Source organism: Pezoporus wallicus, unplaced genomic scaffold (genome assembly GCF_028554395.1).
Source record: "Pezoporus wallicus isolate ANWC-B61680 ecotype Strahan unplaced genomic scaffold, APGP_CSIRO_Pwel_v1 contig_13480, whole genome shotgun sequence".
In the NCBI taxonomy this organism is placed as follows: Eukaryota; Metazoa; Chordata; class Aves; order Psittaciformes; family Psittacidae; genus Pezoporus; species Pezoporus wallicus.
The window spans coordinates 1-106,331 of NW_026641917.1; the positions used below are offsets into that span (position 1 = coordinate 1).

At 43.9% G+C, this 106,331-nt stretch overlaps 5 protein-coding genes across 8 annotated transcripts; 3 read left to right on the plus strand and 2 right to left on the minus strand.

The window, feature by feature from the left end:
* The first annotated feature begins 6 nt into the window (after positions 1 to 6).
* On the plus strand, positions 7 to 85,060 carry TESK2 (testis associated actin remodelling kinase 2). 3 transcript variants are annotated; one of them, XM_057425913.1, is made up of 11 exons: positions 7 to 144; positions 8,319 to 8,622; positions 28,294 to 28,415; positions 39,355 to 39,403; positions 59,224 to 59,370; positions 69,675 to 69,757; positions 71,445 to 71,520; positions 73,093 to 73,176; positions 74,310 to 74,396; positions 78,081 to 78,216; positions 80,174 to 85,060. In XM_057425913.1, exons 2-11 carry the CDS (start codon positions 8,401 to 8,403, stop codon positions 81,184 to 81,186), a joined length of 2,019 nt encoding a protein of 672 aa, XP_057281896.1. In that variant the 5' UTR covers positions 7 to 144; positions 8,319 to 8,400; the 3' UTR covers positions 81,187 to 85,060. The 3 variants fall into 3 exon arrangements, with proteins under 3 accessions (XP_057281896.1, XP_057281897.1, XP_057281899.1); XM_057425914.1 differs by lacking the exon at positions 59,224 to 59,370; XM_057425916.1 differs by lacking the exons at positions 7 to 144; positions 28,294 to 28,415 and having other exon boundaries at positions 8,429 to 8,622.
* Positions 85,061 to 86,269: 1,209 nt separating this feature from the next.
* On the minus strand, positions 86,270 to 91,123 carry TOE1 (target of EGR1, exonuclease). Its single transcript, XM_057425861.1, has 7 exons — positions 90,994 to 91,123; positions 90,882 to 90,922; positions 90,645 to 90,741; positions 90,346 to 90,504; positions 89,767 to 90,026; positions 88,248 to 88,419; positions 86,270 to 87,211 (listed from the first exon to the last, which is right to left on the minus strand). Exons 1-7 carry the CDS (start codon positions 91,105 to 91,107, stop codon positions 86,420 to 86,422), a joined length of 1,635 nt encoding a protein of 544 aa, XP_057281844.1. The 5' UTR covers positions 91,108 to 91,123; the 3' UTR covers positions 86,270 to 86,419.
* Positions 91,124 to 91,412: 289 nt separating this feature from the next.
* On the plus strand, positions 91,413 to 96,725 carry MUTYH (mutY DNA glycosylase). The gene is made up of 15 exons (XM_057425865.1): positions 91,413 to 91,666; positions 91,869 to 92,002; positions 92,777 to 92,816; positions 93,174 to 93,247; positions 93,378 to 93,419; positions 93,496 to 93,567; positions 93,759 to 93,872; positions 94,057 to 94,154; positions 94,436 to 94,580; positions 94,681 to 94,756; positions 94,831 to 95,004; positions 95,211 to 95,356; positions 95,578 to 95,730; positions 95,880 to 95,930; positions 96,147 to 96,725. Exons 1-15 carry the CDS (start codon positions 91,558 to 91,560, stop codon positions 96,249 to 96,251), a joined length of 1,533 nt encoding a protein of 510 aa, XP_057281848.1. The 5' UTR covers positions 91,413 to 91,557; the 3' UTR covers positions 96,252 to 96,725.
* Positions 96,726 to 97,569: 844 nt separating this feature from the next.
* On the minus strand, positions 97,570 to 100,047 carry HPDL (4-hydroxyphenylpyruvate dioxygenase like). 2 transcript variants are annotated; one of them, XM_057425862.1, is made up of 2 exons: positions 99,973 to 100,047; positions 97,570 to 98,813 (listed from the first exon to the last, which is right to left on the minus strand). In XM_057425862.1, exon 2 carries the CDS (start codon positions 98,800 to 98,802, stop codon positions 97,627 to 97,629), a length of 1,176 nt encoding a protein of 391 aa, XP_057281845.1. In that variant the 5' UTR covers positions 98,803 to 98,813; positions 99,973 to 100,047; the 3' UTR covers positions 97,570 to 97,626. The 2 variants fall into 2 exon arrangements, with proteins under 2 accessions (XP_057281845.1, XP_057281846.1); XM_057425863.1 differs by having other exon boundaries at positions 97,570 to 98,749; positions 99,973 to 100,021.
* A 1,374-nt stretch (positions 100,048 to 101,421) lies between these two features.
* Positions 101,422 to 104,620, plus strand: LOC130608164 (selenoprotein Pb-like). Its single transcript, XM_057425902.1, has 5 exons — positions 101,422 to 101,455; positions 102,250 to 102,475; positions 102,579 to 102,791; positions 102,898 to 103,033; positions 103,672 to 104,620. Exons 2-5 carry the CDS (start codon positions 102,267 to 102,269, stop codon positions 103,936 to 103,938), a joined length of 825 nt encoding a protein of 274 aa, XP_057281885.1. The 5' UTR covers positions 101,422 to 101,455; positions 102,250 to 102,266; the 3' UTR covers positions 103,939 to 104,620.
* Positions 104,621 to 106,331: the final 1,711 nt, after the last annotated feature.

A 106,331-nucleotide genomic window follows, 5' to 3' on the forward strand; every position in this document is an offset into this window, starting at 1 on the left:
GGCTCTCTCCTCACATGGGGCCCCCGCGCTTGCCGCAGCGGCGCGGCAGACCCTCGCCGGCTTGTTGAAGGGCCGGGAGTTGGCCGCGGCTTAGGGCCATGAGAGCCCGCGTCGCCCGCAGGCCGTGCTGGCGCCGCTGCTCAGGTAACGGCCGGCGCGCGGCGGTCTGTGGTAGCGCGCGGCGAGTATGTATGTATGTATGTATATGTATGTATGTGTCCGTCCGTCCGTCCGTCTGTCTGTCTGTGTCCGCGTTCCGCCGGGGTCTTCGCTGAGGGGAAGGACCTGAGGGTTGGGGACACCCGCGTCGGAGGTGAGGGTCCGCTCCTGGGAACGGCAGCTTCCAGCGGAGGGTCCGGGACAGCCGGCGGGGTCCCGCCGCCCCTCGCCCCGGGGGCTGTGGTGAGGGGAGAGATGCGTTGCGGTGGGGCGGCCGCGTTCCCCCGCGGGGTGACGGGGAGCGGGTCAGGCTCAGTGCGACTCCTGAGCTGCCGGCGGCTGCAACTCGTGCCCTGATCCGGGAGCAAGGGTCTGCCTGAGCACGGCCGGAGCTTTGCCCAGCCGCAGGAGATGGTCATTTTGCCAAGAGGTGTGAAAGCTTGGCTCGAGTTTTGCTGTTTCAGGCTCTGCCCCATAAGAGTACGTGAATCATGACTTAATGACAGGCTCGACTGTTCAGGTGTATGTGTGTATGTGTTTGCTTGATGGCCTTCAGATGAAAGGTGCTGTGTAAATGCAGATGATCACTTTTCATGTTGTATTCCTTTGAGGGTGGGAAGTACATTTGCTTTACTTATGGAGGACTTTCCACTTAGGTATTCTGATAGGTGGTACCTTGATAGTTAAAGCTGAAATTTCAGGAGTACTAGTTTTATGCAAGTTTATACGTTTCTCTTTGTTCCCCTAAAAAAGTCTTGCAGCTAATATTTAGGCTAATTTATGAGAAGCCTTTCTGCTTCAACTGAAATGATATATTTTTCAGCAGAGATCAGAGTTCTAGCCTGTTTTATTGTCTGCAGAATCAACAGGCTTTTACAGTTCCATGGGCTTAATTAGGCAGTGGAATTTACAACCTAAGATAAGATTTTTTTTTTTTTTTTTATGAGAACCTCCGCTATGCCCAGTGGACTAGTTATAAACCTTTCCATTTAGTCATCATCTTTGGAAATTATTGTTGCATACCATATCCTGATAGGCCAATAAAAATGTCATTTTCTGACTCTTGCAAGAAGTATACTGTACAGCTGTGTGATTCCATTGTCCATTTTGGTTTCTTTTCCTGTAAAACTTGCAGGTAGAACACAAATAACTTGAACTGAAGGCAGAGGGGTGTGTTCACTGTACCTGGTGGTGTGTGTGTGCTCTCTCCTGTGTTTTTTTTCTTGGAATTGTGCTGTTTCATTAGGGTGAGCAGCCGGCAACGGGAGCAGATCAGGAGATAGGGATGGAGCAATCCTCGCTTCAGTGCTTAATATTTTAGGATGGTGTGAGGCACTGGAATAGGCTGTCCAGAGAAGTGGTAAATGCTCCATCCCTAGCAGTGTTCAAGGCCAGGCTAGACAGAGCCTTGGGCGACATGGTCTCGTCATGGCAGGGGGGTTGGAACTGGATGACCTTAAGGTCCTTTCCAACCCTAACTGTTCTATGATTCTATGATATTTTTGTGACTGTGGAAGCAGAAAGTTGGTCCAGATGCGGTGTTGTGGTGGTGGTATAGGCCTCCCATTGTACCCACCAACTCTATACACTTGCTTCTGCTATTAGAATTCTTTATGCAAATGATTTTACAGATTCATGAAAGAAATGCAGTGTTAAAGGAGAGGACTTTTGCTCGGTGTCTGCTGCAGAAAGGAATGAAGCCTGTGGTTCACTTGCATCATAGGTTCCCTTTCTGTATTCTTCCTGTAGCAGAGAATCATGCATTTGCACAATGGCAAAGCTTTTTATTGTATCCTTGCAGCATGGTATCTTGCAGCCTGGCACAACAGTAAGTGCTCTTCTAGGCAAGCTCTAAAAGGGAAAATGTTCATAGTTTTTCTTTTTTAAAACCCTTTTCCTGCTTATTCCCTCGTATCTTCTCTTGAAGTTGTGTATTTATCGATAAGTACATCTAATAATTGGCAACTCCATCACCCTGGCTCCATCTGTTGTCTGTTGCCCAGTCCTCTTTTTGACTTAGATAGTAAGCTGCTTTTCATATGGTCCTGTCACTTTTTCTTAAGTTGAGCACATTTCTGGTAGTGGCTAAGCTACTTTTTTGGTATGATTATTCATCCCATTGCCTGTACTGGGAACTGCAATAGCTCTTGCAACCAGGCATGTAGTTGAGATGTGCTTTTAAAGGCTGACTGTACACAAACTGTGAGTTCTATGTTTCCCCTTGTTACCCAGGGTGTTTCAGATTGATACATAAATACCAGCAGACTTCAATGTCCCCACTACCTTAACAACAACAACAGATTTGGGAAGCCCTGTGCTCACTTCAAAAATTCTCAAGTCAAGACTGTGTTACTGTTTGGTTTGTGCAGCTGGTACCTGAATTAAACCTGGTGTTTTCCTGTAATGCGAAGCCAGTAGCATGGAGTGGTGTTTCAGCTGTATTTTAAGGGTAGGTTACAGAATGTGCTTTAAATATTTGTGGAGATGATACTTTTAGCTGGAAAACACTGATACTGACTGCCTCGTGTGATGGTGTATAAGATTGTGTCCAAGAGAGGTCAGTCAGGTATGAAATGCAGCCTGTTGGCTTCATCCAAGCGTTCTGGTTCTCTTTTCTTGCCTGTGCTGTGCTGGATTGTCTCACTGGCTGCATCAAAACAACTGAAAGTTGTTTCCTGTCTCTTGTGAAGCCTGTCCTGCTAATAGAGCTGTCAGCCCTCAGTCATAAACCTGGCAGAGAGGCTGAGGGGGAAATTCCTTGATTATTGAGATGTGACACAATGCCTGGTGGTACTGGAAGGCTTTCATTCCCCTTGTTTTTCTGAAGAGCTAAGCAAACGTCAGCCTGCTGACACCTGGAAGGCATAAGCTGCTTCTCAGTGTCTTTACTGAGCTCTGTTTTGTTAGGCAAACATAATATATTTAAATTATCCATTTGAAGCAGCAGCTGTGTATTGTACATGATCTACTTGAGTGATTATTTAACTCTAGTGATGCTCTGTAACTAGGCTGGAGTCTGTCTGCATTGTAGCTTGGAGTGACTAAACCCAGGCCAGGAGAGGAATGGATTTTTGCAAGGTCTTCTGTGGAGGTGTAGTTTTGTGTTATAATTGGACCCTGGCAACTGTTGGCAGTTATACTGTGGGCATAAGGGTCAAGTGGGTTTCTGTTTGTGGGTTTTTAATATTCCTCCCCTCTTAGCTCCCCCAGTTACATTTGCTTTCTAAATACATGCCAGAATTTATGCCTATGCTTAATGCAAATGTTTTTAAACCTACAACCTTGGCCCTGAATCCTGAGCTCTACAGTAAGTTAATAGCTAGTCTCTCATACTGGTTTCGAACTTGGCTAGAGTCACAAAATAAATGAACTGTTTGTTTCAGCTTAGCCTCTCCTGGAGGTTTGTTTGCATTATAAAACCACAGTGCAGTTCAGCAGGCTTCTAGTTTCTGGAGTGGTGTAGTAGGGTTAATGCAGGTCTTTTCTGGGGAATGTCAGCCCTAGTTGTGGGAAGCTTGTGCTCTGACAGTACTGGCTAGAGCTAGGAATTATCTCCTACAGGGGAGATGAAATTAAAGCAAAATGTTACCTAAATGAAAATAGAAAATGTTGAGGTTTTCACATTCAAGCACAGTGTGGTAACTGAGGCTATAAACTGCACTTGAGACTTGTCCTGTAAAAGCAGTCAAAAAAACTTCAGCTTCAGGATGAGCTTGGCCAAACACAGTGCAAGCTCTGGGACTTATAGCTACCTTGTCTGTAAATATTTGGTACTATCTTTCTCCCAAAGTCAAGTTGCAGACAAACCAAGGAACTTCCCTCTGTTAGGAAAGGGGATGACAGCAGATGAGAATAAACTTGTGGAATGCCTGGTCCTCGTTACCTGTTTAGTTTGAGTTCTCATGTTTCATTCCCATTTTTTCTTTTTCCTGCAGGCAAATGACTTCAAAGTCAATTTTGTCTTTGGAAGATTTTGTTCTTTACGCTCCCTTGAAGCTTTTCTGAAATTTGCACGTTACTACAGTGAATTTTCTCCCTCACCCCCCCAAGTTGTTGAGTGACACTTGCCAGCAGAATTCCTTTATGTTTCTGTAGTGCTGGGTTTTGAAGCTACATCAGACTGTGAGTTTAAATAGTTAACTCTTGGCAAATTACTTATGTCAAAGCTTTGGCATCTTGTTCCTCAGAAAACCTTTTCAAATTAATACCATGCATCCACCAGATTTATGGCTTTCCAGGCTGAATGCCTAGCGACAGTCTTCTGTCTAAAAATGGTTGTTGTTAAGGCCATCTTTTAGGAAATTGTGAGTTTGACATTTGAGTGCAAATATGCACATATTTATAAAGATACTGGGGACAGAAAACATCTTAGTAATGAATTGAAGTGTTTTTTTTGGAAAGATCTTGTTTTATGCCCTGAGGTGTAAAGGGATGCTGCTAAAGTTGAGAAGTCTTGTCCCTTTTTATGTCTATGAAATAGAAAATGTTAAGTACTGGCTAATATATGTCACCTGTTAGTTTTACATTGTTAGTGTGGGGTATAACTTGATGTGCTATTGTGGGGTTTCCATCTTCAAATGAAGTCTTATGCATTGGTTTTGAAAACCAAACCTCTACATAGCCAAAGAAATGCTGACAGTATTTGTATTTATAGTACTTTCTATGATTAAAAAGTCAAGGCTTTCTTTTAGTGGAGAAACTGATCTTCATATAATGCTAACATGGATTCTTTTTCTTCAGTGTCATTTACCAATAAATGAAAATGTGGTAGGATATGAAATATGCTGCAGTTGTGCTTTTCAGTAATGTAATAAATGGATGAGTAGGGCAAGTATGCATTTTAAGAGGTGTATTTCTAAGTTATTTCTGTCTTGGCAGAGTGGGGAGCATTTTTCTTGTATAAAGATGTCAGAAAAATTGTTCTGAAAGCTGAGAATTTATTGGGACGTGTTTGTTTTTTTTTTTTTTTTAAAGTGCTCAGCGTCTTTTTTTTACCTGGCTGTTGAACACAGCTGTAGAATTTTGAAGCTGAAGAAAACCCATCCAACAACCTCTTAGTTGGTTACAGGATTTGCAGGATAGTCTTGGATTCTGTTCAGGGCACTTTAATTAATCATACAAGGTAGTAAATTAAAGTACCTCAGACTGACTTGAAAGTCGATTAAACCTTGCTTGATTTCATGGAGAATGTGACCATTAGTTTAATTGGCCAGAATGACAGGAGCCCACTTGGAATGGTGCCCACTTAAATTCTTCCTCTCATTCTGTGTATGCAGTCCTGGGCAGAATACTAGACAAATGGCGCTCTATCCTAGTAATTTCCAAGGATTTTTTGTAGCTGTCTGGAAAGAAGGCAAACCAGCAGGCAAAAATGGAGGAATGGGTTACTTGGGAATCCAGATGGCAAAGCCTTTTGGGGTTTATGTTGTGCGAAGTACTTTGAATCTCTTCTTTCATTGTGGGATTTGTGCAGAGTTTTGCAAAGTTCACCATGTGATTTCAATCAAAAGGATGTGTATGTGTGAGAGGGATTTTTTGTTTTGTTTTTGTTAGATAGATTGAGAGACTACATTGAGAGCTGATCTTTTGTTAATGGTGTCTGGATGCTTAAGACAGACCTAGGCTTTTCCTCCCATTTAAGATAGCTTACCTAACTTGATATCTTCCTCTGGTTAAGGCAACAGCAGTCTTCCCTATTTTGTTTTTGCATATCTCTTGCTTGATTTTAGTCCTGATTTACAGGTTGGTTTAGTTTGCTGGGCTGCAGTGTGGATGTGTTTCACTGGGTTTAGCGGGGGTGTCTATAAGCTCCAGGGGCCACGTCATATGGCATTACTGTGCTACTGGAATGTCAGACTGTGGATTTCTGGGGCAAGTGCTTGCTCCCTTCCTTGAAGAGTGTCTAGCACATGGGGATACTGTGGTGCAAATAAGTTCTAAAAAACTGTTTCTTCAATTGCAGCAGTTTTTCTGGTCAGTCGCTGAAGATCCTTCCATCTCCTGTTCCAGAAAATGAATTATTAACACCAAGGTTTCCCATCAGTCCTCCTTCCATAGACAGTTCTTTCTTTATCTCCTTGCAAAGTAACCAAATTATAGTTTGGTCCTTTCAGATCAAAAGGAATTATTTAAGTGTGCCTTGGAAATTCCTGGGCATCTTCTCTGCAGCTGAGGAGGTTCTCTGAGCTATTTTTCTCATCTGGGGATATATAACAGCCTTTATCTTCCCATGGTGCTTCTGTACCATTTCCAGACCCTCAAGGCTCATGGGGTAAGAATATGAGGTCAGAAATTGGATCCTGATGATCTGTGTGGCAGTCGGCCACACCATAACATTAGGCTGTGTAGTACTATCATCTGAAACGTGCAGTAAGCTCACGCATGTAGGAGGCTGCACATAAAACTTTGTAGGAATACCATGATGTGGGGTTTGAGAGAGATTAAATTTTCTTAATCAGGTCCTGGTAAGGATCTCTCATACCCACTGACCTCTTTTTAGAGGTAAGTGTTAAGATGTTTGAAATAAACGCCCTTGAAAAATATGGAGTTTTTTAGTGGTGATGGTGTTTTTTTTTTTTCTTGGAGAGTACAAGCTCAAGTTCCATGCAGCTCACCAGAGCTTACTTCTGAAGGCAGGGAAGGACTATGTGTTGTTCTGATGTGTTGGCACAGAGCACCTCTGAAAGATACACAGCATACAACACGTGGGTATAGCAGCGCTGTTGTATATTCAGAGGACAGCTGGTGTGCTTCTGGTTTTGAAATGCTCTTCAAATTTAGTGTATTGTTCTGGTTCTGTACATCTGTGTAAACAGAAGTAGAATCCCCTGCTCCCTGCTTGGTGATTATTTTGTCCACCATTTTTATTCTAGATTTTATGGTTTCCTTCCCCTCCCTCCAGCTTTTCATTCACCCTCAGAGGTAGGGAGGGGATAGAGAAATCTGGTTTCTTTGTGACTGCTTGCTTTGCTCAGGTTTTATAAGGGGCTTACCAGGTTGCTGTAAATGAACAGCTAAGTGTGGAAAAGATGAATAACCTCCTAAGTATAAAGTTAAAAATAATAATAATAGTAATAACAATAATGAAAGTAGGCTACCTGTAAAGTTTGACAGTCCAGGCTGAATCGGATGGGCTCCAGAGTCGTACAGAGTACTTCATCAGCCTCTTAAAATGAAAAACAAAATATTTCCTTACTTCTTGGGTTGGGATTTTTTTTTACATTTCTTTCCTTTTTTTTCTCTTTTCTCCTGCTTGGCAAATGTGGCTTGTTTGCTGTGTATTGAGTTGAACTGAAATGAATATAGCTTTAAAATGTGTGTTTGTGGGGACAAGCTTTGGGTTTGTAGCAGGATTGTTGACGTTTTTATAAATATGAGGGCTAGATCTTTAGTGGATATAAACTTATGTCCATACCAGTTAAGGTATTAATCTTGGAACACTTATAGGTGGAAGCTTTAAAAACAAAGGTTTTAGTGCTCCAGCTACTGTTATTAATAGCTAATAATTTCCCTTATGTTAACTGAAAGTTGATCTATTTTTTTGTATAGTTAGGGATCACTTGCGCAGTCCCTACTCATCATAGAATAGTTAGGGTTGGAAAGGACCTTAAGATCATCTACTTCAAACCCTCCTGCCATGGGCAGGGACACCTTGCACTAAACCATGTCACTGAAGGCTCCATCCAACCTGGCCTTGAACACTGCCAGGGCTTCCTTGGGCAACCCGTTTCAGTGCCTCACCACCCTCACAGTAAAGAACTTCTTCCTTAGATCTAACCTGAACTTCCCCTGTTTAAGTTTGAACCCAGTGTGAAATGCTTTCTTGGAATAGCGGTTGATTGGTCACAAGCTGCTACTGAAGTAAATAGAACATTACGTTTTGTGGGTTTCCTTCTGCTTAGTTACTTGCTTTAGCAACCAGAACTTGATTAAAAAAGAAATGGGCCGGGAGAGGGAATGAAAGTTGTTTATTACCAGTGAAATTATGAATTACAGACCTATTCATCTTGTAATAGGCAGAGCATAGGTTATTTCTGTGGATCTAAATGAAAATTTAATTGTCTGTCTTTGCTGATGATGCTTTGTGATTGGTTGTGGTTTTCTATCAAACTTATTAGATATGTTTACAATAATGGTAATCTCAATTTCCTGTATTTTAGGATCCAACAAGAGTAGAGGAGACAGCAAATTACCTAAGATGTGAGAAGTCCTCCCTTAGCAAAATAAAACCTTGTTTTCAAAATGGACCGAAGTAAGCGGAATTCAATAGCAGGATTTCCACCACGCCTGGAGCGGGCTGAAGACTTGGATGGTGGCACTGGAGGAGAAGGGACTGCATCCCAGATAGGAAGAGTTTGTACCTCTTCGTACAGAGCCCTGATAAGTGCCTTTTCCAGACTTACTCGTCTTGATGACTTCACGTGTGAGAAAATTGGCTCTGGTTTCTTCTCTGAGGTGTTCAAGGTGTGTGTTTAGTTCTTTCCTCTTCATGTTGCTCAGTGTTTGGTGCTGAGAGTGTTTGAGAGTATCAGTAAACTTCTTTTAATGGAAGACAACTGTATTTGCTTTACTTGGGATAAGTGGTGAAGACCTTGCAGGCCTCAGATATTTTCTCTGTCACTCTTCCAGCTGTTTTTTATCACTTGTAATTTATTTGCAGAGTTGTAGGGGCTCTTTGGGAGAAACAGTAAAAGCTGAAAAAATTGATTCATCTTTTGGACTCTGCTATGTATTTTTGCCATCATGTAGTGTATTAAACACCAATGGCTATTGGTTCTCTCATACATAAGTATGAATGTCTTTAATTTAGTTAGTTTATTAGTTTTGTGGGATTGCACTCATTCCTTTGATAGTCTTTGCCTCCCAACACTACACCAAAATTGAAACAAACAAAAAAATGATTGCACTGAAATTACCATAAGGTTAGCTGCTCTTCTGTTTCCTTTGGTCCTTGTTATTCCATGCTTCTAACTCAGTCAGAGATTGGTTTGAAGTAAGTGGTCTGAATGAGAAAATCTGATGTTGTCAGTGACTTGCTGCTACGAATCTGGGAAGTGGGTAAGATCTCTGTGAAACCATACAGGTAACCCCAGTTTTGTAGTGTTCCTAATATTTCTGTTGTTTTGACTGTTCTTGTAAGCTTTGTTGTAGAGGAATAGGACACTGAGTTGACTTCCAGGCTTTCAGGCACTGCAGAAGTTTTTTTTCTTGTTCTAGTTCCTGACTTTAAACAAAGTCACCTTCGAAATAGTTTCCATTTTAGTGAAATGCCAGAAGACTTTATCTCACAGTATATTGTGCCCATTCCATGCACCTCATGTGGTCTTTAAGAAGTTAAACAAAAGAAACCTCTTATTCAGCTTTATTGCTGTGAATAGACACGTGAATTAGAAAATGAAAGTTAATTTTATGTTGCTTTAATAATCATTAAAATAATTTATATCTCCATGTAACATTTTTTCTTATTTACCTGTTTGGAAAACTTTCTGTAATGCATTTTCTAGCAACTGATTTTGTATCTAGACATTTCTTAATATGAAGTGAGCCGATATTTTAAGTTCTGTGTGTGACTGGAACTCATCTTTACAGCTTTTATGGTAAAGCTGCTGTGAAGTGTATAAAGGTACAAATAGAATTAGGTAATCTTTAACTGGGGAGTATCAGACTTTGGTTTGTTTGTGTGAATTTTATAATTCATATTTTGGAGTAGTTTTGTCTCAGGTTTCTATCAGTGTTGCAGATTAGACTTTGTGTCTTTCCCTATTCTGTAAATTTGGGATTTAACCCTCTTTAATACCTGTATTTTGCAGTGCTTAGGTTATAAATTTATCATATAGTGGTATTGACAGTCATATTTATGTTGGGACTTCAAAAAGTTTTGTAGTGAGTAGCTATGTACTTTGTGAACAGACAGAGTAGGTGAATTAACTGTAATAATCTACCATGCACTGGTGAGTAGCATCATGGAGAAGTGCTCTGAGACAAGGTGCTTCCATATCTGGCAGAAAAGTATGGTATTAGTGGTTGCTAGGAAACAAAAATAGATGGAGGAAAAGTGGCTAAAAGTAAAGGTAAATTTCCCACATTCATCGTGATTGATCTATTATCTTACTTTAAGAGAGGACTTGGTTTTGTCAGGTAGTGGCATACAGTGGTAAACAGCTGTTTGAGAACTTATATTGATTGAGAGGGATCCCTGATGCCCAGTTTATCTTCTTGTGCATACATAAGCCTTCCAACTCTTTAAAAACCTTCCCCTGCTATTCTCCCATTCAGTCAGCTAAACTAGACATCACGTGGTGTCAGTCTCAGTCAGTGGCATTACTCTTAAGCGATGGTGGTAGTCTGAGTATCTAGTGTCTGTTTTCCCAGCAACAACCACAGACCTCCTGCAGGGAGACAATGAGTGATAAAGCCTTTTCTTTCACATCAGTTTCAAACAAGGTCTGGCTTCAGCTTTGGTGCAAAGGGTTGAGAATGCATTATGACCGTATCTTAGGTGCAGTCCCATACTTGTTTAATCAGGTTTCTGTTCTGCTAGTTTATCAGTCTGACCACCTCTGCCATTAATCCTACTGTGCTGATGATCAGATTTCATGCAAGAACCTTGATGTGCTTCCAGGAAGGAGAGCCTCATGGTCTGACACAGTTAAAGTTCAGTTTGATCTGCAAGCTCCCAGCTAAATGATTGAACTTGGAAAAAAATCCAGAATAGTTTTAGACTTGCTGCGTAAGTAACTCTACAAAAGCAATAAAGGCTTCCCTTTAAATTAACAAAGGTGTCTTAAAAAAAATCCCCATGTCACCAGAGCTTTTTCAATCATGTATTTGTCTATTGTTTCAGAGTATCAAACATTGGGTTTACTCAAGGGATTTAGCAAGAATGCTTGGTCTGTTTTGAGGGTTTGGGATTTTTGTTTTGCTATGTAACAGGCAATTGTTTTCAGTGATTTCTTCCCCTCCATCCTTTCTGTGGAAACTCCTTTTTAAATACAGTCTAGTACAGTGGGCAGAATTTGGTTCCCTTAACTTGGGAATAGGGATACATTACAGCTTAGATGTGTCCCTCATAACATGTATGATCATTAATATATACATCCCTGCTGTTGTAATGATGTGGGAGATTAACTGTTGAAAGCTCCCCCATCCCCAGTAGCTAGAGAGTTGAATTATGTGCATCAGAGAAGAATAAGTTCTGTTTATCACGGAATATGCTCTGAGAAAACTAAACTACCTAAAGCTAGTGCAGCCTTATAGAGATTATCTCTGGGACAGGCAGAGAACAGATTTGAAGACAGAATTCAAGTCAACAGGGCCACAGTCTTGACCACCTCTAACTGTGCTTTTAACCTTGAAGGAGTCAAGATCTATTATTCAGAATCAGTCATCAGGGGAAAAAATTCCATTTTTTGAAATACTCTAAGCAGTATGTCAGTATGGTTTGTATCTCAAGCATACACCTGGGAAGGTTATTCATGCGAGCAGTGAGAAAGGTGTGTAATGCCTTAAAAAAATGGGTTAATGAAATAGTCGTTTTATGGTGGATGGGCAAAGATGAGCCTATGAATATAAGATGTATGAGGCATAATGTAAAATACACTATCTTTTTGAGCTGAAGTGCTAAGCACTTGAGCATGGGTGCCTCCAAAGAAAATATTGAGATGGAAGTCAGCTGTCTCATTCCAGCATTACAGTTTACTGACAGCCCCAAGCACTAAGCACTTAGTTTATGATCCCTTGTAACTTGAGATCCTTTCTGCAAGATTTCTGGCTACACACTTTTCCTGGTTTTGCAGCAGATTTTGCCTAGTAATCCCTAGTAGGTTGAATAATGCTGCTTTTCTCGTGTGTGTGTGTGTGTGTGTATTGCCCCCTTCAAGAAGTTCAAAATCACTTTGAATTCTAATCCTGTCTCAGAAGTTCTTGTGCCTCCTTTACTCCCTGGTTTGATGTCAGGTGGATTCCTCTGGAGTCCTGCTTTGATAATCTCACCGGTTTATCTGTGAACCACTAGTTACTCTTTTGATTATGGAACTACTACACTATGGTAGCTCCTTCTAGGTTACATTTGTCAGGCTTATTTACGAAGATGTCTTGTAAGACACATCAAAGCCATCTGAAAAACAAGATACAATGGGCTGATATCATATGGATACCCTTGAGAAGCAAGTGCTGGAAATATGTCAGTGTACTCTGTGATGTATGGACTTCACAAACTACAAAACTAGCACTACCCAGCTGCAAGGCTAAGTCTGAATACAAAGTGGAGTGGTGGTTGCAAAGATCCAGTATCCTCAGGTTATTCACTCTGTACATGCTTATGCGGTCAGGCCTGCTATTTGAATACCCTGGAATGATGGTACTCAGTCAATTAGTTTTTAGTCTTTATTTTGTGTGGTCAGATTCATGTGCTCCGAATTTCAAAAGTGCTGGCTGATCAGGGAATGTGGCCTGTCTAAATACATACCCTGTGCCTGGGGCTAGGATCCTGTTTCTCGTATTTATTTCACGTCTTCAAGGTGCCTTAAAGATAAGCAGCATCATGCTGTCTAATGTGGAATGAGAAACAGGGCTGATGTGGAGTGGTGCTTAGGGGCAGAGTGAAGAGCACACATATAATTATTTCTTATTAAATACTTGTACTTAGGATAAAACTGGTAGTTCTGTACCTCTGGCATACACTATCTACTGTAATTTATGGTTTGTGTCATGTATGACGCTGTGTCTCTCAGGCATGTCATGCTGGTGGGCTTGATCTCTGAAACATCTAGCTTGTAGATCTGACAGATAGTGCTGATCTGCCTTTCCCAAAGTGACTCATTGAGAGCTTTTTTTTCCTGTACTTTTTGACTTTATTACCACTCTGCTTGATTAACAGCTGGCTCTGTGTTGGTAATTTTGCAGACCTTGATGAGTCCAGTGCAGAGATGTTTGATGTCACCTTTTTCTTTTGGCCTCTGACCTAGGTTTGCCAGAAGTTGCTATCTAGAATAAACAGTGTAGAGTAAGAACTGTACAAGAGTGAGGGACTAACTCAGGATTTCAGACACAAAAATTATGACAATAGACAGGTCACTTGCCCCCCCCCCCAAAAAAAAGTATCTCTTTGTTGGCATGAATATCTGTTTTCATGTTATACTTTGCCCCTTATGTCTCCTGGCTAAACTATATGTTTAAAAATAAAGGTATTATGGACTTCTTGAACAGTTAAGACTTGGAAGAGTTGTTGAGACATCTGCGCAGACACTGGCACATATTCAAAGGTCATATTTTACTGGTAACTAGTATTTTGTCTACAGCATGCACTGCCACCATGTACAACACAAATATACCTCTCACCCACCCTGTAACAACAGTTTTTAATTCAGTTCTGAAGACCTCAAAGATAGTGTCATGGATTCCAGTGCTCGGTGTGTGATCTCAGTGTTGTACATTTGTACTTAACCTGAAGGACCTGCTGGTCTGCTCAGTTGTTCTCTGGATTGTTTTGGCTGGGGCAGCATCTTTTTAATGACTCTTTCCTCCTTATAAAACTTGATGTATATTATCAAGTTAGGTTTTCACCCTTTTGGTGTGTTAAATAGTCCCAATTTCTGTCTCTTTCCTGTCCCACCCCCACTCTGAGAATGACCTAGTTCTTGCAATATATGTTTAAGTCTTCCCAACATCGTCTCCAACATCTTTCTCTTTTGAAAGTGGACATCCTAACTTCAAATGCCCTAGTTTTCTTCTTACAATCACATGTAAAAACTCTCCTTTTGCTTTGTGTCACCCTCTAACCCATACCACTTGTTATCATAGCACATTAGTACCTTATGTTTAATGGGTGTGGATCTCCTGTAGCATTCAGTCCTTATTTATAAAGAAGTTTTTAATTTGGCTATGTAATTTTTGCTCAGATGGACCTAAGATATAAAGTGGCCTTCACTACTTAGTGAAATAACATGAAGAGGCAATGCTACAAACTTAGAAGTTTCAAATTTTTCTGAGTGGCAGCTTCCATCAGTGAGCTGGAAGTGGATGCAGAATATTGAGTAACAGGGGCCCTCAGTGTCTCTGGTACAACTGTATCTTGAGCTATCATTAGCCAGTCTTCAATCTGCTTATAGTGGGTTGTGGCATGAAGTCAGATGTCTTACAGATGTCTGTGTTCATGTATGTATATAGCTATTATAAACCATCTACACAATTAAATATGTAATTTAAAATTAATGTAAAGCTAGGAAGGGATGTTATAAAACCTGCTCCAGTATCCTTAGCTGAGCCAGGCTCAAGTATGTGTGGATTCTTCTTGGAGGCTATTGTCAGGCCTGTCTTTTAAACTTCCGTTATAGGAGATTCTGCAACCTCCTTTGGTGTATTCAGACCATATTTTATTATCTTTTAAATTATCCTTTTGTAGCTAGAACTTCCCAGTTTGAGATGTTTCTGCAGCTGGTTCCATCTATTTGCTATTGACTCTACTGTAGCAACTCATTACTGACAGTGGGTTCAGTTTTCCTGTGGCATTTAGTGATATATCATGTCAATGGAGGCCTTCTTCCCTCCTTCCTCACATTCACAGATAGTTTACTCTGGGATGAAGATATTTGAGTAGTCTTATAAGTGAGCTTGCAGAGAAAGGAATGCCAATTCAGATTAAAAGGAGAGGATGACTGCAAAAAGGACATGGAAAAGGTGCAGAAAAAGGGGCAAGAGAATCTGAATTCAAGGCAAGGGAGCTGCTTCCCCTGCTCAGCAAAATCCCACTGGAGAAGGTGTTGGAAACAGTGGCTCAGAGTTTGCAGACAGCACTTGCCAGAACTGGAATCTTTATTAACTTGGCTTTTGACAGATAAGCAGGCACTGCAATGTTTGACCTGTCAATGTATTTTAAATCTAAACACGAATCTGTGCATTATCACTAGTCTTTGCAGGATGGCCAAGAATAAAACTGGCCCCAGCACACATCCAGGACTCTGCAAGCAAGTTCTTGTTTCCTCAGTGTCTGCCTGTTTTCTGCATAAATGGGATGTCAGTCTTCAGAACTGTCAAACCAATACTTTCCCTCCCTGAATTCTTTTAAGGAAGAATGGATTAAATGTCAGCATAAATCAAGGAGATCCTGAGCATTCCAACTAGAGATAAACTTTTCTTAATCCTAATATACCCTTTTGATTATTATTTCAAAACTCTCAACATGAACTTTTTCCTGTTTTCAGTGTTTGTTTCTTTGTTAATATGAAACTAAGAGATGAATTTGTCTCGGTACAACTCTGGCTTTAGCTTTTGAACAGCTTCATTACTTTGTCACCAGACTTTAGGCCAGCATTACGTTCTACAAGGTGACATTAGTATCTGCATAAAATCACTTAATTGGGCAGAATGCTTGTGTGTTTAAGTAGAGGAAGATAGGAAGACTAATTGTGTTTAGGTGTTTTTTTCTGATAGCTGTTGTATATGAGATTTAGTGTTGCTGGAACCATAGCTTGGTTCCAGTGTGTGTGTGAACTTTTATCATGTCTGCAGACTTACAATGCAGTAACAAGAGTTTTCCTGTTGTCATTAATGTATTGGAGATAATTGTGCTTATTTCCTCAAAACCAAAACTTGCCCATTAGGCATAATTGCTTTCTGCAAGCTTTGCCTGTGTTAAGCTTTGCCATTTTTCTTACTGTTTAGGCCTTCCCACTACACTGTACATATTTGTGTTTTTTCTTTGTTTTTGACTCCACAAATTTATAAAGCATAAGGTTGGAAAAGACTTCATGTTATCTTGCTCTTCATTCTTTTGTCCCAGCGCAGAGATGTTCTTCATGGACATCTCCTTAACTTACTCTTTAAAACTGATAGTAGAGGCTGCTGCAGTGGAAGATACTAACCCCCAGGTGTCTCAGAAGAGTGAGTTTTCTTGAGCAAGAGGGGAATGGTTGCACCATAAGCCACACTGGACTGAAAAACCTCGAGCGGTAGATTAGGCTGCTCTCATTTCCTGTGAAGATGACGTGCATGAACAGCCCCTCCATCTGGTTGAGCTGGGAGGGCAGAAGCACAGAGCTCTTGGCAGAGAGATGGTAAAAATCTACCAAGGAAGTGAGAGAGTATCTGGAAGATTTGCCTTTCAGCATCTATATATGCTTCAGTCATACCTTCTCTATTTGGAATGATTGTCACTTTGTCCTGAGGAATGAAATATTAACACTATTGATTCAGAAATTTGAAGTACAACAAAAATATCTTCTGCATAACTCATAAGGAAGTATTTCTGGGATTCAGGTTAATATTCTGAAAGCAGCACTCAAGTAGAAGTCAGTTGATAATGTGGAAATTCACAGGAAACCTCAAATCTTATCTCATGCTTTGTCTTCACTGTTTCAGTTTCAGAGTTCTGTCATTTTCTAATGTGTGTAGTGTATGGTTTGCTTTAGGAAAGGATCCTTCTTGATTGCCACAGGAACAGGCAGCCTGATCAGGGGCCTGAACAGAAGTTGGTGTTCCTCAAACACTTTGTAAAACATTAGAGGTGAGATCACACAGTATCCTTGATACATGTGGGACTATTTGATAGGCTTAAAAGGTGTTACCCTATGAAGTATTTGTAGGAAACTATCTAGATGTATGTATTAAATATTCTTTCAACATTAGCTATTTGACTTTTCTAATGCTGGATAACTGTAACACTTGGTGTCAACATGAGGAAAAATAAGCAGTAGAAGTTCATTTAATAACTAGAAAAGTGATTCAGCAAATGACTTCAGTCTTAATGTGTTTGTGTGTAAAAAAAGATGTCGTTACAGTGCAGAAACAGGTTAACAATGAGAAAACAGTTGTTTGAAGGGACCCTTCAGTGTAATGAAAAAAGGCAAAATAAAGCCCAATGGCAGACGCTGTAATAAGAATTGTGCTTACTTTTAAAAATGAAATGGCTGTGGGAGCAGCCTCACCACACCAACCAGAACTTATCTTCTGTCTCTCCTGTTGATTCATCAGTGACATTTGTAGCCATCCTGGCTTTTTAGAATGTTCTTGATTAAGCTTGGCAGGGTATTGAGAAACTACCAATAGTTTAAGGCCCCCAATTTTGGAAACTAATGTTGTCTAGACAATTGGATTTTTTAACTTTTCTCTTTTTTTTTTTTTTTTCCACACTGAAGTGCTTTAGTTTTCTCTTTGAGATTGGTGTTACTACATCAGGCAAAATGAGTATTTCAGGCTCTGCTTATGACATACAGTGGCAGAAGTCCTTATAGATTGGAAAATGAGCAGGGGATGAGTAAGTGGATTATTCTACATACTGGTTCTGCATATCAAGTATTTGGTCCTGTAGTTGTGGGGCATACACCTTGTGAGTGAGAAATGACACCCATTTGAGCAGTGCATGTCTTCCCTCACCCATGTGTGGTGTGTTCCTCTTTCTGTTGCAGTGGAATAGAACATGGCAGTTGTTACTGCCCTCCCTGTGCAATAATGATGCCTGTTAGATATGCAGACAGTAAATCTTGTGCACATGTACCTTTTGGTCTCATTTCTTATTTCAGTAGGGTTCAATTTTAAGCTGAAAATCTTCCCCTTTTGACTAGTGAAGGAAATTCTTTCACCTCACAGAAGGAAGATATTTGAGGCTTAATGTCTCTTATGTGAAATTTTGGTTTTGAAACATGCTGCTAATTGTTTGTTTGGGAAAACAGTCACCCTGTGCTTTATATAAACTGGCCAAGAAGGCTATAATAACTTAGAAATTTCATTTCAAGCTCTTGAGTTATATCAGCCTGATGCTTCTAATCAGTCTCTCTACTCTCATACTTGTCAGGGGTAGAAAGAAGCACCATTCTGGAACTGAGATGAGGCATAAATCCTGAGGATGCTGGTGCAGGTCAAAGTTAGAAGTCTTGTAAATTTGATTTGTCTCACACTGATGTGTGAAGTATCAGCCTTTTGGAACCCTTCTACCAGCTTGCTAAGATGATTTGTATAGTAACCATTAAACCAGACAGTTGTCTTCCTCTTGCTAATGACTTTTTGGTTATTGAGGTGTCAAGTCACTGTCATCCTACTCCTTGTTACTTAATTAGTGAATGCTTCTCTAGGACATAGGCTGTGGGGGGAAGTAGTAATAAATAAGCCTTACTTCAACATCATTAAGACAGAAATTAAAAACCTCATCTGCGTTGTTGTTCTTTGTGGATTGCACAACCAGGGCAAAATACTTCATCCCCACTTGTGTGAGTATCATTAAAATTCAGAATTACCTGTCTGACTTGCAGAGCACTGTTAGTCTTACCTTTAGCAGAATCGAGAAGGCTTTGAAATACAAGGCAGCTCACAGGGGTTATCCAAAATCAGTCCTGATTTTTGTTTTATTTATTTTCTGGCTAGAATTTTTAAGATGTGCATGTTATAATCACCTTATAACATCAGCTGAGGAAACACTGGGAGGGACTCAAAAGCTGTCACCAGGTAGCAGATCTAGTGAAAGCCCTTTGCAGTGGTGCTGAAAAATTCTAAGAAAATTTTCAAAATCCTATTTCTGTAATCCTTTTCCTCCAGTCCTACTTGGCATCACTACAGCTACAAGCTTAAAACTGTACTGAGTGAAGCATATTAAAATATAGGACAGTCTTGCTTACACTTCATTTCTTGACTATGCTTTGGTCATCCAGCTTCTCTGTTGAAGAAGGAAGTCTTTGGAAAACATGGCAGAACTGTCATTATGCCCTGGAAGTGAAGGATTTGTTTCTTTAGTAAAAAGCTAGAACAAAAATCACTGAAATAAACTTGATGCTAAAAGAATACTCAAAAATGACTGTAAATTAATGTAAAGTTGTCCATTTTGAAATGTATTTATTATCTCTTTGGGAGCTTGACCTCTTTAACTCTTGTTGAACAGCTGATACATTGAGTGTCTGAGGCAAGTCTTTGTTGTCCCCGCAACTAGAGAGAATGCTCACAAATTCTGTCAGCAGTAGGAAAGGCACTCTGATACTGTAACAAGTGGGGCCTTGCAATAGTAGATCAGAACAATGACTGCTGTAGTTTTGGAGTCCTTTGGGTCTTTCATTTTCTTCAGGAAGAAAAATGCCAATCTGAGCATTGTGGGGCAGTTTCCCAGGGGCAAAGCGAGTGGCCAGATTCACTTGGCACAGGAATGTTTGGGTGCTTTTTCTCTTGTTTTCCATAATAGTTTCTCAAGCACAGTTAAATGATCTGTTTAGTTTTCTGTTCTGGATGGAGATGTGCTGGGTTGGCAGCTCTGGGATTTTCTGTGTTTTGCCAGCTGGCAAACATGCACATTTGTGTAAGCTCATTCATAGCTGATACTGAGAGACAGGTGCTGATTTACTGTTCTTCAAATAACTGTGCTGGCATATGTCCAGTATTAACGTGACTGTGCCTAGAGAATAAGAGTGCATCACTTAGCATCATTGTGACAGATCTCTCTGAACACTTATTTACTGATATTGGGAGGGGAAGTTAAATGTGTTTCAGTGATTGATTTCATTGCCTGTGTTTGAAGAATGTGTGTGTGATGGTAATACACATGTATACATAATGCATGCACATGTATGCATTGCTGACCAATACGAAATCTAAAAGTGAAAATTGCAAATCGTTATTGATGGCAGTAACAAGAAAGGGATGTTGTTTGCAGTCTCAGATTTATAAGGAATGCCTCGTCATAGCCCCTCAATAACCATTGGTCATGATTAGAGAAAGGAACTCTAACACCTCTGTGATAGGGCTTCTGTTAGTCTTTATTGCTCCAGCTGTTGGGAATTCTGTAATGCAAGTCATCCCAAACATCCTGCTCCCAGTAGCTATTGCAGTCATATCCAAGTTGTAGGGACTCCCTTCTCCTGTTTATGTGAGCTTCCTGTGGCTGGGAGTCACTACAGTTGTTGACCCATGATCTTGCTGTGCATGTCAGAACCTGAGCATGCTTCTGGGCGGCAGCATGGCCCTTTGAGCTGAGCAGCAGCAGCGGGCACTGCCCTGCATGGGTGAGGCCTTCTGCTTGATGGCCGTGTTGAATTAGGAGCTGGGGAGGGGACAGAGCTATGACACATCTGCTGGAGTAGTCAATACCGAGACAGTATTGCTTTTTTAACTAATCTGTAGCTGACTGTATGTCTGTCACTGACTTACTAATGACAGTGTGTAGCTTTCAAATCAGCTGCCTGCAACTGAGATCTGCGAAGCCAGCTCTTGTGCTTCCTGGCCTTTACTGACAATGAAGTACATGAGAATTTGCATGGTGTGTTTAATTAGTTACCTTTTTTGTTAGGAGAGCTTAACTCCCAAGAAGAGCAGTTCTGTGAAGGCTTGAATAGCAAGAAACTACTTGGAACTTTTGTTCTGAGCTATAGCCTGAAAGTTATTAAATGTAGCAGTATATAAAAACTTAAGTATCCTCAAGTAAGCAAAATATAGCTCCTTCATACTCCCTGCACTCTTATTTGTGGTTTTGCTGTAACTGTGATTATATTGGCAATAGTTGTATGCCATCAGGCTCTGTTCTGAAGCATAGACTGACTTCCTTACTCATGTATGGTAACATTTACTTGAAAGATTTTTAAAGGAAATGAAATTATTTCTGCCCAAAATAAAAGTTTGGTGAATAGCAATGACGACGCCATTGGTTCACTGGGGGGACTGCATGCTCAGTACCAAACTGTTAATAAACTGTAAAAGACTGAAGGTGCAATTATATGTCAGGAAAACTCAGCCTGGAGGGTTTTTTGCTTCAAAAGCATCTGCAGATTATGTAAATACCATCATCTGTCATGCAAGATAAACCCACAGTCACATGGGAAATATTTAACTATAAGTATTAAAAATTAAACAAGAAAATAAGGACACAGATACAGTATCTGATTATGTCTTATCTTTGGATGTTACACTAGTCATTTGCAGATGTCAAACTTCCAGTTTCCCTGGCAGGTAGATAGCAATATCACCTCCATTTTATAGATAGAGTTAAAGAGGGAACGAAAGTAGGGGAAGTAGCATGCCCAGGGCTGTTAAGTGAACTGATGATAGCTCATGATGATAGCTAACATGAAAAAGGAAGAGTAAGCTCCCGGTTCTGTACTTCAAACTCAGTATTTCTTTTTCTTTCCTGACTATGACATAGACTCAGGTGTAAGGTACATAGTTGATTATGTACTGAGGTTGTGGTATAAAAATGCTCTTCTGCATTTTCTTCATAGTACTTAAGAGGTGGGTCCATGTTCCTTGTCCTGGATGGCAAAAGGAAATTTATATGGTTACATCTGCTGGACTGGCTACAAAATCAGTCAACTTCCCCACCCGGGCTCTGCCTGTTTATATCTCATCTCAAACTGTGGAACAATAGTTCTCTGATTAATTTGTGCTTTCTCTCAAAATAAGACTGTAGTCTCTTTTTGCCTTTATGATTTGATTGAGATCAAGTTAACAGCAGAGAGATATGCACAGATTCCTATCAATAAATGGTTTGTTTAGAATAAATGAATGCTGTATTTTGGGCCCTGGTTCTACATTACAGTGGCCAATGAAGAAAAACAAAATACAAAAGAAAAATTGAGTGTTTTTTTGGCACACACAAATGGATTTACAAAGTATCAATGGTGCTGCTGTCTCAGTAATCATAAATACACTTCAGTTTGGCAAAACAATTGGAGAAGTTGTTTGGCTGTAGGTACAGAATATGCTGTAGTGATTGAACTTGTTGCTTTGCTGAGCTGATGATCCTGGAAGTTACCAGTTATCGAAGTAGCATCTTTGCTTGAGGACCAATACCAAGCCTTTGTACTAAAGGGAAAATAGCAAAGGCTCCAACTTTTTCTGTGCATTTCTCACAGCTGCTTTTAGTAACAGAAATTAGTGGTGTCACAATCACTGTCAGGCTTTTAAAAGGTTTTGGGTTTTGTTTTGTGCCTAGTTTCTGTGCATGTTCTGAACCTGTGCTAGAGCTCTTGTAACACACGCTGACTAGTTTTGTTTGGCAAAGTTTTGTTACACTTGGCAGGCTTCTCTCTTGCGGCAAGAAGTTAGAGTATAGCGACAGTATGTACTACTATGAAAACAACCACAACCCAGTCTGACTCCTTAGCATCAACATAGCAGCTTAATATTATCTAGACTGTTGTATTTCTTTAAGCTTCTATATGTCACTGTAAATCTCCCTAGTGACGTGAGATTTTTGACTTGATACAGATATCACTACTATGATTGTGTATCTGACTGGGTACATTTTAATGTTTAGAAAAACATTTGAGATTCCAGTTTTGCAGGCCGTACGAGCTGAGCTGAAGAACGGGTTTATCCTCTCAGTTAAAGGGAACTTTCTTCAATCAGACATGCAGTTTAGGCATTCTTCTAATACATTCATCTTCGAGGCATCAATATATGTCCATATGAATGTGGTGACTTGATGGCTTCACTGTGAGAGTTGAATAAAATACAGCTGACCCTACCTTTTCTTGTAAGATTCCTTCTGCTGTCACAGCAAGGAAGGAGGCTGGTTTTGGGAGAGGGCCAAATGCTGGTCCACTTCAGGACTTCTTCCCCATGATTTAGTAGGGGTCCTGTATGCAGTCTTTTCTCTGTAATAAATAATTGGGTTTATAATCTCATGTGTCTAGCTAGCTTTATGGTCAACTTGGTCAATCAAAGTTATACTATATAGCATAATTAGTGCAAAAGGCCTAGAAAAGTAACTAAGGTAATGTTTTCATCTTTTGTCCTGCAAATCAGGTGAAAACACAGACTGTTATAGAAAATAGGTTGATAGAAGGTGGCATAAGTAAGCACCCATTTGATTCCTGTGTATGTCACTAATATGAGTGCTGTAGGCTGAATGTGGAGGAAATAGTTGAATTGGTAAGGTTGCCAAGCCAGTGTAAGTAAAAATCTGTGCAGCATTTTTGTGGCTAATACAACATGCTTAGAAATGGTCAGGGAAGGTAATATATTTGGACTAGCAAGGGATGCTTTTAAAATGGTTCTTTGGACACACGGCAGGAAAGATAAAGGTGAAATGGCCAGATGAAGACTGAGGTGTTTAAAATGATGCAGAAAGAATTGGTGTGTGCTAGAGGTAGAGGGGCAGCATGATTTTATGGAGTAGGCTGTATAAGTAAAGATCTGTAAATGTAATTAAGCAGTGAGGCTGGATACCAGAAGAGGGGAAGGTAAAAAAAAAGTGGAAAGCAATTAATGCAGTTTTGGAAGGCAATAGTGACAAAATACTTCCATCTATATAATGATGACTTGGAAAATAATGCCAATGAACTGAAAAATTAGGAGCAAAGTTGAAAGCTATATTGGTAGATTTATGACTTCAATATTATTCTTCAGATGCTTATTTCAAGGCCACCTGGAAAGGTACAGTTAATCCAGGCAAAAAGTAGAAATAATGCAAATGTTTGGATTTTCAGAAAGCTCTGACAAATTTTATGACTTAAATATTATTTAGATAATTATTTATTATTAAAACACCACCTAATAAATAAATCTGTCGATAAGTAGCAAGTTAAAAATGAAATCCACCAATTTTTGCAGGGTATTCCTCATGTGAACTTGTACAGCATTACTGTAGCAACTAGTTCTTCTGAATGTGAGCCCTGCTCAATCACTATTATGAGATTTCCTTCAAATATATTCCTATTTCTGTACCTGGATCATGTCTTCCTCTACTTCTCACTTCCTTCTAAAGGAAGGAGTAAGGTCTAGGATCAGTACATGATTTGGAGAGACAGTGCACGGGCAGGCCATGCAGCTTGCCGCAGCCAGGCCAAAGTACTTACAAAGGACTTTGATCCTAGAAGAATCAGAATAAAAAGGGACAGTTTAACTGCCTGTCAGCAATAAAAGAGAGAGGCAATATCTGGTTACTGTGACCTTGGAGATGGAGACACATAGGTAAGCAGACTGAGAAGTCAGAAGTGTGGGGAAAGCAGCTGTAGATTGTCAGAATATTTCTTTGCAGAGACATGATCGCTCAGCTATCACTGAGAGGTTACTTGCTCTGATACGCAAAGAACCCTAATTAATAATAATGTCAACAGCTTTAAAAGCTTTACAGCAATCTGCAAGTTGCATCACTGAAAGGTTTGAATTGCATGAGTGAATCCCTGCTTATGTTAGGTTATACAAGCATAGGTGTGAGGCAGACTGTCTTGTAAACAAATGTTAAACTGGATCAGCAATATTTCCAAAATATTTACTAGCTTGCTTTTTGGAGTGGTCAGGTTGTTGAAACATCACCTTCCCGCTTTCCTCCCACAGAGGTGGCCTGAAAGGAGAGCAAGGATTAAAACTAAAGTTTGGCAGAGTTTTGGCAAGGGATTCCAAAATAAACCCAAATTTGCTAGGGTATGACTGACAGGTAAGTGGGCACAGAGGGTGGTGTAACTGATAGCTCCTTCTATCTTGTCTGTCTTGGAGCTTGTCCCAGACCTTGAAGATAGGACCTGTCTGTTCCCTGTTGGCAGCCTGTTCTTACCACGCAAGTACAGTTTGCCAGCAGTGCTTCGGAGGAGAGAACACAATTGGTTTTATTTATACCGCAACTGATTATCAATGTTCCATAGTATATAAACTGGTATTTGATTTTTATTTGTAATACTGGGTTTTGTCCACTATGTTGTCTGACCTCCAGTTCTGCTTATTCTTCCTCGCTTAAAGGGTAGCTAGCAAGAGAGGAAGAGTCCCTGTTTTCCCACCTCTCCTTTGGTTTGATTGGGTAACTTTTCTGTCAGACTTGTCAGGAACATCCTGTAGTACATTAGAACAGTATACGGAAGTTCAGATAAAATTGCTGGTATTACCTTACAGTGCCACTTTAAGTGAAACAAAGCATAGCAAGTATTGGGTGTTTTTCAGAGAGTAGTTATATGGCCAGAATATGCTGTATGTGGTAGAAATCTGAGCTATTTCTAAGCATGGGAAAAATGATTTTATAAAACTTAACAACGGCCTCCCCAGATCTCACCACAGAACCTTGTTGAGTCTGACAAGACTGAAAAGACTGCAGGATATCCTTCTGAAATTGAGGGTGAAAATTCTTGTCTTTGCAGAAGTGGCTCAGTTTTCTCTGGACATGGAGTTAGTACAGTGGACAGTCAGACCTTTGAGAAGCAGTTGCTAACCTCTTCCTCTTACACATCAGACCTGAAAAACCAGGAAGCATGCAGGACACAGTGTCCCAAAACCTACCCGCCCTCTTTTCTGAGGTTTCCACAGCAGAACAAGAGCAGTTGGAACAAGGAAAAGGCAAAGAGCCAGGAAGAACTTATGATACAGATTCTACTGTTAGCTCAGAGTGGAGGCAAAAGGCCTTGATATTTTGGCATGGAACTGAGTGACTTACAGAAATGGGCAGGAAATTGAGAAGTAGCTGGCAGTTAATGAGAAGGCAAATACTGTTTAAGACCACACTCCATCTGAGTTCCTGCTCACCTACCACTATTCATTCCCTGTTGGCAGACCTTGAAGCTTCTGTGTTAGTGGAAGGCTGATTTCTGAGGAAGTTCTGTTGACAGCATCTCTCTGCCTGTAGGAGTTAAGTTCCTTCGAATTCTTTCCCATTCCCTGCAAAGCCCAGATTTCTTCACCACAAAACACGAGATTCCTAAGCCTTGTCCCAGAGGCAGTGTGCTGATTTAGCTGCTGTATATAGATTAAAGCTTTTAAATTTTTCTTTAATCTAAATTTGCATTGTTGGAAAAAATCTCCCTTTCATAGGTTTATGAAAGCATTTTTATTCTTTTTTCCTCCACCACAGCATTACTTCTGATAAAAGTAATGTATAACTAAAATAGGTTTTAAAAGCCTGTAAATAGACATTGACCTGTCCAACAGCTCCTTCATTCAATTTGGCTGGGTATGCAAAAGCTGCATAAAATTAAAAATTAATGAATTGCACAGTAGAAACAAGAGACCTGACAAGTAACAATAAACCTCATCAACTTAACATGCACATCCTGCTTAAAACCAATAAGCATGCCAAGCAGGCTGGACAGGTTGTGTGCAGGAGGATTCTGGATTATCTTGTTATAATGGACTACAGTGAACTGTAGTTCAACCAGTTTTATTTTAAAGCCAGTATTGCCACTGAAAGGAGTTGTCCCATGCTTATGAATTTGCTGTTCGTTTCTGCTTTCTGTTCCGGTCTCTATATCCTTCTCCACCTCCTTTCTCTGATCTTTCTTGTACTGGGATTACTGGGTGACTCTGGGTGACGCATGTGAGGAACTCGTGCATAGGCAGGGGGAGAAGCAGAAGGAAAACCATCTGTGGGCTATTATCCTACTTGCTCAGTCCCTCGATGTTGTTTACTACACTTAACTGCAACGTTTCCAGTGCTACCCTATACTTCAAACTAGGACGGAATAGGCAACTCGGAGGCATTAAGCCAGGCACACATTTGAAACATGACACTTTCCGCCCAGTACATCCCTGTGCTGAATTCCCAGTGCTTTGTCTCTAGGTGAGAATGTTTAGCCAAAATATACCCCTATTGTACACATATGGTGTGCATTCATAGCAACCGCTGCTGCAAAGCAGGGAGGTTACTAGGAACAGTATCCCCTAGTCTAGGTTGTTAGTAGGACTCTCCTCCAAGAAACATACCCAGCTTTCTTCATGTGTCTGCTTATCATGAGTTCAACTGTTCTTTCTGTAGCACACATATCGCAGCTGAAGAAGCTTTTTACTGGAAAAGCAGTCTCCTGGAATAAAAGGAGGCAGGCTTCCGTTGCTCAAAGTGTAGGTAGTTTATATGTACCTACAGCATAATGTAGATTTCTGTTTCAAATTAGAAAGCTAATGAGAGTCTCAAATTCTTGCATCACAGACTTTTCTAAACTAATTTCCATAAATATGAATGAATTCACCATGGTGGCAGTTCAGTGCTTTGAGAAGTACACAGATAGGACCTGCAGCTACCGATGTAGGAAGAAAATAATGGGAGCACAATTTCCATGAATGCTACCAGTACGCATGTGGGAATGCCCAACTGCAAGGAGGTTCAAATGGCTGGCAAGCCTTACACTACAGTGACAACTCCTTCCTAATTGTAGCACACATCTACATGATACTGGTCTGTTTGCTGATGACAGATGGGTTAGTTTGCGCGTATCAGGTTAGAAGTGGCCACAATCATGTATTTCTCACTGGGGAAGTTAACTGCATGGTATGCTGGTTCTGTGCAGTTGCTAGAAGAAATCCTGTTTTTTTGTGCGGACATTGCAACCACTACTAACATCTTAGACTAGGTGATACTGGTTTTAGTAACCTCCCTGCTTTGCAGCAGGGGTTGCTATGAATGCTTTTTGTCCACTGAATGTATCATCTGGTCCATAGTCTTGGTTCAGAAATGAGCACTGAACGTCTCTGAAATATGCCCTCTAGCTATAACCAGCAGGTCTTCTCATAACACGGTCTGTGAAACAATGACACTGAACACTGCAGGGGGAAAGAAGAGGGGTATAGGTGGAATGAAGGTGAGTTTCATAGGTCTTGGAGTAGGAAACTTTCTCTCTCTGGACAGATGAGTGTCTTCTTTCACTTCTACTAAAAGCTGTTTGTTCTGTTGTGTGTAGGTTTTGTCTTTTTGCTTCCTCCCTCTCAAGCTTTCCTTCCTCCCTCTCAAGCTTTCCTTCCTCCCTCTCAAGCTTTCCTTCCTCCCTCTCAAGCTTTCCTTCCTCCCTCTCAAGCTTTCCTTCCTCCCTCTCAAGCTTTCCTTCCTCCCTCTCAAGCTTTCCTTCCTCCCTCTCAAGCTTTCTGTCTTCACTGGTTGCAAGAGAAGAATAAAATACCTTTTCCCACTTGGAGAGTATCCTTATAGAAAGTCATCTGCGTGATAAAGACTACAGAAATCAGAATATAAATCAAGTCATTTGTCATGAAGGATCTCTTAAATTGTACTACAACATTACTGTTTTTTCAGTCTCATATTTCATTTTTCAGGGAGGTTGTGAATGCTCTGTCCCTGGCAGTGTTCAAGATCAGGTTGGCCGAAGCCTTGGGTGAGATGGTTTAGTGTGAGGTGTCCCTGCCCGTGGCAGGGGGGTTGGAACTAGATGATCTAAAGGTCCTTTCCAAGCCTAACCATTCTATGATTTTATGATTCTATATTTCATATCCTTACCATTGTTTGTTTGCATCCCATAGGTAAGGCACAGAACTTCAGACCAGGTAATGGCTTTGAAGATGAACACACTGAACAGCAACAGAGCAAACATGCTGAAAGAGGTTCAACTTATGAATAGACTCTCACATCCGAACATCTTAAGGTACACTGGCTTTTTTTCTGAGTCCTATAGAGATAGATTGTCTTTAAAGCTGTCCTATTTTGCATTCTTACTTATTTTTATTATGGGTGTATTTTTTGTGAATGTGTTAGGATCAGCTTCTAATTTAATGGAGGAAGGGGAGGAAGAAGAAAAAGGCAAATTGAAAATCCACATGATTTTGGTATCTGGAGTTTACCAGTAATGAGTAACTTATTTCAGAGAAAAACAAGTTTTCATGTTATGAATTTTTGATGAGTCATTAAAATATAAAGAGTAAAACTTGGCTTCTCTTCTTGAATTTAAATTATTGCAAATTTAACACTACACAAATAAACTGTTTACTGATCTTGCAGATTAACAATGCAAAGTGCCATAGCTTCCTTATATCTCTGTTTTCTAGTTTACGGTATTTTATTATAGTATTTCAAGGTGGGATAAGAGGGACTCAAGAAGGTAGAGGTGAACTAATTTGATTTATCTGCTCTTGAAAGGAAAAGAGGTAGTTTTTGTTTATCAGTAGACTACTAGATGCAAATCTGAATGTTTCAATGTGTATTTTGTTATTCCTTTAATCTTTTCAGTCTTGGTTGCTTTCTTGTTATCATGTGACAAGCAATGAACATCATTAGCTGAAGCCATAACATTAAGAAGTTAAGGTGTGATGACAGTGCACCAAATAATCGGCTCCATATTGATAGTCTCAGCCAGTACAGCTTTTTCTGAAAAGTTCTGGGGATGTGGTGAACTTTAAGGACCTGAATTTCTTCACCAGACTGTTAAATAGCACAGACATAGTACTGATTCCTGAAATCCTTTATAAACAACTTTTTTGATCCTTGAAATCCTGGCTCAGTCTTTGTTAGCTGATGTGTGACAATATTACCTTGTTTGTTTCCTATAGTATTTATGAGGGGACCTATCAGAAGCATTTGGGTGCTTATCTGTAGGGAACAGTCCATCAACTCATGCCTATTTTCTATTTTTGTATTTTTTTTTTCCTTAAAGCCTGTGAACTTGGATAATTTTACTCATAGTAAACTGTATTAGTTTTAGAACAGTAAATTTATCCAAGTGTTGTAGTAGTTTGTCCCTAATCAAAATTCTTAGTCTCTTTTCTCCTTTCCAAGGTGAGGTGAGATTCCCAGCAACTCTTCTGGCTCTTCGGATTGTTTTGGGTTTGTTGGTTTTGGTTTTTTTTTCTAATGATGTCACATATCTGGCATTTTAGGTTTCAGGATTATCAATTGTTTCCTATAGCTATCCACCACTTCCTTTCCCTCAGAATTCTTAGGTAAGCAGCATATGATCATGGGGAACTGATACAACTGCTTTTTTTAGTAAGGTCTGTGGAGAGAATAACTTCCTGGGATTGGCATTGTCAGAATCATGAAGTCAGTAGATGACATCAGTTTCATTACAAACTTCATGTGGTTTGTAAATCTTAACTTAAAGAAAAACCATCTAGCTTTACAACTCTGTTCAAAGTAAAGTATTTCTTTTGGGCTGGGGTGAGGGAATATAGGAAAGGGATTGTTTGACAGGCAAAAAGAATTCAGTTGCAGCTTAATGTAACCCTGCCCTACCTTGAATGGAGTTACAGAGGTGTTGCTGAGAACAAAAGTTGTTGTGCTTAGTTCTGAGTAATTGCTGAAATTTAAATGTCTTATGAAGTCTAAGAGATTATATGGATGATATACCGGCCCTCTCTGGCCTTCAAGTCTGTTTGAAGTCAGTGGTGTCACACATATGGTCCTGAAGAAAGAAGAATAGTGTGTTGGTTTATGCATGAAGCAGAAAAGGAATTCCATTTGGTTTCACAGTTATTACACAGGATTGATAGAGAAATCTTTGCTTTTCCCCCATGTGCTCAACTAAGCAGTTATCAGTGAATACATAAGAAATAAATTACTTAAATAGGATTGGTTTATCTTTGCATAATTTGTTTTGAAGAATAAACTTGCTTTATGAGTTGTTTGATTTGAGGCCTCTTCAAAGAGAGTTGGTTCTCTGGTAAAAAACTACTGCCTTTTTCTTATGTATTATACCCTTGCTGCAGGGAGCAAGGACATTCCTACAGAAAATGTAAATGAGAAAACCCTGTTTAGTTTTAGTTTATTCTTTTATTAAATGATAATACACAGTAAAAACTATTATTTTTCTTCTGTAGCAGGTAACTTGGTGGTTTTGTGTGCTAGTTGTCATTTTATTTCTTGTTTAAAATCACACGGCTGCAGTGTTTCCAGTCCCTTTATATCTGGAAGAAGATGTGCCCTTTTTAACTGCTACACACAGGCGGGTAACATTTAATATACAGGTGTATATGCAGGTATATACATGTCATATGTGTGTGTATATATATTCGACCCTGTTTATATATGTATATGTATACATCTATGTATGTGTGTATATATGTATCTGTGTGTATGTATACATGTGTATCTCTGTGTTTGTATATATATATATGTGCACACAAACCCGCATACATACATGTATTTCTGTTTCAAAAACCAGTAAATCATAGGTGCTTCTATTACTGTTGTAAGAGTTAGTTTAGGATTTATTTCCTACTTGAGAAAGACATTAAAAATAGTATTTGGTAATAATTAGCTTTTGTAGTATAGTGGTGAGAGGTGAAAAAATCATGATGTCAAGTAAGAGCAGCTGCAGTAGTATTGCTTAGAGGAAAATGTTCTACCATAGCATGTTTCTGCTGAAACGTTTTCTGGGATTATTTTTGGAGATTTTAAGCCTCTTTTAGTATTTATAGGGAATGATCCTCTTCCAAGAAGTTTTAGTGTGTAAGTTCTCATTTCCAGGGACTATGAACTACCTCAATTGGCTGTTAAAGTTATTTTCTTCACATTATTTCTGTCCTTTGAAGTTCTTCCTCTATATTGCCAAGCTGTTTTGTCACTAGCATCAAGTTTATTTATTGATCACTGGATCTCCTCCATGTGCCTTGAAGGTCTACTCTGATTTTATATAATATATATCTGTGCTTCTTCATCTTCCCTAGTTCTAGGACTAGCTACTGTTAACTTACACTGTAAACAAGTTCCTTTCCTTCATGGTGATTTGTTGTCTGCCAGATAGGATACTACTGGATTCTTAGGCTGAAATGTTGACATCATGTTGTATAATGGTTAAATGTAGCAGGTGCTCTGATACCAAATGGCTTGTAATAATTACGAAACTTCATAGATACTGGCTTTATGGTACCCAAAATCTGCTCTTAACCCATTTCAACATGTGCAGCTCAGTCAGTTAATGTTTTAGAAAGTGGATGTCAGATTCAGCAATGATGCTGAATTCTTTTAATATAACAAAATCTTCCTTAATCTGGGTGTGTACTTGTGTTTTTGAACATCCTGATACTTTGGTACCTAAAACTTGCATTGAATCAGTGTTTTTGTCCTAGAAGTCTGCCTTGGTTTATATGAGCTAAGTGATATGGAAGAGAAAAGAGATTCCTCTTCCTAATAGTGTATTTGGTGGCCAAAGATCATCATTATCCTTTGGATGATTAAAAACCCCATCACTTTGCCAGTGCTCCAAAATACATATCAAGTTTTTGCAATTCCAATGTACCCATAGTTAACTTCAGGATGCTATTGCAAAGATTCTCACATTTTTGCCATTGATTGCGCTGACTGAAAAATAAATGTTGCTGACTATTTGAAATTGCTTTTGTTTCTCTGCCATCCATATCAACTCATTTTCACATTCAAATACAGATGTCATTTGAGGTTTTTATCCAGCTTGCAGTCACCTTTCTGGAATGTGAGTTTGCCAGTAGCTGCTGACTTTCTTCCATTCTTTAGCTCAATAGAGATTACCTAGAGGCAGGTCTGTGTTTTTCATCATACTTTTGTACTACTTTAGGAGATGGAGTTACGTCAAGGTGTTTCAGTTTCTCGGCTTCTAATGCTTGAGGTATCAATCTGGTTATTTAGGCTTTAAAATGATGTGTTTTTCTGGGCATGGAGTGAAAATCTGACTTTAAATATCCCTACTCATTTCAGTGTTTCTGTGCTCAAGTTTTACTCTTGGCAGCTACATAGATCTGTCTTGATCAGAAGACTGATGTAAGTGAAGAGTTTAGTTTTCATTTGCCAAGTCCCCAGTAAGTATTCCATCCTCATACATCATAAGGATTCTAGTGGTCAAATATATGCATATATCTATCAAGAAAATGAGAAACTGCCCTTTATTAGAGGAATTATTTTAGCAAAAATGAAACCTCTTTGTCAGTCTGTTAAGTAGATGTTGGAATAGAAGATTCCAGCTCTTGCAGCTACAATGGCATGATGGTAAATAGTGAGGGGGTTTAGAATTTTTTTGCTTGTCTTCCTCTGGTTCCTATTTCAATTAGCAAGTGTGATTCCAGAGGCAGAGTAGATGTTAACTGTAATGTAGTAACATTTTGTTCAGTCTCTGTCTGGTGATCGTAAGAAACTATGAAAGAGCTGGGTTTTTTTTTTGTTTTGTTTTGCTTTTTTCCCCAGGGACCAGCTTAGGGCCAGTTCAGGAATGAACAGGGCAAAACTGGATATAATTAGTTTGGATATAAGGAAGAAATCCTTTACTGTAAGAGTGGTGAGGCACTGGAGTGGGTTGCCCAACGAAGTTGTGAATGGCCCATCCCTGGTGGTGTTCAAGGCCAGGTTGGACAGAGCCTTGGATGACATGGTTTAGTGTGAGGTGTCCCTGCACATGGCAAGGGGGTTGGGACTAGATAATCATAGAATCATAGAATAGTTAGGGTTGAAAAGGACCTTAAGATCATCAAGTTTCAACCCCCCTGCCATGGGCAGGGACACCTCACACTAAACCATATCACCCAAGGCCTTGTCCAACCTGGTCTTAAACACCGCCAGGGAAGCCAGGGATGGAGCATTCACAACCTCCCTGGTCAACCCATTCCAGTGCCTCGCCACCCTAACAGGAAAGAATTTCCTCCTCATATCCAATCTAAACTTCCCCTGTTTAAGTTTTAACCTGTTACCCCTTATCCTATCACTACAGTCCCTAATGAAGAGTCCCTCCCCAGCATCCCTATAGGCCCCCTTCAGATACTGGAAGGCTGCTATGAGGTCTCCACGCAGCCTTCTCTTCTCCAGGCTGAACAGCCCCAACTTTCAGCCTATCTTCATACTGGAGGTGCTCCAGTCCCCTGATCATCCTCGTGGCCCTCCTCTGGACTTGTTGCAACAGTTCCATGTCCTTTTTATGTTAAGGACACCAGAACTGCACACAATACTCCAGGTGAGGTTTCACGAGAGCAGAGTAAAGGGGCAGGATCACCTCCTTTGACCTGCTGGTCACGCTCCGTTTGATGCAGCCCAGGATACGGTTGGCTTTCTGGGCTGCGAGCAGACACTGCCTGCTCATGTTCATTTTCTCATCAACCAGCACCCCCAAGTCATTCTCCACAGGACTGCTCTGAATCTCTTCTCTGCCCAACCTGTAGCTGTGCCTGGGATTGCTCCGACCCAGGTGTAGGACCTTGCACTTGGCATGGTTAAACTTCATGAGGTTGGCATCAGCCCACCTCACAAGCGTGTCAAGGTCCCTCTGGATGGCATTCCATCCCTCCAGCGTATCAACTGAACCACACAGTTTGGTGTCATCGGCAAACTTGCTGAGGGCGCACTCAATCCCACTGTCCATGTCGGCGACAAAGATGTTAAACAAGACCAATCCCAACACCGATCCCTGAGGGACACCACTCGTTACTGGTCTCCAGCCGGACATTGAGCCATTGACCACAACTCTTTGTGTGTGGCCATCCAGCCAGTTCTTTATCCACCGAGTGGTCCATCCATCAAATTGATGTCTCTCCAATTTAGAGACAAGGATGTCGTGTGGGACAGTGTCGAACTCTTTGCACAAGTCCACGTAGATGACATGAACTGTTCTACCCCTGTCCATCAGTTCTGTAGCCCCATCATAGAAGGCCACCAAATTGGTCAGGCAGGATTTCCCCTTAGTGAAGCCATGCTGGCTGTCACCAAGCACCTTGTTGATTTTCATGTGCCTTAGCATGCCTTCCAGGAGAATCTGCTCCAAGATCTTCAGGTCTGCTTCCAATGCTCTTCAGGTTTTTTCCAACCCTAACTATTCTATGATTCTAAAAGCAGACTAATGATGTTCTGGAGTGTTATGCTCCATTTCTACCATCAACTTCATCTCCTATCTCCATGTCACTCTGGCATACAAGCTAAACATGGAGAACTAAAAGGCTTTTCTGCCTCTGATCTACACTTCTCCTTGCCCCGAGTGTGGGAGTGCTGGCTTTATCACATCTACCCTCAAAAAAGATGGTGAGGGCAGGAATGGAAAAACAAGGTGGAGTTCTGGTTTGTACCATGAGATGTTTGCTGTAGCTGCTTTAGTGCAGGTTGGTTGGTACAGGGCAAGACTAATTGCTGGGGTTAGGGAAAACAAGTTTGAACCATTTCTTCACTTCCTTATTAGGTTAAGTCCCATTTAAAGTGCAGTGCTGTTCAAGGCTTGGGTTAGATCTGGTACCAGGGTTATGAAAGGTCTAGTGTATGCTTTGCTGCTTCCCTGAACATTGATGTGCTGCTATAGTCATTGGATTTTACCCAAATCAAAGTAAGAAAATGGGGCTGGAAAGGACTCAATAAATCTCTGTCCTTGTGTCCTAGGCTGGGAGCCTTAGGGCCGCAGTCTGAGAGACCTGATGCCTTTTCATTCGGGTAATGTCTTAGAGGTGTGTTTTTCTCATTTTCACAGATTCTTCATCTTTTCTGCTGTCTCTTAAATTAGTGTATCTTCAATTTTGAGATAGAATTTCAGTCTTTAATATCACTACTGTTTGCATGAAAAAATATTTCTTCATTTGATCTGTACCTTGGGGACTTCATTTAAAACATTCTGTACACAGAAAGCCTTAGCTCATGTCTTAAGTGCTCTCGTGGGAGCACTTGGGGGTATCGCTGTGTGTTTGGCAGTGAGCGTGCAGGCAGATTGAGTCATGATTACATCCACCTTCTTGTGTGCGCTCACACAAATAAGCAGTATTGCATGGACTTCTTTCAAGGAGAATTGGATTTCATCTCCTTTCAGACAAATTTGGCACCCTAGGAACACAGTACTAGGTTGGTGGGGTTTTTTGGTGCGATTTTCTCCTTTTGAATCCTTTCTTTTTTGTGAAAGTACTGGTGATGGGCTTTGTTACAATAGCTGGAAGGATGGCTTTTGTCTTTTTAACATTTTTTATCCTCTATTAAACAGTGATTTAACAAAAAAGAAAATTACTTTTAATTCTCTGTGTAGTGGAGTTTATCAAAAAGGAGTATTTTAGAAATGCTGTGCACGAGACAGCAGAAGAGAGGCTGTATGCGTTGTGTATGTGTTACAGAAAGGACAGATTAAATGCTTGACTCTATGTCTAGCATCAAAATAGTAGAAAACTTGAAATCCATTTTTAATTTAGCATGGTGCCTAAAACATTGAGGGTCTTTGTTCAGGCTTCTTACTTAGTGCAGACTGCTTACTCACCTTCTTCCTTCTCTGTCAGTGCAGTGCCTTTTGACCTTCTCTTTGTGTTACTGAGCTCATTTGAGAGACTTTTGCATTGGTGTGTTTGGTTTGTTTCTTATGTTTAATCTTATAATCAAATTGCTGAATTTTCTCATACAAGCAATAGATTTCAGAGGACCACAATTTATTTTGTTTGACTGTAGCTGCCTCAGGTTTAGCCACACAACAGGAACATGTCCCAGTGAAGTTCTTTTAATGGGAAGCATGTGTTCAATGTCTAGGTGTCCACAGTGGCTGTATAATCTGGATATTATCTTTGATTTATCAAGGAGGCAAAGATTGCAGACTGAGGCAACAGTTCTTAGTCTCCCCTTTCCTGTCTAGAATTTTCTCCCTTGCAGTCTGCCTGAAAAGCAGTCTGACGGAACTGAAAACAGTTTGGCTAACTACTGTAATGCACTAAGAGTGCAGGTATTCCAGACTGAAGAATAACCTGGTTTATGGAAAGAGACTTCTAACATCTGAACATTGCTGACATTACTTAGAAAGTATTTTGTGGTGGAAATGTGCTGCACTGTATTTACAAAGGTGGACTCAAATAGCATCCTTTGTATTTGCAGCTTCTGGGGAAATTTTTCCAACCAATAGTTACGATTTTTGAAAGTGCTTCAGCTTTCCTGATAAGGCCAGATACTCTGTCTTGAAAATAAACTTCCTTAAATCTGCAAACGGTCTCCTGTTTTGTTGATGACTGGCTCAATGAAGCTTCTTCCAACTAGAAATGCTTATAGGAAGTGTAACCTTTGGCTGACAAGGCATTCTGCTGAAGTTCACCTACAAGCACATTTTGGCTCTGGAGTCAGTGTGTCTAGCCAACAGGAATCATCTCAGCTGTACTGGACCAGCAGGTCAGCTTCCTATCCGCAGAACTTGGAATCTCATCTGGGGCAATCTCAGAAATCGAAATCTTATGTTAAAGTGTATTTCCTGGTAGCAGCTGTGTGTGTTATCATTTAGTGGAAATGCTTTCCAACAGTGTTTTGTAGCAGTCCTTGGCTTAACCAGTGGCTTATTATTGCTTGATACAGCAGTGAGGTTTTCCAGGAATTTGGATCACTAGAGGTCTATTCTAGCAATCTATTTTCCAGAGTCTGAAAACTGAGATTCTTGACACAAAGTTTAAATTGTTTCAATATGTTGCTTGTAAACTCATTAATTCTGCCTTTATCAGTGTATCTGGTTTCTCTTTTCCTGGGTAATAACTTCTAAATACATAGGGTTTCTAAATATATCTTTATGTCCAGCTTTTTTCCATGAGATCATGATATTGAGCTTTGTTTTTCATTTCTGATTTAAAGTTAGAAATGTATGTCTGCTTCCCTGTAGAAACTCTAAACCATTAGGAATTTTTGAACCCTTACTCTTGGTAACCTGAGCCAGTGTGTCTTTTCTGCCTGAAGCATAGGTAATGAATATGTTTCCATTGAGACGTCCCTTGACCAAAACAGGTTGACAGAAAAAGTTAAGTTCTACCAGTCTTTGAGTGACAGTGATGGTTTTCTGGCTTGGTAAAAATGAGACATCAGCATTATGGCAAAATTTAATTTAAATTCATAATTGGATTCATATTTTAGAATTAAGTCAAATACAGCGAGTTCCTGATTTGAAAGGGATGTGATACACCTTTACAAAGGAAGAGTTGATATAGAGATGAAAGCATTACTTTTAATTACTTAGCCTCAGTTTTTGCTTCATGAAAATACTGCAGTACTCGGTTAACCTTGTGCTTTAGCATGTCTCATAAAAGAGAAAATAATACTTTTGAAAGTTGTCTAAGTGGAACTCGTATCTAAAGGAAAAAAAAAACTTCCCCCCCCCCCCAGCTTCCTTGTGAAGCTATTAAGACCATGTGTGATCGCTCTGCAGATTTTCAGAATTCATTAGGGAAGGAACAGATTTCTGCTCTGGAGGAGTCTGGATTTCTTAGTCTTTGTCAACTTTTTTGCAGAATTGTTCCTATGTGATTGCTTTATGAAATGAAACTCAAACAGCAATGTTTTGAATAGATGTTATATCTAAAAAAATTCTTCCCTTTTCCCCGGATACCTGGTCATGTCCTATTGCTCTTCCTTAAACAAGAGGAATTGCGTTTTCACTGTCTCTCCAATTAGTACTTATATATTTAATTCGGGGAGTATTACTGGAGGTGAGAGTAGGCAAAAGACGCTCAAGTACAAGTCCTGCTTCTTTGGTTATAAAAACAGATTTCCACAGCTTGGCTTATGCAAAGGGCCTTACCTATGTTCTTCCTTCTCTGGCTGCTTGTAATTTACCAGTCAGCTGTTAGACAAGAGAACAGTGAGGATCATTCATTTCTTCAAAAGCGGCTTAGCCAAACTAGTACTACATGTGTCTTGCATCAGTTTGGGTTTAAACTCAGAAGTATTTGAGGATTTAAAAGGTTCTTTTCCTTCAAACTCCTCTCCACAAGATTCTCCTGTCACACTTAATGAAACCATTCATTTCTATCACTTGCTTGCAACATAGAAGTTTGTGAACATTGTGGAAATGACAGTGTGGTTTTGCTTGAGACCAAAATCGAAATGATAAAACTGAGAATTGGTTAATCTGAAAAGACTCAATGCTTTAACTGTGCTCTGAAGTGCACAGAATTTAAGTTTTACTGAACTCTTGCATGGGAGATGTTTACTGTTAATATTAATTTGCATTTTGTCACGGTTAAGTTCAGCTTGTATGGTGGTAAAAATGAGCTTTCAGTTGTGCCTGAAATGAAATCAAATGTCTGGTGCTTTGTCCGTCACTTTCCAGAAGAATCAAGGGTGATAGTCATTGCCATTAACAGCAGGAGTCTGAATCTTGTGCTGTGTAGGTAGCTTTAGTGGAGTGTGTGTATACTGGGTACTGTTGAAACTGGCTTTGACTCCGATGTTGGAAATAAGGGGTTGGGGAGGGGAAGCATACTGCATGTATGTGCCATCATATTCTTAAGTGGTTAGGAATGGGTTAGGAAGAAACATCTTTATGCTGAAGCAGCAAAATGCAAAGGGAAGTAATTTTCTGTTTATGCAGACCAACAGTGGATAACTTGGCTTAAACTTCCTTAAAACAGAACTCTGAGATTGTTTTTTGCTTATCATCAAATTGGTAACTTCCCTTCTTTAGTTTGAAATGTCTCCTGTCCTCTCTTGGAACTGCTAATTCAAATTATGTTGTAGTACAGACAAGTGACTTGGTTTTGTGCTGGGATGTTTAAATAATCAGTCTTGAGGTATGCAGTATCTGTGGGGCTGATTTTTCTTTTTCCTTCTTTCATGACATATGCAGCACTACTTATTAGCTCAGTTTCTTTAAAGAAAAAAAGAGGGGGGGAAAAAAGCCCAAACCACTTTTCTTTTCTTGTTTCTTGTAGGTTTATGGGTGTCTGTGTGCATCAAGGACAGCTGCACGCACTTACTGAGGTAAGACTATTTCATGATATACTTTGAATATGAAACAGTTCTCAGGACAGATTTTGCAACTGCTGTTCACCTTGAGTGATAGTTTCTTTTATGGTGACTCGTGAGTTAAACACATGCTACTTGCTATGCAGTGGGAAGACTGCAGAATCAGGCCTCAGAACTGTACGTTTGCTCGTAGCCCTTGTATGTCTTGTCTCCTCAGAAGCACTTACTAGGGAAAAAAAAAATCACATAACATAAAATTTCACTGATACTATTCTAAATGAGAGATCTGGATTACTGTTGAGCTGCTCCTAAACATGGTTGTTTCAGTGACATTGCATTGTATTTAAATCTTATACTCCATTTGTGTGCATGTTTCACAGGTAAATCTGGGACATTTCAGCTGGGTGGTATTGGTGTATTCAATCCATACTACTTTCTTATTTGGAGTAACAGCAAGATTACAGCTTAATCTGCATCCCGTAGAAAGGGATTATTTCATTGCCTATATATGCTGGCCAAGATCAAATGAGATTTAGTTTCTCATCAAATGTGAAACTAAAGTTTCTGTTCATGTGAATCTTCCCACCAAGTTTTACTGAGTTGTATGTTTAATCACCCTGTAAACTGCTCAGAAAAAAAGGAGTATGCTCTTGTTAGGAATAGCATTGCCTGTTTTGAGTCAAAAATCAGTAAAATGTTTTTCCTGCTGTTTTAGTTTGGGTACAGGTTGTGGGGAAACTCATGTTTGGTAAAGTACTGTTTTATTTTTACTTCTATTTTGTAGGAACTGATCAATTAAAAAATTAACCCTTTCCCACCCCCAAAATAATTATTAATTAGCAGTTAAAACATGTTCCCAGTATGCTTGCCAAAAACTACTATAAAATAAGAAGACTGGGTAGTTATATGCCAGTTATCTGGATACGTGTGGCCATCACTTTCTGTAACTCTCATATGCCACTCTGAGGCAAAGATGCACGTATGTGGGTGGTGAAATTCTTCACCATCTGGGGTGCCAGTTCTGCAGTTTTAGTTCTAGCTACTATTAGAGTGATGCACACTAGTTCACAATGACCATATATCTAGTGTAAGAGCAAAAGTAAAGACCCTTTAGAAATTTCAAGATACAGCACATATGAGGGATCCTTTGATATGAGAGGGACAGTTTATTTGATCCCCCTCCAGGCTCCCTCCCTGCCCCTGTGCTCGGGAGAGGGAATGTTTCTAAGATTTGGCATTTGATGGCTGATGAAGACATTCAGGCAGGCTTTGATAATGTTATTGCCTATTTCTTTTGGACCTCTAATCAGTTAAAGCAGGGAGGTTTCAGGCCTTTTCACTAAACATGTCCTGGAAGAGACGTCCTCATAACATGTCACTGTACACAGTCTTGGCAGATCTTCCTCAGTGTGGTTTTTTGGTGGTTTTTTTTTTTTTTTTCTCCTTCATCCCAGTTTCTTGCCATTTTTTTTATGTCCCTCCCCACCCAGAAAGCCAAGAAAACGAAACCAGCACAGATGCTTCCTTACGGAGAGCTAATTTTGTAGCTGCTTGCTTTGTTCAGCTATTTTTGAATTCTTGGCAAGAAAATAAGAAAGACTTCAAAGAATAACTTTTTATAGATATAATTCAGAGTAACAGAAGAGATTCCTGAAGTATCTTGAGACCAAAGAGGAAAAGCTTTAGAATGAAGAAGGTGGTTGCAAAATTTTGAGAAAGAGAATAGCTTTAATGGCATATTAATAAAGTGCATGCAGTGATCAGTGGAGCAAGGTGGGTATTTAATGCCTTCAATAGAAGAAAGCACGACCACAGGCCATCATAAGTTGTTGTAAGGAATCCATATACCACTTTGTGCAATACGGTAGCTGTTCTTTGATTTTACAGAGCTTTTCAAAGTTAAGAGCTGTGTATGTTCCAAGTGGTGGAATTAGTTGTGTTTTCTGGCAACAGTAGTGGGATTTTTTTTATCTTGAAGTGTGTGTAGAGTAGTGGTTGAGTTCTGAAGACTTCTGGAGGTTGGAGAAGGGGGCTGAAATGGCTAGCTGAAGGAGTTATTAGTAAGACAGACATGGTGACTCACCAGTTCAAATATAGCCCAGGAGGATGAACAAATCAGCCACTGTCTTGTGGCTTTTTTCAGCTTGTGATCCAAAAAGCTGGTCTCCTAGCTTCAAGTGCTCAACATAACTGATACTATTAGCAACCAGAGAACTTCTGCTGGGATTTCACTTCTTTGGAGATGAAACTGGATTCAGAAGCCTCATTGCTCAATATATGTCTGAGTCACTGTCAGGAGATTCCTCTCTTGCACTAGCTTGTGCTGGACCTGTTCTGTAAGGAGCTTAATTATCCCTTCTTGTGTTTTGAGAGTACAGTTGATGATATGCCAAAGTAAAAGGGATGTAGCATCACTTAGAGCTTATGTCTGAGGGTGCAGACATATCATGCTTACTTGTATGTCTATGTTTCTGTGACAGAAGAATTTGAGAACTTGTGGCAAATGTTTGCTCAATTGAATGAGATGGCTTGTACTATTAACAGGCAGGGCAACAACCACAAATGGTGTTAGAGGGGCCTTGAGGATTTTATAAGCCTGTTAAGGGGGCTGCATTAGTAGTATACAGCACTTTGTTATTGGAAGGCAGATTCTGAAATATTAGGGATTTCTTTTCTTGCATGTTTAAATGCACAGGAGGCTAAACACAGATCACGCGGAACAGTTTTTTTTGCTTAAGGAAGGTGTTGATCATATGTAGGCCTTGGGTTTTTTCCTGTTGGCAGCATTTTACATGGGTTTAATTGTACTCTCTCAAGAGGCTTTTGTTTTTAAAGCTGTTTGGCAATAAGCACTTTCTGTTTGTTTTGGTTTGGTGTTTTTTGAAAATAAGAATGGAATTGTTTCATTATGGACTGCACCAGGACTTTGGCCTTGTTCCGAGTCCACAGTCTTGCCAGTTCTGAAAATCCAATATTGTTTTTGAAGTTCTGCTCAAGCCAGAAGCTATGGCATCTGCCTCTTCTTGAAGCTGGTCAGTGTCTATCCTTAGAGTCACAGAATGGTTTAGGGGGACAGGGACCTCTATCCTTGCAAGCACGTAGTTCAGAAACACTTAAGGAAAGTGAAGTAGATGCCTTAATAGGTACCACTCAGATGATTTGGCAGTTATTAGTCTGCTTCACTAATCTGTGAATAGTCTGCAGCACTAATCTGTGCTGATGGGCACACATTTGCTGTGATCATTTTCTGTAAAACCAGGAACTGGGTATTCCTTTCTCAGTATTCAGCTGTAATCTATAGCTGGTGGTTTGTTTCTGTAACTACAAGAACCTGTAGGGCTTCCTGCTGTACTTGTATGCCTCTCTAACCTAATTCCAGCCTCTCCTTCAAGCCTCTCTTTGTTTTCCAGCCATCTTCCTAATCTGACAACTCTCTATTCACTTTCATTTCTTAATTTCCTGGCACATAGCAGCATCCTCAGACTTGGAGAAACTTGCACGGTAGTACAGGCTGCGGTGTCAGGATGAAATGCTTTTGAGCATTCAGAGACCTCGTCTAAGTTAGTGCCAGGAGCTTAGCAGACAGTATACACTCCAGGGGATATGAAGCTGTGAGCCAGTTAGCATGGAGGAGCTGTGGCTTAATAGCAATAGCATACAATCTTACCCCACGCACACTTACCACTGAATGGCTGCATGAGCAAATACCCATTTTAGATGGGAGGCAAACAAATTGATTTTTGTTGCAGGTTCTGCTGGCCTGTACTATTACACTGAAGCAGATAACATAGCATACAGTCTGGCATATAAAAGGCATATAATGCCTTTTTGCAGATCTTAAATTATTTGTTGAACTCTCTTAAGCAGGTTTATCTGAATTTCTAACAGAGAGATCAGGCTAAAATCTTGTTACAAGTAGATGTGTATATATATGCACAGAACAAGTTGTACAGTTGGATAATTCCTCTTGAAGGAAATGAAACCCCTGACAGCTATGTGTATAGGAGATGAAGATGGGAGAACTACTCGGTGTTGACTGGGATATCTTGAAATTGCAGTTGCTTCACAGACAATAGCTAATTATTAAAACAAGTTTTATGGCTATTAATTCATAGTGGATGATAGTAAAATAAGAGCACAAATGTTCCACTGTTACAGTCTGATGCTGAAGATTTACTTGCTCAGAGCAGGATCTGACATGCATTGAAGCGTTCTCAGGCAGGGAGTAGGGTAGTGGCAGTGTGATAGCACCACACGGCCTGTGATGGAGGGGTGGACAGTATTGATTTAGCCAGCAGCTGGATCTGCTTGACATGTCTCTCCTGCAGTCTTTCAGTCTTTCTTCTTGGTGTGTTCTACCTAGTCCGTCATTCTGATTCCATCCCAACGGTGCAGTATTAGATATTTCATGGGTCTAAGAGCGTATTTAAGCAGCCTTGGTTTTAAGGTGCTGTATACATGGCATTGGAGCAATGGTGAGAGAACTCTAAGGGGTGAGCCAGCCTTTCTGTGCTCTCTGCTCCACCAGGGGAGGAGGAGGTGCATGCATCCATGCAGGGGTGAATGGAAGTGCGTTGCAGTCTAAAATAGTGTGATGGTGTATGCAGTAATGTGTGGTGGCACTGTATAGTGTAGACAGCAGAACCTAATGCAAAGGTATTAGGCAAAAAGTGCTGTAAGAAAAATCTTGACTGCTGCTTTAAGTTGTTTTTTTTTTTTTTTAAGAATCCACAGAATTCCTTTAATTCCTGCATATTTGTAGATATATATATATTTTTTTTATAGCTGTGTCATAAACCTCAGGAAAAAATTTACTATGGAAATCCTTCCAGACATGTTAATTTTTATCTTGGGCAAGATCATAGAATCATAGAATCGTTAGGGTTGGAAAGGACCTTAAGATCATCCAGTTCCAACCCCCCTGCCGTGGGCAGGGACACCTCACAATCATATCACCCAAGGCCTCGTCCAACCTGGCCTTGAACACTGCCAGGGATGGAGCATTCACAACCTCCCTGGGCAACCCATTCCAGTGCCTCACCACCCTAACAGGAAAGAATTTCCTTCTTATATCCAACCTAAACTTCCCCTGTTTAAGTTTTAACCCGTTACCCCTTGTCCTGTCACTACAATCTCTAATGAAGAGTCCCTCTCCAGCAAGATAATGGCTATTGGATAATTTGGACATGTTGCACCATAGTAGTTTACTGAACTGGACACTGCTGTTTCTACCAGTAACCACAGTTCATTGTTTTGAGACAAAAAAGCTGTTACATAGCAGTTTGGAAAAGACTTTTCCCTCCACCCTTCCCCTTCTTATGCTTTCCCCTTCTTCCTTCTACTCATGAAGCTCATCTTAATGTAAAGCCTGTGGCTTTTGAGGGGAGAGAGGTTTCTTCAATAAGTTCCTCTGTGGTAATGGAAAACTTTCTCTGCTGTTCCTCCCAAGACTAACAATTTAAGGAAACTATAAATGCAATTAGTGGAGTTTCAGGCCTTCAAAGTCCTTCGTTTTTAGGTAGGATTCAATTTATTTCTTTTAAATTTGGATATAGCACTGATTAGGAAGGAAAAATTTTAAAACCTTAAAATTATCAGAATTGTTACAGTTGTGCTAAAGGGAGAGTAAGTTCTTCTGCTTGCACAAGCAGAGCCCATAATTTAATTAAAATACCTAAGTTTTATTTGATTTTCCTTTCTCTTTTCCCTGCCCTCTGTTCTTAGGCACCTTTCTATGAAGAGCCTTTGACCCTAGAATGGAGAAAACCTGACAGATGTCGCTTAGATGTCCTCTTCTAAACCTTTATGCTACAGCAAAACCTGTAGGCATACATTGCCTTCTAGATAGCAGTTGCACACTTCTGAAAGTTTTAAAAAGCCTTGGAACATCATTCCTTCCTTGCTCCCTCCTCCTCCCATCTCCTGTAGCATTTGCTAATCCCTTCTGTTATTCTACCAGTGTGATTCATATTGTTTGAATAACTTCAGTTTTACTCATGTAGCGCTGCAAATATTTAACTCTGCTTTGGTGATCACAATAGCCTGTCAACCCTAGGGAACTTTGTGTCTTTAGAGCTGTGGTTCCTATTATCAGTCATTCTGCAAATATTCCATACAACAAAGGAGTTGTTCCCAGTTAGGTACTGAGCAAACTTGTCTAGTGGAAGGTGTCCCTGCCTATGCAGGGAGGGTGGAAGTAGATGAGCTTTAAGGTCCCTTCCAACCCAAGCCACTCAATGGTTACCTGTTTACCAGCTTGGGTTTAGCTCCTGGATAAGATGGTGTAGGTGGTTGTCCCCCAAAAAGAATAGCTGCACTTGATTAAGCTATGCTTGGAGACAACTGAAGAGAAGATGAAAGTTGTATTAAAGGTAACACCAAGTAAAAAATTAAAAGAAATGAAAGAACTCTCAACTTCATCCAGTTAGAAAATGTTACTCATCTGCTGAATACTGCTGGATTTCCAATTTCTGTGGAAAAAAAAAACACGGAGTTGTTAGGGAAGCCCTTTACTTCATGTAATATTAAAGGTTTAGGTATTACCTAATGTGTAAAGCCAAGCTGCACTGATTAGAGGCTTCTGCATCAGTTTGTATTCCATATCTTGTGCTGTTTGGTAGCTACCCCCACTTACTGAACTCTTCCTTAGGCTCTTTGTACAGTGTTTCTGACTGCAGCATTGAGAAAAGAAAATCAAGAGGAGGAGCAAAAAATAGGAGGGATGGGGAAATGTTTTAGAGATACATAGGGATGTTTCAGTCTTTTGTCTCTCCTCAGATTTGGTCTGGTCCAATTTGGTCTCATTTGCATACGTAAAGTATCTTACCTGTGTGTGTCAGAGGTCTTGGGCAGTATGTCAAGTTATTTACTTTACAGACTTGTAGAACTGTCAACTGCTGTGACTTTCCTGGGGAATGAAGTGAGCGACTGTGCAAACTTGGATGGTTTTGTTGCAGCTCTGAGAATATACCTGTTGGTTCTCAATGTCTTTGTTTTAGAGGAATAAGTCTTGATACAGAGCAGTGTAAAAAGATGGAATTTACTTTGAAGTAACTTTAAAAATAGTTTGGCACCCTATGATGACAAAGGGTATCTTTCAGATTACTTTCAGCAGCCACCAGCTGGCATTTTTAAATGCCTCCTGGCTGTAGGATGCTGCACAGGCCTGCTGCTTAAACTTTGTAAGAACTCCAAGTATGTGTAAAATTCTGCAGATTAAATTGATCCTTATGATTTCTCAGCCAATGAATAGCATGACCTGTGGATTAATACTGTAATAAATCTCTTCTTGTATGCTTTATTCTTTTTGTCTTTAGTTCAGATCTTTTTTTGTAGCTTTCATTAGAGCTAGTTTCATTTTTATATACCTCCCTGGGAATAGGAAGAAGAGTTCTTTCAGTGGTGCTGTACTGATGCCAGTGCTGGAAACTGTAATGTGTAGAGGCAGTCTGGGCCTTTGCAGGTATAAACCCCAAGTATCAGGAGTGTAAGTTCAGCCTTATCAAAAGTATGTCAGGAGCCTTGGGTCCTCTACTAAACTGTGGTTACTTTATACCCCTTCTGGAATGGACTTGGGTATTAGAACTGAATATATTTCATTCCAGGTAGGTATGCTTTGATGACAAGAATGGTGATGTGGTATGAAGCTAGACCTGTTATTTGCTTGCCCAGTTTTCTGCTTTTGTTGTAGGACTAGAAGTCCAGCCAGCACACATCTGTGTTATGTCCTCTGTTAATTTGGTTGTTTGGGTTCATTAGCTTTTCCCTTACAGGAGTTATTAAGAGTCAGGCCTTGCATATACTTGCATTGATATCAAGAGAAAGCCATTTGTCTGGACCCCAGGGATTTGACCTCTAGAGAGGAGTTAATGGTCACCTTGTCTGATGCAGCAGTAGTTGTACTCCCCCTTAATGACCAAGGACTGTGTGAGAAGTTTGCTGTAGGACCTGAGCAGAAGAATAGGGGTCATGGCAACAGAAAGAGGGTTTAAAACTGTCCTGGGTTCAGCAGTAGCAGTCATTTTTCTCCTCCTTGGTAGCTGGTGCAGTGCAGTGTTTTGACTTTCGGCTCGGGAACAGAGCTGATAGAGATGTTTTGGTTTGGCCAAGGACTTTGTGAGCCTCATGCTCTGCCAGGGAGGAGGGGAAGCCAGGAGGAAGCAGAGACAGGACACCTGACCCAAACTGACCAAAGAGGTATTCCATACCACAGCACGTCATGCCCAGGATGTAACTGGGAGTTAGCCGGAAGGGCTGGGAGACTGCAGGGTTGGAGGAGGTATCGGTCGGAGCTTGGTTGGGCTTGGGGGGCAAGTAATCGGTCAGCGGGTGGTGAGGTGTTGTATTCTGTTCCCTTGTTATTTCCTTTATCATTATTATCATTGGTGGTAGCAGTAGTGATTTGTGTTATACCTTAGTTACTAAACTGTTCTTATCTCAACCCGTGGGAGTTGCATTCTTTTGATTCTCCTTGCCCTCCCCCTGCTCCCGGAGGGACGGCAAAAACAAAGGGAGATAACTCAGGTTTTAGGAAGACTACGCTAGCCTGTAAAACAAAAGGTGAGAATCGTTCCATTTCATTGCAATAGTGTTTATCAGCACTAAAAGAGAATAAATGCATCACATGAGGTGTCTGTTAGGACTGTTCACTATTTACATAGTGCTTTATGTTTCTGTTCTTGAAAAAACCACTTACCAGAGAAAAAATGCTGAGAGGTAATAATGCTTTGAAATATCTAGTTAATTCTGTCATCCTTTTTAAAAATACATAAGACTGTGGAAGCTTTTTACTTTGGGGAATAGTGTTAAGATGAACCTACAAGATGCAAAGCCTCTGTTACTGTGTGCCTGCTTTGGCACATGTGAATATCAGCTCAATCTTTTGGGGTTAAAAAGCCCAACAAACTAAACTTGTACAGAAAGACAAATCTGTTGTCTGGGCTTTCTACTTCATTGCGTGTGAACACGGGCTAAGTTGGGAAGAACTGAAAGTATCACCTTCATTGTCACATACAGCAGCTATTTTGCTGAAAGGAAATAGAGATAGGTAATAAGGACTTTTCTTAGAGCTGTAAAGTTATGAAACTTCTGTTTATATTTTGAGATGAATGTGTTTATGAGATGGCAAACCAAGTATCTAGCAATATCGTTTTGAAATTTTAAAGATCCTGAATCTATGAAGTGATAAGCCTCGGGATGTGCTTCAGCTTTCTTGTGTCAAAGTATCAGTTTTAGCTTTTGCTTAAATTATTTCATATTTAAAAAAAGAAGCTACCTATAAATTTTACTATTAGACACTTGTATGTGTCCATCTGAAATAAGTTATTTCAGTGGTTTTGTCCAGGACCACATGTAGAGCCTGTGCTTTTTCTTGTTCCTGTGTAGCTTGCAAAGTGATTCCTAGTACATCTCTGATGGTTTTGAAATGCAGTTATAATTGTTTTTGTAAGCTTGGTTCTGTGCAGACACTTCCCTTCATCTCTTCATTGTTCATAATAGGATTTTAAAAATACTTGTCAACACTTGGGCCATATTTGGGTTTAGTTTTGCTCTCTTCACAGCATATGGAGTGTCGGTTTCAGTTTTGCTGTAACAGTTTGTCAGGTTCTCAATTTAATTTATAAAAAGTGGCTGAATGCACTCTCAGCAAATGCAGATTGATGCTTGATGATCAGCTTTATCGCATCCTTTCTCTGTGCCATACAAGGCATCATGTTTCACCTTCAGATTTGTGTCCTTTTTTCCCCATGTATTCAGTCTCTTTAGAGGATTACAGCATGTCTCTCTTCAACTTGAGATCCATGTATGAAAGGCTTAATATATCTGTCATTACCCAGCCTGCAGAATTGAAAAGACCCATTCCTGTGCTATTGATCTGTGTCAAGAAGCATGGGTAGCTCTAGAAGCAACCATGTCCTGATGCAGTATTAACTGGAGAGTGCCAGACTAACTAACTGTATTGGTTTGAGATGAGGGGTGTCTGCCATACCTGTATTTTTTTTTTTTAAAGGGTGAATGGAAAAGGGAGAAAAACCCCAAACCAAACAAGCCATTTCCAGTAGTGATTCAGTCTAGATTATAAACTGAGTGAGAGTCAGAAGAATGTGAGCACCATCATGCTGTTTTGTAAGCCAAAGACATCCCATTTTTGTTGAAATAACGCTGTAGGCACTTGTAGTGAGCCTACATGGTTCATTATCCCAAGAGCTGAAGACTTGAAGGCTCTGGTACCCATCACTATACCTTCTGTATCAGATATGAGTTAGGCTGATAAAAGGTAGAAGTAAACCTGTTTCATCTGTATGCAGCAGTGGGTGCAACATTAAATCTAAACATGGCACATGTGAATTAGATTGCTCAAATTAAGTGGAGTTTAAAAAGCTGATAGAAAAGGGAGGGTAGTGATAGGATTTGGAAACTGTTACACTGTTTAAACCTTACGCTGTCATTTTAAGCTTTCATTAATTATTTTGTAACAAGAAAGCAGTGTGTCTTAGTAAAGTTATTTTACAGAAGGTAAGACAAAGTACATATTCTTTACTTTGTTTATACTACTTTCCTTGGGAACCAAATATTTTTGTAAATTAGTTAAAAGGAAAAAAGACTTCAGTCCCAAGCACAGCTTGATGTGCTGCACATACCAGAAAAGTCCATTTAAAATCACACAAGGGGGCCTGGCTTTCAGTGTCAGGAGGCAGGAAATTTAGTGTCCTGGCTGAAATTCCATCTCCCGTTCATACTCTTGCAGGCTGATGTTGTGGCATTTGTGGTGTGCTTGACCCTTTAGTTCTTTCTCCAGCAAAAATGATACAGGCCTCCACAGGAGTCTGTCTGATTTGTAGCTTTGCAATTTTGAGTGCTTAAATATCAAAAGTCAGGTTCTTGGAAAGCTTGTAAAGGACCTTATTTAAGTTAGGTGATCTTTCCATTATTTTTTTCCCCTACATCTGATGGCTATTTACTTTTTTACGAATGAAAGTGAACCATTCTTGTCTGAGTACAGTCATCAAAGACCTGGGGTTTCCAGGAAAACATTAAACAATAGAGCGTTATTATGTAATTATACATATATATATTATATATTATTATATAATAATACCAAGTTATCCCCATGAAATACAGGGGCCCCTGTGGCATAGCTTCAGTTTGATAGGAAATTAAACGCTGCTGTACTTCATCCCAACACTTGTTCTGAGGACAGGAGGAAGCTTTAATGACAGAATTCGTGTGATTTCCTGTGGCTGTGCCTGATTCCCTCAAAATGCATCTTCTTTTTTAAGAGAGTGAACTTCCTGTCGTGTATATGTGCAGAGATGGAATACTAAGTATGAGAGGTTCAAGTGGGTCCTTGAATTGATGGGATTTTAAACTTAACCAGGGGACGTTCAGGTTAGATATAAGGAAGAAGTTCTTTACTGTAAGGGTGGTGAGGCACTGGAACAGGTTGCCCAGAGGAATGGTAAATGCTCCATCCCTGGCAGTGTTCAAGACCAGGTTGGACAGAGCCTTGGTGACATGGTCTAGGGTGAGATGTCCCTGCCTATGGCAGGGGGGTTGGAACTGGATGATCTTAAGGTCCTTTCCAACCATAACGATTCTGTGTTTCTCAGAAAGCTGCAGTAAAAAGTTCAGTTGTGGGAAAGAGAAAGCTGGCAAAAACTTTGGCTTATGGAGAATGCAAGCTGGCCTTACAGTTTCTCTTTCAGGAGGGAAGTACTGGCAGATCAGTTAAAGGAAAAACCTACTGTAGGTTGGTGGTGACCTGGTAAATTAAACACACTAGGGACAGCTCTACAGAGGAAGTCTCTCCTTATGCCAAAAGCAAGCAAGCAATGAAAGTTGTGCAAGCAGTGCATTGTGCTGAAGGCACAGGGAAACTGCAAGATGCATTTGCAGTATGTGGTTAGGCGAAGAGAGAAGGGCGAGTTCTCACAGAAAAGGAAGTTCAGATGTAAAAAGTACTATAATCGAGACACTAAAGAAATACACATGCAAATAGAGAAACCAAGGCTTTGAAAAGATGAGTCTGACTTCAGGCATACAGTCTATATTTGTGCATGCAGGTGCTAGATCAGAAGAGATGAGCAACCAGTTATTTCAGTGAGAACTTCTGAATGTTCAAGCTTTTGACTTCTAGTTTCTCTTAAACGTCTGTGTATGAACTGAAGAAGTCATAGCTAAACCTCTCTCTCCCTCCCCTCTCTCTCTCTCCCCTCTCTTAGCTGTACAGGCTGTATGTCGTATTTAAGCTTTCCTCCTCTTGTGGGAGGGTGAGTAACTTGTTTCATCACTTCAGAGCCTGTAATAGTGCACAGGGGACTTTTTTATTATTTTAATTGAGATGCATCTAAACACGTTGTGTTCTGAGGAAGGCTTGCTAAATAATCTTGCTGGTGGTAACCTCTTCCTCCTCCTTAGAATATCTCAAGGATAGAAGAAAGTAAGATAAGTGGCAGAGAAATGTTGACCTGCGAACAGCAAGCACCATTGTCTCTTCCCTTCTCTCTCTCCTCTGCATGTGTGTGGCACATGTGTGGCACACACATGCAGATGGTGCCTCTGTGTGTTGCGTGGGGTTTTTTTGGGGGGTGGGATTTCTAGTGTCAGTGTTTTGACACTCATTGTAAGCCAACTGGCCCATTTGCCACTGTCTCAAGGGAGAAAGAAAAAACGTTCTTGAACTGCAACCCCTGCAATTCTTGTATGGTCACTTTCTGATATCCTGCCAACATGTCTAGGTTAATAAGAGTGAGAAGATGCAAGCTTCTCAACTGTTTATGGTGTGAGGGGGAGAGAGTGGAAGGAGAGATGACTACTGCCTCGGATTAGATTTTCTTGTTAGTTGCGTGTATGAAGAAATGCAGTCCCGTTCTGTCTGGGATTTTTTTCTTATATATTTTCCAGTCAATTCAGTTTGTAATGCTCTCTTCCCCTTCCCACTTCACCCCGGACCCCAGGAAACATAGCTCTGAATTAACAAGTGGTTTGTAGTTTCACTTATCAGCCTTCCAAACCATTCAGAAACTGAGTTGTACAAGAAGATTGCTTTTATGTTTGCTTTTTTACACCACTATAAATAGGGATCTTGGTGCATTCTGTAATGGCCAATAAAGTGTTTGAGCATCCACAAATGTAAATGGACATTGTGGCACAGCTGGAGTGTTGAGGCTTGGAAAAGCACTCTGAAACAGCTCAAGCCCACTATTCCTTGTGCAGAATTTAAACCAAATTTGTACTAGGAGAAGTGTTTGTGTGCTGTAACTTTTGTGCTCGGGAGATCCTTGTGGCTCTTTTATGTCAAACAAAGCAGCAAACGGGTTGTTTGTCTGGAATTTTGCAGGCACATAATCTGTGGGCTGCTACTGCTGGTATCTTTGTGGGGAAGGTGAGAAAAGACCTTATTTAAATAAGAGGCTCCTGTTGGGGGCTAGAGCTAGCTTCTAGGCAGAATTGAGTGTATAGTATGTTTGAAATGCTGTCATTATGGGTAGAGCCGTCTGCTCTTAACAGAAATGTTATTGTAGAGATGCTGTTTCTCATGCCAGTGTCAGCAACAAGGTACTTTCTCTTCTGTGCCTGTGTACTAATTTATGCCATTGCTAGCTTGCCATATCCCAGATTCTTATCTGCACTGAAACTGGGCTCTATTTAGAATCCAAATGGTTATGACTTCAGATTATAAATGCAGGGGTTTTGTTAGGCGTTCTTTGCTTTCTGATTTTTTCTGCTAATATAATTACAGGAAAAAATGGTTATCAAGGTCAGTTTGTATAGATACACTGGGAGTGTTTTCCGGTTCCAACAAAATAAGCTTATTTCCTGAAATATTTCAAAGCTGAATATGAATGAGTATCCATAAACCTTGTTTCATACATATGGGTTGCAACAGTGGATTGTTGCTAGGTGCCTGCAGTTGAAGCCTTCCTTCCAGTAATCTGTTTCTAGCAGCAGGCAAGCAAGCGAACATGAGATTTTTTTGATTGAATGGAATGACAGGAAAGGGATAAATTCATCATGCTGACCATAAGAGCTGTTGAATGTAGAGAACTAAAGGAAGACAGATCTTTCCATATTCTTTTCCATGCCAACACTTAAATGTTTGGAATGCAACAAATGGTTCTCATTACAGCTCCTTCCTCAGTGCATGTCAATTCTTGTTTGCCCTTATAAAATAAGCCATGCCTATGCAGGCCTTTTTAGAAGGAGGAGCCAGTGAATCAATCAGTGCCACAACTGACACGGAAGAAGGAACAGAGGTAGATCTGTTGCGTTTCTTGGCATTTGGTTCTGAGTTCTGATGAGTAACTAGGCTGTAACAATTGCATGAGGAAGCTTGTGTTCTTCTCTATGAATAGCTGACACTTTGTAAAGATTATTTTAATCCTGTAATGGTTAACACCTTTAAATAAAATACATAATTCTTTAGCAAAGAACTGAATAGTGTCTACTGGTTGAGAAATTGACTTTAGGTTAAAGAATCCCCCCCCCTGCCTTTGGTTTTTATCAGCTGAGGAGCAGGAAAGAAAAGTGGCCTTTAGAGGAAGACTTTTGGCTTTACTTCTGCTCTTTCAATCAGACTATTTTTCCCAGCCACTTGAGCCCTTCTGGTCCCTCATGGAAAACTCTGAGCTTTGTTCCAAAACGTGTCTGCTTCACCTGCATGTTCTGACTCTTTTGGTACTTGTGTTTTTTTCCTTGGCAACATTAGTTCACCTGCTGTTCAAAAGAACACTCATACAGCCCAAATTAAACATTCAACTTGTTCTGGTTTTAATGTTTTGATTTATTTAGTGCACTCACTGAGTTAGAAATGGAAGGTTACTGCTTAGGGGTTCTTGGGTGAGGTAGGTTTGTGTATTTTTAAACCATGGGAGGATTTTTTTTAACAAATGGAAGTCTATGAAGTAACTTAAGGTCAATTTAATCTGGTAGTCAATTTTGGTGTATGAACATATACAGTATCTCATATTGTAGATTTGAACATACTGAGGTTCTCTTTCTTTTCCAGTTCTGAACAGTTGAAGCTAATGAAAAAAGTGAGGGAAATGAGGAAATTTCCAGTCCTCCCACTGTAGCTAATTATGTCACTTGTGGCAGAAGGGTGCATCGCCTTGTTGTCTTGCAGCCAGAAGCCTTCAAAGTAGTTACTTAGTGCCGACTGTGACAGATGACTGTTGAACATATGAGAACTGAAGGGTGGGTTGTGTCCTCCTTGGAATGGGTGGTTTAAAACTTCTGCAGATAGCTGAGTGTAAAGATCTCAACTTTATTAGTCATGAAAGTTACCTTCTTACTTCCAGCATTAGAAATGATACAAATATGCAAGCTCTATCTCTTCTGACACTGCTTCAATGCATGTTGCCAATGTCTGCAATGTTACTATTATTCTTTCCAAGTAGAGTCCAACTATGAATTCTGGCTTTTGTTCTGACGTCTCTCTAACTTCTCCCCATTGAAGGCACTACAGCCACAACTCTGGTTTCTCTTTTCTCCTGCTTCTCTGCCTGTTTTCTTCATTGGGCTTTTCCAGTATAGTTCATTGCTATCTCAGTGTTTGTCTTGTAGTTCTGGGTCCCCAGAGCTCTTTACTCACCTCATTTGGTCTCTCCACACCTACTTTTCTTAACCACTTAATGCATTGCCTTTGGCAGCATTTGGGCAACTGTATAGGGGTGTCTTGTGGTTATTCGTTGCTTCTTAAATGGCAAGCTGTGACATTTAAAGCTGAGAAAATAGTGGGCCAACTTTTTTCTGGCTTTCTTGTGCAGTGGTGGTTTATTTATGTTAGACCTACATATTGAAAGAGTATTTGTTTTCAAAATAGTATTGAAAACTCTTTGCAGTTGCTCTCAGTCTTTCCCCACAGAGTTGGCAATATTTGGAGTCTTTGTTGTTGAGCAGTAACTACTGGAATCACATCACATGAATCTGATGAGCTTTTTCTTTAAAAGCTTCTAGTTCTCATATTAGTGTGCTCAAACCTTTATTTTAAATTTGGAAGGCTAAAATCTGCCTGCTGAAGTTTAGTATTAATATGTTGAAATTAACCATATAATGCTTTATGTGAGTACCATTATACCCTGAATTTCATTCCATTCCTCATTTCATATGCTTGAGTTTGATAATGTCTTGCAAGGAAGCAGTCCTACCATGCTGTTCTTAGGTTAAAATTGCATTGTCCCCTGTGCCCTGACTCTTGTGTGGGAAAGGGTTATATACTGCTGCTTTTGCGTTTTGTAGCATTAAGCTATTACATCAGAAGCCTCTTCAAGGCTCTTTGATCCAGAAAGCACCTACGCTTGGCTGAGCTTCTGGGTAGCTTGTCCTTCAAAGAAGCTGCTGCCCTCTTGCCTTAGAAGGTTTGGGAGAGGCGTAAGAAATAAGTTTTGCTGATCTTCGCTTGTACTAACAAAAGCCTGAGCTCTTAACACAGATAAATTTTATAGGAGAGATTGTTTTTGTGGGCTAAAATGCCAAGTCCTTTCAACCAGTGTCAAATTTACTGTGGTGAGTTGTAATAAATGCAAAAATCAACAACCTGAAGCGGTTACTTTCAGATTCTGGCAACCAGATAAACTGAGTGTGTTGGTGTCCTGTTACATGACAAAAAGCTAGCAGGAGGAATAATGGGTAGCTGTTTCACTGCAACCTGATGATACTGGGTTTGAAAAGGTCTGAACACTGCTCCATTTAGCTGTGAGGTCTCTTTATGAAACGTAGTGGCCTTTGCTTTCATTGTCATAGCCCGATCAGATCTCTGCTCCAACTGCTTGTACACTTGTGCAATAGCTCTTGAATAATGCTTTGAGATGTTTGTGCTGTAGCCTTACTGTACCATCACTGAGATGCTTCAGGGACAAAACAAAATCCAGTATTCTCTTTGGGAGAGGTGCACATACTATCCTTGAGGATATTCTTACCACACAGAGCTGGTTTGTGCTAGTAAGAGACTGAGAACAAGTATTTTTCTTTCAGTCGCACTGGCCATTAGGAAATAATGTACATGATTTTGTGTCTGTTGCGAAAAGGCATTGTTGAAGAACTCTGGAAAAAAAAATAGGCCATCGTGCTGTCTGTCTGCATTATCAGCCTGAATGACTGGAAGAACTGGATTACTTACGTGATACGAGGGAGCACTGAACTCTGTGTGCTTCTTGCCTTAGGGACAATTCAGTACTCTGCAGGCAAATGTTACCTGTTGGCCAGCTGAAGTCTGAGATCAACTGGAGTCTGAAAAGATGTCAGTAGGAAACTCTTAGTTCAGTTCTTCACTTGGTGATTATCCTGCTGTGCTTCATAGAAATACACTAGAAATTAGAACTAAAACCAGAACTCTCATCTCCAATGAATGAGTCTGCTAGGTGGCAGTTTTGGATAGAAGGCCTAGTGGGTTTTGTGTTATGTGCTAGAGTCAGGTTTGAGCCTTGCCCTTGCAGCTCCTGCATGCTGTGTCCTATGGGTGTGTCAGTTGTCACCCAGCTCTTGTTAGAATCCAGTTCTTGCAGTCAAGATGGGTGTATGACCCTACCCTGCTAGCCAGTGCTGAGGGAATAGCTATATTAAATACACTTAACTAATATGGCAGCAGTGGATCAAATCAGTAGGCTGCTTTATTGAAAAGGAAAGCACAAGCTTAAAATAGTAGCTAGCTATTGTCACAGTTCAGTGTGTATGCCAATGCTCTCTTACGGGTTGCTTGTTTTATTTATAAGCATTTCTGGAGCAATTACTGTCATGGTATGGCACAGTTTGACCCTAACCGAAGTGGAAAGCCAGGCCAGCAATTCCCTTCCCCCTTGCATTCTCTTGCCAATGAATTAAAGCTTGGTAGTACTGTATGAATGGTCTGTTATTGCCCAGTCAGAAAGGTGAAATGGTTTGAGATAATTGATGTGTCACTTTATAATGGGGTTATTGAGCTTTAGTGCCTTGTGTTCCAGGTTGGTCAATATTGTTCTGATTTGAACATAACTAGGTGTAAAGTGCTGCTCAGTGTTCCAAGGAAGCTGAGAATATAGAAGTTATTGTAGAAATCTTATTCGCCATTTTTTCCTTAAGCATGCTAGTATCTTGTGATTAAAAAAAAATTAAAGAATTATATTGAGCAGTGTGTTTGAGGTCAAGTGCTCTATAAAGTCATCTAGCTCTTGTAGGGGTTCAAATAAAAGCAAGGAGAGAGAAAGATCAAAGTTGGGAAAGCTCAAAGCAGCGTTGTTTCCAGCCGTGAGTCTTGTTGGCTGCAGCTCTGTCCAGTTGTTCTTGAAAATCTCCAAGGATGGAGATTGCATAAACTCAGAGTGACCTGTTCCAGAGCTACTCTGCTCTCCTGACTCATGCTCCTAACATAAGGGACAGGTTGTTGAGGAGAGAGAGAGAGGTCATGTCCTGGATTGCCAGTGAAACGCACTGCTGTGCTGGGGCTCGGAAGAACTCAGCTCCCAGGGGATATGCCAAGTAGCTGAGGGGAGCAGTGGAGCCCCACACCGCTTTGTGGCAGTTAAACATTGGTTTGTGCCTCATTTGGCCAAACAACTTAGCCTCGTTACACAAGTTTCACAAGGAACTATTTATCTGCTGAAAAAGGTTTTCAAAATTAACAGGCGAGCTCAGAAGGTAGGGCCTAACTATCTATGTGTGCTCTTTCCTTATCATAGCATAGTCTGAGTGCATCAGCTGCACCCACACTGTGTGTGGTTCATATTTGCTTGTGGTTGAGAAGCTCAACAAAATACAGCGAAGTTCAAAGTTTCTGAGACACCAAGGCCTGTAATTATGATTTTTATTTTAACGTGATAATGGTGGCACGTGTTTTTTCTGGGTGAATGACACAGGAAAGTGCAAAGCCTCTAGAGAGAGAGTTGGAGAGCTGGCTGGCACAAAGGAACACAGTTGGTGCAGCCTGCCACGCTGTTTCATGCTTGGACCAGGCTTGGGACCAAATTATCCTGTCTGCTTTGCTGTGATTTTTCTTGAGAGAAGTCACTGCATTGATGCCAGGTTTTGTTTCTGGAGTGAGCATTTTGCTTTGTTGCTGGTGGGGTGGGGTATCAGGGAGTGAAACAAGAAGCTACTCAAGCACAGCATAGCTGCCCTTTGGTATGAAAGGTCTCTACATAAAGCATAAGCCCACTGTTGCTTAATGATTATTTGAGCAGTGGAGCTGCTATGTCTTAAACCTGGGTTATATTTCTTAGTATTATCTGGGTGCTGCTTTGTTTCACAGTCTTTTGTAAAATTTATCTTACACCTAATGTAGGTTCCTTTTCATGAGGACTACCATTTGATGGGGTTGATGCAGTGCTGAACGCAGGGAATCAGGTTGCTGATTAGGACTTGTAGATAAGAGCAGTGCAAAACTGTAATTTACTGCAACGTGTTGCAATGTTTTTCTCTGCTGCTTTTTCAGTTTAGGGAATTGATATCTGGGAACTTGATCATGCTCTTACACCTGGATACTTAGACCTCTCTTTGTTGACTCTTTCTGTATGAGAGTCAGCTCTTCATCTTTTTTGACCTTATTTTACTCACACTGAGAGGGTGATACTGTATTGTAGGTATTTCTGAAGGGTCCGTATAAATACCAGTATTTAAATGTTACAGAGTTAATGCAGTGGTGGCTGTGCATGCATCTTTAACATAAATGCTTTGGTACAGCCAGCGAAGGGAGACATTTTTAGACTCTCTTGACCTGCAAACTTTGTGCCTGCCTAGCCCTTGAGGAAAAAAAAACCAGCTTTCAGTGGTAGCTGATCTGAGGACATTTACATAATGATGAATTTTACATTCCTGACAATATATGGAGTTAAATAATTACTAATGTTGCTTTGTATTTTCAGTACATCAACTGTGGTAACCTGGAACAACTATTAGACAGTAACCAGCATCTGCCCTGGACAGTGAGGGTGAAACTGGCATATGACATTGCTATGGGAATCAGCTATCTTCACTATAAAGGCATTTTCCACCGAGACCTTACATCCAAGGTACTGTTTGTAAAATTAAGGGAACTTTTTAATGAAGTTATTAGAACTACTTGTTTGGTTCTTTCTCTTGCAGTAGAGAACTGCAGTTATATAAGGTGTGATCTAAGACATTTTGAGAAACAAATTGTCATAGAGTTTATAGGATTCAAATTTTCCTCAGTGTGTTGATAGTTTGTATGCAAACTGGAGAAATAACTATCCTGAAGGAAAGTCACTCTTTAAATGAGTTCAGATTAGGATTTCCCAGAAAGCGGAGTTTTTTAGTTCTGTATTATGGCTCAGTGAAGTATTTTAAATCCCTGGATAATTAAGCGTAACAATCTAACATTTGGAAAAGGTTAATCATACAAAGAACCCAAATTGAGGAGATTACCACAAATGCACTTTAAAATCTCCTTGTTGTTTTTGTTTCCTCATAAATTTCGCAAATCATCTTCTGTAGGAAGAGTGACCTTTCATTACTAATTCAGCATTGTGTTGTCCACAATCCTGGTTTAAATTTCCTTCCTTTTTAAAGTCAGTAAGATCAACACCATTTACCTGAAATTTTGAAAGTTCAAAATTCCCTCCTGAATGTTTCAGTGGCAGTTTTCAATTGACACAGATTTTTTTTGCACTGCTTTGGTGACAACTTGTCTGAATTTAGTTGGCTAAAGTAGCTCATTCAAGCTCAGCTAGAATATTGACAGAGGAGCACTAAGCTCCCGTGAACAAATTGCCCCAGTATTCACACTGGGTCTTGCCATCCGTTGCAGCCTGAGCTGAGGGCTTTGCTGTCCTGTCTGTCCTGTTGTCTGGAGCTAATGAGCTAGCTTAAGCTCACTGGGGCCTTGCAATGTGAAAGTACTCTACCACTGTTCTTGGGAGGACTTCATAATGTTGCTTCAGTCAATAGCATCTAGCAGAATGTTATCTTAGCCTAAAAGGAACTGTTTTTTAAGATTAGAAACAGCTTTTAAAAACAAAACCACAGCACCATGCTTTTACAAATGTGAGTGACTACTAAACCTCCATCCAGTTTTAGGGGTTTTTAAAGCTGCCTCACTGCAGTGTTAAACAGATGAAGAATGTGCATTTAGCCAAGGGGAAAAATACCACAACTGGTAGGTCAAAGAAGTATTTCAGTGAAGTCATAAAATGTTTCCTTGGGTGTCCTTTTTGAGTGCAAAATACTGAATTACTCAAGGAAAAATATCACATTTATGAAAAATGTCCAGACTTGAAGTCATGTCGCTTTGACATGATACACTTAGAAAGCTCCATTTCAGTCACCTTACAGTGTGCAGATAAGAGATGTGTAAAAATAACTGAAAAGATTACTTACTTTTCCCCTTCTTTTTACAGTTCAGAATGTATTTTAGCATAGAGTGAGGAAGTAGAGTTACTGCAGGGAACCAAAGTAACTAAGGAGAACTCTGCCTGCAGCATTTATTGTAACACATGCTGTGGTGGCTAGTCATATGAAAATCAATTTCCTGAGGCCTCTGTGAATGCCTTTATTCAAAGCTCTACATAAATAATTTGTAATTCCCCGGAGCTGCCCTACCAATGCTTCAATATTATCTATTGTTGAATGTCAGTTGTTTAGAAACGCACCCGCTGGAGGAGTGCCTGGTTTCACTGCAATAGCAAACTCATCAGTGGCCGCAGGAAGTAATAAGGATTATTTAAAACAACAAAGCAAACCCTAAGAATTTAGTAATGGCTATGTTATATTTGCATGGTTCTTAGCACTAAAGGTATAGTATCTGCATGGCATAAGCTGGAAGCTGTTGGGATAAAAGTTTAGGTCATCAGCTATAGTCTGCATTTTCCAGCTTCTCTGGCTGTATTTTTCAGTTTCTTTGGGGTTTTTAGGGTTGGTTTGTTTTTTGTTTTTATTTTTTTAAATCTTTTGAGGTGATACATGCACTTGCTTGTTGTGTTTGGGAAGGGAAGTAGATGAAAAAGCCTGTCCTTAAACACCTGGGTACTTGTGAATTTTATTAGTATATTATTTTACTGAGAAAATAGACTTTAAATCTGTTGGGCAAATGGCTCTTCTTTTGAGTAAATGTTTGCCCTGCTGGCTGGGTAAGTTTGCTTCGTTCCAAAGCAAGAAGATTAAGATAATAACCATAGCAAAAATCTGCCACCAAAATTTTCAGCTCTTGACTGTGGCTTTTGGCTGCTGCTTGAGAAGATGGCTTGTGTTTAACCGGGTTTGTACTGATGGTGGAATGAATTGTGTGAGAAAACTGAAGGAAGATGTGATGAGCCCCTTCCTTGGGAGAGAACTTGTGATCTGCATTGAAGTGTGTTATGTTGTCCTTCTCTCTTTGGTGAACTTCAGTAATTGATGTGATGGCTTTATTAATCAAATGAAGGCAAAGACAAGGATTTAGTCTGCAAACATCAGAGCAGACACTGAGTTTGCAGGATGGGAGAGTGAGGTATCCTTCTAGGAAACTTGTTGGCCCTGAATGAACTACAAAGAGGATGAAACTGAGACTTTATGTGCAGGAATGTCTCCATTCTTTAACTATTACACTTATCACAATAACCCACTGCAAATTATCTCTTTAATATGTATTTTACTATAAAAATCATTTGAGATTAATTTAGACCTGTGCTTCTGCCTTTTTACTGTTTCTGATAACATCCAATTCCTGCAGCTTCTGGAGCAAGTGGCATGAATACATGAAGTTTATTCTGTCAGTTATGGCAGCAGAGTTGTTCTGCTCTGACAGTAACATTGTCTGTGTCTATGTACTGGATGCAGGAAATCTTAAAGGAGGAAAGGTTCCTATCCCCTGCGAATCTAAGAGTGAAAGATCTTAGTGGTTTTGACAATTAGTATACAGCAGGGTGGTCTCTCCTCCTAATTGCACTGTGTGAAGAGTAGCAAACCAGCACTGATACTGCAGAAAGCTACAGGGGATAACGGCAGAGAAGAGTAAATGTAGGTCATTATAGTCGATGTAGCAGCCCAGAGGGGATGTCAGCCCTGACATCCCACTGCTGCCCTTCCTGCTGCCCTTCTGTCAAAGGGAGAGGCAGTGCTTGCTAGAAGAGAGTGTGCTGCCCAGACAGCCAAGACTTACCCATGTTGTGAGCCCCTCCATCCTTACACTGCTGTAGCTGATGAGGCTGATCTGCTGTGATCAAGAGCAATAGCCTAATTTGAATCTGTCAGAAGGAAGAGCGGTCAGATTGGCTGTTTCCAGTCTGCTGATAGGTGTGTGAGCAGGGTGACTTGTATGTTTTGTAAGCCAATAAATGTGTCCTCACTTTCGACTTGTCATAAAGAGATTTACACAACAATTAAGCCATAGATGGGTTGTGACAACCAGCCTCATTGGCTCATTCCCTGTCCTCTATCCATATCACTGCAACCCTTGTGAATCATTTTTTTATTGGGGGCTTGTTGTAATGTTCACAAGGAGGATTTGCATCCTGGAATCATGAGTATTTTCTTCATCTTTCAGTGAGTCTCAAGGAGGTCTGGTTATGAATCTTAACTCAAAAGTCTTAGTCACAGAAGATGCAGTCATTAAAACGGAAATCATAATATGAAGTGTTTGAAGTGTTTCCACAGTAGCCTGTGGATTGTGATAAAGCTTTTTTTAATGACTTGTTTTGCAACTTTCTGCCTGTAGTTACAGTGTTTGAGAAAGCATAGGAAAAAAGTGTTCCGCTTGCAAAAAGAATAGAACAAAATCCTTTTGTACTTCACGCCTCAAAACAAGTATCTTACTACTATGCAGGGAGGTCCTTCAGCACCTTATTTATGCTGTATTTGCATTGCATTCAAACCCTGCCCTAGAAGCAGTGTTGATTTCCTTGGCAGTTTACACTAGTGACTCTCAAAGTATCAGTTAATTTATTCTTACATTATCTCTGAAATAAGGAAGAAGAATAAACTCAGCCTTATCAGAACAGATTAAAAGCAAGAATATTGGTGAATATTTGGTATGTGTTTTAAGACTTTGTTTGGAGTATTTCGCGTTTTACACATGTTTTAAGTTCAAGACAATATGCTCACTGACCTCAGAGGCAGTTGGAAGCATTACAGCATTTATAAAATAGTCAAGTTTGACCCCTGGAGGCAGAAAAAGCACAAGATTTGCAACAGTCTCGGGAAGATTTTGTTACTGACTTCCTTGTCACAGAATCCTCCTGTGATGCTGAGGAAGGCCAAAATCCAGATCCTGGGGCAACACTGCAATAACCTAAACCACAAGACAGAAGACCTTAATTTCCAGCCCAGGCTTTCTTTTTAATCTCTTCCCAGCCTTTCTTTCACCCTTCTGTTTCTGTGGTAAGAGTGGCCAGAGTCCTGACAGTAGTGGTCCAAGGGTTTTACGTACAGCCCCAATTCATTGTCAGTGTGAATGTGTGCACTGAAAGGTATAGAGGCCAGGTGAAAAACTGTGTGATCATGTAATTAAGGACTTTACCTTAATGTGTATGCATAAGGGGAAGAATGAAAGTTATTACAGGAGGTTTTGTATACCACCTTTTATGCGGTATTTCTTTTTTGATGTAGTGTATGTTGTGTGCAACTTCCCACTGATTAAAAGTGATTCTGGAAAAAATGAATGGCATTATGCACTTCATTTGCGGAGTTAGAAGCTTGAGATTCATGGCAGAGGTGTCTGCTGCTTTAGTTAATACAGTAACTAATACAGGAGGTGGTTTTAATTAGTTTTTATTGCTACTTTTAATTATTACTAATAATCATGTGCTTTTGCTATGGAGCAGCAGGAGAGACTTTTTGGCAGTGAGAAGCAAACATCTAGGAGTCTGATCATACCCACTCTGTGACTATCTGATCCTTTCTGCTAGCATTCAATGCCAGCCTCTGCTCAGACTTTTCATCTAAGGCTCTTTGCTTCCAGTTCCTACCCCTGAACTTACTGTTCAGTCTCCTGGACTGGCTGACTGCAGTTACCCTCTTCCTATTGCTCTTGCTTGGAGCTTTATACAAGCTATTTTTCTGCTTTCTGTTTTCTAATATGTTTAGCCATTTCTAGCTCTCTGCTTGTTCTGCTGCTCCAGGTTAGCTCTGTTTTACCACCACCACCTGTTTGCTATGCCTGTACTTTTACAACCTTGTAATACTCTTTGGGGTTTTCTTCCCCTTACCTCATGAACCTACCTCAAGACCCTGGTCTTGGCCCCTGCCAGCCCCTGACTTGGACTCCTGCTCTGTCTGGTCACCTTACTCACTTTTCAAATTACTCAGAGCGTATGTCCGGTCTCAGTCTGATTTTTGCAGGGGTGGCAAAAGGTGCATCTTATACAGAAGTTTAATCATATTTTAAGTTGAGAACATGCCAAAGCTGGTATGACCCTAGAGGCTAATATTTTTGTTTGGCCTTTTTATTTTCATTATTTCAAAATTTGCTTGCAACACATACTCTGCGTTTGGTCTCCAGAGAGCTGAGTTGTCTTAACTGAATACCCCATTCCCTCAAAACCCACTAGCAAAGCTCTTGATTAAAAACAAATAGGCAAAACCCCAAACAGATGCCTTTTAGTTTTGCAGAACCATGTACAACTGAAAGCAAGGTCTTGTGATGAATAGTAGGTTGTGAGCAGTTTTAGGGAACACTGAGAGCTCCATTGATGATAATCTATGAAGAAATTCTAATCTTTGGGCATATATATATATATATATTATTTGGCATATATACACACACACACATATGCATTCATGTATGTATTCCTGCCAACATCTGCTTTCACTTCACGGTAAATGTGTATTGTCTTACCCCTCTTTCATTGAGAGAGGAGTAGTCTCAGTTACTAGGGGACAGTATCATGCATGTAAGCAATTAATGTGGATTAACTGATGTAACACAAATTCACTGCCTTTGGGCTTGAAAGTGACCTACCCTGACTACTTACCTAGTATGCTGTTTGCTTGTTTAACACAAAATAAAACAAAATAAAACCCAAGCAGTGAACAGAACCTTTGTCTGATGAGTCTCATACTTGCTGCTGTGGTTGTAAGGTCCCCTTTGTGCTAGAGTAAGCTCTCGTCTGGATATTTTGCACTGCAGGGGAGGGCTTGTGCTGAAAAAAAGTAGCCGTTACAGATGGTTATTTCTAATGATTGTCGCAATACTAAACTTTCACTGGTACTTAGGGACCCAAATGGAGCCTGTCCCTTAAACAAAACTGTTTTAGTTTCAAAAGTGTATCTAGTATTGTAAACTTCCTGTTGTATACATTTAATTGTCAGTAGTGTTTCTCCTAGGGGATAGCACTTTAAAACCAGCTGATACATCTCAATTGGCCTTTAAGTATTTTAATTCAGCAGCACTCATCAGAGGGTTGCAAATGACAGTAGCATTCCTGTATTTTCTGGAGAGCAATAAAATCTCCGAGAATTTTAGACTGGGTGTAAAATAAAACGATGGGGTTTCTTCGTCTAAGCAACTTATTTTTAACTTCAAACCTCTTGAGTCTATTTTCATTTTTGTTTATGTAAAAGGGAGAGTAGAATATTGCATTTGTCTTAGTAGGATTATGCTGTGCAAAGCAGATGTTAAGCTCCTGTAACACACAAAGGGGGCTTTATGTTCTTTCACATCTGTCTCTGCATAAACAGCTCTGTTAACTCTTTAGGGCTCATGTACAAAGCTCCTTGCTTCTATTAAGAGACTGCCTCAGGAAGGACTGATGGGGTCCCCATTTCAGGGGGGTGGGTGGGTGGAAATCCTTGAGAACCTAACTGAATTCAAATACTGCCCTCTTTGACTGTGTGAGCTGCCAAAAGAAAGAATGTCCCTGTCTGTGGAGGTCCAAAGAGAAAGCTTGGGAAGGTTGTCACGTTTTATTGCCTTGCAGCTTATACAAATAGTGCAATAGTAAGTCGAAAGCATTTTCCTAAAGCCCATGTTGTAAAGCTGCTTGGCATTTCATCTCATAGGCAGTTCTCGAGAGGCTCTTTGCACTAGGTAGGAGTTTGAATTCTCGTGCCTCTGTGCCAAAATCCATCAATGAAACTTCTTCGTACCAGATTGATATATTTTCTTTTTTGTAGAAACTGGGAAGTATCACTTTGGCAGAAGAAACGGTGCAGTATGCTCTATTGTACTTTTCCTACTAAGATATACCACCTTTACCTTAAATTTAAAAGCTCTTCTTTACTTTTGGTCTCTAATGGAGCTTTGTCCCTTTTTCATCCTGATTTATCTTGGCAGTACAGTTTGGAGTTTAGAAATTGGAGAATCTCAGCACAGAATGAAGCATAGGTATCTGCAAAACTTTGTTCTGAATGAGCAGTGCAGGCTTCAAAGGTGACATCTGGCCATGCTAGTGTCCACAGAAGAGGTTTACTACTGATTTTGATAGGAATGGGCTTCTGTCCTTTCTGGGTTCCAGGAAATTGGTGCTTAGTTGAATTAAATAAAACTTGTAAGAGCAAATAGTGATAGGACAAGGGGGAATGGCTTTAAACTGACAAAGGGGAAATTAGATTAGATATAAGGAAGAAATTGTTTACTGTGAGGGTGCTGAGGCACTGGCACAGGTTGTCCAGACAGGCTGTGGCTACCCCATCCCTGGCAGTGTTCAAGGCCAGGTTGGATGGGGCTTGGAGCAACCTGGTCTAGTGGAAGGTGTCCCTGCCCATGGCAGGGGGTTGGATGAGCTTTACAGTCCCTTCCAACCCAAACCAGTTCAGCTTTATTACAGTGAACATTTGTAGTGATACTGGCATTTTTTTTGACTGGTGCATGTTACCTGCCCATGGCTGGTTTAAGTGTGAATGAAAAAGTCACTCTTGTATATATCCTAATGAATTTAAATTCACTCAGCACTTCTTCATATGCAGACAAAAGACAAGCTTTCACTAGTGAGAGAGAATAGTTTAGCTTCCTTCTTCATGTCATTTAACATTATGCAGCCAATTGATCAGTGCTTTATAGCAGAAATGTTGCTCAGTGTTTCCCCTGTTGCCTGGTCATGGTGTGCCCTGCACCACCTCTGGACCCCACAGTGGTGGAGTGTCCACTCTGTTTGGTTTCTTGAATGGCCTGCAACTGAAAGGGAACCTAGCTTTGCTGCAGGCAGCTCCTGCTCATCCGGGAAGGAGCTCAGATCTGTCAGGTGGCATTACTTGGTAGCTAGATTTGATGTGCTATTGGTTTAATTTATGATTTATCCAGGAATAAGCTACTTGTATGATAGTTCAGTGCTGTACCTGAGAGCTGAGACTGCCTGGGGCTCGGTGGGGGGTCAGATTGTTCATCTTCAATTAGTGATGTATTGCTGTCTAATGGGATGTGATTGTATAATGGTAAGAAGGTGAAGAAAAATTTGCTGTCAGGATGATGTTGTATTTAAGCTTCCTTTTGGTGTCAAAGCAGACCATTAAATTATTGCAGATCTCAAGGTCAGTAGAAATATTTTGTTGAAAATGGTTCTTAGCCTGGATTTAAACGTTCCCCTGAAATTCTGGACACCAGGGGTTATTGGCAAATAAACCTAATCCACAAACCTCAGAAGGTAAAATGAACTACTGCAGTCTTGCTGCTCAAAATGAACAAAATGTACATAGTTAAAGCTAACACAAGAGGGAAATCTAGATTATAAAGCTAGCTCTTTTATGAATCATAGAGGTTTCCTTTAAAAAATGGTGAATTACAAATCGTCTTTAATTCAAGAGAAATCTATGGCAGAAAATAACCAGGTAATTTGGCTGCATAAAATAGTATCAGCATTCTTGTACACTGCAAAATGTCTGGTATGGTCATGGACTAGTTTCTGTGTGGTACGCAGTGAAATTCCCCTCATCTGAATCATTTGAGTAAGATTTTTCAGAAAAGTTTTATCCTTCTCAGTTTTAAGTCCACTTACAGCGACAAAATGTTTAAACAGAGGCAAGCCGAATGAATGTGCTCTTTGATACAAGACAGCAAAGCCCGTAACTGAGAAGCTTTGCTGCTCTTTGGACAAGGTCAGTTGATTTAACTTGGGTACATGCTTATGAATCCCTACACTAACTGTACTTACTATACTTGAGTCATGCTAAACAAATAAAACTTTGCTTCTGAGGAGCCTGGGATGTGTTTCAAGAGGCTGGCATGCATTTTCTTTACATGATGGCAGGAATGGCTTGCTTAACCTTTTAATTGGCAGGAAGAAAACTCACTTCATGACCTGAGCCACAATCATCTCTGAATAATGTAAACAGTGATGACCTGAACTTGATCTTTCAGACAAGGGACTCTCTTTTCTTGGTAGCTGCATTATGCAGACAAGCTAATGCTCTGGGGTCAGCGAGTGGCTTTTGTGTATCCAAGCACAATAAAGCTAGAAAGTGTTTCCTGCTGTTTAGCTAATTAATGCAGGGTACCACTGTAGGAGTCAGCAGTGGTTTTGCTGCCTGTCACTGCTATTGTACTGCCTGCAGAAGGATACAGAGCAAGGCATGTGGTAAGGGAATGAATTCTCTGTCTTGCTGCACCTATTGCAGGACAGAAAAAGAACTTAGGGAAGTCGGCTCTCGATTCACTTGGTGAGAAGGGAAAAAATGCGGTACTGGAATGGTCAAAGCATATTTCTCAGAGTTTTAAATAAGTAACAAAAATAAATGGATAATGCTCTGTGTGTGATGTGATGCTGCCAGAACAGAATTGTATGTGTGTCCTTAAATTGCCCTCCTTCCTGACACTGGAGGGTACATCTGAACGGAAAAGATGGGCAGCTTTTTCCTGCTAGACTTTTCCCTTAAATCAAGTTTTATGATGTACCATAGAATAAATAATTTTATTTAAGACTTCAAATGCACATATAATGTTGTCACATGTATTTTTCCGATGAAAATCTACTGCAAAGTGGCGAGTTCCTTTTCAGTAGGTGGTGTAGAAAAATATACAAAGGCATTTAGAGCCTGCTCTGATCTTGTATTCTGGTCAGGTGCAGGCAAATTGTAAAGAGAAAATTGAAGGTGTCATAGTGAACCACATGTATTGCATATTTGAGAGTAAGAGAGCTAAATCATCTTAATTCTTGCTAGAACCTAACTGGATACGTGCTGCCTGTGGCTGCCTGCTTTCTCAGCAAGTTTTTAAGTAGATTATTAACCAAGTGTAATGCTGTTTGCAGCATCTTAAGTTTGACAGACACGTGATTGTGCAGGGGGGAGGGTAGGGCAAAAGGTTGGTTGCTTTCAGACAAAAGCTTCTCATAGATGAATGTCTTCCAAACAATACCTTGCAGTTTTGTCCCAGATTAAAAATAAATAAAACAAATGGTGTATGGGTTTCATGGCCAGACAATAACTCTTCTGTTTTTTTTTTTCCCCACAGAACTGCTTAATAAAACATGATGAGAATGGATACTCGGCAATAGTGGGAGACTTTGGTTTAGCAGAGAAAATTCCTGATCACAGGTACGTGAACAGTGAGATAAATACAGTGAGAGTTGCAGTGCGATTGCAGGTCAGAAGCTCTGATGAGCCGGAGTCCTGAGGCCATTACTGGATTGGGGTGATTTTGTAACAAATGTCTTCTGTTCGTTCCAAACTACTTTAATTGGCTTCTTTCATTTTCATAAACAATATTCAGTGCCATTGCAGTATTATTCTCTTTAACCTCTGGGTTAGTTGTTAAGATCTAGGTTTATAACAGAGATATTAAAATTACTGTCCAACAGCAGCTCACCATTTTGCTCTCCCTAGGATGAAATTATAATCTTACTCATGTGAGGGATGCACAGGTGACTGTCACAAGCTATTGTCACAATTGGAAATAGTCCTTTTGTCATCCCTCCATTAGGGAGATCAAGGACAAGGATTTCATTATTCTCTCTGTATATTGACTTGTGTATTTCAAGGTATTCTGGCTGTGAAATATGCTGTCAGATTTTCTCCAGTGTGTGCTTCTGTTTAAAATGAAAAGCCTTCTGGCTCTTTTGACTACAAAGAAAACAATAAAAGTCAGTCTCAGTTTCGCACTGTTTTTAAACTGCACATATCCTCAAGCTGTGTCTTGGGACGTCTGAGGGCTTGCATTAACGTTGATGAGATACTGATCTAAAAGCTTAACAAAGTAGACATCTTAATTTCCAAACTACTGCTAAGTACAGCTGGTGTGTACCTTGTACACTCATGTGGAATCTCTTCCCTTTAAAGTGCTGACAGCTTCAGCTGTATTTGTACAAATCCATCACAAAATCAGGAAGGCATCCCAGGTGCCTTAAGGTGTTCTTAATAACCAGTTTTGAGATGCCCTGAAAACCAAGAGTACAGTAATAACTACAGTTAAGGGAACTTGAGACTAAAACAAATGACGTCATAGAATTGTTGTTAGCTACCACTTTGGTTTGATGTCAGTCTTACCTCTGTTTTCAAATGCAGTTTGTTGTTTCCAGTTTGCTGGCTAGCAAGCTGTGCTATTTTGAGGCCTTCAGAGGCCTTTCGTGTGGTTTTTAACTTCAGGGTCAGCTGGGTGGCAAGCTGGAGGCCTTTTTTTAAGGCTCTAGTATTAAGCCATACAGAAATACTGCAAATTTTTCAAATCTGCTCTATTCTGGTTACTTCTAGTTCTTCCCTGTTAAAGGATTCATCTGGTCAACCTTCTTATAAAAAATACAGTTTGCAAGCAGGCTGTGCTGAATACTTTCAGAGCTGCTTAGTGGTATACACATAGGGATGGATACCTGCATGGCTTGCTGCATAAATGGAGAACTTGACATCTAGCCTGAAACTGGTTTCCACAAACCTTTCTATGTACAAATGAAGGAGCCATCTCTGCCAAGAGTTTGGAAACCAATCTATTGAACAGCCATGACCTTAAAATAATTTGTTGTTTTTTTTTTAAGTGGTTAGAAACTGGAAATAAAATATGAGCAACTGACTGAAGCTTTCTTTTTCTTTCACATTTTCCTCCTGCTATTGCATGACTCCAGTAGGAAACCACTGTACAGTATGTTGTAGAGTCCACTTGTATTGACTTCCCTCTACTGAAAGCTTCTCAGATACTTGGAATTATGTGAAAGTTAGTAGCATACCTGAGCATTTAATTAATGGTGGTTCCCTGTCTCCTCCTTTTCCCCCCATCTATCCCATATCTATATAGTGAGAAGTTACCAGTGGTGGGTTCACCCTTCTGGATGGCACCAGAAGTTCTCAGAGATGAGCCTTACAATGAAAAGGTAAGTACATGATATAAATGGACTTCAGTTGTCAGATGTTTGTCTTCAGTAGCTGTATACAAGATTTAAAGTTTCCATACAACTAAAATTACTGTTATTTTAATCTGTGACATTTCTGTATTGAGGCCATTCAGACTAAGAGAGAGTGTAGTTGAATAGCTATTTTAAATTCATGGTGTGGATTGTTATATGGAAATAGAGTTACCTTTAGTATAAATCACTGTTATGCTACTTCTATTCTGAAACACCCCATGTGTAGAAATATATGGTAATGGCTTGTCGACCTAACACAACAAGTCTTATGAGAGATATAGTGAAGTTGCTTCGCTGACCATACATTAGTGAAATCTGGGTAGAAGTAAAAGGTCTGTGTAGAAACTTTTGTAATTATATTAATTAAAAAATAAGTAAAAATAAATCAACATTTCTCAAGGTAAGATACCTTTAAAAATGTTCTCCAAAGGGATTTCTAAATTTTCCTATTTGTGGCATTGGGAAATGTTTTTTTTCAGAGGAGGATCAGATCATACTGGAATTTAGAAATAGCATTTTCAATCAAGCTCTTCTTTACACAGGATTTTCTCACAGCTTTTCTGTGTGAAAGCCCACATCCTGTACCTTTTTATAACTAGTACTCAATCTGTTTAATTGGTGGTACTTTTAACTTGCAGGAAGGCAGTAGCTAAATCAGTAATGAATGTAATAATTAGCATTTCAAAGCTTTTTTAACAGTTCCAGTTGACCTAAATTAATAATGTAGCACCCAAATCCATGGTGCCACATTCTTCACTAACCCGAGGGTGTGGAGGACTAAAGAGGAAGCGGGTCTCGCACCTCATCAGCATAAAAGATGACATAAGCCTGCCTGATGCATAAGGGATGAGGGATGTTGGCTTCTCCTCTGTAGACTTGTATTGCATGTTTTCCTAAATTTTATTACATGGTAAATCAGGTGGGTGGAAATCTGAGGAACTGTGCAGCTCCAAGGGTAGTCAGATAAGGGATTACTAAGCGTCATGGAAATTTCAATGGAAATTGACGCTGGTGTGCAGTGTTACTAGATATCTCAAGCTTTGGGAAAGACACTGTTTTGTCAGAGGTACTGAACTGTGAGAAAAGGTTTTCTTAAAACCAGCATTAATATTCTGGATAAGCTGTGATCCTGTGTATTCCAAACCCATCTTTCTAACCACAGTGATAAAGGGGCATGTCATGGTTTTGCTATGTTTTTAATTACTCCCATCTGTAAGACATCAAATGCGACTGCACTGTTCTTTATGCAAAGGATTATTTATGGTTTGGTGGGTTTTTTTGTTTTTCCTTTTTTTTAATTTATTTTCTTGGAAGAGTTATAAAGTTACTGCTATTTGTGCAACAAGAATGCTTTACTGTGAGCATGTGCTTCTTTGCATGGAAAATGTTCACTATAATGCAGTTACTTAGTGTTGTAAGGCTGTGGTGTTGGTTTAGTTGTTTCGTGATAACCATTTGGAATAAAGAGAAACTCAGTGGCAGATAAGAACGCTGAGTATTCAGAGCTGAACCATGTGCCTATATTTTTTCCTCTCTCAGGCGGATGTGTTCTCCTATGGTATAATTCTGTGTGAGATTATAGCAAGAATACAGGCAGATCCAGACTATCTCCCTCGCACAGAGGTAAGTGGTTACGTTTAGAACATCAGTGGGAGGTGGTAAGTATGCCATGATAATGGCTGGCCTTTAGAACTGCTGGAACTGCTGCCAAAGATACGATGAATAGGTGTTACATTAAAAATAGCCTGTAAAAGGCTTTTGTCCTTCTGTGCTTTTATTGTAAGAAAGAAGCTTCACTGAAGACACTCTCACAGAGACTTTGTCCAGCTGCAGTCCTCATGGGAAATCCTTTCTGTCCCTAACTGGCAGAACACTGAGAGCATTGCAGCACAAACTCTTCCTTTTGTAGAGTGATAGCTCATGTAGACTTCTTGCCAGTTTTGGAGCAGAGCACTTCTGGCACACTGCGTGCACTAAGCAGCCCCTCCTTGTGAAAGGGGCAGGAGTTATGCTAGCAGCAGCTAAAATAAGCTCACCCTTACTTTTGCACAGACTGTGCTAAGCACCATGGGTCTGAGTTAGAATTGACAAATCAAATGAGGTGTTTCTTACTTAACTTGCCTTTTAGTTGAGTCCCATCTGCAGGGCAGCTTTTGGCCCTGTATTGGGGGTCTTCCAAATTGTCTATCCCCCTCTGGTTCTGAAAATGCAAAATTGCTTAGGTCTTCAGCTGCAGTAAATAACAGATCCTTTTGTTTCCCTGCCTTTCAGATTTTATAGTGCATTTAAGGAACTGGATAATTTGTATTACCAGTCTAACATCCACTGAAAATTTGAAAAATTAACTATCTATCTTAATTGGTAAATTTTAATCATAGCAAAGCCTCTGGTTTTATAGCAGGCTTTTAATTTACATGGTGAAAGTCACCAGGGTTAAACATCATAATGTAAAATGTTGCCTGTATGGATCTGGAAGCAGTATTTCAACTGCAATGGATTTGAGTTGAGTCCAGGAAGAAGAATGGGCTTTGAAGTCATTCTTTAACAGATACCTTGTATAATGTAATCCCCCTTGGGAATGCTGCAATTTGGATTGTGCATGAAGTTTTCTCAAAATACTCTGTGTATGACTGCTGAGAGATGGTGTTCGTGGTTATTCCTGATAACGCTCTATATACGACCCACTGAAAAGAAGATGCTTTAGGCCAGATAGCAGACCTTATTTATCTCTCTGTGCTATGTTCTGGTTTATACAGAATTTTGGATTAGATTATGATGCCTTCCAGCACATGGTGGGAGACTGTCCTCCTGACTTCCTCCAGCTGGCCTTCAACTGCTGTAATGTGAGTATCTTCCTTGAAGGGGAGAGGCCAAAACTGCAGTTCTCTAAATCCCTCTGTTTTTTGAAGATAGAGCTTAAAGCATTTACAAAAGAGACTTGACAAGCCTACCTATAAAAACAGCATACATACTGATAACCCAGAAAGTCCCCTTCAGTTTTTATAACCCTTTCCTTGCAAAAAGGTCTGTCTTGTGGTTTTGCAGTTCTGTGTTCTGTCATGCCAAACAAACAGGTCTGCACACTGAGCAGCTTCTTGCAGGCTGCTCAGGCTGCTCATAACCAGTTATATGCTATTGACACTGGCTGGCCCTCGGGCTCACAAAAATCCAGCTGTTATTGTGAACAGACCTATTGAGCCATGAAGAAAGAATTCTGAGTTGTTCTCACAAACAGAGGAGACAAATCACACACATACAAACACAGAAGTTTGTGTTGGAAGGGACCTTAAAGATCATCTCACTCCAATCCCCCTGCCCCAGACAGGGCCACCTTCCACTAGGGCAGGTTGCTCCAAGCCCTGTCTAACCTGGTCTTGAACACTGCCAGGGATGGGGCAGCCACAGCCTCTCTGGGCAGTGGGTGCCAGTGCCTCACAGGGATGAAAGTCTTCCCACTAAACTACTTTTAAAGTCTATATGATGTGTTTTTGGAAAGTGGGATAAACCTCCAAATCCCTCGCCTGTGTTCCAAAAAAGCAAACTTGGACCCAAATGACTGAATATCAGTAAGGCTATAGGCAATGTGCTGTGTGGAGTAAATATTCTGCCCATTATTCAAGTAAAATTATGATATAGTGCACACCTTCATGGCTCCTCCTGTGAAAATTCCAAGGAGGTAGATCTCTTGTGCATAATCCATAACAGAGGTTGTTAGTGCCTTTGTATAGTATACCAGTTTCTATGAAGTAAGGGAACCTGAGCTTCCACCAGATTCAGCTGAGGTTGGGAATGTCCAGTTTGCACAACTCAAGCTGAGGCAACTTCTAAAAATGTTACTGAACAAAACTATGACCAGGGCTCCGCAATGAGGCCAGACTGGAGGCAATACCTGCACTGTGTGCAAGTGTTTGTAAGAAAAGTCTCATCTCTCCATGCTCTTGATGCTTATTTTTGTCCTGAGCTCGCTCTTTACTTTGTATTAGCACAAATGCACATGCTCAGAGGGAATGGTATAAAGGTAAGGGTGTGAGCAGGCGGGGGTGACTGCCACTCTTGACACAAGATAGCATAATTTAATTCTAAGAATATTTGTGGAACTTATTGTGAATAAACTACTTCACTCTTCTGATTTCACCTTCCTCACTCCTCTGATTTCACCTTGGTGCAGTGGAGCTTGCTTCACCAGGACAGTGGTACCTGGGACTCATGTTTATGAAGTGTTTTGACTACGTAAGCACTAAAGGGTTTGGCTAGAAGTAGGATTTGACTTTGGAAATCTCAACTCCCACCTGCAGACTCCAGAAATCGTACTGCATCCACACACGTGGTGCATGATTCAAAGCAGTTTTTCAGCACAGGTGAAATTCAGAGTAAAACTACTTATGGAGAAAGGCAAGTGACTGATCCTATATTCTCATGTAATAATTTGGTGTCTTCAGAGAAAACATTTTTTCTCTGGCTGATTACTGTCAGCTGCTGCTCCTGTATAATAAACATCCTTTCCCTGAACTGCAAGTGGAAATTAGTCTTGTGATCAAGCCGTTTATATGCTGATTTCAGTGTGGGGCATGCTATAACTCACTCACCACTTACCTAGTAGGAGGAAAAAGGCAGTGAACTGATAAGGCTTTCTTATACCTACCTAAGTGTGCTTCAGTAATAGGCGATCTGTGTGATAATTTGCTTTTAGACGTGGATGTTTATATAGCTTTTTATTATTTAGGTCAACAAAGTGTAAACTGTATAGCTCAGCTGATTAGCTGAACTAATGTGCAGAGCCCTGGGCGTTAAGGGCAGCCTAAGAAAACCAATAAAAACTGACATGTACAAGTACTGGATTAAAATTTCTTCAATTTACTGTTATAAAGTATTTAGGTACATGCAGGGAAATCTAAAACTTAAGGCTGCTGATCAACTGTAAGCTTACTTGTGTGAACACTCATAAACTTAATAATGTAATATCCTGCAAAAAGCTTACCAGCATAAGCTGAGCTGTGGGCAGCTGCTGCCTTGAGGGAAAACCTTCTATTCCATTTGAGCAGAATCTGGACTGCTCAGGGATGGAAGCGGCAAATGTTGCTCTAAGTTCCTTCTCCATTGCTTCTCTTGTCCTGGATCTTACCTAGACAAATTAAAATGGCCAGAGAACTCTTCTTACTTCCATAGCTTGCAACAACTCCCTAAGCTTCCCAAATTGGTAAGTTTGCCAGAGTACAGAGTGTGTGCTTTCATGTTGCCCCTGCCCTACTCTTTCAGTGAAATAAGGAAAGCAGAAAAAGATGGTTTTTTTTTATGCCAGGAAATTCCAGCTGCTGCATTGAACAACTTTTTGCTGGTCTTGAGCTTTTCAAGTATGGTTTGTTTGTTTTTTACTACCGTGTATATGAATTCTTAGCCCTTTACCCTGTGTTGCTAGAAGGTGTTCTGGCATTGCTGATCATACCACTTGTCTTCAGAAAGATCCATCTTGTAGGACCTGCAAAGCAGTATCAGGGAGGTCTTTAGGGTTTGCTGTGTACAAAGCACCACTGTTCCGTTTGTACCCGAGGTGAGATCTGTCTGGGCTTGTTTGCTCTGAAAAAGCTTTTGGAGGGCTGGAAACAGGAATCAGCTCAACCAGAATCTTTTTTAATAGTGTAATGACGTTAGCTTTCAGCTGCTGAATTACAAATTGCTACCTACAGTAGTTAAACCTGTAACATATATACAGCGTCAGTGTTCAAAATGAAGGAATACCTTCTAAGTTACTACTTTTTATTGAGCTGCTTGCCTTCTAGTATAATTTTAGGGTTGGACTTAGTTTAGAGATCCATTCCTACTAGGGTGAATAAATAAATGCATACTGATAAATACAAATGGAATGCATACTGATGCCGGGGGTGGGGTGGGGTGGGGTGGGGTGGGGTGTGTGTGTGTTATTTTACTTTGGCAAAGATGGATTTTTTGCTATTGTATTACTTTCTCAAATGATATAAGCAATCTTGCTCCCCACAAGACAGACCAGTACACCCAGTAAGGTTCATTAACAGATAGAAAGATGCAACATTTTAAACTTCAAGATCGGCAATGCTATTCAGGTAGGTTTTAATTAAAGCCACAAGGAGATGATGGAAGAATCGCAAACTTTAATCCTTTTGAAATAATGTTGATATATAATCTCTGACTGAGAATTTGGGAGGCCAGAAAGAAATCCTTGAACTATGAAAGCTTTTTCAAGCAAACAAACAAACAAACAAACCAACCCCCTTGCAAGCCCTGAATCTAACAGCTTTCCACCTTTTCAATTTAAAATGCATCTTCTTCATGGAGTAGTGTTTACAGCTTGATCACAAAATGAGAGTTTAAACTAGGGAAGAATACTACTTTTCCCCTGCTTTGTTTATTTCTTTTGCAGTGACAATACACTTCTTAAAACAGTCTTTAATTTCCTCAGTTCCTTCAGATTATCCCTCTGTCTGTCCACTGTGTAAGTAAGGATAGCCTGGACAAACCCACACGAACTCTTCTTGATTTGTGTGCGTTCACAGATGGATCCAAAGTTGCGTCCTTCATTCTCTGATATTGTCAAAACACTGGAGGGTATTTTAAACCGCCTGAGAAATGAGGACACGGAGAGAGAGAGAAAGTTTTTGAACCTTGACAACAGTGAAAGAAAACCCAAAGGTAAGTGTCTGTATTGTACAAACATTGCTGCAGGCTGTGAACACTGGGTTCATATTTGAAAATTGGGATTTCGGCTGTATATGGCATTATTTACAGCTTGTGAATGATTTTACTCAAAGCCTGAAAATTATTCTGGAACAGTGCTATGTTCTTTGCACTGCAGAGTGTCCTTTAGGTAAAACAAACAGCTGTTTCTTAAAGTGCCTCAAAAGATTCTGCCTACAAGCTCTAGAGGGGAAGTTCAGAATTCATTTGGGAATGGTTTTGTAAGTTGGTAATAGTACATGAAAATTCATCAACTTCTGCTTTGCCCCTGCCATACTTAGTGCATATACATAATTTCTTTGGTGTATGTTGCATGTAATTCTTAGATGCTTCTTAACTTCCTTCAGGAGGAAGAGCAGAGAAGAGGCAAAGGTATTATAAAGTACCTAGACTGGGGAAAAGATGAATCCCAGATCTGCTTGGGAATGCTGGCCGTGAAGGGTTCTCTCTGAAGCTGCCTAGTGCCACCTGGTGCTGGGAGCAAACTGCAAACAGTTCTTGGAGGCAGGGGCATGTTCTGAGTTGGGCATCTTTTATGTTAGTAGACTTCTGGCACTGGAAATTTAGAGTTACGATAAAAATGGTTTCTCATATTGTGTATGTATAAACATGCAATATATCTATACATATCTGTCTATCTGTAATATGGTTATAGCTTGAAATAAGTTCTGTATTTCAAACTACGTGGAGTGCATACATGTACTAATTATTCTACATCTGGAAAGCATCTTAAAGAGGTGTGGGTTCAAAAAGAAATATTTTTTGTTGTTGGGGTTTTTTGGCTTGTTTTTTCTTTTTTTTTTTTTATTTTCCTGGCATTCTCCCTTTGGAATGCATGTCAAATGTGCATCATCTTGGAGAGTGTGACATGCTGTGCTTTGACTTACATAGTCTTTCCTAGGTGGAGTGACTACAGTCTAAACTGTGGCAGTATTTAAAGGGAAAAGTGAAAATCTGTATGTGCTTATTCTGGAAATGGTAATCAAAAGGATATGTCACTTCTTTATATCAGCTTGTTGTTGCTCTACGCACAGCTCTTTAAGAGACACTTGGAGAGCCAGTGGCAGATGCATGTTTCAAGCACCCAAGGAGTTAGCATCTTGTCCTAAACAATTACAGTTTTTTAGTCCTGTTCTAGTGACAACATCATTTATTTTAGTCTCAGACTTTTCCCATCAGGGTGAAAAAGTCCCAATACCTTTGGCAACCATGTTTTGTATTTGTTCTCTTTCATGGTCAATATCATTGACAGATCTTGGGCAACCTCTGTTGGAAGCCAGGATGGTAAATCTAGAAACATGCCAATTTTAATTCTCCATGACCACCCTGTGCCGTCTCTGCTGTATCAGTGTACTGGCAGTGAGGGGGTTTGAAGGGGCTCTGAAGGACAGGGTTTGGATAGAAGAGGGAAAGTCTTCCTTATTCCTACCAAACTTGTGTACAGTTTCCTTTTCTCTGTATTTTCTGAAGACAATTATGTCTTGCCAAGTTAGCATTCCCCATAATGTGGGTAGCAGATGTGATCATAAAATGAAAAGAAGCAGTCCAGTTTTCAGCCAAGGTAAGCAAGATGGCATTAAATGAATTTACATTTCCTCCAGTCTTAAAGATGACTTTTAATTAGCTTGATGCATGAGTAAGGAGGAGAGAATATTTAAATGCAGTTTTGCCTGCCTTGCATTTAAAAGCTACGGACAGGGCAAATCACCATGTTTGAAACCAGTAATACATTGAGGAGAAGAGAATGTGCTTGTGTTTGTAAGGAATGAGCAGACATGTGCTTACGGAAGATGCTTTGGAATATCAGAAATGCAGTTTCTTCTTTACAGCTGTCATGAAGGCTCTGTGAGGGAGCAGACATGCAGGTATATAGCTCCTTATAAGCTAAGAGTATTTCTCTTCTTCTACTCAGGGTCAATTGAAAAAGGACCAGGAGTAAAACGTTTGAGTTCCCTGGATGATAAGATCCCACCGAAGTCACCCCGTCCACGTCGGAATATCTGGTTGTCACGCAGCCAGTCTGATATCTTCTCCCGCAAGCCTTCCAGGAAGATCAATGTGCAGGACCCCTACTATACGCCTAACAAAGGGTTAGGCCGGAAAGTGAATCCCTTCAGTGCCCGGGAGGACCTCAAAGGGGGGAAGATCAAGTTCTTTGACATGCCAAGCAAGTCGGTGATTTCCCTTGTGTTTGACTTACATTCTCCAGAGGCAGGTGGGAGCTTGAAAGCCAGCCATTCCCAGTTCCGGCAGGCCTATAGCACAGACTGGCAAGAAACCTCCCTCCTTCCTGGGAGGAGATGCAGATCACTTCCGCTCTCTCCTGAACTGCCACACAAGGAATATGGACTGTTTGGGGGACTGTCTTCAACTGTCAGCAGGTGTGACCCAATCCAGCTGGGTGCAGAGGTTCGGCAAAAACTCCTCAGCAGCAGTAAATATGGCGTGTCAGAGATTCCCCCCTTTCAAGCCAAGCCTCACAGGTCAGGATTTCTTCCTGTACCAGGACAAGACGAGGATATGGACTGTTCAGATGGGCCAGTGGCCCAGGAGGAAAATGGGTTTTGCCCTGTTGAGAACACTTGTGGAGATCCAGCATGTAATCGGCCGTTAGTGCTGGCTCAGCCTGAGCTGCTACCTTACAAAAAGCTCCCAGTTGAGAATTCAGTGAACTCTGAGGGACATGGCTCCTCACAAGTGTTTGCAGGTTATGTCCCTTCTGAAGAGATGGAGGTGGAAGATGACCTGCTGAAAAATGCTCTGCTAGAGACTACAAAGCCTCTCTTCAGTGTTAGTCCTTCTACTGAACTGAAGAGAGAGGCATGGCCCTTCAGGGAGCAGGATGGGGACAGTCCTGCCCCATTGTCTCAGACATCCTCCAACATCTCAGCAAGTGGCAGCACACAGTCAGCTTGTGATATATGAAGAGAGGGCTCAAACTGAACATGTCCTTGAGGGAACCGTTGTTCCCAGTCACTTAAACCTTTGCTTTTCTGTAGTGCTGGGCTTCACATTTCAAAGAGACTCAGCAGATGGTAGAAACTGGCTGTCAAACAGATAGCTGCAGATAGTGTCTGGAGAGACTGATTATTTTAACTTTATTTCAAATCGTGCTTATTCTCTTCCTTGATTTGCATTAGGAGGGGGAACTACTCCAGCCAGAAGGGCCATGTGGGACCCACAGTCCTTCCAAAAGGTAGCAGCCAGAGCAGGCACCATGTAAACAGTTTTACCTGGATTCCAGTATGGAACATTTCAAGGCCTTAAGCTCCATGCTGGGTAGGAGGTTTTTCCCGCTTCCTCCAACTGACCACCTACTCTTAGAGCAGATATCTGCCACTGCATACTTTGCATTAACATTCTGCAGCAGTGCATGTGAGTCGGAGCCTCTGTTTTAGAAACAGGCACAGAGATCCTTCAGACCTATGTTGAGCAGACAGGGATGCTCTCTGGTCCCAGAGATGTTGTGAATGCTGTTGCAGTGTTAAACAAGCTCTTCTTTCAAAAGCAGCAAACCCAAACCCCCTTGTGCTGGTTGCAATCTGCAGGCTGAGTCACATAAGTACTTTGTGATTGATAAGAAGAATCTGTTCCCTGGCATTTCATTTTCCCTTGGGATTTGGTAGTGATGTGTGTATGTCAGTGCAGGGAGGCAGGATGTGGTAAGCACCGCTATCCTCCTTGTACAGCTCTGCACGTGCCTCAACCCAAATGGAGGAGGATTTGCCCAGGGCACAAGAGGAGAGCCGTGTTCCAGACATTGTCATTTCTGGCCTTCTGGAGAAACTGTCCGTGAAAGTAGTAGTTGCAAAGAGCTTTTGGGTGTGGGCTCTTGCCTCTGAAGAGCTGAATGGACATCATGATCTGTTTCTGCAGAATATTTAGTTAAATACAGTATCTACATCACAGTTGACTTCTACCACTAAGCTGGAAGGGTTGCATTCACCTCCCTCTCTGGTATGACATCCCATCTCACTGATAATATCACTGCAGTAATGAAGGCTCCTTATTTAAAACCAGACTTCTTGAAAGAGGACAGGAATCCCCTGCTCAGGGGAAGCCAGCAGTGTTGCAGCCGCACAAGTGCTCTTGGAGAGGATAGACAGTAAGCTCACAGAAGAGTTTTGAATTGTCAAACTGAAGAAATTAGCTTGTCCCAAATGAACCTTTTTTTAATCCTGCAGAAAGAAGCTCTTGTCTTCATTGGCTTCTCCTAACACTGAATAGGATGATCTTTTTTAATTTTTTTCTTCTTTTTCTTCTCTCCACCAGCAGGTACATGTGAAAGAAGCAGCAGCACAAGCTTTAATGCTGCTTGCTGGAACCAGCATCAGTGATACCAGCTCTGAGATGCGATGTATGAGAAAGCTTGGTCTGTGATATTGTTTGTGCAGCATCCTGCCCTTTTATACTATCATTGTCCTGACAAGATGGGATTTGTAAATTATTATTTTTTTAACCTCTATTATTATCATTCCTAACTGAGGTATGCATTGCACGCCCGCTGAGCAGATGGTCATGCAGTGGAGCCCAGAATTTCACCCAGGTAGCCTGTTACACTCTCTTCCTGCTCACTTGTAAGGATGGAAAATGTCAGCTAGTCTCTGATGGAAGCAAGACTCTACCTACTCTTCCTATCTTGAAGATGGAGAAAGCCTTAGTTCTTTATTGGCTGAGTTGCTTATCTTTCAGAGGTGCAGGTAACTATTCTGAGTTATGACTTCCTCTTGTGAAGTATGTGTTAACCTGAGCAGCAGTTATCCCTTGGCAGCGGCTGCGAAGAATTAAATGAGAACCAGTGTTGCAGAGTTACTCAGCACAGTCCATGCCAGATTAGGCAGCTGTGAGCAGTGTGAAAGAGAAAATGCCTGTGCTTTCCAGCATCACCCCTTTTGGCCCACACCTCCCTGCCTCTTGAAGGTGCTGATCTGTAGAGTAGTCTGTCTTGTGTATCCTGTCTGCAGGGCTGGTGTCTGCAGAGTGCAGAACAGCTTTTATGGCTGGCACTGTGTGCATGTAACTTCCTTTGAGGACAGGGTCAGCAGAACTCAAATTGCCAGCTAGCAGCCTGCATGGTGCCTGCTTTTTAATTTTTCTTTTTCCCCTCTATCTTTTATACAGTTGTAATCTTTCAGGAGGGAAACCATCAACACCAGCTTCTGTTGTCACAAAATGCATTTTAGGTGTGTGACTTCAGACAAACAAGCAATAATAAGGAATAGTTTACTTCTGGGTCACCAGGCTGCAAGGAAGCTGTCCAGCACGTTCCAACTGCCTGCGACCTCACTGGAGAGCACACACACGCTCTGGCTGCTCTGTGGCTTGCATTAGCCCTGGTTGTCAACACTGACACCTCATCATGAAGCATGTTGCCCTCTCTGACACTGACTGTAAAGCCTATGCAGTCAGCCTTGGGGTACCTCTGTGGCACCCATCACAGTGACCTCATCTCTTTTCTTACACCAGAGTCTCTTAAAATGTTTCTGGGCCCTGAACAGGTCTCTTACAAAGCAGCATGGCTAACACTTTGTTTTCTTAAGTGTCCACTCTAAGCACAGCCAGCTGACATGTACAGGGCACATCTATCAACTTCTCTAGCTCTTAGTACTGAGGTGGCTGTCAGAAACACCAAGGGATAGCAGCTCAGGCCTTTCCTGGATTCTTGGTCTGCATGGGAAATGAGGCTTGTGTGTGAAACTGGAGTAAAAGGCTATTTAGAACTAGCTAAGTGCTTGCTAAACCCCAGTGTTTCCAAGGGCCCGGATGCAGTTGGCACTCACTACGTCTCACCCTTGGGTGGTGTAAAGCTGAATCTAGGTTGCACCTAGTAACTACTCTAGGTTTTCTGCCTGAGGGTGCTTTTCTACAGGGGGCCATTTTCTGACAGCTACTGCTGAACATGAATATAAACGTGGTCAGCAAACTGCGTGTTTTATAGTGATGTAACAGAGTTTTATTGCGATTGGATTTTATCATGATTTCTGACTTTCTTATGGGAGCAGTTCTTGCTCTTTTAAAATACTTTCTACACATTGGTAGGTTCCCTGAAGAGATCAAAGATGTTTTTAATTCACTTTAAATCTTTCTATGTTGAATTCATTTAAATGTCTGTTATAAGCTATTTTTGTGGTGGTTGCAGGTTGATTGAATGCAACTAAGAAAATGCATGTGAATTGCTACCCCTCTAAAGCAGAGCAGACAAGGGGCTGTAGTGGACTTGTCGGAGAGGTATTATATGTAACAGAACATTGGTATTTTTTGCCAGTACAACTAAAGAGACTTGAATAATTCCTGTTTGCACTTAATGCTATTGTTTATATTGCATGTCACTACATTTCTATGCAAAACAAATAACCTTTTTTTTTTGTTTTTGGGAGGAGGGGCAGCCAGATATTTGATTAAGTATAAAGACCTTTGCGAGATGATCTATTTTCGTATTTATGAAGGAGTTTTACGTCTTAATATTTTGCAGTCTGTAAATAGCTCAACTTGTAATTAAAGGCTTAGGAAGAAGTTTGTAGCCTGTGTATAATAGTAAGTTAACACTGCCAGAAAAAGAATCTTTGCAACACGACTTTTCTAATATTGCAGATATTTATGACTATGTAAAGAAAGCACGTCTTGTTTTTATGTTGATTGACCTTTTGACTTTTTGGAACTCTAGAAATGGTGTATGGTTCATTGGAACTGCAATAAGAAGTAACCAAAGATGAATCCAGTTAAGTATTTTCGTAATTTTTTTCTTGGTCAGGTTTTGTAAACTTTCCCAACTTGCTTTCAAAATAAAAATGAAATCAAGGCCTGAGTCTTGTGATTGAGATGCCAAGCCTAGGTTGAAAGAGCTGGTTTGAATACTTAAGCTATGAAGGACATTAATACCTCGCTTGACATTGTATTCACTATTGCTCAGTGCTGAATTATAAACAAGGAAAACTCATCCTTAGTGTTTCTCTCCTGCATCTTACTATAGTTATACTATTAAATCCATGAGACTCGAGGATTTTTTTTCCTCTCTTCTGTGTTATAGCACTCTTCAGAGTGGGCCATAGCTTGTGACCTACAAGACAAGATGGATTTTGATAGCACTCAACCCGCAGGGAGCTTGCCATTGCCGCTGCTTTGTTCTAACCCTAAATAGCTTCAGCAGCACAAGCGGCTGTGCCTTTTGTCCCACTGCATCTCCCCTTACTGAGAAGCTTGAAGACTGACTGTGGCTTGGTTCTGCATGCAGTTACCCTGCACTAAAACGAGCCGGCCCATAGAAGCAAAGCTCTCATCTACATATGCTGTAACCAAGACTAAGGTGAAGTACAGCTACGAAGTAGAATGGCTCTCCCAAGCGCGTGTTCCAAACCGTGTCTCTTTTTTTAAAAGACAACCCTTTTTTTCCTTCCTGACTTGTGCAGAAGGATAGGAAATAATTATAAGGGCTATAGGGAGTTACCCTACCAGCAGTGACTGAAAGCAGTAACACCTGACTAAACACACATCTTTATGAATGCTCTGCCTGAAGAATGCCTGAAAAGCCCTTCATCTGGCAGAAGCATCACATCTTTCTCCAGTGACTGTTTATAGCCTTTCTCTCAAGCTGGTTGTATGAGTCAACAGCTGGGAGCTTTCAGCTGTGTTTTTGTAGGTAAGACTTTGACCTTTAGCACATGCTCATTTTGAAAAGGTCTATCCCACCCTAAGCCACTGGGTTAAGTGGCAGCATGTGTAAATATAAAGGGAGGAGGCTGGAGCTCTAACATGCCAAGTTTAAGTGGGAAGCTTTGGCCTCCGTCTCCTCCTGTTATCAAGTGATTACCCCCTTCTGCAAGAAGTGAAACCCATGGTAAGGTAGCTAGCATATGGTCTTTCCAGAAGAGCAACGCTAGCTTGTTTTTACAAAACCCACTTTGAGTGCAGGACACTAAACTGAAACTCCCAGCCCTGGGTGCAGCTGAGGAGGTGTGCTTTTCCTCCTCCTCCTCACAGCCCAGCAGGCCAGTAAGGAACAACGGGGAACTCCAAGTGAGAGCATTTTAATGGGTCAGAAGTTAAAACAAAAACAAGAGTAAGAAACTTGCTCCACTTCTTGTCAGTTCTTGATGAAACGAAGAACTTCAAAACTTGAAAGGGAGAAAAAGCCCTCAGTTCAGTGCGGAGTCCTCTAGCTCTATCCACTGCCCCAGGCCACCTTCATCTTCTGGCTGTGAGCTTTGGAAGATTTGGAAAATGAGCTCTTCACTATATGAAGGGGCACTGATTTCCCACTGAGGTACAGTTTATTGTGGCAGTCTGGCAACCAGGGCCCTGCACCAGTGTCTGTGTTTTTTTCTTTCTTGATCATCCAGACATAAGCCATGATATAGCCAGTCATGAATGCATCGAAGCCAGCTCGGTGTGTGCCCCCCTGCGAAGGCAGACCATGGGTTTCCTTTTCCTTTTCTGCAGCACACGCTGCTTCAGTCTCAGGGATGTCAGAGTGATTCACTAAGCCAATCCCAGTGGGAAAGTCTGACTTCCCCTCCGCTTGGTCACTATCAGAGGCATTTCCCTTGGCAGAAGGGCTCACAACAGCTGCTGCCTGGGCAGTAGTTCCTTCTGTGCTCTCCAGATCCTCTTCCCGTTGTGCACTGGTATCTGAGCTGACCTCTGCTTCCATGTCCGTGTTCTCCTCCAGTGGCCTGCCCTCGCACTTGGGTGTGATCTCTGCCAGCACAGTGGCAGCTGGAGGCTCACAGCAGCCCCGTTTTTGTGGTGGTCCCTCCTCCCCATTCTGAACTAGCTCCACTTCTTTCCCTGAGCTTTCCTGTTCCTTTACAGGCTCTCCTATGTTCTTCCGACGCCTGCATTTCTGCTTTCGTTTCTTCCGCTTCTTCTCGCAGATCTTGTCGTCCTCATCAATTATGAGGTCTATGTTATGAGAATGTGGACACTTCACCCCTTTTGGACACCAGCCATAGGCCTAGGGAGAGAAAGAAAGAAGTCTGTAGCTACCAGTGTGCTGGTTAGAGCATCCTGTCACCATAACGTGGAGCAGAGCTAATTATTCCCCTGTACTGAGGGCTTGTGATCCTGTGTCAGGAATGCTGTGTTGTTATGGCTCCACAACATAAATGAAAGGCACTGACAAACTGCAGTGAGTTCAGCAGGCAGCTGTCAACATGCAGCACAAAATGTAGGCTAAGGAAAGTGTGTTTGTTCTGCCTGGAAAAGACAAGGGTAAGGAAATGTGGATATCTAGCTATAGATGGAGGTTATAGAGAAGATGGAGCTAAACTCTTCTGAAGGGAGCACGGGGAGATGCGATGTGGTAAGAGTCAGCGGAAATTCTGACTACGTATTTCAGTAAGTGGTCAAGCACTGGAACAGGGTCCTGGAGGGGGTTTGCAGTCTCCGTCCTTAGACACTTTCAATATTCACTAAACAAAGCTCTGAGCAACACTGAGTTGGTGGTCAGGTAAGAAACTTCCAGAGATCTCCCCAACCTGTGGTGCTCTGTGACAGTAACATCTGGAAGAGCTCCTTTTCTCCTTGAAGCACCTGAAACCAGTTATGATCTGATTAGATGGGCTGTTTACTGCTGTAGCAGCACCAGGACTCAAGATGCTGTGGATCACACCATGTCAGAAGCTGCACAGAGGTAACCTTTTTTTGGTACCTAACTGGGGAGGGAAGAGATGGCATTTCTTTCTCAGAGGACAAACCAAACTAGTTCAGAACTTGCTGCCCTCCCAAGACAGCAATGGGTACCGCTACTCATACCATCACACTGTTTAGGGCCATATAATCTCTTTCTCAATCTTTGTGTGTAATGCAGCCTTGTAGAATTCACTGCCTCTGAACAGAGCATGCTATTGCCTTTTCCATCATGAAGCCATCTGAAGCTTGCAAATCCTTCTTGTACTGTGAAGCAAGAAGGGGAAGTTTGCAGGTGCCTTCCTGCCACTTCTTGCTCTTTCCATGGACCTAGGAAAGAAGCAAGGATTCAAGTTACTTACCGAAAATTTCTCACAGACAGGCACCTTATCTCCCCCTCCCACACTGTGGTTTTCTTCTTCCAGAGAGCAGTGGCGATAGTCAATGTAAATGGACATGTTGGCAGGGTAGTTGCAGAACTCAATGGTGAGGTACTGACTGCTGGAGTCCTTCAGCTTGCAGTTCTCTCGCTTGCTGTAACAAGAGTACACAGTCACTGCAGGTAACTCACTGAAAGTAGCTCAGTGTGGAGCTGGTGCAAACACCCTGCTTTCCACCACATCTCAACTCCCCGAGTTTCCTGCTCTTGAGCTCTAGCCCCACCTTGACAGCTTGCTGGGAAGAAACACAGTCCTTGGCGCACAGCTTTAGTAAGTAGTTGTTTCCGTACTAATTCAAGAGTTGGTTTCTCTTATGCAAACACGCAGGCAGAGACACCAGCATCTCTGGTGAAGCTACAGGAGGAGGACACATGGTTTGATTTTAAGTAGTAAGGGCACTAAGATATGCATTAGTCTTCATCATCTTAATGCATGAAGAAAAAGTCCCCCAAACTGAGGTACCACGTAGAGCATCCCGGAGCCACCACTCAGACAGGTTGAGCCTGAGCAATACAGACAAGAAGGAAACATTTTCCAGGTCATGAGAAAAAGAACTCTTTTTTTGTCCCAAGAGCTGACTAAAAGGCACAAAAGGAAGGCTCCATGGAACCAGATCTGTGGGTCGAAATATTTAAAAGGTCAGTTTAAAAAGTATTTTTGTCTTGTCAAAACACAGCATTCTCATGTTTGAGAACAGCCATCTTGAATGTTTTCAGACCTGTCAAAGTGGCATTTCCTGACATAAAACAGTCACTAAAAATAGTTATTTCTCCTCTACAGAGCGTGACTTCAGTTTAATGGAGATTCAAGGGGTTGTATTGCTGCCAGGGGCTTGTTTATATTGCATGGGGAGCACAAAATGAGCCACCAGACCAACACTTGAAGCAGACAAACGTGTCCTGGAACAAGACAGCAACCCTGACTCGGGAAGGAGATGATGGGGGTCACAGATGGCTGCATGCAAGTGTCACATGCAGGAGGATACGTGACAGAGCAGGTCATCATCAGGAGGTGCAAGGAGCACCCTTTAACAGCACCATCCCTTGCAAAACTGAGTTACAATTACCAGACCCTGCAGGCACCACCCTGTTTTCTCTTGCTCTCTAGCTGTTTTTCAAGTGTCTCTCTCCTGTATGTGTTCCTGCCACCGCTGGGCCAGAGCCATGCAGTGAGTCAGTTAGTCTGCAGTTAGATCAGGGCACTGTGTGGTCAGTCTTCAGTTCTGAAATCCTCTTTCAGCAGCTGCCCACTGAATAGACAAGGTGTATCACAAAAGGCACCCTCATGCACTGAACATCTGCCCTAGAAATGGGGAAAGTCCCTTTCTTCACACAATATAAAGACCCACCTCCCTTGCCTGGAAAAACCAACAACCACACCAACTGCTGATGCTCCATTTGCCTTTCCTCCCACAGGCTTTAAATACCAGAGTCCTACTTACCACTTCTTGTAAGCATACTCCAAGTAGGATGCTACAAAGCGAGTCTCAAACTCTGAAGCATATTTGGTGTCATATATTCCTGCTGGAAACATTTCTGAGAGGTCAGTGGTGAAGGTGCCGAGGCTGTCTGGGAGGTGAGCATAGAAGCACTGGTACAAGAACACCAGATCGATCAGGCCGTTATGGAGAACAAGAGGCTTCTTTGCTCGTATGAGCTCCAGGAAAAAAGTCCGAACGCTTTGGCTCTGGTTCTCATTGCCCTGCAAGAGCAAGGATTAGTCAATGAGCCTGAGCCTTGATTTGCATTGTCCTGGGCAGTCCTCATCCTACTGCAACAGAGCCTACAGCCTTTACTTGCTCTGACCAAACAGAGGCACAAACATTTGGAAGAGCAACTGCAACAAGTGGCAGCCTGGATATAAACCAGCAGGGAGGTGAAGGGGACAGTGTTATGCTTAACTCCAGCATGAGCCCATGTTCACTGGGCAGCTGTGTAAAGGAGTTGCCAGCACCGGGGAATACCAGCAACCCCCCCGGACCGGCGCAAGCCAAGGCAGTGGAAGAGGAGTCACTTTGTACCTTGTCATTCCCCTTGTGGTAAGGGATCCCTTGGGAATACTGCTTATTGAAGTCGAAGCCGTGCTGCACCAGGAACTGCACCGACTGCGGTTCCACGATGTAATCCTCCGTGCAGAGCAGTGTCAGGTTGTAGATCTGGCACAGATACGTGTTCTCAGGCTGCAGAGCAGAGCGTGCAAGGCCATGCAGGGCTACCCACCACAGCCAGCTGCCGAAGGGGCAATTCCATGGAGCACGGGTAGGCAGAGCCCCGCCGCCGCTCCCTCGGGGGGGGGGGGGGGCGGGAACCGAGCACGTACCTTGTCCGGGAGCTGCTTGAAACACGCGACGCCGAGGGACAGGATGGAGCGTGTCCTGGCCGCGCTGCACACCGCCTTGTACCGCTCCTCGATGCACCTGGGCGGCAGGAGAAGGGGAGCTGCCGCCTCCGTCCCACCGCAGGCAGCAAAGCCCGCAAGGGGAAGGGAACCGGGCAACCGGTGCCGGTAAGTCCGGCTGAGCTCCGCCCCCCACCCCCGGTATGCCCGGGCACTCACGGGTTCAGCAGCAACTTCCTGGCGCCGAGGCCGCTCAGCTCCTGCAGGGAGAAACCCGTCAGCGGCGCCGCCGCTCACCCCCACCGCCACCGGTTACCGCGCCCCGCCTCACCGTGTCCACGGCGACGAAGGTGGCGGTGCGCAGCGCCAGCACCATGGAGGGCCACAGCTCCGTGAAGTTGTCGCTCTGCACGTCCACCACCGGCACCCGCCATCGCTGCGACATGGCCGCGCCCGGGACCTCCGCCCGCGCGGCTGCCCGCGCCGCCGAGCTTGCTGCTCACCGCCGTGCCCGGGGCTGCCTGCCCGGTCCCGCCAGCCGCCAGCGGGGATTTTTGTCTCTTCTCCAAAACCCCTTTTCAGCCGAAATTTGTTGTTTAAGTAAACAGGCGCTTACCTGGGGCAACCCCTTGGGGTCCTTCGTGAGGCCGCTGGGACCGGCGAGAGAAGGAAGAAGCCTCGTTTCTCCCCCCGGAGCGCTGATTGGCTCCGGCGAGCGGGAGGTCCCGCCCCTTCTCCCTGGCTGACCGGGAGGGCGTGAGTCAGCCCGCCCCGCGCTTCGCTCCGATTGGCTGAGACGCGGAAAGTGGGCGGGGCGCTGGGAGGGAAACGTTTACCCGGGAAAGTCTCACGTGGCGCCGCCCCGGCTCCCGGTCCCGGCGGGCACCGGCCGGACATGAGCCAGCTCCGGGCCGCGGCCGCCGCCGCCGGGGGGCTCCGGAGGAGCGGCCCGAGGGTGGCCCCTTCTGCGCGGCGGAGCAGGAAGGACGCGTCACCCCGCAGAGGTGCCTGGTGGGGGGTAAGGGGCTTGGGGGACGCGAGGTATCCTCTGCGGGGAGCGGCGCCCCCCGCCTGGGCAGCTGCCGGTGCTCATGCACCCGCAGCGGGTCCGTCGGGGTCCCGCAGGTGGCCCGGTGGTGCTGCATTCGGGCCCCGCAGCCCTTCTGCATCCACGCCCAAGCTTGACCCCGTGCCTCCCCCCGGCAGCGGCCCCAGCTCCAGCGCCGTCCCCGCCGTGCTCCCGGCATCTCTTCAGCGACCCGGCTGAGACCGAGGCCCTGCGCAGCAATCTGCTCGCTTGGTACGATAGGTGCAAGCGGGACCTTCCCTGGAGGACACGGGTAAGGGGGGGCAACTGGAAACCGGGAGGTGTCATGGGGAACCAGCCCCTCTGCCTTAAGGGGGTGTTGCTGAGGTGACCATGGTGTGCAGTGCATTCTGAACTGCATGGAAGATGCTGCTGGAAATGGGATCATGCTCCCAGCCAGTCCTGGCAGTTCTGTAGCTGGTGGTTTGTAGCCAGTCTCGGGGTATAAAGAGCGAAGGAGGACACAGGGTGAGACCACAAGTCTCGAGCATAACCTCCAACTTTTCTTCAGTAACAGTCCAGTTGTCTTTCAGACCCATATTGTTCCTGAATCCATGGCACCTTGCTGCAAGGAAAAGGTTTTCCATGTATTTGCTGTCAGCTGGCCAAGCGTTTTTATTAGTGCTCACCCTGGCAGCAAGTGGCTGGATGGTGATCAGGGTGCTGGGGGTGGGCATCAGCTCTACAGCAACATCTGTCTGAGGGGTGCCGGAACTGCGAGGCCCTTGTGTGGGATTTGCCTGTGACTGCTTCTGTGTAGAGGGGCTTGGATCTGGGGCAGTTCCTCTGGTGGGATTTTGAAGCTCTAAGGTAAACTCTTGCTATGGAATCAGGGAGAAGGTGCTTTGGCTGTCACTTGATCAGCCTGCACTCAGAACCTCTGAGTGCCTGGGGGAGACATTTCCTTTCAGATTCCCATGCAGTGTTCAAACAATACCAAAAGCAATTTTATTTTATACGCAGGTCCCCTCTGCAGTGGGGCCCTGTGTCACCTTGTTTCTCGTATTCTATCTCCTTCCCCTTTCAGGCAGCAACTGAGCCAGATGCTGACAGACGGGCATATGCAGGTGAGGAGCAGAGACTGCACCCTGGTGTGCATGGGGTACCCCACTCCCTGCAGCCTCCTGATGTGGATGTGCAATGTGGCCTGGTGGGGAAATACGGCTTCAGTTCCCATCATTGGAACAAGCTGCCTGGAGTGGCCACGAGAGTCACTGACCCTCCTGGAAAGGTGCTGGAGGGTTGCAGAGCCCACATGGGGCCTGAGGGAGCTCCTGTACGGCAGCCAGTGGGGAGGGTGAAGGATGGGAAGGGGCCCCATTGGTTGGATGTTGGTGTAATGCTTGCAGTCAGTGCTAACACGGCAATAGCAGATGTGCGTGGCATTGATGCCTCTGCTCTGATCCCTGCCATGCTCCCTGCAGTGTGGGTGTCTGAGATCATGCTCCAGCAGACACAGGTGGCTACAGTGATCGACTACTACAACCGCTGGATGCAGGTAACTGCTGCCCTACAGAGTCCTGTGCCCACAGGCTGCCCCTTTGTGCACTTACCCACTTGCTGTGGCAGAACCCTGGCTGCAGAGCACGGCTCTGCTTGTCCCTGACGTCTCTTTCTCTGTAATGCAGAAGTGGCCAACGCTGCAGGCTCTGGCACAGGCATCCCTGGAGGTGAGCACTGCTAGGACCAGGTGTTCTCCCTGCCCTCGTGGCTCTTCCTAACAGTGCACTGTGTCTCTTGGAGCAGGAGGTGAATGAGCTGTGGGCTGGACTTGGCTACTACTCGAGAGGGAAGCGTCTGCAGGAGGCAGCGAGGAAGGTGCCCTGGTGCCGGGTTGTGGGGGGCATCTGTGGTCCATGTGTTGGTGCTGGCTCACAGCTGCCCTGTCTCACTGGGGCTGTGTGCTGCTGCACAAGCCTACAGAGGCTGGGATCCTGTCTTACCGCAGGGAAAGGGGGTCGCACACACATCCCCTGGTTGCTCCCCTGACCTCGTCCCCTCTCTGCCAGGTGGTGTCTGAGCTGGCTGGTCAGATGCCCAGGACAGCTGAGGACCTGCAGAAGCTGCTGCCAGGAGTGGGCCGGTACACGGCAGCAGCCATCGCATCCATCTCGTATGGGCAGGTGAGAGCTGGACATCAGTGGACCCGTGTCCCCTCTCTGCCACCCAGGTCCCGCTGTTGGGTCTCACAAACCAGGGGCTCCCCAGGGCCTTGTGTGCTCCTTCTGTCCCAGGAGCACCCCAGCTGCCTGCCTTGCTGGGAGCACGGGCATCTCCTGGCATGCTAATCCCTGCTCCTTGTCCCAGGCTACTGGTGTTGTGGATGGGAACGTGATCCGGGTCCTGTGCCGGCTGCAGTGCATTGGTGCTGACTCCAGCAGCCCGGCTGTCATTGACCGGCTCTGGTAAGGGGAATGCTCCGTCCCTGCTCCAAGCTGTGGCTGTGGCTGTTGGTGCCCAAGGGCAGGATCACTTGGGAGCCCTGGGCAGCTGAGCCTGCAAAGGGAGAGATCCATGGGGTGCAGAAGCTCTTGGGAAGCAGATGCTACTGGGAATGGTGGGGAAAGGAGCTGTGTTGTTTGTGCCTGCCTGGGATAGAGCATCTACCCTCAGAGGCAGGAGGCAGGCAGAGGTCCTGAGCCCTCTCCCTGCAGAGCCCCACATTGCTCACTGCTGTTTCTTCCAGGGACATGGCCAATGCCCTGGTAGACAGGAGCCGCCCGGGGGATTTTAACCAAGCCCTGATGGAGCTGGGAGCAACTGTGTGTGTGCCCAAGGCCCCACTGTGTGGGGAGTGCCCTGTGAAACAGCACTGCCGAGCACGGCTCAGGGCAAGTATAGCCCCAAAACCAGGCCTTAAGGGGTCACCGTGCATGGGGACAAGGTGGGCTGGTGGATGAGCCTGTGCTTATCCACGTCCCTTCCTTGCAGGTGGAGAAGGAGCTGGCCTCTGCCTCTCAGAAGCTGCTTGGAAAAGCCACCCCATTGCCTGATGTTGAGGACTGTGGTAAGCGCCTGGGAAGACCCCTGATGTGGCTCCTGGGCTGAGCCCTGTGGCGAGTGTTACCTGGGTGTTTGCAGGTGCTGGGGGCTGCTCCCTGTGCCCTCCGGCCGCGGAGCCGTGGGACAGCAGCCTGGGGGTCACCAACTTCCCCCGGAAAGCAGCCAAGAAGCAGCCGCGGGTGGCGCGAGCGGCCACGTGCGTGCTGGAGCGGAGGGGCCTCGAGTACCTCATCGTGCAGAGACCCAGCTCAGGTGATGGGGCTGGGCGGGAGGGGGGCGAAGGCCTCGCACTGCCCCTTCCCACCTGCATGGGGAGCAGAGCAGCCTGGGGGAGGGATGCACCAGTGATGTCCATGCTGCTGGGATGGGGAAGGGGGTCCCTGCAGGTTGTGGTGGGGCTCAGTGTCCCCAGATGTGCCCCTTGGTTGTCTCACATCCCTGCCGTGCACCCTCTCCAGGTCTCCTGGCCGGGCTGTGGGAGTTCCCAAGTCTCCCACTGGCTCAGGATCTACAGGAGGAGAAGCAGAGGGAGGCACTGGCCGAGCACCTCCGGGCCTGGATAGGGCAGCCTGTGGTGGCTGGAGACCTGCAGCTCATCGGAGAGGTGGGCCTGGAGCTGGATGGATGCAGCGCGAGTCCCCTGTGCGCAGCCATGGGGGATTTAGCATGGGGCGAAGAGGGTTCCCCCCTTCCCTGTTGTCATCCCTCCTGAGTCCTGCCCTGCTCCTCAGAGCCTTGGCAGACCTCGTGCACTTGTGGGGGAGCTGTGCAGTGCATCCTCTGCTGCCTGCTGCCCTTTTCATACGTCTTCCCATCCCCTCACAGGTCGTCCACATCTTCTCTCACATCCACCAGACATACGTGGTCTACTCCTTGTCCCTGGATGGGGATGTGACCCTCGACCCTGCCTCATCCCCATCCCGCTGGGTGACAGAGGAGGAATTCCATGCCTCAGCTGTCTCCACAGCTATGAAGAAGGTACTGGGGGCCTCTGGGGCCTTTCCTCCCCTCCCTGAGTCTTCCTGGGCTCCTGGGAGAGCCTCTGTCATCCCCCCAACCTCTGTGGGTGGCCTCAGCTCCAGGACCTGGCTGCTCGTCAGCTCCGGGCTCTCTTGTGCTTCCTTCAGGTCCTGAAAGCGTGTGAGAAGCAGCGAGAGAAGGGGAGCAACCCTGGCCAGGTGAGCATTGCTGGAGGGTGCAGGGGGCCCCAGGAGCTGCTGGGTGTCAGGCTCTGCTGTGTGGTGCTGGAGTCCCCCTGGGGTTTGTGCTGAGGCCAAGGAGCATCCCCGTCCTGGGGCATTGCCCCTGTGTGTCCCCAGTAGCAGGGTCCCCTTCCTCCAGAGGGGATCCATGGGGGCCGTGGGGTTGGGTTGAGCCCTGCTGTGTTTCCACAGGGCTCCAAGAGGAAGCGAGGGGCAAAGGCACAGGGCACAGGCGGCACCAGCCCTGGGACACAGCTCTCCCTCCGCGCCTTTCTCCGGCCACCAACTGCCCCATGATGGCACCTTCAACATGAGACCACCAGAGCCCTGTGCTGCCGTGAGTCCTGCCTGTGGTGTGCGCATGGCATTCCCCTGTATTACTGTGAGCCCAGTTCACAGCCCTGTAACAGTGCCCCGTTCCTTGCAGAATCCACCAGGCTCCCCCATGGGGAGCTGTGCCTTGATGTGGCCCCTATGATACTGGATGTGCCAGGAGCCAGGCTTGCCCTCCTGCCTTGGTTGGAGCCCTCCTGGGCTTATCTGGCTCCATACAACCGCTGCTCCAGCACTGTGGGCTCGTGGCAGCAGGAAGGCTGTGGCCACATTGCTCCTGCAGCCCTGTCTCCGCGTGCACCTCATCTGCCAGGCAGGGATTGTGGATCCTGCTGTCCCCTTCCCGGCCTCCCACAGCCCTTTTTATACACTTGTTTTTACCGAACCTGAGCCACAGGCTTTCTAATAATAAATCTAAAGAGTGTGTGGGTTTTATAAGTGACTTTCTGCCTCTGTTGCACTGTGCCGAGATGTGGGGCAGCCCGTGGTTGAATGTGAGGATGGCCCGCAGGATCTCTGCATCTGGGCAGGGGACAGCAAGGGGTTACTTCATTAATGCACCCATGAATCCCTCAGCTGAGCATTAAGTGCTGGTGACCCCAAATGAGGCACCCAGAGCACCTCTGCAGCGAGGGCAGGCATCAGCCCTGGGCCCTGCTCGGCTCCTGCCCTCTTCCATCAGGCTGTTCCTGTGCTCAGGCCATGGCTTTTCTCTGACTGTGATGCACAGGAGCATCCTTGCAAAGGCACAAGCCTGGGGGGTGGCAGGGACAGGGGCCTGTCCTGGGGGTGTCCAAGGGGCAAGTGGCCTCAATTTAGGGACTGCAGGACTGGGGAAAGCCTGATTTGAGGGTCACTCATCACATCTTAAATGGAAGGAGAGGAGAAAGCAAAGCAGTGCTTGCAAGTTAATTCTTTAATGGAGAGGAGCAAGAGCCCATCACTTGCCCTACACAGGGGCTGGCCATGCTCTGGTGGCAGCCATTGATGAATGGCAGTGTCCATGGCTCCTGCATTATCTGCTCCCCTCTGGCAGCCCCTCATCCCCCTATGGGGTGGGAGTTGCTGTGCCAGCAGTGTTCATAGCCGTGCAGAGCAAGTCTCATTAAGTTAACATGAAATGAAGGAAGAGTTCTTCACGTGAGGTCAATAAATCACTGGGAACCCAGGGAAGAGAGAAATCACCCTCCATCATGGGGGATGCTCAGAGTCTGGGCATGGCCCTGAGCCATGTGCTCCCACATGAAGCTGGCTCTGGCTTGATCTGCAGCCGTCCCTGTATTGCCCCAGGGATGGACCAGAGAGGATGAGGAGCTGAAGGAGGACCACAGCGTTGCCACTACTGCTGCTGGTCCATATAGATCTGCACAGCTTTCCACAGTGCCCGTATATTGCCTTCCCCGAAGCCTGGTGCTCCCCGCCGGTCAATGAGCTCCAGGAAGAAAGTCTCTTCAGAGAAGATGGGATGGGTGAAGATCTGCATCAGATACTCCTGGGAAGGACTCTCTGCAGCATCAATGCCCTTGTCCCTGGGTGCTGTGGTGTCCAGCAGGATGCCCAGCTCTGCCAGTGTGTGTGGGTCCTGCCCGGCCCCTTGGATCTCCTCTGCTTTGCCATCCTGGCTGTAGTAGGTGCCTGGGGGTGTAAAGAACCTCGCTCCCCACTGCTGCAACGTCCTGGTCGTGGTAACAATGTCAGTGGTGCGGAGGCCTATGTGCTGGATCCCGGCCCCACCGTGCTGCTCTAGGAAGGTGTCGACTTGGTTGGTGCCATCCTTGGAGAGGGACTCAGCGAGGACGAGCTTGCAGCCGTGTCCTGGGGCACCCTGGGCGCTCTGCAGTGCACGGAGCAGCATCCCCGTCCCCTGCCCCCCAAGCACATACCCCTTCTCTGGCCTCTCCTTCGGGTTCAGCAGGAAGCGTCGGAAGCCGAAGCAGCGCTGGTACCAGTCCAGAGCTGCCCGCGTACCGCCCCGCCGGCACACGTACGTGATGTGGTCGAAGTCGGTGATCTCGATCCCATCCCCTGTGGCCGAGGATGCTCCTTGGATGGGCTGGAAGCCGGGCAGGAAGGGTCCCCGGTAGCAGGATCGGTCCAGAAGGGTATGGCTGATGTTGCCCACAATGGAGCTCACCACCCCATAGGTGACGGACCCGCCGTCATCCCTCACCTCGGTGGGAGGCACTGGCACAGAGCATCCCTGGCTCTGCAGCTGCCTGCAGAGCCCCGGCACATCGTCCACCTCGAAGCAGACATTGGAGGCTGTGCCCAAGGTGGGCCGGGGGTCCACGTCGTAGAGGAATTCATGGGAAGAATCAGTGGCAGGTGCTGGGTTCAGGCGCTCATTGAGGAGGAAGACGGCGCATCCCCGGCACAGAGCCAGCTGCCGGACCCGCGACGTCTCCCGCATGGCTATGGGCTGGAAGCGGAAGGTGTTGGCCAGGTCCTGGGCCCAGCCCTGCCTGTAGGGCACGTGGAGAGAGATGAAGAAGGGGCGGCTCAGTGAGGCTGCCATGGCTGGTCAGGCTGTGGGGAGGATGCATGGGGTCAGGGGGGTTTGTTGGTCACGGGAAGCAGTCATTCCCCACCTTGCACAGAGCCTGAGTGCATTTGCAAGCACTGATGCACGTAAATCTGCACCCCTTAAAAGAGTGTATTTAAAATAAGTGGGTCTCACAAGCCAATGCACTCTGTGTAAGGGCACCCAGCTTTAGACCACCTGCAAAGAGCTGCCCAAAGATGCCAAACCATCCCACCACCCCTTTGCTATGCTGCCCGACTGCACATCTGTGCCTGGGGTCGCACAGGAGGAAAGCCCTGAGCCTTGGCTGCAGTCCTGCTGGAGCCCTTTGCCCCTCAAGGATGCTGCAAGGAGGCTGGGGGTAATTGGGGTGAAGGAGATGTGCTGCATGTGTAAGCAAGACTACAGGGACACGGGTTGGGCAGGGAGAGAATGTTCTGTTCCAGCACCAGCAACGTGGAGGATGGACTGGTAAATAGGGAGCTACACTCTGGTTACAGCTAAAGGGCTCTTGTGCCTGTAGTGTCCACAAATGGTGGGGGTGAGCAGCAGGATCACTGATGTGCTCTCCCCTCCCCAACGAGGACAGTGCGGAGCTACTGTGCTCCCTGCAACAGGCTCGGGGCCGTGACCTCGCTTTAGGGTGCAGTGGGTGAAAGAGAAGAGACACTGCAGGAAAAGTGGCCTGCCTCCCCACACACATACCCATCACTACAAAGAAGGGAAAATGCTCTGTCCAAAACCCCACTCGGCATCGCCTCCCTGCAGCATGCCACTGAGGCTTCCTCACCCCACCGAGGTGCACTGGGGGGGGGGGAGCTGCTTAAACATCCCCTTCCACCAGCCCCCACAAGAGGCACAGGCAGGGCACCGGGCTCTGCCACGCTGGGGCTGCAACCCCCAACTGCCACGGGGGAGCAGGGGCCAGCGGAGCCCCGGTGGGACCCTCGGCTGCTCCACAGCACCATGGGGAGCAGGGTCCTTGCTGAGGTGAGCGCATGGGCAGGGGCCGGACGGCGCGGGCTCCCTCCTGCCTGCCCTCCCTCCGCTCTGCTCCCGCTCCCACCGCCGCCTGTCCCAGCCCTTGCCCTGTGTCCTCTCCCCCCCCCCCCCGCCACCCGCCCGCCCCACGGGGCCCCGGTTCGCCCTCGGCCTGCGGCTCACCGGGGTCAAGGCTGCGGGCGAAGGGGATGCCGGGCAGCGCCGGCCCCGGAGGCGGTTCAGTTCGCTCCTCCCCGGCATGCAACTGGCCGGGCTGGGGACCGGGAAGGGAGCTGGCGGTGCACGGGAATGGCTTCCCGGGGGGATGAGTCGGTGGAGGCTGTGTCGGCACGGCGTGGGAGCTGCTCTGGCTCGTGTAAAGCCAGGCATGTGCGGCGGCTGGACGCTAAGGGTGCTGACAGCGCGTACAGCCTGTTTGCAGGGCAGAAACCAGGCTGATAACCACACGCACCGCGGCCACCGGCCCCGGGGTGAGCAAAGGGAGAGAGGAGCCCGTGGTGGCTTGGGGTCCCCTGGGACTGGAGGTGAAACGGCCCGTGGCTGTGCTGGGTCATTCCTGACAGCGGGAATCCTGCTGGGTCAGGACTCGCAGTGTGGGATGTGCGTCCCTGCTCAGTGCTGGGTGCTTCGCAGTGCGCAGGGAACCCGGACTGGCCTGGGGGGAGCAGTGTGCATGTGAAGGGTGACAGGGTCTGACATCGGTCATGGGACGGGGCTGCACCAGGTTGACCCCGGACCACAGCCCATGGCCTCACGTCCTTGCTGACGTGCCTGAGCCCCTCCAGCCCCGGCAGCAATTCCCTGCTGCTTATGGCTGTTTTCAGAAGACTGTCTCCCCCCTTTATGTGTCTGGGCCGTGCTGCTGCCCCCACTGTGTCTGCTCCGGCCTTATCATGTTTTTGTGGAGAGCACAGGTACGATAAAACTGCTCAAATATTTGTGGAGACATCTATGTGTGACCAGAGAGGAGAGCTCCTCCTGCTCGCCTGAGGGGCAGAATCCACTGGTGCTGATTTCCCAAGGGAATGCAGGCTTTTCACACCACCGCAGCCCCCTCAGCGTGGGGCTGGGCAGGAGGCATGAGACTGGACACTGGGGGCTTGCTGTGGGGCCAGGCACAGTGGGGTCTAAGAGCAGTCGTGGCGCAGTGCAGCAGGACAGCATGGCCTTTGGGGTGGCATCCTGCAGGGCAGGGAGCTGTGGCACCCCAGGGGTGCGGGTCCTGCAGCCCTTCGCTGCAAGCAGTGCCCTTGGCAATGCCCCCAGTGCTCCTGTGCCCGTGGGGGGGGGGGGGGGGGGGGGGGGGTCGAGCGGCCGTGACCATCTTTTCCCTGCGGCACTGCCTGGCACCCTCTGCTCCAGCCCAGCACCAGGCACCGCTTTGCCCCAGCGAGGCTGGGGCTGGCTGCAGCAGCAGGACCCCGAGGCTGCGTGGCACCGAGCGGGACAGTGCCTGCCTTGTTGCCGTCCCCCGAGGCAGGCGGCGGTGGCCGGGGCGCCGTCCCCTCTCCAGCCAAACTCCTCTCCTCCCTCCTGGGCGGGGAGAGTGGACAAGAGATAAAAGGGAGATCAGGGCCGGGTGGGCATTGCCAGGAGCCGCTGGAGCCACCAGGAGGGAGGTCCGGCCGGAGGACAGCAGTGAGAAGTGCGGTACTGGGGCCCGTTCTCATGGGGGAGAGGGCTGGGGGTTGGGGGTAGATGCATCTATCCATCTTGAACAAACCCTGCAGCCCCCTGCTCCCGCTCCGGCCCCGTGTCCTCCCCCTGCCCATTAAATGTGGATGCTGGAGGGATGCCCGTATTTCTTTGGGTGGGCTGGGTTAGGTGGGCTGTGAGAGGAAGGGGCTTCAGGCAGATATTAGGGAGCAGGGGTTTGAAGGCTCTGTGCATCCCTAAAGTGCTTCGTGGGGAGCCAAAGACTCTCAAGGTGACCTGAAGGTGAAACCATCCTAGTCCCAGTAACTCCCCACTGGTAGCCGAGGTGTCAGGGGCTGCATCCCTGCCTGCCTCTGGGACAAAGACAGACCCCTAGCTGAGGTTGGGCTTGGGCTTTGGGGTCAGCGGGGTGGAGAAGACCCACGGGGGAGGGAGCAGGACCTTCATCCCCTAATAGATGGAGCGATTGCTTGGTGCTGAGGGCAGATGGGGACACTCAGCTGTGGCAGTGGGTGCCCACTGAAGACTGCAGTGAGGGTGCTGTGTTTGTCAGGAGCTGGGCACCACGATTCCCTCACCCCATCCCCTTTTTGTTTTCTCCCACAACGCGTGGTTTCCAGCTCCCAGTGCTGTGCTGGGACCAGTCCAACACTGCCCGCCAGTCTCTGTTTGTCCTGGAGGGGGGTGCATGGAGAGAGTTGGGATTGTAGTGAGGCTGGGAGGACCCCATCCTGTTGAGCCCTGGGGCAGAGGGGACACTAATGCCCTGTTCCCCCCTGCCAGGGGGTCCAGGGTCCAGGATGGGGCTGCTGGTGCTGGCCCTGGCTGCCTGGCTAGGGCTGGGGCTGGTCTCAGCCTCCGAAGGGGCAGACAACAGCAGTCGGCTCTGCCAGGAGGCACCGGTGTGGAGCATCAATGGCTTGAGCCCCATGGAGGGGGCTATGGGGCAGGTGACAGTGGTGGCTCTGCTGAAGGCCAGCTGACACTTCTGCCTGCAGCAGGCCCGCAGGTGAGCCCTGCTCCCCTACCCCAAACCCAGCCCTGCTGTACTGGGGGACAGCATCACAGCCCCCCACCCTGGCACCCCCATCCCATTGCCTCCATCCCCACAGCCTCGGGGGCCTGCGGGACAAGCTGGCCCGGCGGGGCGCAGTCGATGTCCGCTACATGATCGTCAATGAGAAGGCACCGCTCTCCCGCGCCATGTTCCGGGAGCTGGAGCGCCAGGCCCCCCTGGGCATCCCCGTCTTCCAGCCGGAGCCGGAGGACCCCGATGTCTGGCAGGTCCTTGGGGGTGACAAGGATGACTTCCTTGTCTATGACCGGTGAGTGTGCCCCATCTCGGCTGGGGCTTTCCTGGTTATGGGGTGTTTGATGGGCTTCCAAAAGCTCCCCCCATGGCTTGAGCTGGACCGTGGTGTCTCCCTGCAGGTGTGGCCGCCTGGCTTTCCACATCCAGCTGCCCTACAGCTTCCTCCACTTCCCTTATGTGGAGTCGGCCATCCGCTTCACCCACAGCAAGGACTTCTGTGGCAACTGCTCCCTCTACGCCAACACCACCCAGCAGGTAAGGAGCAGGGATGCTCGCTGGAGCCGGCTCCCTTCTCTCCTCTGGCATTGCACATCAACCTTATCTTCATGTCAGGGACAGCTCCGGGTTGGCAGCCACACTCAGCTGTGGTTGAGAGGGAAGGTGATGAGAGGTCTGGAGTAAGGGCACTTAAATAGGTCAGAGCTTTCAAGTGGAGAAGGAGTGGACTAATGGGGTCATAGCTCAGGTCTGGAAGAGCTAACTAGGGTTGTGGCTGTTCTGATGTAAGAAAGGGGCAGGCTGTGGACCAGAGGTGGCACACTCAGAGCGATAGAAGGGACATAGCTCTGGGCTCGGCAGGTAATTGCTCACTTCCTAGGAAAAAATCCATCTGGAAATATTAAATGCAAAGTCCCTTTCCTGGCTCAGGAATTCCTTCGACCACAGACAACTTGAGCCAAGGGATGTAGGTACAGAGGCTTCTACTCTATGTGCTCCAGCCTCTCCTGTCCTCTCTGGGTCAGGCCTGCAAAGCCTTTGCTCTGACCCGTGCAGCCTTCTGTATGATGGGTGCTCCTCCACCTCCACCCCAGCTCAGATTTGTGCTTGCAGGGTCACTGCAGGGCTCTGCGTGCGCTCACACCCTGCACTAGCCCTTGTGTTGCTCTCCTCAGGCTAACAGCACCACGGAGGCCCCTGCAACCCTGAGCCCGCTTCCCAAACCAAAGGGGAAGGAGACGGAGACCCCCATCCACCAGCACAACCCCGTCCATCCTCACCATCACCACGGGGTCAGCAGCGAGAGAGCCACAGACCCAAGTGGGGACCACGAACGTGCCACCCATGCTCACCACCACGATGGGGACCATGGCCAGCCCCATGGAGACCATGGCCAGCCCCATCATGAGGGGAAGAAGCAGAAGGAGGCAAATAAGCACTAAACCAGGGTGGGCAGCCTTGCAGAACCCAGTAGTGTGCAGACCATGCCAGCTCGCTTCCCAGAGGCACGAAAGGACTTGCTTTGGGCTGCTCATCACTAGCAGTATTGGTATAACCCCCTCCAGCATCCCCCATGTGGGTCATTGCTCCCATCCTGTGACCAGGGATGAAAATCCCCCTCCGACCTTGCAGGGTGCCACATGCTCAGCCCCAGGGCTCAGTTCTGAGCCCTCCTCCACCCCTGCCTGCCTTTCCGTGCTTCATGAAGCCTGCTGTGCAAACCGGGATGTCCCGGTCGCTGCTGGCTGACACCGCACGGGGCAGCAGGACAGGGGTGGAAGGGCCAGAGCTGGGGTGGGAGCAGCACTGCTGGCACATTCTGCCCATCCTTGGCACCCCTGGGTGTCCTGGAGCGAGGGGAGGGAGAGTGTGTGCCCCGCAAGGTGTGATCCCAGGGGATGCGGGCACCAGTCGCAGGTCCCCATGGTCTAAACCCTGTACCCCCATAGCTGCCACTTTCTGGGGACCCCCAAGCCTTGCACACGGGTATGTGCAGTGGTGATGGGCGGCCGCAAGATGGTGGCCTTGTCCCCTCGTGAAGACCTAGGGGCTGTATCAAGGACCCACTGCCCCGGGAGGACGGGGTGAGGATGCTGGGGTCTCTGCTGTGGGAGATCGGAAGATGATACGAATATTCGGAGTGAATAAAGCCTCTGTGAAGCGAACCCTGCTCAGCCTGGTCTCTGGTGGGGCTCCTTCTCCAGAGATCGTAGGAAGCTCACCCAGGACAGGCTGGCCCTGGGCTTTTTGGTGGGCACAGGGCACACATCTTTGGGGGATGTGGACCCCATAGAGCTGGCAGTGATTTGCATTCCCTTGTGCAGAGGTAAAGGGGTCGAAGATCAAAGAGACCCCATCTCTTCTTACCTTCTGGATACGTCCTCCTGCTTAGTGCCCCCCAGGGCAGGGCATTCACCTGCACTGCAAAGGGGGAAGTTTGGCCGGACACCTCAATCCCCGGTTTGTAGGTGTGATGTCGGGGTGCCTGCCCTGAGCTGCTGTTGTGGGGCCAAAGTTCCCACACACAGTCCAAAGTCATCTTGGGCATCTTGGCTCCAGTGCCCAGACCAGCCCCCACTGTGAGCATATTGTGGAGCTCCCCAGCCCTCAAGTTGCGTGCACCCCGGTAGGCACCCTGGGCTGCCCCATGCCTTCAACTCCAGCCCCATAGCACTTCACTCCAGCTCAATCCATTATCCCAAACAGCCTCACTCAATGCCTGCCATGAACTCTCCATCTCTCAAGGCTCCACAGCCTTAGCGAGGAGCAGAGATGTCTTTTCTGCTCAGTGTTATGCGGTGCCATGTGTGGTACGTGTCGGGCTGATGCTCTGAGCTGGATTTCTGCACCCCTACACCCTGTCTCTGCAGGGAATGCTCTACCCAGTGACTGGTGAATGCTCTACCCAGCCAGGGTGAAGAGGAGCTGTTCCTCACGGGAATGAGAACAACGGGATCAGGTTGGTCTTCCTCACCAGCCCAGGGGAGCCAGACAGGCTCTCCTATGGGTTGCTGGCTGAGCCTCTGTTCCCCTTCATCTCTCTTGCTCCCTCCCTCCTCCTCCTCCTCCCCCTTCCTCCTCTACCTGCTCCAGCAGCCACAAGGGCACCTCTGTCTGCCGCTCCTGCCATCAATATCGAGGTTATCTTTTTCTTCTGGCAGCTGCTGTAATTGAAACAAAGCAGGCCGGGCCTCACGGGCTCCGCTGCTCTCACTCATTTTGCCGGTGCTGCTGAGACAACCAATTCATCTTATCCATGCGTGGCTGGCCTCTTTTCCTCCAGATCCAGGCAGAGCCCTCTCCCCTCCACGGCTGGTGGGAGCAGTCTGCTGCATGCTGCTCTGACCCAGCCTCCCGTCCATGGCGTGCAGCAGCTGGGTGCTGGCCACCCGCAGGAGATGCCACAGGGGGGAGAGGTGTGCACTGGAATGATGCTGATGACTTTTCTCTCTTTCTTTTGCCTTCGGATGCTTCCTCAGCCCTTTTGTTAAACTCCACATCCGTTCCTTGCACAGCTCCTAAAGGCTCCTGTCAAGGAGGTGACAGGTGATGAGCAGGACATACATAGATTTGCATTCCCTTGCTAATGACCAGATCTGCAATTAGCAGTGGCCCACATAGGGATAACGTCTGGCGCTGGGTGGGCAGTCCAGTGGCACTTCATTACCTCCCAGCAGATGAACTTCCAGCCCTAAAGGCTTGGGTTGGTATTTTGCTTCAGGTGTTGAAATTGAAGCTTGGGAAAGAGCTGTGACACTGTTAGGGTGAAGTCCTACACGTCTGAGTAATGGCAAAGGTTGAGCGTAAAGCTGATGCTGCTCCATATAGTATTGTC

Bases quoted from the DNA above. Each gene is read 5' to 3' on its own strand.
- TOE1 (XM_057425861.1), bottom strand. From the start codon at position 91,107: ATGTCGCAGCGATGGCGGGTGCCGGTGGTGGACGTGCAGAGCGACAAC. The intron at 90,742-90,881 runs GTGAGTGCCCGG...CCTGCCGCCCAG, and splicing joins AGGAAGTTGCTGCTGAACCC to GTGCATCGAGGAGCGGTACA. The intron at 90,505-90,644 runs GTACGTGCTCGG...TCTGCTCTGCAG, and splicing joins TCAAGCAGCTCCCGGACAAG to CCTGAGAACACGTATCTGTG.
- TESK2 (XM_057425913.1), top strand. From the start codon at position 8,401: ATGGACCGAAGTAAGCGGAATTCAATAGCAGGATTTCCACCACGCCTG. The intron at 69,758-71,444 runs GTACGTGAACAG...ATATCTATATAG, and splicing joins GAGAAAATTCCTGATCACAG to TGAGAAGTTACCAGTGGTGG. The intron at 78,217-80,173 runs GTAAGTGTCTGT...TCTTCTACTCAG, and splicing joins CAGTGAAAGAAAACCCAAAG to GGTCAATTGAAAAAGGACCA.
- MUTYH (XM_057425865.1), top strand. From the start codon at position 91,558: ATGAGCCAGCTCCGGGCCGCGGCCGCCGCCGCCGGGGGGCTCCGGAGG. The intron at 94,757-94,830 runs GTAAGCGCCTGG...GGGTGTTTGCAG, and splicing joins GCCTGATGTTGAGGACTGTG to GTGCTGGGGGCTGCTCCCTG. The intron at 95,005-95,210 runs GTGATGGGGCTG...CACCCTCTCCAG, and splicing joins CGTGCAGAGACCCAGCTCAG to GTCTCCTGGCCGGGCTGTGG.
- HPDL (XM_057425862.1), bottom strand. From the start codon at position 98,802: ATGGCAGCCTCACTGAGCCGCCCCTTCTTCATCTCTCTCCACGTGCCC.